The sequence below is a fragment of the Rhipicephalus microplus genome, chromosome 10, assembly GCF_043290135.1.
Source record: "Rhipicephalus microplus isolate Deutch F79 chromosome 10, USDA_Rmic, whole genome shotgun sequence".
NCBI classification, from domain to species: domain Eukaryota; kingdom Metazoa; phylum Arthropoda; class Arachnida; order Ixodida; family Ixodidae; genus Rhipicephalus; species Rhipicephalus microplus.
The window spans coordinates 53,527,389-53,656,695 of NC_134709.1; the positions used below are offsets into that span (position 1 = coordinate 53,527,389).

Genomic DNA, 129,307 nt, shown 5'->3' on the forward strand with positions numbered 1-129,307 from the left:
CAATGGAGCATTCGATAACAAGGTACATGAACACAAAGGTAGTCATTTTATGTGATTAAAGCGAGTTGAACTAATCAAATGGTCTCCACTGTTTCTAAAGGCATTTTTATAACAATTCACATTTTTTAAATATTCCAACAATGCTTTACAAAACACATCAAACCCATTTGATCAACGGAAACACAATAGTATGGTGGTTGTTTCATTGGTAATTCATAATATCATATAATGAAACAATAAATAAGAACAATGGAGAATAAACTTTGTCTGCCAAGTCCGAGTTACATACCTTGGTGCACAGCCTGAAATGTAGCCTAAGTTAGGACAGTACCTCAAACTTTATGCTGAGGCCACTGAAGGCTTGATTCACATTGACGAAGGTCAGCAAAAGACGTTGCTGAGGCCAGCGACACATGTGTCACTAACCAAGAGGAAGTCACCACAGCGTTTTCTGATGGAACACAGACAGACATAAAATGAACTTTAATCGATCCTGAGTAGTTACTTACAGGACCCCCTAATGGGGGGCTGTTGTAACTGCTGTGCAAAGCACAATTTTATTCTCATGGCTTGCTACAATTTCCTGGAAAAGGGAGACCACCCAAAAGACGACACCTTAAAAATAATGAAATAAAGCTGTTTATTCTCTCTCTCTCTCAGGGTAGTCTTTATTTTCTCTTTTTTTCTTTATTTTAAAGTAATCACACAGTCACAATGCTCGACTTAACAAACGTATTTGATGCTTGTCACTTCTCTGGGGGTGGCTAGGAACATCTTCCAGTGGCACAGACCAAAACGGCATAAATTTTAAATAAGACTTTGAATGTAACGAACTGGCACAAGATGCACTATTTCGAAAATCTTTAATTAGCTGATGATCACCTGTTGAAAGGATCAGAGAACACAAGAAAGTACTGAAGTCACTGGACTGTTGAGTTTGTGTGTCAACCACTGCTGCCCTTGGACATGTCTTTTAAAAGGTCAAGCATGTTTTACACCACTGCCATTACACAATAAAGAAATAACTGCTTCAACATATGACGAGAACATGCATTATGCAAAGTTCATCACTCGAAAGTGATACACGTATGTGGTCGCTGAAACCATATTATATCCAGATTTTGGTGTGGCCTACCTGGTTTGACACCGCCTGGGTGAATCTGTTACTGATGGAGCATCTGTCAGTAGAGCACTCAGATGTGTTATTCATAGGTTATAGGGTCTGTGTACGTGCGGAAAGTTCATTTTTTATCCGCTTTAATTTCTTCCCATTTATGTCATTACTACACACTATACATTCAAAAGCATGCCAAGTAGCACCTGCTATGTCCCCTCTACCTTCCTTAGCACTGTTTGTTACTCTCATTTAGCTCTGCCTGACACAAGAAAACGAGCCTTCAATTGTCAGAAATTTTTTTCGGGGTAGGGGGAACCTGTTGAAGGCCTTGAATAACCCACATTTTCGTTGTTTATTCTCGGTAAAACAACCCTCTCCATCTGAACTTCGGTGGAGGCCCTAGCCCCTAGGGTGGCCCCTTGGCTACGTGCCTGATTTATGGAGCCAACAGCAACAGATGCGAATGTATTGACAGGTGGCTAGGATCCCCAGTTTTCTGCAATGATAGTTGTTACGGATTGATTCCACTCATCACTCTTTTCATCACTCATTTGAGTTGCTGTTAATTTGTGGGATTGCAAATAATTGAAGCGTAGATGTGCACAACTCCTCTACTACTGAAGAGTACCACCCTCCGAAAAAGGGGGATGACTCGAAAGCGTGTTTCAAGTGATTGCTCACTCCAACACCAGGTGAGACGCTGAAAGGTTGACAGTCATACTATTTCAGCAGCCACATCACTGCATTTTATGCTGCATTTTGAATCATGACCTGAGGCTTTGCGTCCTTGCATAAATAGCTGTTGTGGCATGTTTGCAGTTTTTAGTGCAAAAAGAACACTGACACTTATTTCTTACATTGCTTGAGCATGACATGTACTGAGCCAAGCAAAATTCTCACATTTAAGTGTCTGTCACAGTGCTCAGTGATTTCAGAAGCCGAAATGAAGGAACTGGAGATTCAGGGCTGTTTCTTTTAAAAAAAAAAGCCGAAAATATCTGCCTGTGTTATCATATGACAGGTATTGGTTTTAAGACATGATGCACAAAACATTTAAAAACACAGCACTCACAAGCAAAGACACACCACAAACATGCACCAACATTCGACCTGCATACCGAATGCCACTGTAATAACCGTATAGTATTAGAAGCTCTTGTGTTCAGACAACGTCCCCACATTTTCACTTGAAGAACCAAGTAGGTCCCAAATTATCAAGTTGAAGCGACGGTAAAACTGGCAGCTGGCTGAGTTGGTACGCATCCATTCTTTTTAAAAAGACGTGCGTTTCTAGCTTTCTTGCCCTCGTCTTCCGTGTGCACTAAAAGAAGTTCAAACACGAAGTGACGGTGAAAATTCCGACTCCTGGGATGACACATCTGATAAAAAACAACTGCCAGTCACACAAGACAAATGCTGAAGGACTTCAGGAACATCGCACGTTGAAGGCACCTGCATACCTAATAACCGCGTAAGATTTGAACAAACTTGCAACTCACTTCTAATAATAACACCTGGGCTTCTATTTGCCAAAACCACCTTATGATGTTGAGGCATGACATAATGTAGGTCTCTGGCAATTTCGACCACCTGACATTGTTAAACGTGCGCTGACATACTGAACAGTATGCAAGCCTCTAGCATTCTGCCTCGATCGAAATGTGACTGCCATGGCTGAGATCGAACTCGCGACCTCCTGGTCAACATCTGAGCACTGTGACCAAGCGACTAAAAAGCTTTGTAACAACAATTTTTAGAAGGGGTCCTTACTGATGCTAAGTCATAATCTTACTGCTGCTGCGATGAATAGCGACAGTTACGAAATTCTAAGCATCATGTGTCCATGTGCTACACAGGTCAAACACAGCCACTTCTGTCTGAAATCATTCCGATGCAGTAGCTGATTCAACGCCTCATTTCTAATGAAAGAGGCCCTTTCAGAACACAATAGGTGCCAAATGCAGTTTCAGCAACATAAATCATGAAACGATTTATTCATTGAATTAATCAGTTGACTGATCATTGACGTACTTTCAACAACCAAAGCTAGGAATGTGTAAGTTTTTCAAATGTACGCGAGGTGTTGATGTTCCACTGGCTGAATAACTTTCTGTATTTTAAAAGCAACCATAAGGAAAGTGAACATGCCTGTTCTTTTTATTGATAATTTTTGTTCATTTCCTTTTAGTTTTCAAGTATTTAGTTCATTGCATAAATATTAGCATATGTGCCACGAGGGTTTCAGAGGCAAACCTGCCCTTTGTGCTTGACATATAACAGCCACAAGTAATGTCTGAAGAAAAAAAAAAGGGTTTTGTTATTTCGTTTTGCAAGTGAAGGCACATATGATCACGCACATACAAGGGAGGCCATAAAAAACAATCCTCTCAATGCATGTGTGTATTTGCAAGCTGCATGTCTCAAGAAGTTTCCAGAAACACTCTGCACTGCTGGGGCAGTCTGCTCATACTTTATCAAATGTGGCCGTAAGCATATTCAATGGCAGTCAGCATATGCATCCTGCAGTCATGACTCAGCGTTGCATCAAAGCCAGCATGTAAGAATGTTGCCTTTTATAATGCCAATACACAACCACAACAGCTGCCCTAGACACTAACGCTGGGATGCAGTGGCATAGCCAGTGTTTTTTTTTTTTTTTTTGGGTGGGGGGCTAAAAGGGGGCAACCATCTTGTATGCAAGTGTAGTCGAGTGTATATATGTGTGAATATCTGTAAAATGAAAATCGCCCCCCCCCCCCCCCCCTCCTCGCAGCGTTGCGAAGGCAGGCTTCATACTATATTGTAAACAGTTGAATATCCGCCGTTGCGACTACACGCATGCCCCTAATGGTTTGCTGACGACCTATTTAATTTGCAGCCATACATTCGGCGTATGTGAGCCACAACTCCCGGGTAAAACGGGAACAGCAATTATTTTCAGCTGTGGTTGAAAGCGCTGGTGCACATACCGTGTGAGACGCGTATACCGGTTGGCATTACAGTAAAAGAGTAAAAAATAAACCAAAACCGGGTCATGATGCAAAAAAGTGAGAAACGAAACGGCCGCTTCACTTTATTTCAGCATGAATTCCGTGCTAGTTAGCGCCTCACAAAGCGCAACGCAGAGATGAAACCACACCATCCAGGTTCACGAACATAAGTTTCATTTCGGCGCCGCAGTCGTGTAGACGTCGGCGATCGAAAGTACTGCTACCAATCTTCTTGCTATTATTCACTCAAGGCGATGACCGAACGTTTCACTAGGATTCATCGAAAGCCAGCGCTCGTCTCGCAAAAGTGCGACCCAAAATGGTTTGATTTAAATGACTTCGTCAACCGTCGCTTTCTGTGATCGATCGCCGACTAAACATCGTGAAAGCCACCATACGGGTCGTGTCTGAGATCTCTCACGCATGAATCAGTTCTCCTAGCTCTCAAAAGGCAGCTTGTTTAGCTTTTTTTCAATCACTGAGCACGCAAAGGAGATCGAGAAATACACGCGAAAGAAACTACGTTTCGGTAAGCGGGAAAATGAATCACAGCTAGCAGACGGCACGAGAGCTTTCTCGACGCTTCCATACACCGGAGACCAATCGCGGACTTGCTCCGCTGACGTCACCGCCCTACTTCACTTCTATTGGTTGACGCTGCTCTCGAAGCTTCGGGGCGTTTCTAGAAAAGCGCGCGAACGGTATAAATCGCGCGCCGCGGTCGAGGAACACCAGATCATTCACTGCTCCCAGTTTTGAGCATTTGTTCTGAGTGAACGCAAGCTAACGCTACACAATCGCCATGCCTGGTAGGAAGTCTGACGCGCCGGCTATCGGCATCGACCTTGGCACAACGTACTCCTGCGTGGGTGTCTTTCAGCATGGCCGAGTTGAGATCATCGCCAACGACCAGGGCAATCGCACGACGCCGAGCTACGTAGCCTTCACGGATACCGAGCGGCTGATCGGCGATGCTGCCAAGGCGCAGACGGCCATGAACCCGGAGAACACGGTGTTCGACGCCAAGAGGTTGATCGGGCGCCGCTACGACGACCCCAAGATCCAGGACGACATCAAGCACTGGCCTTTCAAAGTGGAGAACGACGGCGGCAAGCCCAAGATCAGCGTCGAGTTCAAGGGAGAGCGCAAGCGCTTCAACCCGGAAGAGATCAGCGCCATGGTTCTCACTAAGATGAAGGAGATCGCTGAGGCGTACTTGGGAAAACAAGTGAGCGATGCTGTCATCACGGTGCCCGCTTACTTCAACGACTCTCAGAGGCAAGCCACCAAAGACGCCGGTGCCATTGCGGGTCTCAACGTGCTGCGCATCATCAACGAGCCGACCGCAGCTGCTCTCGCCTACGGACTGGACAAGAACCTGCGAGGCGAGAAGAACGTCCTCATCTTCGACCTCGGAGGCGGCACCTTCGACGTCTCGGTGCTGACCATCGACGAGGGTTCTATGTTCGAGGTCCGATCCACGGCGGGCGACACCCACCTTGGAGGCGAGGACTTCGACAACCGAATGGTCGAGCACTTCGTGCAAGAGTTCCAACGCAAACACCGCAAGGACCTGAGAAAGAACCCGAGGGCGATACGGCGACTGCGTACCGCCTGCGAGCGTGCCAAGAGGACCCTGTCCAGCTCGACCGAGGCGAGCATCGAGATAGACGCTCTGTTCGAAGGCATTGACTTCTACAGCAAGCTCACCCGCGCTCGATTCGAAGAGCTCTGCATAGACCTGTTCCGAAGTACTCTGGAACCAGTGGAGCGTGCTCTTCAAGATGCCAAGATGGACAAGTCTCAGATTCACGATGTAGTCCTGGTGGGTGGATCTACGCGCATCCCGAAGGTGCAGAAGCTGCTACGAGACTTTTTCAACGGCAAGGAGTTGTCTATGGGCATCAACCCGGACGAAGCCGTCGCGTACGGAGCTGCAGTTCAGGCAGCCGTCCTGAGCGGCGACTCTAGCGAAGCCATTCGCGACGTACTGCTGGTGGATGTGGCTCCTCTGTCCCTGGGTATTGAGACTGCTGGTGGTGTCATGACCCGCATCGTGGAGCGAAACACTCGCATCCCTTGCAAGACGTCGAAGACCTTCACGACATACTCGGACAACCAGCCCGCTGTCACCATCCAGGTCTTCGAAGGTGAGCGCGCCCTCACCAAAGACAACCACCTCCTGGGTACTTTTAACCTGAACGGCATCCCACCGGCGCCTCGTGGCGTTCCCCAGATCGAAGTGACCTTCGACATGGATGCCAATGGTATCCTGCAGGTCTCTGCTAGAGACAACAGCACGGGCAAGCAGGAGAGCATTCGCATCACCAACGATAAGGGGCGTCTCTCCAAGGAGGACATCGAGCGCATGCTTGCCGAAGCCGAGAAGTTCAAGCAGGAAGACGATGCCCAGCGCGAGAGGGTTGCTGCCAGAAACTCTCTGGAGACTTATGTATATGGAGTCAAGCAAGCAGCTGAAGAAGCTGGTGACAAGCTGTCCTCCACAGACAAAGACACTGTGCTCTCCAAGTGTCGCGAGACCATTTCGTGGATTGATGCCAACAACCTGGCTGAAAAGGACGAGTATGAACATCGGCTCAAGGAACTGCAGCAAGCCTGCATGCCCATTATGAGCAAGCTACATCAGGGACAGGGCCCTAAGCACACCTCTTCAGGACAACATACAGGGCCCACTGTTGAGGAAGTGGACTGAAACAAATTACTGTAACCTAGTCACTCATCCCTCACAGCCACATACGTCACGTCTTCATAGTCACCTAATTTATTCCTTGTACATAAAACTGTTTTTTGAAGCACCACAATAAAGGAACAACTTATTGTTTACTCCTTTTGTACTGTACTTATTTAATGGTGCTGCTAAGGTGATGACTTCACCTTGCCACCTTTAATAAACACAAGTGCCTGTGGTGTATTTACAAAAAGCAAATGAAGTTTCCAGGTAAGTGACAACAGATTGCAATTTAAAATTGCAACACAGGAGTTTATTTTAAACATAATTAACTTCGAATGCTACTACAATTATGTTGAAAAGACTGAGCGTGCTAACACAAACGCGAGAGAAGCACCACAAATGCTGTTTGCGGTGCCTTGACTCCTCTCTTGTGTTCGTGACTACCTGACAACTAGCTGGGCTTTGTTATTCTACATTGGTGTTAAACATTCAAGCATCTTAAAACAAGGTATTGGCAAGTTAGTTCCACTTCCCAAGTACTAGAGATCATGTATCTTCAAAGAATTCTTGGAATGGGTTGTACATGATCCACAGGTTAAAGCAGCAAGACACGTTGACCAAGCTGCCACTCTTAGGTAATCAAGAGCACCCATGTCAAGAGATATTTAGTTTTATAAGCATTCACATAGGCGACAATTCATTTCGTTGCTTCTGTTGTAAGAAAAACATTAACAGCTATGAAAAGGCAAAGGTCCAAATCGACAACACCATGGTGTAAATTGAACAACCTTGTTGCTAACACTAAGTGCGTTATGTGTAGAGGACAAGTTCTTAATCACAAGGAAAGAGAGTTCAGTTTGGACGTGTTCCTGTTTCACATGGGGTGAAAGAACTCTAACGAATAAGTAGCCATTCATTTTGTGAGCTGATTTGAATTGGGATAAGCTGTCAACATTCATCTCAAGTGGTGCTCCATTAATGTGAATGAAGTTTTTTTTTAATGTGGCACTTCATTGCAGGACAGGCATGTAATTGATGCTCTTAGTTAATTTACTGCAAAAACGCTGGCTCAACCACAATCTAAATGCTGCACACTGCTCATCAGGGGCGGCGCCAGGGGGGGGGCAAGGGTGGGCTGGAGCCCTCCCAAAATTCTTGCCTGCCCCCCCTATGCCCACCCAAGTGCCCGGAAGCATATATTGAAAACCTAGTAGGAGCAGAGCTAGCTTGCCCCCCCGGAGGAACTCACTTTTCGTGGTTGCCCCCCCAGTAAAAACATCCTGGTGCCGCCCCTGCTGCTCATGTGTTTAAAATCCTCTGTCATGTGTCAAGTCGTCAAATTTCAAGCAGCAATAAATCTGTTCTAGCTTTGTTTAACAGCATGTCTAGAAATAAAATTCATATAAAAAACTTACTCTCTCATTTGTTTGCCTTTCAGACTATGAACAATGCTGAGAATTTCGCATCTCTCTCTAATTGCATCAAGTGAGCTTTACCTTTTCTCTCTCTCTCTCTCATTTTTTTTCTGGTCCATGGCAATGGGCAGGTTACTGAAAGCACACGTAATGAAAGCACTGGGAAGTGAAAACTGCAGCATGGAAAGCGTATAGTCGATATGCCTTGTTAAAGCTCTCTTGGTAATATGTCAGAATACTGCAAAAATTAGCCCTGTAAGGTCCTACTTTGCAATGATGAGTTAGCAGACAATGAGACCGTTCGAAGCCGACGTGTTGAATATGTGAGGTGCAATGGGATATTGTACAAATTTTCTGAGAAATAATCACATGCATGTATCTCGGTACATTCCACTACTACCATTTCAAAGTAATCAAAGCAGCTGGTAAGGTAAGGAAGAAGCTAGAAACGGCATGCGGCGGCAGGAAAACATGTAGTGAACAAATCCAGCAACTCCAATCAGATTTGCTAGGCAAATAATTAGCAAAAAGGTATCAGATTTCTTAACTGCTTCAACAAAAGTGTTGGAAAATTAGCAATGCGCACTGTTGGGCAACAATTTTGACACATTGAAGAGGGTGACCTTGAGCCAGACTAAACTTAAACTTTCTGACCTCCGGGAGCCCCAATTGCTTTTCCAGAGAGCTGTGCAATCCCTAACCCCCCAACTTTGTTTTGTAAAAAAACTAAATTAGTTGCCAACGTGGGTAAAACGGGAGTGAGTTTCAATCGTTCAGGCCGCTTGCAGAACCCCAAGATGTCTTTCACACAACCCAGTTTGAGAAACCATGCTTTAAAGGGATGACTGAGCACATTGAGAACTCTTAATGACTCAAGGGCTTTGTAACGCTGTTCTACACAAAATAACATTGCATGTGCACAGCTACACTAAGCAGTGCCACTTGTGGATCTCACATATGCCACTAGGGAGTTGTCAAACAGCGTACGTTAAGTTAGCGTTTGTTGCGGTCACGGCTCGCCCGCTATTTCCGTTTCTTATCCGGGAGTCTACGAGCGGTTAGCGTACAACGCATGCACAGAGGCATGAAACACTAACCGACGGCTTTCTGTATGCTACTCGAAAACCCCCTACTGAATGCATATGTATTGCCCTTTATTTGCTCGAGAACAGGTTTATAAAATACATACATCCTTACTTTGCATGTCACAAAATGCATGACAGTGGTACCTGAACTTGATATCTGAAGCAGCCGAGAACTTGTAATAATTAATGCATTTGTTCTAGCTACATTTTGTAATAACACATTCTAAATATTATAATAGGCATGCCCATTGGGAATGTAAATGAATGCTACAATTAATATGAATTAAGAAAAATAGTGCATTTCAATTAAATTTTCGCATGTGCTTAGATCCTATAGATGTCTGTTGCACGTGACAGCCTGCTTTTCAAAAAAGTGGTCATTTTTTTCTGAAGCCCCAGTTTAGAGAATAACCGGAAACTTTCGTTACATGGCTTAATTACATGGTCTGCATAATGCCAATAGATAAAATACAACATGCAACTGTATAAGCGGCCATATATAGATGCAATATCTGTCGAACATAATTCTTTGGAGGGAAGATATTTGCTGAATCAGAGGCTAAGTAAGAGCTAGTTGGTACAGCGACATTATAAGGACAGTAAGCGCATGTAGACGGGAACAAGAAGACGACACACAAAGAGTGCTCTTTGTGTCGTACAGTACGACAGCTTCGGCTGGCCACTTCTTGTCCAGCACATGTTGCTATGAAAACTATTGTTCAGAGGCACGCCTGAAGAAAGCAACATTTGAGAAAGTTGCCTGTGGAGTCAGCCTGAACATCGGTAATTTCTAGCGACAACGTACAAAAAAAGTTGCGCAAGACAGTCTTGAATTCAGGGTGAATGGCTCACAAAATGAGACAATGGAAATACACCAGCGGTCCTTCATTAGAAACGAAATCTGTGAAATACTGTGCCCTGTTTTGTACAGCTATACAACGGAATTGACCGCTCTAAGAGAAACCCGGTTAGTTTTGAACTTTCAGAAAGCTCGATTTCGGTCGCCATGACTACGGAACTAAGAAAATAAGGATAGATACTGATGACGTAAGCAAACGCAAAGAACCATCAAATGTATGACCTTCGAGATGCGCTCAATGCACCCCAAAACAATAGACAGATATATGGTACTTATGGCATATGGAGCAGACGAAATGTAAACATTTGAACAGATATCTGTCTGGCTAGATAGAAGATTTAAAAGGTTGAAATAGCTCCAGCCAAGCTTGTAGAGAGCCCGACATTTCAGGACCGTCAAAGGGAAAGCCAAAGTCGTGAGGAAACAAGACGGGGAGATGCTTTTAAGACCAATGCAGCCACCCTCTGAAGAAAAAACCTTGACCTTCGGGTTACTGTAACGTGGCAGTATACTTTGTTGTTCTTGGTCTTGAAGAATGTTTCTCATTTCAACACATTTAATGCAGTTATATTAAGGCAAGTCAAAAGAGGTAACAACTAAAGCATAAGCTTCAATGCAACACATACCATTGCTCAGTGTTTCTAGATCCTTGCACTGCTATTTGTAGCGAAATAAAGCTCTTTCTTCACGAGGCAACAATTTGACAATGCAAGTACATCGTACTACGACACTACAGGCACACAGCAGGCTTTCGTTCCATTCTGTAAACAGATATACCTATTAACTCTTACCTTGCCGTAGAAGACTGGCCTTTCCAGTGTGTGTCTACACGATATTTTTTTTATCAGAAACTGTTGGGTGTACAATGGATTACTATATGTGAAAATGTAGCCCATTTACGTGTCTTTCTAATGCAAATAAAATTCAAAGCAAACAACCTCATATTGTTTCATAATTTATTTCTGAAATTCGAGGGAAAAGAAAGAAAACATACAAGAGAAGATGTAAAATTGCATTACACATTACAGCATTTAGATTAAAACAAAACTGATATACACAAATGGTAGCCCATACTATCAGGTACAATATTTCCAAATTTGCACATTCTCAGACAAAAAGTATGTCTTTAACGGGCTCTTATCTCAGCGCCCTTGATGCATGTGCCACTCGGAGAAGCAGTTGCGCGTGAGAGATGTGCTTCGTAGGTGCTGCAAAGTACATTTGTTTTCACTTCCTTCTTGGTGTTCTCGTAGCACGACTTGCAGTTTCTTCGTGTGTCAACCTTTTCCGGCTTGTGCCGAATCCAGTTGGGTGGCAGATAAGAAACTCTGACAGGTTGGCAGTCATTTAGGTTCTAAATTTCCTGGATGAGCATTTCTCTGAATGAAAGCTGATCAAATCAGGAACTCAAATTTAGCTCAGGAATGTCGGGATGCTGTTTGCGATGCTCTTGAAAAAGAATAAAGCTATTTACGCAGGCTATGTCGATACAATGGAAGAACAGTGTTTTCCACAATCGTACGCATTTCCGAAGGACATTGTATGTGCCAATTATCTGCTCAGACTTGTCTACCCCTAACATACCTGCATTGTAGTCAGGCACTAACAAAGGCTTCCTTATTGTTCTCTCAGTCCATCGGTTCCCCTGTTTTTGACGTCTTTTTGCCAAAACGTATTCATTCGCTGTATGAATTGTACTCATTAGATTTACTGCCTTGTGGTCTTTCCACTGGAGAAACGAGATGTTTCCATCCCAGACCCACCGAATGTCCTTTCGCTGAGCCTTCCTTTCCCATATTGTTTCTTTCAGATCGCCGGGAAAGCTTCGGCGATACTTTCTTGTCGTTCCACACGCCAGCGTTTTGCATTGCAGGAGATATTCAAATAGGTGCTTTGAGGTAGAAAAATTATCCAAGTAAATTTTGTACCCTTGTTCTAAGTATTTTTCACAAAGTTTACTGACAACATAAAAAGCCAGTCCATGTGGTCTTGGTGTCTCGCTCTTACCTGTGTAGACAAAGAACTGTAAAGTGCACCCTGTTTCAGATTCAGCTAAAACACACAATTTGTAAGCCCACTTCGTCACCTTATCACGTATATATTGCCTAATTCTTGATCTTGCTTTCGATTTCACCATCCTTTCATCTATTGAAATGGCTTCCCGTGGCTGGAAAAATTGTGCTGACACCTCATTGATATGTTGAAGCAGTGGCCACACCTTCCGCAGTTTGCCGGCTGATGCAGTACTCTGATCCTCCTCCGGATCAGAGACGTGCAAAAAAGCGAGGAGAGAGAAGAAAGGCTTCCTACTCATGATTTTTGCTGGAAGGAGACCGCCGTATATTGACCCAGTGCACAATACCCATGTAAATGAGGAGTGCAATGAACCACAACATCTCCGGCGGCATGACCTCAAGCACAGCCTCCTAGATTTCCCTTGCCTGCCAGATTATCGGCGGTCACTTGGGAAGCTGCCGTCGTCGGAACTGCGGTGGTGACGCCACTTAAATAGGGTCGTCTTCAAATGAGTTTTCATGTTTTTAGAGCTTATATGAAACAAAAATAATGTGAAAAATTTTTTAAAGGGCATAAATGTATTTATAATTAAATACAATTAACCCTATGTAAATGATGTTGCCACGAATGACGTCAGTTTCGCCCTCATTCAGCAGGCAACCACTTTTATGCAAGGCACAGCCTCTAAAATTAGCGAATGCCAAAGTTGATAATCTCAAAGGCCAAATACAAAGACCCTTAACCCTACGTAGGTGACGCCGCCATAGACGACGGGTGTTTCGCACTCATCCGGTAGGCAAGAAAAATAGAGGAGGCTATGCCTCAAGCCAATTAATGGAATTAACCATGCTTGCAGGCGTTGGGACGCCTGCAAGCGTCCCAACGTCGTTGCAACGCCTGCAACGTCGTTGTACGTCGTCGTTGCAGGCGTTGGGACGCGTTCTCTTGCTGTGTGCGCAGCTGTGCAATTAAGAGATTGGGTCTCAGTGTTAGGGACGACGGGGAAAACTGGACAGAGTCGCAGCAGGTGGTGCCCTGCCCCCCCTCCCCTTTTTTCTTTTTTTCACAGTTGATCGTGCCGCGTCGACTGCCCGCCACAACAGGGACGCTACGCTTCCCCTAGCTGTGTCAGCACAAGACATGGCGTTCGGACTCGTGTACATATGACGAATAAACGTCCCAAAGCTGGCTAATCAGAGTGCGTTGGATATGCTACAGCTACGGGGACGCTACGCTTCTCCTAGCTGTGTCAGCACAAGACATAGCGTTCGGACTCGTGTACATATGACGAATAAACGTCCCAAAGCTGGCTAATCGGGGTGCGTTGGATATGCTACAGCTACGGGGACGCTACGCTTCTCCTAGCTGTGTCAGCACAAGACATAGCGTTCGGACTCGTGTACATATGACGAATAAACGTCCCAAAGCTGGCTAATCGGGGTGCGTTGGATATGCTACAGCTACGGGGACGCTACGCTTCTCCTAGCTGTGTCAGCACAAGACATAGCGTTCGGACTCGTGTACATATGACGAATAAACGTCCCAAAGCTTGCTAAATGGGGTACGTTGGATATGCTACAGCTACAGGGACGCTACGCTTCCCCTAGCTGTGTCAGCACAAGACATAGCGTTCGGACTCGTGCACATATGACGAATAAACGTCCCAAAGCTGGCTAATCGGGGTACGTTGGATATGCTACAGCTATATACGCCTAGAAGGCTGCTTTATCGACACAGTTGGAGCGAATTAAGCGCGACTCGCGTGTACCAGTAAATGGGACCCTGCCGACGAGCTGCCGTCGCTTGCAAGGCCCCACCCACAATAAGCACAAACAACAAAAATTCCAAATATTGAATGTTTATTGTCTTTCAGCTCTAAAGCGCAGTATAAAAAATAGGGTAAATAAGAATAAAATGGCAAAACATTTCTCACTACACGCTCATCACGATATGACAGGGATCCTTAAACAGGGTATCGGCGAGCGATGACCTCCTTTGACCGAAAGAAAGGGTCTTCCACATTGGGACCAAACCAGCAAGAATGCAGAGCAAGAATGGCGGGCACATCAGTGAACAAAGCAACACAATCCCTTAGTTTTTGTTGCATTGTCCATCAGCATAAATGTTACCATTGCACCAACAATTCTAGTCTTAAACTATTCTCAATTTAATTTCTCTTAAAAGCATTGATGCAATGCCCGTTGTTTCACATGTAATGCATTAAAAGGCAACAATGTCAAGATAATATAGTTCGTATTCAAATGCAGCACGACTTATGAACTTTACATTACATCTCGTCCAGCTGCAGGCAACGCGTATACTTGCATGCACTCATGACATGATGCACTAATTGAAAAAGGCTACACTGCAAGAAAATGAAATAGAAAGGACAGGTGAGCAAATGGCTATTGCCTTTTTTCACCACCAATCCTAGAGAAATTTGCAATACAAATAAAGTGTAGCATGTAACTTTTCTCCGTTTTTCTTGGATTCAACGTTCTACACCGCGAAGGGAGTAGAGATGTTCATAAGAAACGCTATTCCACCAGTGACTAGAAAAAAAGGGACAGATAGAAGCCGCCCTTTTTTCTCTACAATGCCATGAGAAAGACAACAACGACCAGGTTGCTGAAAATAGACAACACCAGCACGTTTGGTATAGCCTGTGACACCAGCATGGTGTCTATGCACACACTATCTCCATGTGTACACCAAACGATCCATGGTCATTCATGTTATAGGCCAGATTAACCTTGGCAGGCGTTTCTTGCAGATATCTTGTTGCAAAACCATAGAGATGTGTTTCATAATAAAATCGTTAACGAATATAGAAACACAATCTGATAAACTGATTAACAGTTTTTTTTTCCCTTTTTGCTGACGGAAAACAAGAATTCTGTAGTGGTGTTCAGGCACCTCATGTATATAGACAGTGAACAAATTGTGAACTTATAGTTTATGAAAACAAGAAAATTTGTACGGGGCCGCTTTTGGCCTTCCTGCCATATTTGCACATTCCAGTGACAACGCCCTCTAGGCTAGGTTGCGGATGACTTGGTTTCGATTTTTGGTAGGTTTCAGTATGCGCTTAGAAGTAGCGAGCATGTCGGACAACAGCCCCACCCCCCCTTTCTGCTGCAGAAGATACTGTTTCAGTTCAGGCAATATAGTTCCATGTTAACTTGCACAGCCTACTGCTTGCCCTATAGCCCCGTTTTCCTCTTTCAGTCAAAGCTGACGCAAAGAGTGACGATCTGTGGTGAGCATTTCTCACACATCATAGAAACCAAAGACCACAGTGAACTTTATGTGCAATGTAAAAAGCTCCACGCTCCCTCAAGTGAACTTGAAGCAGACACACAGTTCTTTACATTGAATAGTGGAGCTGCCAGGATTGAGCAGACACTTATGAGGGTTGTTCCAAGCCTCAACACAAAAGACAACAGTTTTTCTTCCACGCTAGTGGGCGTCTTGGTTATAACTTGCATGCACCAACACACAAAGTTTGTCACCATCTTCCAAGGCATCCACTTAACAGCGGAAATGTCAGCAACCAGGAATGCATGCAGAACAGTTCCACACACTTCAAGTAGACACTGTTACGAAGTACGATGCCAACACGGTCCTGAAGGCGCCACTGCTTCGTAAACTCGCCGCTGCCAAGGTTACTGGCTGTTTGGTAGCGTGTGTTGCTGAGCTCGTGATTGCTTCTGCGCAGAGCTGATACACGAGCGGTCAAGACGATGGTGAAATAAGGCAAGGTTTATGTACAGCATAAAAATGAAGGCGTTACATATTCGGCCCGGGGGCCGACAGCTTAGGGACTCGAAGAGCCGAGATGTCTTCTCTCTGACGCATACGTCCGCTTCTATCTGACGCATGGGTCGGCTTTTTTTTTTTTTATAGGCACCTGGTGGAGCTTTACATCACCAACGTCTAATCAGAAGCGCCGCTGAATGTGATGTCAGATTCCTCCAGTCGAGAACCGCCACTGGGTTGCGTCATGATCCTCAAATCCGGAGCCGCTGCGCAGGGCTACACCTAAGGATGAGTGATGTAGCCACGCATTGCATAAGACTCGCTAGACTAGATGGCGCCGCTTGCTTCATCGGGCCCGTAGGCTGAGGGAGCTCGCCGTGCGTTGCGTAAGACAGACCGGCACCGCCGCTTGATGACGTCATTGAGATTATGACGTCAGGTGGGCTCGCTCGCTGGCCTTGACACAGACTGCCTTTGGAGAGGCAATGGCATTCGGTGTGGAATCCCAGGCGTAACAGCACACCCGCCGCCAGACAATGCACAAGAAAGACGAGCTGCTTCCACGTGGCTCGGATGTCGGGCACGCTCGTTCGCCAGGTCCCTCCAGGTTCGCCTCCAGGACTATGGGAGGATGTAGCTCCAGGCTCAGTTCCGTGAGCACATCCCCTTCTTGAGGACGGATCCCAGCTCCACTGGCTTGTCGCCACAACTTGTCGACTAGCTTCGCTCATCTCGTCTGACGATTCTTCGTCTCAGCACTTGTTAATGGTTCTGCAACTTGTCAAGAACGGTTCCACAACAGACAACACAAGCATGTGCCCACGGTTACCCGACAGAACACCAGACAAAGTACAATACAGCATATGCCTAGCTACATGTCTATTGGAATTTCGTTCCCTCTACATCAAGAGGCACATGTGGGACACAAGACTCTTAAAATGAGAACTCCAATTTTTTTGCACGTACAACAACGTAATGGAATAGAATAAAACATAAAGTTGGCCCCTTAAGATCACTCTGGACGAGAGCTTTCAGCTAAGGCCGTGATGAGTACAAAATTTTGCCCCGACTCGCCAGCGAAAGACGGAAAGGTGGAGAAGGCACTAACTAAAACGCACGGCTTAATGCATCTGCATTAGTGTTTAGCTTTCCTGTTTTGTGGCAAATGTATAAGTTGTGCTGTTGGAGTATCATCCTCCACCTCAGTAACTGGCGCCTTTTAGGCGACATATTATTTAACCAGGTTAGAGAACAGTGGTCTGTTTCGACCACAAACCTGGAACCGGAGATATAACAGGCTAGCTTTTGAACGGCCCACACAAGGCAAGCGCATTTCTTTTCAAAGGTACTGTATGCCTCTTCCCTGCAGCTCAGTTTTCGACCTAAATACAAAACTGGTCTTTTGTTACTAGCGCTGTCTTCCTGGCACAATATAGCTACCAAGCCGCATTGAATGACAAATCCCTTAGAGAAATCGGGCGCCATGAGAACGGGCTTTTCGCTTAAGGCCTGTTTCAGCTTGCAAAACGCATTCTATTTTTTTGAGTCCCATACCACTTTAACCGGTTCGGACTTTCGAAGTGCGTCAGTTAATTAGAGGGCTAGCAAAGCTAGAGTAGTTTTGCACGTAATGCTGATAGTGTCCAGCTAGGCCCAAGAATGCCCTTATCTCATATTTTGTGGATGGTCGTGGATAGTTCACGACGGCGGATACCTTCATTTCTGAAGGTCTATGCCAGCCACCGCCCCACGTGTCCCATGTAAGACACCTCGCCGCACCCTAGGTGACATTTAGTAGGTTTCATGGTAAGACCAGCTTCTTTCAACCTGTTGAGCACGAACCGTAAATGCTCTACATGTTCTTTGCAGCTATTCGAGAAGATGGCGACATCGTCAAGATACGGCAAAGCGAACTCAGAGAGGCCATTAAAAACACCGTCCATTGAGCCTGAAAAACAAAAGGGAGCATTTTTCAAACCAAAGCTCAGCTTAAGTGGACTATACGTTTCGATTGGAGAAACGAATGCAGCATAGCGGCTAGAGCGCTCCGTAAGGGGGACTTGCCAATACCCTCGCGCGAGGTCTAACGTGGAAATATAACTAGACTGTGACACAGTTTTTGGTATCGGGTAAGTTTGATCTCAAGTTATAGGACACCGATAATCTATGCATGACCTCGGATCTTTTCCCGGCACTTCAACTAACATTAGAGGGGATGTATAGTCACTCTCGCCCGGTACTATGACTCCCAACTCCAGCATTTTATAGATCTCCTGTTATATGATCTGCTTTTGCACAGGGGAACATCATATGGCTTGCTACGGATTGGGTCCTCACAAGTTAGCTTGATATCATCGTGTTCAGTCACCGTTGTGTTTCCGGGACAGTTCGAAAACAAGTCTTTCAACACTGTTTCAACACGAAAACAATCTTTCAACATTTTTGGCAGCAGTGGTTGCGGCTGTGTACAAGCATTGACCCTTGTGTTCGCTCCGTCCAGGTGGTGAATCTTATCTGCACGGCTTACTGGACAGCACTGCTTAGCTGCTCCTGCTGTATCATCGGCACGTGCAGCTACGTCACTGAACTTCAGCCGCTACGTTCGCCATCTACCGGACAAGGAGCCCTACAAATAGACCATCGTTTGCCATTGTTTGTCATTTTGGCAGCAGTGGTTGCGGCTGTGTACAAGCATTGACCCTTGTGTTCGCTCCGTCCAGGTGGTGAATCTTATCTGCACGGCTTACTGGACAGCACTGCTTAGCTGCTCCTGCTGTATCATCGGCACGTGCAGCTACGTCACTGAACTTCAGCCGCTACGTTCGCCATCTACCGGACAAGGAGCCCTACAAATAGACCATCGTTTGCCATTGTTTGTCATTTTGGCAGCAGTGGTTGCGGCTGTGTACAAGCATTGACCCTTGTGTTCGCTCCGTCCAGGTTCGTTGCTTCTCGGTGCACTCCTTTCTGTTTTGCCTTTTTTCTCGCTTCCACTGCTGCCTTCAATATATTTTATATAGTTTATTTTTTTTTATTTTGTGTCTTGTGTCTTGTGTGTTTGTGTCTTTATTTTGTGTCTTGTGTTCCGTATTTTGAGTATACTTTTCTTCATTACTTATCTTGAGAATGCCGACTTGCGCGGAACTAGCAAAGGAAATACAGGCTCTTCGGCAGGAGGTCGCAGAGATGAAAACAAGCCTTGTGATGTTCAATGACCTCTGTGAACGTGTAAAGAATGACAATGAGGCACTAACTAAAGAAAACAAGGTCCTGAGGGATGAGAATAAGAAGCTCAGTAAACAAATGTGTGATCTCGAACAATACTCGCGACTTAATAATGTTGAACTGAAGGGAATCCCTGAGACAAAGGGCGAAGACTGCTTGGCAGTCGTCCAGGTTATCGGTGAGAAGATTGGTTGTCCAATTGCCGATACAGACATAGACGCCGCGCATCGGGTGCCCGCAAAGAATGGAAGCAACATTATTGCGCGATTCTGTTCGAGAAACAAGAAGGCTGAATTCGCTAAAAAGGCAAGAAAGGCACGCTTGTCTACCACAGATATAGGGTTTTCTCAGAGCACAGGCCCTAAACCTGTGTATGTGAATGACCATCTCACACCAGAACGAAAGCGCCTCTTTGCACAGGCACTTGCGCTTAAGAAGGCCAATCAGTGGAAGCATCTCTGGACTGACAATTGTACAATCAAAGCCAGAAAGGCGGATGACAGTCGCGTGTTTCGAATTGCATGCGCAGAAGATCTCCGAGTATTCTCCTAGTTATCCTATCAGTCCCCATTTTAAACTGACCTTAGATCAACATGGCTGCGTTCTCGTGCCAGCAAACATCAGAATTGCTACTCGAGAAGTCACCATCCCTATCACTACTTCACTTAAACATTCGCAGTCTTAGAAAGCACCAGGATGACCTTGTTGCGTTGATTTCCTTGCTTAAACATTCATTCTCTGTCATATGTTTATCTGAAACTTGGTTGTCTGGTAATGAGGATAACTTGTACGGATTGCCAGGTTATTATTCCGAATACTGTAATCGGGAGCTCTGTCGTGGTGGCGGTAGTGCCATACTTGTCAACTCATCCTTAACCTACACACGCCGTAGTGACATAATCTTTAATAATATTTTATGTGAATCTGTTTGGCTTGAATTCAACCATAGTGTTATACCATTGAATAGCCGTAGTACTATTATAGCTTCCATTTATCGGTCACCTTCATCGTCGTATTCCGATTTTTGTAATCAGTTAAGCATCATTCTTAATAACCTAGTGAGGGAAAATAAAAACGTTGTCTTATGTGGTGATTTTAATATAAACATTATTGATCCTGATAGTGCATCGTGCTTAGAATATATGAACTGTTTATACTGCTATGGCTTTACGTCGCATATCTCAGCACCAACTAGAAACGATTTACTAGGTTCGAATACCCTAATAGATCATATTATCTCCAACATTTCCACTGAACACGTAGCAGGTGTAATAGATCATAGCATTACAGACCATAATCCCGTATTTTTCATTCTGGGCTCCGAAAATGCCAAGGCCAGTAACATCTCTACGAAACGCCGATTCGACGCGGACAAGTTTGTGCAAATAATTAGCACAGTAGACTGGACATCGGTGACTAATCTAGACTGCGCAGAAAAGGCTTTTGAGTCTTTCTCAGAAGTAATAGCTTCAGGTATAGATGCATCCACCACTTCCACTACTGTCACGAAGTGGTATCGTTCCCCTAGAAATCCATGGATAAGCAACTCGTTGTTGAAGTCCATTAATAAAAAGAATAACCTTCATAAGAAACTAAAGTCGCAGCCTTATAATCTCGCATTAAAATGCCGCTTTCACAAATACTCAGCAACATTATCTTCCTTACTTAGGTGTGCTAAGCGCAATTACTACCGGAATCTCATTGTAAAAAACACGGGTAACACGAGACGCTGCTGGGAAATCATTAAAGATTTCTTGAACATGAAAAAATGCTCAGATCCCACAATAAAAATAAAGCAAGGCGACGAAATGTATACCGACCCTGTAAGAGTGGCCGCCACGTTCAGTGAGCATTTCTGCGCATCTGCGGATACGCAGCAATCACCAGGTCATTTACGCAATATACCACGGTGTACTCATTCTTTTTATCTTCATTCCACGTCTGCAGATGAAGTCCTTCAGGTCATCACATCACTAAAGACCACAAGTGCTGGTTTAGATAATATTGATCCTTTTAAAGTAAAGCTAGTTTCAAACTTGATATCCCCACCTTTGGCAGTAATTATTAACAAGCTGTTTTCAGCGGGTGTGTTTCCGAGCTGCCTTAAGGCTGGTAAAATAGCTCCAGTTTTTAAGAAGGGTGATAAGACTTTTGTACAGAATTATAGGCCAATCTGTATCCTGCCTTTCTTCGGTAAGGTAATTGAAAAGTTATTCCACATTAGATTAATGCGTTATCTGAAAAAATTTAATCTTTTATCTCCACAACAATTTGGATTCCGTCATGGATATTCAACTGAGCTGGCACTAATTACCCTAACGGAGGAAATTAAACAAGCTATTGATAGAGGGTTACTTGTGGGATCTGTGTTTATCGATTTGACGAAGGCTTTTGACACTATAAATCATCACGTTCTACTTGCTAAACTCGAATCATTTGGTATGTCTGGTCCGCCACTAAGTTTTATTAAGAGCTACCTCAGTAACCGGTCTCAAATGGTTCATGTTAATGGCCATCTTTCAACGCCCAAGTTAATTAACGTCGGTGTTCCACAGGGATCAATTTTAGGCCCACTTTTATTTTTGATGTTTATTAATGATCTACCTACAATTCTTACAAGGACCAAGTGCATACTTTACGCTGACGACACAACCATCTTTCAGTCATCTAAATCAGTTTCTTCACTCCAGTCTGACCTCAACACAGATTTACATAACATAACTTTATGGTGCCAGGCCAATTATCTTCAGATCAATGCCACTAAAACCGTGTTTATGTTGTTCCATTCCCCGCGCATTTCACTTGACATACAACCTTCCCTTCACATTGGTAATACCGTCATAAACATTTCCAGTGAAGCGCGGTTTCTTGGCGTCATCTTAGATAGCGAACTAAAATTTCATAAACATGCAGCATCACTCGCTAAAAAGATTGCATTTGGTATTCACGTTATCATCAAGACACGAACTTATTTTCCGCCTCACATCATACGTACTTTGTATTTTGCTTATATTCATAGCCATATTTCGTATTGCGTATCATCTTGGGCCAACACATATTTCACGCACATCGAACGTTTGCAGCGACTTCAGAATCAAGCAGTTAGATTAATGACTTTCAGCCCATTTTACTTCTCCTGCAGCTCGTTGTTTTCTCAGCTTAACATACTCCCATTGAGACAATTATTTTGTCATAGAATGTCCGTTGTCGCCTTTAGACTCATCACGCATGACATTTTTATTGCATGCATTGATCATCGTCACTTAACTAATGGTAACATCACCAGGTTTTCTCAGTGCTATAATCTTCTTTTGCCGGCCGTAAGGACAAACTACGGCAGGTTCTCAACCTTATTTACTAGCATAGCCATTTGGAATTCATTGCCTTTCGAATTGAAATCATCGCATAACATCCATATTTTCACTTCGCGTAGTAAGAAATATTACGTTCAGGAATTAATCAACTCATCCGATTTGTGTAATTAACTGTTAATAGCTTTCCACAGTTCTGTGCTTTTTTACTACTTCAATTTGCCATTGTATAATTGATAACACTGGTAATGAAACGTGTTACATTTGTCACGTAGAGTTCATTAATATTGTTTTTTGTCTTAACTTGCTTTTGATTGTTTCCTTGTTATTTTTCAATAGTGAGTATTACCATTATGTTGTGTATTGATCGTGTTTTTATTGTTAATCAAGATTATTCATTATTACTCACAAGACCGTATACTATTGCTGTATTTTTTTGTAATTACCCCATCCATGTAGCCATAGGAGGTCCCCCTGTCAGTTTCTCTGAAACTTTGGGACCTCCTGCTGTAATAACGCTAACCATGTAACTCAACTGAACTATTTAATAAACTTGACTTGACTTGACTTGACTTGACTTGACTGTGGGGTACAGACACTACCCTGTAAAGTTGTTTGCGCCGCGTGGTGCACGTGTCTCGCCCAAAAGCCGCATTTCGGGGGTGATAACCGCCGAGCGATAGATTGCGTTCTGTTCGCGTTGAGCACCACTATCATGATCATGGTTGTTACAGTGTTAGTTCGGGCGGTGACCCCTGGTGGAAGGCAGGCCTTGGTGGCGGGTGAGAGGTGAGGGAGTCGATTCTGCGCGTGGCGGTTGCCGCGAACGGTTGTCTCTAGCGTGGGTCCTTGGCGCCTGAGCGCCGGGGGCCCTCGTGGTAAGTCAAGCGTTGGCGCCGCCGCCTTGGGTGTGTTAATGTGTTTGTCATGTTTGGAGTATTGTGTAACAGTAAGGTTCTTTAGCGAACGATCACGATTGATGTATCAATTCAGCGGACGATATCGTCGTGGTAAATTAGTTAAATAAATATGTGTATGTTGTTTGGTTTGTATCGACCGTGTCTGCTGTGTCCGTTCACTCCAAGAGCGTGACGGTTCGCTCGCCATTTCGAGACCCCACACTGGTTCCCAACGTGGGGCTCTTGGAGTATCGGACGACAGTTTTTGCATTCGGTACAGGCTTTTGTTTGAGCCGGGGAAGAGTAGGCCCAAGGGGGACTTCTCATTGCTAGCGTCGGTGGTGTGCTTTCTTGAGAATCGAGGAGATTGATTTTGTAACGTTTTTGAATTTGTCGGCAGGTTGAGTTTTCATTTTTTTTTTTTGCTTGCAAGTGTTGTTCTTTTTTGTTCATGTTAGTTTTCAAAACCGTTGTTCAGTTAGGACGAGAGCCATGCAGTCTGCATCCTGGGGTGAGCAAGGCCTAGAGCACGTGGATTGTAGGCCAGGCCTGAAGCGAGTGAGTACGGAAGCCTCGTGGGCAACGTTGCTGTTGCGGGATCGGTGCTGAGGTGAAGTCAGGCTGGACAGTGCAGCATTGTCGAGCGGCGGCGGTTGATTGATATGTGGGGTTTAACGTCCCAAAACCACTATATGATTATGAGAGACGCCGTAGTGGAGGACTCCGGAAATTTAGACCACCTGGGGTTCTTTAACGTGCACCCAAATCTGAGCACACGGGCCTACAACATTTCCGCCTCCATCGGAAATGCAGCCGCCGCAGCCGGGATTCGAACCCGCGCCTTGCGGGTCAGCAGCCGAGTACCTTAGCCACTAGACCACCGCGGCGGGGCTCGAGCGGCGGCGGTGTCGTGATGCAAGGACATTATGAAGAAGCATGTGATGTCATTTTTTTGTTAAAGCTTGTGTAGCTAATCTCTTTGTATTTTCGGAATATGGTTTGATTTAAGGTTGGAGGAATGTGGGGGTACAGACACTCCCCTGTAAAGTTGTTTGCACCACGTGGCACACGTGTCTCGCCCAAAAGCCGCATTCCGGGGGTGACAACCGCCGTGCGATAGATGGCGTTGTGTTCGCGTTGAGCACCACTATCATGATCATGGTTGTTACAGTGGTAGCGCCGGCAGTGAACCTTGGCGGAAGGCAGGCTTTGGTAGCGGGCGAGAGTTGAGCGAGTCTCTTCTGCACGTGGTGGTTGCCGCAAACGGTTGTCTCTAGCGTGGGTCCCCGGTGCACGGCACCGGGGGCCCTCGTGGTAAGTCAAGCGTTGGCGGCGCCGCCTTGGGTGTGTTATTGTGTTATGTTGTTTGAGTGTATGGTAGCATGTTGATAACGATTGCTGTATCGATCCAGCGGACAATATCGTAGTTCAAAAGTAGTTAAATAAATGTATGTGGGTTTGTTTGTACTGACCGTGTCTACTGTGTCCGTTCACTCCAAGAGCGCGGTGTGGCTGTCCCCCCCATTTCGAGACCCTACAACACGGAGACAACTCTTCTCAAGTCCTCCTTCTAGACTTCACTTAACCTAGGCTCTAGGTTCAACTGCTCCAAGATTACCTGTGATCCCCTTTCGATTACATCATTAGAGATCAAAATTTTGTGCTCCCTCCTCCTCTGACGCATTCAAAATAAGATTTACGACTGCTTAACGTTAAATGTATGGTTTCATCAAGATTAGCGGCTTCCGTGATTCAAACGCCCCTGTATTATCAGTGCGTTGTTTAGGAACCTCACTCGATTTCTCCGCTTCCGTTTGCCCTTCCCCTACAGTGTCCTTCATAATAGGCGTGTCCTTCCTGAAATTACGGTGGGGAGTGTGTTTCTGTTGATCATATTTCTTTGAAAAGCCCTCTTTCCTTTCATCCTTTTCAATGAGCACTGCCCTGCTATGCAACTTTCGGCAAGTATAATACTTCTCAGCTAACTCTGCTGCCTTGTTAAGCTGCACTTCGCCAAGTTTGTCCTGCAGCCAAAGCTTGACATCATCTTCGATGCAAGGGTACAATTGCTCCAATGCAATGCATTCTACCACTTTATCGCGATTGTCATAAACACCTTCGCCCTTGAACCATTCAATTAAATCGGCTTTAAGACGAAACGTGAAGTCAACGTGTGACTCATTGCACTTTTTCGTGTACCGGACCCTTTGCCAGAAAGCCTCGGGTAACAACTTACATAGCCTCAAAAGCACTTCCTTAACCTCATTAGAGTGTGTTAGAACTTCTGAGTAGCGCGACCGAAACGATCTCCCCCTGCTTGCTCCATCCCAACTTGCGGTGAAAAAAGCAGCGGAGCTGCCATCGCCCAACCTACCCACTTGGTTTACTTGGCTGGCTCGGCGGCATAGCCTGCATCTCGGTTTTAGTTGCGAAATGACGAGGAAACAGCGTTTAAACTATTGTTACGCGCCAGGTTGCACAACTAGATATTCGCGTGTGTAACAAAGTTGGAAGTTATCGCTTTTTAAGGCCCCGAAAGACGAAGAACGACGACTTCTTTGGGAGCGGAACGTCCATCGGCTTGACACACCGCTTGATGCTGATTGTGCTGTGTGCGAGTTACACTTTGAACTGCATTTCATTGTGAGAGACTACGTACATGTTATCAATGGTGTTCAAGTCCGAATTCCTAGGGGAACACCGACAGTTGCCCCTGATGCAGTCCTGACAATCTTGCCCAACCTGCCTGCACATTTGATGCTGAAAACTCCGGCTCCACGGACCCAAACAAAGCGGTGGCATCAGTGCGTGCCGGCTCAGAATGACAACAGAAACGGCGACGCATTAGCACTCCTGCACAGCTCCTTGTGGATATCAACTATGCAACTTCTGCAGATGGCGACGAAGCTGACGAGGCAAGCTCAAATCCCTCGTCTGACGCAGTTGTCACTCTCGATGACCTTCGTAGTCTTGTCCTACCATCAAAGTCACGGGCGCTGAACGAGTTTCCTGGATTTGAAGGCGTGTCGTACATAGCGTGCTCTTTAAATCCTAGTACTTGTGAACTTTGCATTCAACGAGCCGTATTCTTCGCCTGTGTAGACAATGGAAGTGTGCAATGTGAATGCAAGAGAAACTAATCAGGAAGTCAAGTTTAGTAACTGTTCGAGAGGCCTCGGATGCTCTGCAGCTTGTTGCAAGTGTCCCACTCTGTTGTAGGGCAGCAGAAACTTCATTTTTGCCACCATCGGACCTTACCGACGGTCTACAGGCGCAAATGAAGTCAGGAGGAGAGCTATTGGGACAAGCTTTGATTGCTTTAGCCAAGCTTAGTGGTAGTTACAGAGGAAAATCAAGCCGTGTGTTCTAGCTGAGATGCATTTTGTGTACATTTGCCGAAATGTTCTTCATGTTTGTTTTTTCTTGGCATCTTTAGCTGTGTGCAATGTGGCTAAGAATGGGAATACACTTCTCTTTAAATGTTTCTTTGAGGATCCCCATGCGTGTCATGTAAATACCTCCGTAAAGCTCTGCAGGCGAGGAAATCGCAGCTGAAGAGAAAAGCAGCAAAGAGAACCTGCAAGAGCGTCAACAGGCTCCAAAGTGTTACCAAGAAGGTCGAGAGACTGGCCTCAAAGGTGCACTGTTTGAGTGACACCATCTCTAGAATGAAAGATGCAACAGCAGCAACAACTGAGGACATTTTACAACAGAAGCTGCAAAGTCTGTCGCAGAAGGAACAGCTAGCCATAAGACAGTGTTATGAAGCTCCAAAAAGAAAAAGCACACGGGGAATGAAGTACAGCAAGGAATGGATGCTGGAGTGCATATTTATTAAAATGGGCAGAACCAAACTCTATGACTACATCCGGAGACAAAATATCCTAGTGCTTCCAGGAAAGAGAACTATCAGAAAGTATATATCAAGCTACATGGCTAATTTTGGTTTTAATGAAAAGATGCTGCAAACACTAAAAAAGAAGACTGCCACAATGGACAGATTGAAGTGTCAGGGAGGTATTGTGATAGATGAAATGAAACTGTCTGGGCACTTGTGTGTCAACACAGCTGGCAAGGTCAGTGGTTTCGTCGACTTGGGTGCCTACACACCAGAAGAACAAAAGCAACTGCCTTGTGACCACGGTCTTGTGGTAATGTTTGTGCTCCACATTGGTAGCTGGAGCCAAATACTGGGAACATTTGCCACACGCACCCACATCAAGGGGGAGTTACTTGCAAAGATAATGCTGGAGGCCACAATTCTGGCAGAGAAAGCAGGGCTTTTCGTCAAATATGTCACATGCGATGCCACGACATGGAACAGAAAGATGTGGCGCATGATGGGTGTGAAGGCAAATTCAAAAGAAGTCATTGCTAAGAGAGTGCGTCCTTCTGACAACAAGAGATCCCTGTACTTCCTATCAGATTTTCCGCACCTCGTGAAGAACATTCGCAGCAGACTTCTTCAAACAAGCTTCCACACGCCAGATGGAAAGGTGAATATGTTATTCTTTTAGCAGGCTGCAAATTTACTTGAGACGCCCTTCAGATCTCGCTTGCACATTGACAGGTTTCTGAAAACAATGTCGAGCATACAGTATGGAAGAGCTACAGAACCCTTGCCTGAAAATTTGGCAGCCATTGCATAAATATAGTAAGGTAACAGCAGTTAGTACTCAAAGCAAAATAAATGTCAGATACCAAATGTCATTTTTATCCTACATTTTTCATGTATCTCCCATTGTGTAATAGCACTGCATGCCACTTTTTTTTATTCTCTTACTCCAGGTTTCTATGCGGCCACTGTGAGAAGCTTCAAAGACCTCAAAGAGTTCTGAGAACAAGACCTCAAATAATTCTGGGAATTCCTCTCAAGATGGGAACAGACTGCTGATAAAAAGAACTTCCTGAGTGAATCTACGACGGAAGGACTGAGGGTCACTATTACGAGTACCTTGGGTCTTCTAAGCTACTTACATGAAGAGCTTGGCTATGCATACCTGATAACAAGCTGCTTAAGCCAAGATAAAATTGAAAACCTCTTCGGTATTGTCAGGCGTCCTCTGGATGCAATGCTCATCCCATTCCGCAACAGCTTCTCAGGACTATTAATTGTCTGAGCTATTATAATCTTGCCAAAAGTGTTGCTGGATCAAACATTCCAGAGGGGGTTGTAAGCTCACTTTTGACTGTCGCAGACAAGCCTGCCAATGCATGTAAGCAGCAGCAACTTATTGACTTGTTGCTTGATGAGGGAGACTTAGAAGGTGCTAAAGGTTCGCTTCAGAATGGCAGCTCTTTGACTGCACCTGATCACCCATACGTCAATCAGCATAGCGACTCGAGGCTTACGTACTATGTGGCAGGCTATGTTGCTAGGAAATGTGTGCCCCAAACAAAGTGCAGTGCATGCATGAATGAGCTTCTGCTGCCTGCATCAGATGGCCAGTCCCTCTATGCGGCTGCTTTCACAAAATCTTGTGATTTCGGTGGTCTCCTGTACCCTTCACTGAAACTTTTTGTTTTTATTAGTGAACTTGAAGACATTTTCACTGGTTGTTTTAGTAAGAATGACTTGCGAGACGCCGCAGGCGCCGAACAGTGAGGATAGAAAATATCGGCTCCCGCTCTCAACATCTGTTTCCGCCAGTTAATCAATGTGTCATTGAATGGATTACATCAATCGACGCATAACATCGAGGAGAACAAGGCTACATCAATTTTCTGTGGTGGGTGAACTTTTCGTCATTTTACGAGACTTTTTGTGCCGACGACGGCGTGCTTGAGATAGGCCTACGCCGAGCCGGGTCAACGCCCCAGGGACGCGCGCCAAGTGGCGTTCGTCGAAGGCGAGTGGCCGCGCATTCGACATGCAAGTAATGATGGACGGAGAGAGCATATCTCCCGATGAGTGTACCAAAGAGTACGGGTGGTAAGCAGCAGTTTCCAAGCGAATGTCGACCAAATCCGCTGCTAGCGGGGACTCAGCCGGAGCTGGGCCTAACACGGACGCGGCGTCTAGAACATTCGAGAAAGGTAATCAGGTTAAGAACAGAGTCACCCACTGATCTCCACTAGTGTTGCTGGATGGCGCTTCGAGCTCTCCGGCGCGCGGCTGCCGGAAGTTCGAGCGCTTGTCCTGGAAGTCGGACAAATGGCCGCCGTTCCAGCATAGCGCGTGCTACGTATGGGCTGGTTTCGCGCGCATTCCGCTAAAAATGCCTGCTTGTTGCGCCGTCAACTGCACCAGCAGACCAGAGAAGTCGTCTGGGAAGATGTTCCACTTGTAAGTATTACAATATTCTGTGCGACGTGCGTGATACGCAGCGAAACGCAAACGTCATATCAGTGTCGTTGTTAAGCTGTGGCTCTTGTTACGCAGGTTCCCACGCTCTAAGCCGGATTTATATTGGTGTTGGGTGGTAAACTTAAGAAGGGACAAATGGACTCCATCCCCAGGTAGCAGACTCTGCAGTGACCACTTTACTGACAACTGTTATGACAGAACGGGATCACGAACTCGGCTACAGCCTGACGCCGTGCCCACCTTGTTTTCTTTCCCGAAGCACCTGGAAAATGTATAGTACGACATCTCGGCATTTTGGTATAGCGGCCCGGAAAAAAAAAGCATACTGTTCGGCCATCGCAGTTCGCTCGTTTAGCGTTCGTATAACTACCCCTACAGTTGATGCTACGTTTATTAGACACTGAAATCGCCTGAATGGGCGCTACCTTCTTTCGTAGTTCATCTGCTGAGTCCCTTTAAAAATGACGCCCTACAAATTAGCTCGGAGCACAATAAAATTTACATGTAGCTGTCAGAAGCTGTGGTTGAGGAATTGTTTGGCAGACTTACTCTGAAAACCATGTACTGTAAGCAATGAAACGGAATTGGAAAAACATGTCTATTACGTTACAAAGTGCGAGGTCTTGAATTTTAAGTGCCCAATTTTTTCTTTCAATTTCTGAAATGCTCCTATCTGCGTTATATATCTCAGTGGTGCTATGATAGCTGTCTAAGATGCTAGTGGTATAATTCAGAAACTGCTAGACTGCTATAATATGCTTGACGCCAGCATATTTTTTTACTTACAGCATTTTGCACTCGCAGTAATAAATAAGCATAACTGTGAATGAAACACGGCTGTTTCAGAGGACTGCTGAGAAAAAGCCACCTAAGCAGAGAACTGCCACTGTGGATGTGACCCCAGTGGAACAGCCAAACGACAACACTCCAACCACGGTGCAAGAGAACTCAGCCCATGCAAGTTGCCTTTTTTTGTACTACGCTGCCCGAGTGCAGCTACTTGGTCCGTCCTCGGTTGAATGTAACTAGTCCGATGTTAGTCAGGCCACTTTCTTGCAATCTCGTGGTAACCAACACGATGACTTTGTATACATTATGCACACCAGGATAGCATCCAATTTGAATCAAGTTAGTAGTCCTGGTATGTTCTGTAGTCATAGCAGAACATTGGTTTTATTCATGGCTGCAGCACCAGTTTTTCTAATCCAGGGAAAATATTGAAATTCCTGTCTGATGTGGCATTTCTCGAGTGCACCGGTAAATGAAGGGGACAAAGTTAATTTCTACACTCCCCTGTGCACCTGGTTGCTTATTTTCTGCATTAAACCACGTAAGCTACGAACAGATGCCTGCTTTACAAAGACTGTCATATGATGAGTGGTTTTTGTGAAAGGTGTCTTTTTCAACAGCTTTAACTTTCACTGTTTTGTTTTCAGGTCGCCGAGCACAGCTATGCAGTCCTTGACACGCCAAAAACACTGAAGAGGAAACTGGATGCTTGCACAGATTCAGCGGCTACAGTGAAAAGAAAGCTGAAGCTCAGCCTTGAACGAGAACGTCGGTTAAGAAGGAAGGTCAGCTCATTTAATGAAATAATTGATGACCTCAAGCACAAGCAGCTCATTTCAGAAGATGCCTCGACAGTGCTTCACGGGGATCCCCTTGGAAGTTACGAAACGGTTGCTCAAGCAAACATCCAGTGAAGGCGACAAGTCGTCTGTTAAGTTAAGCCGAGACAAATATTCTCCTGCACTGCGTGCATTTGCACTCACGCTACAGTTTTACTCGACAAAGGCATATAACTATGTCAGAGAAACATTTCAATGTTCCTTGCCACATCCATCGACTATAACTAAATGGTATAGCTCCATTAACGGAGAACCTGGATTCACAAGCGAAGCAATCAACGCCATCCGAGCAAAAGCCAATGAGGCTAAGAAGAACAACAAACAGCTTCTCTGCAACCTTGTTGTTGATGAAATGGCCATTAGAAAGCACCTTGAATGGGACGGCAAAAAATTTCGAGGCTACGTGGATATTGGCAATGAAGTGGACGATTACAGTAACGCAGTTGCGTCTGAAGCCCTTGTTTTCATGCTCGTATCTCTGGACTCCCACTGGAAGGTACCGTGTGGCTATTTTTTGATCAATGGTCTTTCAGGAAAAGAGCGTGCGAACATTGTGAAGCTCTGTCTGACAAAGTTGCATGAGACAGGAGTGCACGTGACATCATTGACATGTGATGGTCTCCGTTGTAACTTTACAATGTTCAAAGACCTGGGGGCTTCCGTTGAAGATGCATCAGCGATGTCAACATCATTCCCTCACCCTTTAACACAAGAAAAGGTGTACTGCCTTTTAGACGCATGTCACATGGTCAAGTTAGTTAGAAATGCTCTTTCTGCTCTTGGGTGCCTCAGGGACGCATCAGGCGCATCGGTGAGCTGGGACTACATTGTCCAGCTACAAGAACTTCAAGAAAAAGAAGGCCTGCATGCAGCAACAAAACTACGTGCTGCACACATTCAGTGGCAGAAACAGAAGATGAAAGTCAACCTTGCTGTCCAGACTTTAAGCACTAGTGTCGCTGACGCCATAGATTTTTGTCGTGAAGACTTGCAACTCCCACAGTTCAAAAATTCAGAAGGAACTGTGAAATTTATTCGAATGTTCGATAAACTGTTTGATTTCCTCAATTCACGCAACCCAGTGGCCAATGGTTTCAAAGCGCCGCTCCGACCTAGCAACAAGGGAACCTGGATGAACTTCTTCGAAGAAGTCAAGGAGTACATTCGGGGGCTGACTGACGGATCAGGTGTTCCCATTTTCAGGACGCCCAGAAGAACTCCATTTCTAGGATTTCTGGTGACCATTGAAAGTGTCATTGGTCTGGCATCCGCGCTCCTCCTCTCGGACAATGCTCCACTCCGTTACTTTCTTACTTACAAGCTTTCACAAGACCACATTGAACTGTTCTTTGCCGCTGTGCGTTCTAAAGGGGGCTGGAATAACAATCCCACAGTCTCACAATTTGTGGCGGCATACAAGCGACTTGTCACACACAACCAGGTGAAGGGTGGGCGAGGGAACTGTGAGTCTCTTGACAATACGCGCATACTGTACGTGAGCAGTCAGTTTTGCTCCAACGATGAGCTCGACATGGCCACAGCAAAGCGAAGCGGCACACAAGACCTCATGCAAGGCATAGACCTACCCGACAAGAGCGAGCTGGATGTCATAGTTGAGGATCTCCCTGCACTGTCTCCGTACCTTGGAAACGTCGTTGGTTACATCGCAGGGTTTGTTTGCCGAATGGTCAAACGTAAAATACGTTGCGCAGTATGCTACTCGGCCACCATTGTCGAGACATGTGATTCGGCATTCCTGAACAGAAAAAAACGTGGAGGTCTTTCCAAGCCGTCGTCATCGACAACGTACATCTGTCAGCTGTCTGAAAAAGCTGTTCGACTGCAGGAGAAGGTTCACGACGGAGGCCTTCCAAAAAAGAATGCAGCTGACACTGTGACAGCCAAGATTATGGCAGAACTTTCGGGAGTGCTGAGCACGAACAAGCTCTATCCGGAACTGCATGGCCATATGTTCGAATCAGCAGTTGACTCCAACCACTTTGTGCGTCCTGTTAAATGTGTCATCGGCTGCTACGTGAAGATGAGGATGCACCATGCCGCGAAGCAAGCTACTGCAAAGATAACAGGACCAAACATCCGCAAGCGACTTGCAAAGTTGATTATTTTCAGTCACCAGTGAAGTGACACGACGTGGCATTTCTTAAGTGCTTCAAGCGACTTGCACAGTTGATTATTTTCAGTCACCAGTGAAGTGACATGACGTGTCAGTTCTTAAGTGCTTCAAGCGACTTGCAGAGTTGATTATTTTCAGTCACCAGTGAAGTGACGTGACGTGGCAGTTCTTAAGTGCTTCAAGCGACTTGCAGAGTTGATTATTTTCAGTCACCAGTGAAGTGACGTGGCAGTTCTTAAGTGCTTCGAGTACAATAAACAGGTGAAATCCATCTTTGTACATGTATGCCTGTTTTGTTTTCAATGGCGAGGCAGGAAGCATACTTAAATATTAACCTGCATGCACTATTGCCAACCATCTCCAGGCACTGCATTGTCAGTAACAAGGACACGTGCACAAACGTTCTGAGTAAATGAGTTTTTCGTACAATTGCAGGCCTCTCAATTCGAATGAAGCAGTTCCACGCGTCCTCCTTTATCATTCTTTAAGGGTTACACTAAAATGTCCAATTGAAGCCGTAACCACTAGGCAAATCTAAATCTGGATAGACCAGTTTGCATTAGGCACTGCGTGTGTGCAATGGGTGGGTGTCCCTGAAAACTAGCAATAAATGTGTTCATAAGCTAGAAATTTTCCTTCAAGAGAAAGGGCGATACCTTTTGTCAGGCAATGATGAGAAAGCGCGTTTTAAAAGAATTTACTTTGACTTGCTGGTTACACACATATACTTGAATTCATATTTTAAAGGGTTCGGATGTACTAACCTTCAAAGGTAAAACAGGAGCAAGCTGCGCACAGCCATTTCAGGATTTTTTTTTTTTTGGCCGGCACATAGCAAACATCAAATGGGTTATTCTGTTTCAGGCAGCTTCCTCCGCATTGTTATCGAACTCGCTTAGCTAGTTGATTTTCCAATAATCCAAGGCCTTTCACGGCTGTTGATTTATTGTTTTCGACTAATACAAGCCCCTTCATGACTGTTAATTTATTGTAAGACGTGCATCCGAACACGAATCATAAAGTCCACTCGCCAGCATAAATCCCGTTCGAGCTGAGTCGTCTCCTCTCCTCTCGAGCAGATACCTAAGTGACATTTTCGTTCTCCTTCGCAATTATAAACTGCTTCATATTAACGTCGCATGTTTCGGTATAGCATAAGTTGTGATCTGAACGCGATGTGTATCACCAAAATGCAATTAAGTGAGAACAAAATGCAAAATGCGTCAATGGGAACGCTGATCAGCAGTTGAGAAGCGTAGCAGACGCTCAACTTCCGGGACGAGCCATTGAACTTCCGGTGGCCGTGCGCGCGCCAGGCCGCGACAGCGGCGAAGCGCCATCCAGCAACCCTAGTGGAAATCAGTGGAGTCACCAGGGCGTCCCGCATGCCCTACATGCCTAAGGATCACTTAAAGATTATCCTACGACCACGTGGTGGCATTAATTTTAGCAAGATTGGTTCCACCAAGGTACGAAAAGCCATCATAGAAGCTGCAGGGTTGGGCTTGGATCAGACGGCGTCAGATATCATCTGCCCGAACGTCAGCCAGAACATAATGGTGGCGAGTACACCGGAGCGGGAAAATGCTGAGAGGTACGTGAGAATAAGATCAATAGACCTGGGTGGTTGGAATCATGAGATCAACGCCTATGAGGCTGCACCAGACGATACGTGCAAAGGAGTGATAAGAAACATCGACATAGCCGACGGGCCGGCCGAGCTTGAGAGAAATATTGTCAACCCAAGAAACCCCTTGGCGCTTGCGGCTAAAAGAATTAAGAATACCGGCACGGTGATCATCGCCTTCGACGGTTACAAGGTTCCAAATTTCGTCAGGTATGGTCCGATCCTGCTGAAGTGTTCACTCTACAGGAAAAAGATCGATATATGTTATGCTTGTGGCCGACTGGGTCACAGAGCTGACGTGTGCCCCACCCCGGAAGAGACCGTGTGTAGAGGATGTGGCGATATAAACGTGATTAAGGAACACAGGTGTCAACCGAGATGTGAACTTTGCGGTGGTCCACACCCCACGGCGGACAAGATGTGCAGACAGCGTTACACAATTCCATACGTTGTCAGAAGAAGCAGTGAAAGAGCAATGGCAGCCAACGCTGAAAAGGAACAAGTCGACAACCCGTCGAACCTGCACTCATCCGAGCTGCACTCCACGGCATAAGCTCCAATGGACGACTTGAAGCCAACAGCAGCATCTCGCGGCAGGTCCAGGTCTCGAAATCGCTCCCGATTCAGAGGAAGGAGTGTATCTAGATCCAGAAGAAGGAGTGCATCCAGGTCTAAATTCGTGGTGAGGTCTGGAAATCGGAGTCCATTGATCAACCCAGAATCTGAAGGAGGAATTCGTTCGACGTGGGCCGACAAAGTCAAGGGATTGGCAATGATGGACAAGACGCCAACTACCAGAGGACAATTTTTTGACAACAGACGACTTGCCTGGGCCGATGGTGCGCGAACCAAACCGGTAAGTGTCATGCTTTGCGACCCACCCCCAGAGCAAAGTAGGGAAATAGAGAGGCTCAAGAAAAAAAATGAAGAGCTAAGGGAAATGAACAAAAATATGCTTACAGAATTAACAGCAATTGAAAAAATCTTAAGTGAAACTAAGCAGGCCGAGAACAAAAACACGCCAAAGGAAACGCCAGTTCCCGCGCCTGTGGACGACGGGGCCATGTCGGCCAAGTGCAGAGCCGTCGAAAGTAAGCTGAAAAATATTGAAACGCACATTGAGGAAATGAAACAAACACTAGCCTCATTTGCAGATAAAATGAAAATGATCATGGACAGCGTCTCACAGTTGACGATGAGTGTGGGACAAATGCAGAGCACATTAAATGATCCTATAGAAGGGCTTAAGACATTTAGGGAAAGAGTGAAAACTCTTGAAATGATGAGTATGTCCGTGTGATGAGTGAAGTGGCCGTGCGTGATCGTGAAGATATAATTGTGTTTGAAGTGCGCGCCACAGGGACAGTCGAACAAGACGACGCTGGAAAAAATCAAGGCAGGTGGTGGGGCGAAGAAGAAGGAGTGAGGCAGACGTGGCTGGAAGGAAGAAGCAAGGTTGAAGAACCAGGGCGTGGGAGCAGTGACCCGTCGCGTTGCGGACTCGAGGTCTCAGCAGGCTCCCACCTGGGGCCATACCAGCCGTCCTTGCAGTTCGGGCCTGGCGTGGGCGAAACGTCGCCAGGACGTTTCCGCCAGGCGAGTCCGGCACCTACGGCAGCGAGCGGCAGCTAGCGTTCGAGATAGGCATGGCAAACGCCATGCGTGCTCCAGGTCAACGACCTCCGCAGTGAGCCGCGTTCTTGGCCGCGGCTGTCATTGGACTTACCAGGCTACCCAAGCGTCGGCCGTCCCTTCCCAGCGTTGAGTTTGCCGCCGGGACTTGACCACTGCCTTCCTCTCCGGTCAACTCTTTCCGTTTTTATGCCCTTGTGACTCTCACACCAGCATTCCAAGCATGTTATATTTTTTCCCTTACTTCATTTATTATTGGACCTTTCATGTCTTTTGTAAATACATTTTTTTTGTGTGATAGCATAAACGGCCTCGTTACTGCCCGATGACGATTGAGTCATCGGAGGTTTCCGTACAGAAACACGAGCGTCTCGTCTAGAGCTTTGTCTCTCTATACAGCTCGTTACATTGGCGTCCAAGGCGACAGGACTAAGCCGTTTATTGCATTAATAGTTACTGTCCCCTGATTACATTTTGCTAGAAAAAAAAAAGACAGGTCAAAGATGAGTTCGGATTTAACAGCACTGGCGTTGCGCATGGGGCTAGAGGGAGCTGAGTTAAGGGCTTGGGTAGAAGAACGGGAGTCTCGAGCTCGAGAAGAGAGGGCTGCAGAACGTGAAGCAAGGAAAGAGAAGATGGAGCAAATGGAGTTAGAACGGCGACTTCAGGAGGAATACCAGAAGACTATACAGTTGCGTCTTCAACTCGCTCAGGCTGAAGGAGTTAGAGAGTCGGTGGTGGCTGACAAAGGCCGACCAGTTCGAGCATCTCTTACATTAATCCTCACAATTTCATGCCAGGGTTTAACGAGAACCGGGACGACTTAGACGCATACCTAAAAAGGTTTGAGAATGTTGCTACCGGTCAAGAATGGCCAAAAGACAAGTGGGCCACGGCCCTAAGTTTGTGTTTGAGCGGGGAGGCTCTCAAAGTCTTTGGTCGTCTGTTGCCAGAAGACGCTCTCGATTATGACAAAACCAAGTTGGCGCTACTGCAACGATTTCGTTTCACGGCGGAGGGCTACCGTGAAAAATTCCGACACAGCAAGCCACAAGATGATGAAATGGGCGTGCAGTACACAACGAGGCTAACCAGCTTTTTCGACAGATGGGTTGAGATGTCGAAAACGGAAAAGGAATACTCATCAGTTCGGAATCTCATAGTAGCGGAGCAATTTATAAACAACTTTCATGATAAGGTGGCGCTATTTTTGCGAGAGAAAAACTGCCGTAAGCTTGAAGAGATGGCGGAAGCGGCCGACGATTTCTTAGAAGCTCAGCGACAGTCAAACTTGCTTGTTTTCCGTGACAAAGGGGAGAACACTCCTGCAGGAAAAGGCAGTAATTCAACTTCAAAGGCTTCCATTCGATGTTTTGTGTGTGACAAGACCGGTCACAGAGCTGCAGAATGCCGCGCTCGGACAAGGCAACCATACTGTGGGTATTGTCGTAAAACTGGGCACGACACCCAAGCGTGTACCAAGATACCCAGCACTCCCCGGAAAGCCTCATGTATATGGTCGCAAAGGGAGAACCTTAACGAAGTTGAGCAGGTGAAGGGCGAAAAAAGCGAAGAGAGTATGGCTAGTGCAGTGTATACTGAACCAAGGGTGACGAAGCATCAGATGCCCGTGTTGCAGGGCGTGATATTCGGCAAGACTGCCTCAGTATTACGGGACACAGGAAGTAATACGATGGTTGTGCGGCGTTCCCTCGTGCCAGACAGAGCACTTACGGGAACCATGGCAACATTGTTCTTGACGGATGGAAGTAGAATTAAGGTTCCAGAGGCAAAGGTGGAAATTTTTTCATCATACTTTTCAGGTGTATGCATCATAAAATGCATGATTTCCCCGTTACACGACATTATCGTGGGAAATGTGCCCGGATCACGTCAGGCTCACGACCCTGATATAACTTGGAAAGAGAAGCTTGCTGTACCGAAATTAGACGGACAGCGTAGCACGTAAACGATACAAGGAGGAAAGCCATCACTTGAACCACTTGCTGAGCGGCATCAAGAGCACAAGGTCTAAGCCGGATTCAGCCACACTCAAGGTCGACAGTTTGAAAATGACCAGAAAGAATCTCGAAACTGCGCAAGCAGAAGACAAGACCTTGGATACCTGCAGAAACAAAGTCGGACAAGTATATTATGGAAGGGAATCAACCCATTATTCGTTTACCATAGAAAGGGGGATAGTCTATCGCCATTACCGGTTATCCTCTGGCAAAATGATAAAACAGGTGGTAGTTCCCTGCAAATTGCGCAGCCAAGTGCTTGAGATGGCGCACGAAAGTCTGATGTCAGGACATCAAGGTACGAAAAGAACCATTGATCGGGTACTAGGATCGTTCTATTGGCCTGGAGTACAGGAAGAAGCTAAAAGATATGTTCGATCTTGTGATACGTGCCAAAGAATGTACCCGAAAAGCAAAGTAGGCAAAGCACCACTTGGCCAAATGCCGTTGATTGAGACACCATTCGAGCGAGTGGCAGTTGACATTATCGGACCTTTGAAACCAGTCTCTAACAAGGGTAACCGATACATTCTGACAATGGTTGACTTTGCGACACGTTATCCGGACAAAGTGGCCCTGCCCGCGATTGATTCGGCGACTGTGACAGAGGGCCTGTTGGAAATGTTTTCACGCACTGGATTTCCCCATGAGATTCTGTGCGATCAGGCATCTTGCTTCACGTCCGAGTTGATGAGAGAAATCAACGCATTGTTATCCATCAAACATCTAAGTTCGACACCCTACCACCCTATGTGCAACGGGATGGTTGAACGGTTTAATGGCACACTGAAACATGTGCTGCGAAAACTATGTCAAGAGGATCCGAAATCATGGGATCGGCTGCTCGCGCCACTCCTTTTTGCATACCGAGAGGTACCCCAAACCAGCATGGGATTCTTGCCGTTTGAACTTATCTACGGGAGATACGTTAGAGGCCCTCTCAGTATATTGAAGGAGATATGGACGGGAGAACACATCAGTGATGAAGTAAAAACAACAAATGGCTACGTCTTAGATCTTCGAGATCGTCTTGAGAAGACGTTGCAATTAGCCCATGAGAACTTGTCACAAGCGAGGAAAACTCAAAAGCAGTACTATGATCGGGGAAGCAAGAACCGTCTGTTAGAAGTGGGAGATCTTGCTTTGATCTTACTCCCTACCACGGAGAACAAGTTATTGATGCAATGGAAAGGACCTTTTCGAGTCGTTGGAAAGAAAGATAACCACGACTATTTATTGGACCTGGGACATGGCAACAAACTGTTCCACATAAATATGCTGAAGCGCTATGAAAATCGGCAGCCGAGGACAACCCATCAAACAGCATCTTTCGTGGTCATGGAAGAGGACGAGACAGACACGCCATTACCAGTCTGCAAGACTACCCGAAGCGTTGGCGTGGAAACAATTCCTATAATCGAGGGACTGGAAGAAGAGAAGCGTGTTGCGCTTGAAAAGATTCTAGCCGCTTATGACGATGTCTTTTCTGACATCCCCGGAAAGACAAACATTTTGGAGTGCCGCCTTCAGTTGACAACATCTGAACCTATTAACACTCCACAGTACCCTTTGCCGATAGCAATGAAGGAAGTCGTCGAGAAGGAAGTTCAAGACGTGCTAAAGCTTGGCGTCATCGAGAGATCGAATTCTCCTTATAATTCACCACTGCTTTTCGTCAAGAAGCCGGATAACACTTATCGTACGTGTGTGGACTTTTGGCGTATCAATGAGATTCTAATCTCCGATGCCGAACTCATACCACGAACGGACATGATGTTCACCGAGGTCGGCACCAAGAGATATTTTTCCAAGTTCGATCTGACGAAAGGCTATTGGCAAGTCCCACTCCATCGGGCTTCAAGACCAGTCACTGCCTTCTCGACGCAGGCAAGACATTACCAATTCATATATATGCCTTTCGGCATAAGACGGCTTCCGCAGTGTTCACGAGATTAATGAGGACTCTTCTTCAGGGTGTGGAAAACGTAGTCCATTACATTGACGACGTTCTCGTAGCTACAGCGACCTGGGAGGAGCACTTGGAGACTTTACAGCGCTTGTTGCAGCGAGTCCGTGAAGCAAGACTAACCATCAAGCCTCAGAAATGTGAAATCGCCATGGAATCCATCATCTTCTTGGGTCATCGGTTCGGAGGCGGAACTATTCAACCAGTAGAAAGTACAGTGGCGAAGATTGCTAACGCAACTCGACCCGAGACCAAGAGGCAGCTGCGATCGTTCCTGAGATTAGCAGGATACTACCGCGATTTAATACCCTGATATGCCGAAAAGGCCCAGCCTTTAACGGAATAAACCAAGAAAAGGGAGAAGAACAAGATCTGCTGGAACCAAGAAAGAGAAGCGGCTTTTGAGACACTGAAGCAAGCCCTCTCATCAAGACCACCAATAGTACGAGCTCCTGATCCGAAACGCACATTCGTACTGCGTTCGGATGCGTCTGACACCTGTATCGGGGCAGTTCTCATGCAGGACCACGATGGGGTGTTACATCCAGTGTCATACGCCAGCCGACACCTGTTGCCGCGAGAACAGAATTACTCCACCATAGAACGAGAATGTCTGGCACTAGTGTGGGCAATAGAAAAGTTTCACATCTTTGTGTACGGAACGCAGTTTGTTGTGCAAACTGATCACCAACCATTACAATATCTAGCTAAGGCCAAACACCTGAACAGCAGAGTACCGAGATGGAGTCTAGCATTACAAGAGTATTCTTTTGTTATTCAACACATTAGAAGCTCAGATAATTCAGGTGCCGATTTCATGAGTAGGCTGTAACCTAAGCTTTCACTGAAGTGTATTGCAACTGGTTTACAGTTTGTCTACAATGTATATTTCGGAATCACGTGGTTCAGTCACCAGAAGAAAACAGTCATCGTGCCATGGCTGACTACATGTTTTTTTCTTGTTTTTTTTCATGTGTGAGGGTGTGTGAACATTTATAGTGGACATATATCACCTCTTTTCACTGGTGCGGTGCAGTGGTCTTGTACGGACACGTGGTGATTGCGACTAAGACGTGGCTAGAAAGTTTTTTTTTTAGAAAAAAGAAAAAAACTTTTTCCGAAGGAGGGGCATGTGTGATGAGTGAAGTGGCCGTGCGTGATCGTGAAGATAGAATTGTGTTTGAAGTGCGCGCCACGGAGACAGTCGAAGAAGACGACGCAGGAAAAAATCAGGGCAGGTGGTGGGGCGAAGAAGAAGGAGTGAGGCAGACGTGGCTGGAAGGAAGAAGCAAGGTTGAAGAACCAGGGCGTGGGAGCAGTGACCCGTCGGGTTGCAGACTCGAGGTCTCAGCAGGCTCCCACCTGGGGCCATACCAGCCGTCCTTGCAGTTCGGGCCTGGCGTGGGCGAAACGTCGCCAGGACGTTTCCGCCAGGCGAGTCCGGCACCTACGGCAGCGAGCGGCAGCCAGCGTTCGAGATAGGCATGGCAAACGCCATGCGTGCTCCAGGTCAACGACCTCCGCAGTGAGCCGCGTTCTTGGCCGCGGCTGTCATTGGACTTACCAGGCTACCTAAGCGTCGGCCGTCCCTTCCCAGCGTTCAGTTTGCCGCCGGGACTTGACCACCGCCTTCCTCTCTGGTGAACTCTTTCCGTTTTTACGCCCTTGTGACTCTCACACCAGCATTCCAAGCATGTTATATTTTTTCCCTTATTTCATTTATTATTAGACCTTTCATGTCTTTTGCAAATACATTTTTTTTTTGTGTGATAGCATAAACGGCCTCGTTACTGCCCGATGACGATTGAGTCATCGCAGGTTTCCGTACAGAAACACGAGCGTCTCGTCTAGAGCTTTGTCTCTCTATACAGCTCGTTACAGTCCGGCAATGACAGAGCGCAGTGTGGACCATCGTTCCTCACAGCCCCCATTATTCCCCAGGCAGGGGATACAAACATCCAATATGGCCCACACTAAAAGAGAATTTCGAGTGTGGCAATGGAATTGCGGGGGGTACAACAACAAACGTGCCACACTCCAGCAGTATCTCAGATCACTACAACCTAAGCCGGATATAATAGCACTCCAACAAACTGGGTACGGATACGTCACGCTCACTGGGTATAGAGCTATAGAGTGCGAAAACTATGGTAGAAGCTTATATGTGTTTGTAAATAGGCAGCTGACACACATCTCTCACGATCTAGGCATTCGAGACAAGAACTTAAAGTATCTCATGGTGGAGGTATTAGTGCCAATCTCATACAAAAATCAAAGATGCAACAGCTTATTTGTCCTCAACATTTACAGTAACCCAAAGCACTACAAGCAACAGTTCAAGATAATTTTCGAGAAAACTACGAAACTCGCGGAAGCTAGGCTTCTAATCATATTAGGGGACTTCAACGGTGCTCATGAACTCTGGGGATATACTGCGACAAACCCCAAAGGCAGGAATCTATGGCATCATGCTGACGAACAAGACCTGGTATTGATTACGGATAAAGGGTATCCCACAAGAATCGGCAATTCTATCTGTAGAGACATCACACCCGACCTAACCTTTGTCAAGAACGTAGAGCATCCGATATGGACAAATACCGGTTATAACTTCGGCAGTGACCACTATGTTCTCGAGGTTAAGCTGGAGGTTGAGAAAGGCCGCACTCGAGAATTTGAGGTTGTTGATTGGGATGTCTTTCGCAGAATTAGAACGCAAAGCGAGCCAAATGCTGCCAAACCAAGCCTCAAAGAGTGGTGCGAATCCATCAGGAATAATATCAAATCAGCCTCCAGAAAGCTTCTCACTGACGCTAACGTCGAGGCCATGGATTCTAAACTAGCCCACTTAATTGAAGCAAAGCAGGCCATTACTAAAAAATGCCGGACTCAACGACTGAATCGTAAACTAAGGAAGAAAATAGCAGAACTGAATAAACAAATCGAACTGCACTGCACCAACCTATGTAAGCAGCAGTGGGATTAATTTTGTGAAGCGATTGATGGGCAGATCAGGAACGACAAAGCATGGAAACCTATTAAGCACCTCCTAGACGAGCAATACACCAGGTCCAACCAGAGACACTGTCTCTATGGCCCGGGCCATACACACAGCCCTTAAAAATCAAGACATTGAAACAGTTATTAAACAACTCATAGACAAATACCTACCAGTCGCTAAGGAGCCAGAACGATTTCCACGATCGGAGTACCAGGGAGCCCCTCAGCTGGAGCTGGATCGACCCTTCTCTTTATCTGAAATCAGATGGGTGTTGAGTGAGTTAAACAGAAAGTCTGCCCCTGGCCCAGACGGCGTCACCAACAAGTCACTCAGGAATCTCGACAAGCCCTCTATTGAATCACTGACTGATTTTATTAACGAAGCATGGAATTCGGGTGAAGTTCCAGATGAATGGAAACTTTTTCAAGTCATACTAATACCGAAACCGGGTAAACCTCCAAGTCTGGAGAAATTGCGACCAATATTGCTAACATCATGTGTAGGAAAAGTTGCCGAGCATGCAATCCTCAACATTAAGGATTTCTTGGAGGACAACAACCTATACACCTACAATATGTTAGGCTTCAGATCCTTACTATCTACTCAGGATGCTATGAAGCAGATTAAACACGACATTCTAGACGGATACTCTAGAGATACCGAAGCCATCCTCGGACTAGACATGGAGAAAGCATTAGACAACATTAGGCACAAATACATTCTTCAAACGATAGAGGAAATCGGACTTGGATCGAAAATGTATAATTACATAAAATCTTTCTTAGGGGCACGTCCGTCGAGGTTAAGGGCAGGAGACACCAACTCAGACGTGGTTCAACTCGGCGATCGTTGAACCCCTCAAGGCTCGGTGATCTCTCTCGTCCTCTTCAACCTGTGCATGATCGGCCTGTCCAGGAAACTGAGCAATATCAGCAACATTCACCACACCATCTATGCTGATGACCTTACTATATGGTGTGCTGGTGATAGTGAAGGACAGGTACAAGATGCACTCACAGAAGCGGTGCAGACGGTGGAGGAATACTTGAGGCCCACTGGTCTCAGGTGCTCCCCACAGAAATCTGGGTTATTACTTTACAGAAAAGAGAAAGGGGGGAAGACCTAAGGTTTAGAAGCCACTATCTGAAAGTGACATACATATATTGACCGAAAACGGGGTAAATATACCCAGAGTCGACACGATGAGGGTACTGGGCTTTATTATAGATGCAAATGGCACGAATCACATGGCGCTCAAGAAAATTATCTTCAAGACAGAGAATGCATACCGGATTATCAGAAGACTTGCAGGGAGACAAAAAGGCATGAAAGAGGACAATCTTATCAGGTTGATCAACTCTTTCGTGCTATGTCATATTTCATATGCGGCTTCTATGTATAACTTGACACAAACCCAACTAAAGAAGCTCGACGCGGTGATCAAGAAAGTCATCAAGAGTGCACTGGGTCTCCCGCTTCGCACCAGCACTCAAAAACTGCTCAGGTTAAGGGTACACAACACGACTAGAGAAATTGCGGAGGCTCAAGAAGGGTCACAAATAGCAAGACTCTCTACAACTTGTACGGGGAGGTCGATCCTCGGTAGAATCATGATCAACCCTGTCATCGACCAGGAGACGTACACCAAGATACTACAAGACTTTGCTGAGAGCATCATCGTTGCCCCGATTGCCAAGAAATATGCACCCAACCTTCAACGTTGCCAGAAGGGTAGCCCGGGCTAAGGCTTTATTGAAGAAGTTGGATAAAGGAGGCAGCGGGGCTTGCTTTGTCGACTCAGTCTCATATAAAGACCGAAATAAGTTCGCCGCAGTAGTAGTTGACCACCAGGGCAGGTGTACCAACTGCGCCACAGTTTACACTTCCAAACCGGAAGTCGCTGAACAGGTTGCTATCGTGTTGGCCCTGACAGATGATCGATACACCAAGATATACAGTGACTCAAAACCAGCCATCAGAGCCTTCAGCAGGGGCAGGATCACACCACAAGCAGTTTGAATTATTAATAGTAAACAGGCCATTGATACACATTACATATATTGGTTCCCAGCGCACCTTGAATCACTCGATGACATTCCCATGAATCCAAATAAATCGGCCAACAGCGTTCGCCCGCGAACTTATGGACCGGGACGCTTTTACGCGTGGCTTTGATTCGGCTGGATTCGAAAATCTACAACGGGATACGCCCATGACATATAATGAAATTACTAAACATTACTACCTGGGGAGGAGAGAGTTTGCACCCCCTCACAGTAGACTAAGCAGAGCACAAGCGGTCACACTTAGACAATTACAGACACAGTCTTATTACTCACCGGCACAGGTAAAAGAATCGTACGATATAAAAGATATGGATGTTGTTTGCAAGGCATGTAAGAAAGAAGTATGCACGCTTGATCATATGCTCTGGGAATGTAAGTCGCTTGGCCGTGGCATTTCCCGGGAACGGTTTACAGGAATGATAAAGTCTCACGATCATATCCCCCAAGTCCTGGCTATCCAGTCCGCCCATGACAGGGCTAGGAGGCTTGACCTCCCAGTCCCAACGTGGGATTAGCCAGGCAGGTGGCTACACCCTGTACAGGACGTATAAATAAAGTTGTTTCCATCCATCCATCCAAGAGTGACTTGCACAAAGACAGCATCTTGGATGTCTTGGCAGTAATCAACAGAAGCATTGGGGGTATTGGCTGAAACGAACAGTGCAAGCCATTAACTGCTAAGCTGATCAGATTTCATGTGGTCACAGGAATGCATTTTTATGTTAAGGGTTTGAACAAGTCGTGGGATGAGAAATGAAGCGCGCAGCAGCACCTAAGTTGAGTAGGCTATAGATTGCTACAGTGCCGTAAAGAGAATGTAATTTTTTGTGCATATTTTATTACACTCTGAATTTTTTGACGGTACACCAAGAAGAAAAACAATTTTTCCTAGAAGAGGCTTGTAAGTGAGAGAACGTGCAAATATGATGCGAAATCTAAAAATAAAACTTTGATTTTCAATCTTTTTGTATTAAACCTGTGATGGTAAATTTAGCAGCATTAGGGTTCTCGATGCATAATTAATCAATCTAAGCCTATCCATTGTTACACTTCAGGGTCCCTTCAAACTATTTTGTGACCATAACATCTTTTTTTATTAAGATGCATTTTAGAAAGACAATCTAAACTGTTGTTCTGTTTGCTTTGTTTTATGTTATCTCTTCTATCCTGGCTCTATAATTTTATGCTTTTTACAACTTACTTAAATGCAAATGTATTGTTTTATAAATATGTAAACCTTGCATTTTTATGTTATCAATTATTATTATCGTTACAGTTACGACTCTGCTTTGCGGTGGTGTTGCATTTTTTAAACTCTCAAAATCCTCCACTACTATGTTTCACTGAAGACATTCTTCTGCAGTATTACGTATTCACATTTTTGTGGGTTCTACAACAATAAATCTATTCCCATATTTCAAAATCAAAGGGAGGTTTGGAAAAACTCTGCTGTTCATCAAATAATGTCAATAAAGCCTGCTTTTTCTGTCATGTGCATGCAGTCACAAGCAACGAGCCTTTCATTTGAGTCCAGCTTTGGTGTTTTACGTGGAACGGGCCAAGAGCTCTACGTTTTGTGTGCAGCATATTCCTTTTTTTGTGTGTGTGTGTGAGGGGGGGGGGGGGCTTGCAAAATGTGTACACTTAAAAAGAAAACGCGCTTGCTATATTGTACAATGTGCTATGCTCCTTCGGGCTGCAGTGCGTTCAGCAGCAACTTCAATAACAATGATGTCAAATAACCTTTATTTGCTTTATTTGCGCGAAAAAGAGGAGGAATGAGAATGAGAAAAAAATAAGGAGATCATCTTCACACTAGGCGCGATGGAGAGGTACCAACAAGTACGCGCTGCGTACGCGGAACGCCTGCCAGCCATCAGCCCGGGAAGATTGGTCGACGCCAGTGCCACGGCATCATTCCACGCCGAAACGTCCGCTCCCAGGCAGCCGCTCGCGCCACTCAAAGGCTTCTACTACACTCTAACCTCATCATAGCTCTCAAACGTTTCCTTCGATAAGCACGTTATCACGTCTGACACATCGCCGGGAAGTGGAGCTAACAGGTTCTGCGCCCAAAGAGACCGCTCCGAAGCATTGCGCTCACAGACGTGTTCAAACTTTACGCCACACTTCGCCATGTCCTTGCCTACTATAAATGGTGGCAGTTGGTCACGAATTCTATGATCGCTGACCTGAACCGTTGCAAAAGGTACGCTAGGCACCTGCGAACACTATAGGATTGCTAATTTTATTCTTTTCAACTCGAGGCGCTCCTGTCTCTCGGCCCCCTTATGCTCACGACGTTTGTGCCTTTTTGCCTCCTTGCGGCGTGCTTTGATATCCGCCCAGGCCTCATCGACTTCCTCAGCCGACACTCCTTCATCCTACATGATCTTAAGGGTCGCTTGCTTTTGTTTTGCAAGGCCCAAAGTAAGGCCAAGTTTCTCACAAATTTCGATGAGTTCCTTCACTTTAAGGTTCTCCATCGTTCACACTAGCCTCTTGCTGTTCACCCTTATTAGGAATCTATTTGCCGTATACACTATAAGTCTACTAGGAAAGCGCGCAAGCAATTTTTAACAGTACCGTGTTTAGACCCTCCGCATTACCTTTGGTTTCGAAGCTTGGCTTGAAACTCCGACTTGGCTTGAAACAATCAAAGTTCACTCTAATGCTTCACACAGCCCTTCTCTGAACTACTATAACCTGTGCTAGAGTAGTCTGGTGAACTGAGAGGAAAACATCAGGCACTCACCACATGGATGTTGATAAGGCCGGCCGATCCCGTAACTGCCATCCACTGTTACGAGGCGCGCCGCCGCCGAGGTTACGAAGGACGCCACAAAACTCGCCGCTGCCAAGGACACCGGCCGCGCCAACAGCGTGGGGACTTGAAGAACCGAGATGTCTTCTCTCTGATGCATGGGTCGGCTTTTTTTTTTTTTCTTTTATAGGCACCGGGTGGACCTTTACGTCACCAATGTTCAATCAGAAGCGCCACTGGTCGTGATGTCAGATTTCTCCAGTCAAGAACCACCGCTAGGTTGCGTCATGATCCACAAATCCGTAGTCGCTGCGCATGGTTGCACCCAAGGACGAGTGATGTTGCCAATCATCGCGGAAGACTCGCCAGACTGGATGGCGCCGCTTGCTTCATCGGGCCCGTGGGCTGAGGGAGCTTGCCGTGCGTTGCATAAGACAGACCGGCGATGCCGCTTGATGACGTCGTTGAGATCATGGCATCAGGTGAATTCGCTCGCTGGCCTTGACATAGATTGGTTTGCAGAGGCAATGACGTTTGGTGTGGACTCCCAGGCATACCAACACGCAGTTTTTTACATTAAATAGTGGAGCTGCGAGGATCGAGCACACTCTTACGAGGGCTGTTCCAAGCCTCAACAGAAAAGACCATAGCTTTTTTTCCACGCTAGCGGGCCTCTTACTTATCACTTGCATGCACCACATCACAAAGTTTGTCACCATCGTCCAAGGCGTTTACTTAACAGCGGAGATGCCAGCAACGAGGAACGCATACAGAACAGTTCCACACAGCAAAAACCATAAACCCTCCCTCCCTTCCCTCCCTCCCGCAAGCCCATGAGCTCGCATTTCCCCTAACCTGGAATCACGGGGCGCGTGACATTTAAAGCCTTGACAGCCTCCCGCCACTGCTGCATGTTCATCGTCATTGTGAAGCCGCCACTTTTGTTAGCCTCGCGCTCGGTGCTCGTGTTCCCGTAAACAGGCTCCACCACGAGCAGGTTGTTTGCGTCACACTTGATGCGGGCATGACCCTCGTTAATTAGAAATGATAAGTGAAAAATGTTCTCGCACGTTTTGGCGAACGAACGAGGGTGCAGAACGAGCTCAATGTATGGCAGAGGTCGTTTCATCTTCTGGTACAGGTCCCTCAGCAGCTCATGGATGATGGCGACGCGTTCTGTCGTGGTCTCTTGGTTTGTCTGTTCTCCGGAGCGAACCTGAAAGAAACACGAAGCTGCCAATGAGGACGAATACAAGGCAACGAAACAAGTACTATCAGCGTCAAATGAAACCAGAACAGCGGCAAAACATTCGTGATGGTATAGTGCGCGCCACCCACTTATCACTAAGAACAGGCACGCATATATGCGCAAAGCTGCCGAATAGGATACATGCACCTGTAAATGGTGATAACTGGACGGCACACACTACATTACCGCAAAGGCTTGCTGCTGTTCGGGTTTCATTTGACACTGATAGTACAGGTAGGCAAACTCACTCGCGAGTCAACACATACTCAGATTTACCCGTAAGCCTGAGAGCGTGCATGGGAGTAGAATTATGATGAGTCCGAGCCCAAGTGAATCTACAAACAAAACACATTTCTTCAGTAAGTCTGAGTCTGCACTGCACTTTCTGTTCCTATGGTGCTATCTACTCAACTTCTGCATTGCCATCAGCCTTACGTTGGCTCACGCTTGCAGTCACATCTACTCGCACGTACTTCGATGCACTACCAATCATGCACCAGCCGGACATTTATTTCTCAGAGGTGTGAGTTACGTAAGGCCACAAGATCTTCGTGGGAAGTTTATAGTAAAGATATCTCGAGCGAGTAGTTTATTTCGATAAACATGTCCTCAGTGAGTTGCAACTACCAATCCCACGTATTTGAAGACGCGAAGTTGTAAGGTGCCACATGGGCAATGATTACGCAAGATTAGAAAGTCTGTAGGTATAATGTGGCAGCAGCAAGCACAAGACCGATTTGAATGGCAGATCATGAAAGAGGCCTTTTGCCCTGCAGTGGGCGTAATCAAGCTGATGATTATGTGAGATATTGACTTAAAAGCATTGATATCATGGTTGAAAAAGCTGTTTATGCGCTACAAGACCCATAACTCGTCTCACTCAAACTCAGATTGAGCCATAGATCTGGGAGAGTCCAGCTCTGTAATATTTTGGAGAGTCTGAGCCCAAATGAGCCCCAAGCACAAAAATATACTTTTTGAGTAAGTGAGTGAATGGGCAAAAATTTTTTGCCAAAGTATAGAATCCAAACACCAACTAGGTATGAATCAGGATGGTGGAATCCAATTACAAAGGTGGAAGTTAAATATATTAATGAACATAATGAGGTCATTTGATCTTTACATGAAAAAATGTTGCACGGTTCCTTTAACAATTTTGATGTAGACCAAAAAAACTTGCAAACTCTTTCCCAATGCATAAATTTGCTGGTTGTATCAGTCAGAGTGGCATCAGCTGCCCACACACGAACTGTCTCATCGTTAATACGTGTTTCGATTTCCAGAACGGTATTCCGTACGAGTTCAATAATGGTGTTCTGGAGCGAGCACTCGAATTGCACCAAGCCATATCTGCCAGTGAGACACGTGAATGCCCGGAGAGAGGTTGTTCTGGAAGTTGTTTATGTATACGTCCCTAAACCAGTTCCCAAAATGATTCGTTTCTTCACTCTCTATATTTCCAAGGCAAATATGTCGCCACTGCAAAGAGTGCATTTTGACCTCACCATCGCGGAAAGCTGGGGTACCGTTTCCTTGTGATGTGGCAACAAATATGAACGAGCACATGGGAAATACCTTTCCAGCTGTGTGCCAGCTGTTGCTGGGCGTGCTCATCGCTAGACAGCAGTTTCCCCACAGCAGCGAATGCAGCCATTTTGCAAATCTCAGCCCATGCACAATGATGGCAGTGACGTATGCAGCTCAATGCACTTTCGCCCGAATCCAGAACTTGGCAGTGAAATAGTGAGAGCAATCTGCCTCTAAAAGAGTTGCCCTGAAAGAACCAGCGAAAAGTGCAATCCCACGCCAAATCTACTTGTGAAATTTGGATTTGTTACCATGAAGCAAGAAAACCTGCTCCAGATCTACCAGTGAATAATGCCATAAGCAGACAGTTCCAGGTAGTTCACAAGGGCTCGATCACGACAGTTACTGCTCTCACCGGTCGGGTTGCCGGAATCTTACAGAATGTATCACCGTGAGGATTAGCCCACTCATAAGCGTGCCAAGCCAAGAGACACAGCAGAGTAGGCCAATAACAAAGTAAATGAACCCCGGTGGATTTCGTATCCCTCAGCTCACATTGTCCAAAAATATCTATGAACCAGTAAAGATGAAACTGTGAGCACTACAGTGCTCACAAAGCAGTAGTCAGTGACTAAATAAAAAAGAAGCATCAACATTATGATCCACAGCATATGCCCCATTCGTTTTGCAATCATACTTGCAATGATGCGATGGTCCCTGTATTGTCCCTGATGCGATGGTCCCTAGTGCCGGGGACCCGAAGCGGCTTGTTCAAGCACTCTCTAATAAAACATTCAAATAACAGAGTTTTAGTGCTGGGGCCCAAACTCGGCTAGCCTACGTGAGCATTTGCGCTTTTTGTGTTGTCCATGGACGCTGCTGGGAGTACAAAGCAACGATAGAGTGTGCGTACGCAAGGAACGGCACCGGTCACTTTTACCTGCTTGGGGACGGTCGGCGCCCTGTCCGGGCCTTCTTGTGGTTGTCGCCTCACAGGCGCCTGCCGCGTCTTGACCGGCACCTCACCCGCCGACCCATACAAGTACCAGAACGGGTGGCTTGCCCTGACGTTTCCCTCGGCCAGCTTGCCAATCTGGACCCAGGCCCTCTCGGTGAGCGGGTCGGTCTGCGACGTGTCTGAGACGAAGTCACGCACCCGCGCCGCGAACTCGTCGGGCTCGAACTTGCGCAGGTTGATCGGCAGCGCAGTGACCAGCTGACGTCCCCGGGAAGCCGCTAGGCTGACGAGCGTCGAGTCCAACACGGCCTCAGGCGTGCGCGTGACATCTTCGAAGAGCTCCTTCGCTCTACGCAGGGCCTCGTTCGGAATTACATTTTCCGGCTCGTTGAGCTGCTTGTCGATGACGGCCCGGTAGGCGTGTCGCAGTCGGCGCGCCTTCGAGGCGTCCTGAGACGCCAGACGGTCCTGCGACGCATCCTCGGACCACACACCCTGCGACTCGGACTCCATCGTCTCGGACTCTTGCGACACATTCAGCTCGCTCATGTCGCGCGAGAGGGTGTCTGCCGTACTCGTTACGTGCGGCATTGTGTGGACTGCCTTGCAGCACTACTTAACGTCAACTGGAGTCCACGCGTCTCGCTATAAAACGCGTGTAACCGTTGAACAAGTTTGCGTCGTCTGTTCCTGCGAGTTCTCGCGCCAAGAACGAAGCTTGGATGGATTCGGATATATGCTGCAGCTTTTATTACAATATGTATAACAAAATCGCATAAAACTTGTGCAATTTAATTTATTTTAAATGTTATTGCCAAAAAATAAAGCTTATGTGTGTTTTAGTTTAGGTCTAAGTTTGCGTTTAAGCATTTGGTATCTCTTACTACGCGTTACAGGTCTCAAAGGCTATGTGGTTGAACGCCACCAACCGCGTCGTAAGCGCCATGGTTTAAACATAATTCATCAGTCAAAGCAAGCCACAGCCGGAGACTCGTTACCACGGTGACGAAGATCACATCTGTAACGCTCCCGCAGAGGCGGAGGGGAGGGGCTCGAAAAAAATGTACGAAGAAATAACGAGAAATCACAGGCCAACGCACAGGCTCTTACGGGTTGTACAACGACGGGAGGCTCCGCGCCGTCATGGCTGGTGGTGGTCCGTGATCCTCGTCCAAGTCGGGGATTGCCCACCATGACTCCACGACCACACTGACGTAAAAGGTCGGTCCGTTACGTGCGTTTTTCATCGTGCATTGCAGTTCCGAGCGGTCTGCGGAAGTGTTCACAAGCAGGGACCAATGACGTCACGCGCTAAGCGTGTTGCGTGTTCCCTGAACTTGGGGTTTTGGCTGATGAACACAAACCACAACGATGATCCGGCGATCTTTCTAGAATCTGGTCGTGATCACGAACGACGCATTTCACGAGTCATCGCTGCATATTCAAGCATATGCTTCCGTTAATATATACGTATATCTTTTTCGTGCCGTGCACGAAGCACCTGCGAGTTAGTAGGCGTGCGGCGAGTTGCAATTGTAGTTATTACACCTCGCTTCAAAACTGAAAGCAGGGATGCGCGCGCATATGGCATGTAATTAGAGTTCACGCTATAATCAACTTCGCTAATATGGAATGCGGCGATTACAAATATTATTACTGGCAGGGAATGGCATTAGGTCTTACCATTAATGGTCATGTAGAAACGTGCCAAGTTCCTCAGGTGCGTGAATTAACTAACAGTATAGGTACGCGCACGGCATATGTGTAGAGCTAAACGAAGATCCGACAGCAAGCCTCGGTGATAGATTGAATAAATTCTTAACGCGTAATAAGTTACCGCTATTAAAACCTGCCGCGCTTCAAAAGTAGTGTCTGTTCATAACGGCGCGAAAGACTAGCTCTTCTTCAAGATTAAGGTATTGCACGATGAATTTCCTTCGGATACATCATATGTGCATTCAAGTGATACATTCCATATCTTCATTGCTATCAGTGGTCCATGCGTTCGTGTTTTATGTGCCTTCAGGCACTTAATTATAATTAGCTAGTCTTAGAGAGAATGGTACTTTTTTTTTTTTCTCTCAAAAACACTGAATATGCTTAACACGCATAACTGTACACTTCCAGAGATTTCTTGTACAGTTGATGTTCAGGAAGGTCTACTACAAAGGGCTATTATACTCTTTTTAACACACCAGGTGTAATACTTTTGAAGGTATGCAAGGAGTTTGGTCAGCAAAATGTACAACTCCGCTCCTCTATTAGTGGGCTTTCCTGGTTGTTAGCGCTTGTGCAAGCCGGTCAAAAGTTGTCACATGGGGTGTCATGACTGGTTGCACTTAAAATGTCAAAAAGCGATAATGCTGAAACACTGAGTGATGTGGAATAACATAAATATAGCTCTATAACGGGGTTTGTTGTGAAGGTATTACTCAGCAAAAAAAAAAAAAAGAAAACTCATTCTGGGTGCCTTAACAGCCATCTTGCACTAGTGAATCTGTGCAGAGAGACAGAGAAAGGTGAACGAAAGACAAGGAGGTTGACCAAAGAAAATGTCTCATTGCCAACTCTGTATCTGAGAAGGGGTAAGGGGATGTGAATGATTGAAAGAGAACCAAAGGGACTGTAGTACGGCTACAAATTGATGAAAATAGTACTGTCCTTATACTGCATGCCAACAATTATCATTGAACTCTTGTAATCTGTGATTCAGTACAGTTTCTTTAAGAAAGCCCCGCCACAGTGGTCTAGTGGCTAAGGTACTCGGCTGCTGACCCGCACGTCACAGGATCAAATCCTGGCTATGGGGGCTGCATTTCCGATGGAGGTGGAAATGTTGTAGGCCCGTGTGCTCAGATTTGAATGCACGTTAAAGAACCCCAGGTGGTCAAAATTTCCGGAGCCCACTACAACGTCTCTCATAATCAAATGGTGGTTTCGGGATGTTAAACCCCACAAATCAATCAGTTTCTCTAAGAAACCGCAGCAGCACCATCATAGTGGTTCATGTCGAAGTCCAGGTAGGCCAGCGGCCTAGAATTTAGTTTTCTGCTGATGTCGAGCTCGTATTGCATCTGACTAGACTGGTAAAAAATGCCCTTGACACAACGTATTTGTTCTCCAATCATTGAGTACTTCTCTAGTAGGTGTTATGTGTTGCATCAAAGCTGTGCAGCACTTAATTCATCTGGGCATTTCACTTGAAGTTTTGTCATTCAATGCCAAGACAAATGCCACAGAACAGAGAAAATGTGATCAAGAAACTTGAAAGACTGGAATGGCTACATTTATAAGCTATCGCACAGGGTGTCAGGCATAATTAAAAATGAGTGATGGTGTTTTTATTGTGCACTAATGGTGTATAAATAGTTTTACTCATTGGAGGTACAGGAGGTAGTGAAAAGTAAAAGAACTGTGCTTTTTTTTGCACGGACGTGAAAAAAGTAAGAGATGAGTTTATAGCATAACTCTACTTTTTTTTGCTGCATGTTATTTATCTCTTTTTCAGATACCCCTTCTTTAATCCCAGCAACAATCGTGTTTTTTTTTTCTTCTGAAGAGCCCTTCACATAAGCATCGGCAACTTTTAGCGGCTTGAAGAGATGGGCAAAACTGTAGATATGGTAAGTGTAGATCCTTGGTTTTTATATTGCGTGACATGTTTAGCACTAATGATTGATGAGTATAACGAGAGAAAAACATGAAAAACACTGCCTGTGTGATTGTGTTTTCTCTCGGTCCTCATATTTTTTTTACGTTTCAGTACAAACAGAAGCTGATCGTGCATTGGTTATAACTTCTATGGTGTGCATATTCTTGTCCCAAACACCATCCATTTGAATGACTAAAGCCTGTAACTGTATGTGGCTGAGAATGTCATTATAACAAAGTACTCAGATCAATGGTACCTGTTCATACGAAAGCTGGCATCTGGCCAAAAAAAAAGAAATAATATGGACAGATGTGCATACTAGCTTAACATCTCCAAGGTGACCAATTTTTTAGCAACGAGCAATCGATTTATATTACCTGCAGTTGAAATATCACTTTTGAGTAACTCGCGCACTATGAACGCAATGAACCAGCCATTCCTAAGTTAATCTTTTTTTTTAATTACTCAGCCTCAGAACAATTAAAAAATGTAGTAGGCCAGCCGCACTGTTTGACTTTTATTTGAATTAGGTGAAATGCTCGTATGTCAGAACGCAGGGTTGGCTCGTACCTGCAAAAGAAAAAAATACGGTGGACTCTCAGTAACTGGAACCTGAAGGGTCCGAAAAAATATGTTCCATTTAATAGGAGTTTCGTATACTGAGAGATAAACAAGGGTGCAGAATACAAGCCTAAAATCAAACATAGCAGAGGCATTTGTTCCATTTAAGCAGTAGTACCGTTCAACAGATCTCCGTTTACTGAGAGTCTACTATAGAATATTTTGTAGACAAATATAATACTGTTCTTTGCAAGACATTAAAGCTTTGAAATACATAGTGCAAATAATAAACAGAAAATAGCAGATGCTACTGGATGCCAAGCTCCACTCCTTTCAAACTATACATTAAGGTTGTTTACAGTAACATGCTTTTTGAAAAGCAGTGCATACAAAAAAATAATGAAAATTTACATTATGACAATGACTCGCAACTTTTTTACTTGTACAACTCCCGCATCAGTCCATCTTGGTACCATTAAATTGGAAGTGCTGTGTAGTCATATCTGTTTCTGCACATTTAGTAGATTTCTTGTATTCAAATTTACAAGCACCTTACATTGTTAAGGCTGTGATGGCTACAAAAAAAGAAAGAAAGGGCGGAAGGTGGCTTATGTATGAGAAAATGTAGCGGGTGACTCTCTGCAGTTCAAAACATGTCCACTTGATTTTCATGTTTATTCCGCAGGCAAGGTCAGCAAAATCAGAATCTGTCAAAGTCGTCGTCAGGTGTCGACCACTCAGCGTGCAGGAAATCGCTGATGGCCATGAAAGGCGAGGCCAGCTTTGCTTTTTCCTTATTTTTTTATTGCTTCAACATCAAGTGCTATTTTGAAGTGTGGGCCTCTTGGTAGTGTGGAGATGGACTGCTTTACCCAAACCACACAAATCGCGCATTAAGAAACACGTCAGCTCTGTGTTTCCCGTTTGACATATCCATTTTTATTGGCTTATAGATTTGGATTGGATGCAAGAGTAAAAATAAGGTTGGTATATTCAATGTTTAGTCTATGTTAGAAAAGCAGTAAAAGAAAACCGTGAAATGACTGCAATGGAAGACTGTTGTCAGCTAACTTCGATAAAAGTAAAGCAGGCAATGAGTGGCCAGATAAAGAATTAAAGCAGGAAAATCGTCTAAGGGGCTTGTTTCCTGTATATTAACTAATGAAATCGACAGGCAGTTAGGCCAAAGAATTGTCTGTCGGTCTTATCAGTTCATAAGGTGTAGAATTTATTGTAGTAACATTGAAAGGCATTGCACACGCAAATCTGACTTAGGAGACATACATCAGTACCGCAACTTATCACCTAGTAAAGATGGTAAGAGAAGTCTCGGATATCGTGTATTGCACAAGCTATATGAACACAAAAGTAATATTCACAGTAATTTCTTGATGTCTTAAGGTTTAGCTCCTTTCACATTAATTTACACAGAGATGCTTAATGGCATCAAAGCTGATGCTATTCTAGGCATAGCACAGCGACAACTATTTTGGCTGTCAAATGCCATCTGAAAAATACTCATTTAACTACTGCTTCACATCAATGACATTTTTTTTTCCTGACAAAATTTGCTAAAAGTACCGTCCGTATTTCTTTTTCAGCTGTAATAAACTGTCCATTCTTGACAGTAGACGGTGCTGTACTTAAAAGGGCATCTATCACGCTGTCTCGTCCTTTTTCTCGCAGGATTGTTGACCTGTATCCGGACACCGGCGTAGTGACTATACGAAACTTTAAAGCAGGGGATGCCGATTCTGTGAAGCAATACACCTTTGATGCAGTCTACGATTGCAAGTGAGTCGCCCCCCTTTCCACACATTTGTGTGGAGATTCACCGAGGTACTTTCGTACAATCTCAGCAATTGGAAACTTCCTAAACAAAATTGCTGTTTAACCTGCCTCTTATTTGGCTGGTTTCACATTTGGGTTTCACATTCGTGCGCCATTGTCAGTTAGTGAAGTTTCTTGTAAGTGGAACAGATATCCCTGGTTCCTTGGGGTTTCATTTCGTGAGATCCTGCTGCGGTTGATGTAGTAAAGAAATCGCAAATTCGCATCTGTTACATTTTACCAGGACTTGTGCTTTAAAACACCGGTCCTGTTTTGCTCCATCGTCAGGCACGTTCACTTTCGATGTCTTGCGTTTTCCTTGCCGGCTGTTACATAAAAAAACTGTGATGTTTCCCACCTTTGAGGAAAAATTTAGATGCCTAAGCACCTCCAAAGACGAAGCGATTGGGGACCAGAGCGTACAAATCTTTATTCTTGCCAAAAGCTCAGATGCTCTGGCCCAGGAAATAATGGAAAATTTTTGGATGAAAAAAAAAGGGGAGAGAGGCAAATCGTGTATAATGGACACGTTTGTGGTTTCACATTTCTGAGTTAAACTTTTGTGTTTTATGGCTGGATTAGAAATGGCTTTGCTGTGCCTTTATGTTTGGCATGTAGCGACTAGGTGAGGCACTGCTGTTTGCGCATGTGTGATGCGACACTCATATCTTCTTCTGTTCTCCGGTGAATATAACCAGTTGCGAGTCACGCTCTTTCCTGGTGGCTCTTCATATTTCTGGTGATGCTTACGCATCCAAATTTTGCCTCGAAGTTATGTACCAACTACTAGCCTAGCAACACGTTCTATGGTTCCTACATGCCTGCCACTGCCGAAAATGGTAATGGAAAATATTCTGTCACACTGCCTTCACAAAAAGCAGTAAAATGGATCATTGTGTCTGACACTTGCTGGCAAGTGCTGTGCATACTTGCACGTGTAGGCTTTCTGAAAGAATTGGAGCCATATGCCTTTCGCCTCGGCCATGTATTCAAACCTCGATATAACGAACTCTGATATAAGAAAATATCGATTATAACGAAGTGAATGAGGAATAGTCTTGCAACAGAGATATAGTAAGATATACTTCTATAACGAATTTTTGGATATAAAGAACACATATTCCTGTAACATACAACTTTGTTCTAATGAGGTTGTAGTGTACTCATATTTCTGCCAATCTGACCAGAAAAACTGGCACATTTATTATAATGTGTGCATTATCATGCCATCATCATTTTCTTACGGTTTTGTGTTGTATTCTTCCAGATTGTCCATTATTTTCTTGTGATTCCTAAAACATGACATATGAAACATAACAGCGAGGCTTTGTGGAATAATAGCAGCAGTCTTTTGAGATCTAACCATTGCAACTCTCGATTGTGGAAGCCTGTGTCTGAAATGAAATTTTTTGCTTTGAACCTGCAGCTCGAAACAGATGGATCTCTACGATGAGACATTCAGGCCTTTGGTTGACTCTGTGCTCCTGGGATTCAATGGCACAATTTTTGCATATGGCCAGACTGGCACTGGGAAGACTTACACTATGGAAGGTGATGTACCAACATTCCCAGACCTCATTTTTATTTGTTGGTTTGGCAATTAGTTACCTATACGGAATAAGCTGTAAGTTCAGCAAAGGTATTACTGCTATCTATGTACAGTAACATGCAGTGAAGGGTGAAAAATTATTTGGTTTCGAGGCAGAGCACATATTTTCATAGTGCATGAACAACTGAAGGTATGGTCTAGACTTTTTTAGACGACGTACTTATGTATGAACTGGTGACTGCGATGTTATATTGTTTCACAGATCCTTGACTCATAAATTTCTCATCACTCTCATTGATTAACTCATTTCTGCAGGAATTCCGAACAACCCCGAGTGCCGTGGTGTCATTCCCAATTCCTTCGAGCACATCTTCAGCCATATTGCAAGATCTCATAATCAGCAGTACCTTGTCAGGGCTTCGTATCTCGAGATTTATCAGGTGAGGTTTTCAAAATATGTTCCCTAGAGATCTCCAACTCTTTTGTTGAGAGTAAAACACTGATTGATTGATGGATTGGAAACATCATTTCAGTTATCTTTTAGGAGGTGCTACTTTTACTGTTTTGCACACGAGAAGGTCAGACAGTTGATTGATCAACTGGTGCATGGACTGACAGTAATCAATTAGCAACCCCTCCATCTGTTTCCACAGGCGAATTTCGAAGACTGGATTGATTGATTGATTGGCAGAATGTCAGCAATTCGTTAATGACCATTCTAGCAGCTGTTTTGTGCAGAAAGAGGTCAGAGACATAATTGATTAATTAATGCCAGCAATCCTTCAGCAACCACTACATTTGCCGATTTGTGCAGGAGGAGATGAGAGAATTGATTGATTGATAGATCGATTGTCAGTACTCCTTTAGCAACCACTATATCCACTACTTTATGCAGGAGGAGATCAGAGACTTGATCTCAAAGGACCAGTCAAAGCGGTTGGAACTGAAAGAGAGACCTGACACGGGAGTTTACGTTAAGGTGAGGTGATTGAATCATAACTCCAGCAGTCACTTATTGGTGGCAGTAAGTATGGCCGTATTTGCGATGGCCCAGCACATGCTGCAGATTGTGACACAGTGTTGTTGTGCTTGTCGCTTTTGTGGTGCAGGACTTATCTTCATTTGTGTGCAAGAGCATCAAGGAGATTGAGCACGTCATGGCAGTTGGAAACCAGAATCGATCTGTAGGGTACGCACTTCTTGAGCATTTACTGGAATGGCTTGGCAAGGTGGTTGATTCATTGCACGATTGGAAAAAAACACAAAAGGAGCTTTTGTGCCTTGTTGAAAATTGACTGTAGTTAACATTAAAACAGTAACAAGGAGCCAAAGTACAAAAACAGAGACATACAAGTTGTTCTGTTCTTTGGCTCCAGAGTCTGTTTTTTTTTTTTTTTTGTTCTGTTTTCATCACAGTTAAATATGGTTTGCCTTGAGTGACTTCTGTGGCTTCAACACTTTTTATTTTTTATGTGACCGAGATGTTTCACATGGTGGAACTTCGTATTACGTTTTTGCTGCGTACCTTTGCATTAGTACTAAATTTGAACGTTTGTGAAATTACAAATGTGAATGTTTGTCTAAGTTCCAAGTATTCAGTGTACTTGCAGCATCTTTATGGTTAATTCTTCGCTTAAAGGGGCCCTGCAAAAATTTTTTAAGTAGCAATAGAATGCATTCTTCAAAGGAGCTTCCTGCCGTGAAAAGGCCTTGAAAATTATTAGAATCTGTCCAGTTTGAGTAGAGTTACAAAGATTTGTTGCATGCTGCAGTTGCATTCTTCATTTTCTCGTCTCGACGAAAGTGCCAGAAGCAGAGCGGGGAGAGTTGGCATAGGGAAAGAAAATGCGTCACGCGCACCTCGGGATGTACACTTCTGCTTTTTTCTTTTTTCCGAAAATGTAACTTTTCAGTGCAATCACGCGTGCATGCACGAGCCAGTCGCGGCTTTTTGCAGTGGCCCAAGTAACGGACGAGCACGCCATGTTCGCTCAAATCGGCCAATGGCTGATACAATGGCTGTGATGAGTGATTTTGGAGCGTATAGCTTCATTTTACGAGAGAAGAGAAAGCAATTTTTAGACAACTTTGATAATTTATTGTGAATTGCAGGTTGTGTGTTGTGCTATCATATTTGGCTTGCATGTTCTCAGGAGCACTCACTGCAGGTTGGTAGTGTGTTTCTGCCCATGCTCTAAAAGTGGTGCATGTCCCTTTTAATGCTCACACACTGACTTCAGCATTGTTATCAATCTGTACAGAAGCATTGGTTTCCCATTTAGCTCCATGGGGTAGGACGCAGCTGTCATAAAAGAGGGGTAGGGGTGGCCAAGCTTCGCTAACCATCGAGCATGTGGTACATAAAATACGTCCGGCATTTTCGTGATCAAAATCTGGAAGCGTCTTGACCTGTGTAAGTTCGCTACCATCCTCTCGGTTTACCAAACGGCTTAGTTGCAGCTAAAGGAACAGGCGTTAAACTTCATAGTACTGTAGGTCCCACATTAATCCTTTTCTGTTCCTACTTTACAGGGCTACAAACATGAACGTACACAGTTCAAGATCACACGCTATATTCATAATAACAGTGGAGCACAGTGACGTAAGCTTTTTTTATTACATCATAGAAGCTCTTTGCACGAACGCCGCTTCTGTGGCAGAAAGTGCGGTGAAGCTCGTGTGCAAAAGGTCTGTCCCCAAAGCTCACAAATTTCATTTTATGTACTTATTTATAGCTCGGACCGGATGGCAAGCACCACATCCGTGTGGGGAAGCTTAACCTCGTTGACTTGGCTGGCAGCGAGAGACAAGCCAAGACAGGAACGTCTGTAAGTCACTAGCCAAACCTCATTATTCATGAGGCAATGAAACGCTCCCTAGTTTCGTTGTTATATATAACTGTTGCAAGTTCTATGCTCAGTCGCAGCTGCCATAAAGCAGTGGGAGTGGGATTTAAAGATGAGCGCTTGGGTACAGGTACTATAACATACCTGTCAAGAGAGCTTTCAGAGCTTTTGTTGTATTGTTTTTTCTGCTGCCTGCTATTTATTATACATGCTTTTTGTATTGTTCTGCATTTTCAACTACTATTTTACATATGCACCTACAATTTTTTTAGTGATCTTTAATAATACATATTTACCAATAATAATTATCAATCTACTGGCTCTTCACTTAACCTCTTAACTAGAGTTATGAAGTACTGCCTGTATATAAAGTTCCTTGCAATTAATCACAATTACTTTTTTTTCTTGACTGAGTGAAATGTACTCTGCTTCTCACCAATACAGTTAAACCCCTTTATAAGAGGCTTGCTTCAGGCACCAAATGTTGTCTTTTATATGAGATGTCTCTTATAAGCAAGATACCTCGTATGCATTTTCTTAGCGACCCATATTTTACTGTAGGCGCATCGGCGTTCTTTATACCCATTTGTCTCTTAAAGAAGGGTTCGATTGTACCTACTTAGAGTGAATACATCCTCTTAGTGATTATAAAAGTTGTGTTGTCATGTATAGCACAACATTTTTCTAACAATGTGTGGTTATTATGGGCCCTTTGTAGCATACAATTTTAAGTACCACTCACGTTCACATTGTCTTCTGAAAGTGAGCTCTGTACTTCTCGTGCTTTCTTCCGTGCCAGGGCGACCGGCAAAAAGAAGCCATCAAGATCAACCTCTCGCTTTCTGCGCTGGGCAACGTCATATCAGCGCTAGTGGATGGAAAAAGCTCCCACGTGCCTTACAGGGACTCAAAACTTACGCGGCTACTACAAGGTCAGTGCCCAAGCTGCTGCCATGCCGCTTGCAAAATTGCCATTTATCAGAGGAGGTCCTACTAAGGGAGCTCATACTAAAATTTGTGATCTCATTATTTTGTTGTTATAATTGATTTTACTCTTAAAGGTTGACTGCTGGAAAGCAGTGCAGCAAGTGAGCTGGTTATGGAATTACACTAATACCTCGTAATAACAAAGTCACACCTTTCATGAAAATACTTCGATATATTAGAAAATTCATTGTAAACACCCACTGTGTCTATGATGAAACTATTCTTCACTTACAATGTTACAATTGATCATTTGTTATGTCCACATTCATTATATCAAAGTCTGAGATATAAAATTGTAATTGACCATTGTAAGTAGTCAGGAAGTGAACTATAATGATATCAATAAACAGATAGAAAAATGAGAATTAGCAAAATGGAGATAGCAGTAATTGTCACAAACCAAAACGAAACAGTCTATGCTAATGTGGAAATGGAATTTGTAATGCCTAATATCCAAACTGTGCAGTAATTTTAAGTATCAGAAAAATTTTGTTTGGTGACACTGGTATGGAAACTTTTATACCGGTTATCCGTTGAATGAACTTGGTTGTGCATAGCGAGTCTTACTTCGTCAACATTTGGAAGAAGCAGATCTTTTTAAATTTCGGACTTGCAGATTCTTTTGCGAAAATCACCAAAAATCAAAAAAGGAAACGACCGAGGCAATGCGTTCGCAGCATCACAATACTGCTCTGAAGAGGAACAGCATCGTAATACAGTGAACAGCATCAGTCGTGACCTCTAGGATGGCAGATCTATTATTCATCAGTCCAATATCCACATGTATTGTCATTACTACTAATTTCAGAATACAAATTTTACAAATTATTATTTAAATTTCGGCAGTTCATAAAATTTAATTTGGGCTTCTCCAGGAGATAGCAATTTTATTATTCACATATTTTAATGGCATAACTGATCAACGCTAACGGCTACTTTTTAATAAGCTTGTGCAAATAGTAAACTTTAGTTTCTAATTGAATTCGGTGTGAATAGTGATCTAGTCGAATAATTTTGAATAGAGTTTGAATAGTATATGTCACATTATTTTTAAGGTCAGCATCTTGCAGAATATATATATTTTTAATTGAAACAAGGCATGTTCAAATATAATTCTTTTTCGGTTAAAAAAAAAGTGGAAGCAACTTTGAATAGTTGCAGCATTTGACTTTCAGTTGAATTCAAATAATTACTCGTGAAATATGTCACATTTTAAAACTTCCTCTACTTGGAGGACATAGGTCAGCATAACAAGCTTATAAACGTGAAAAAAATGATCAATTGATTTGAAGGTAATGTGTTCATATAACTTTGAAGTGGCGCTTCATGGCAGAGCGAACTTTCTCTGGGTATGTGTAATCGCGGTATAGCATCCCTCCACTGCATTGAAAGCACCTTTACAGGAGGGTTACGTGCAAATTGATGAAGAGTTATTGGTTCATTTCAGATACTTCTAAATTTCCCATAACTTAAATTTGAATATTTGAAGTGCTCAATATTCGCACAAGCCTTTTCTTCAAGCCATCATCATGGCAGCTCACAGCTCATGCAGCATGCAATAACCACCGTGAACCAATGTGTTAATGTAGTATTGCGATTTCTCGTCATATTCCAATGACAGACTCACTTGGTGGCAATGCCAAGACCATCATGGTTGCCAACATCGGCCCAGCGAGCTACAACTACGAGGAGACGCTGACGACGCTAAGGTATAAGAAGGGCGCTTTTGTTGGTCTAGAACATGGGGCGAATATTTATAGGGACACGTTGGAGACCTCCAGGGACTTCAAATGCGTCCTCTTTGCTTTATCGCCTGCACGCAGGTATGCCAACCGCGCGAAGAACATCAGAAACAGGCCGCGTGTGAACGAGGACCCCAAGGATGCATTGCTGAGGGAATTCCAGCAGGAGATATCAAGGTGCGTTATCAGCTGCATTTTACAGAGAAAGCTGTTTAGGGGATCACTACAAGGGCCGATTCTGGTGCCCCAGCTATCTGCTGCCAGTTTTCGTAACCACTGTCGCGCGAAGCAAGAAAAAAAATCAACTCAATAAAAAAATCTTGAGCTATCTTGGGGGAATTGAACTCATCTCCTCTGCGTGGTAGCCAAGTACCCTACCACTGGGCTGACCCTATGTGGGCTTTACGTCGGGTAAGGAATCGTGTTACCATGTCTAATAAAGGATTTTAGAACAGTAACGTAACAACCAGATGTCACACGATGTCAATCATTTTAATGGGTGGGTCGTTGAGTGCTCCATCCCACTACGTAAGCCTCCAGCATAATTCTTCGTAGTCGTCAGTCACAGCCTCAACAGTGCGCACATAATGCCTCACAAGTGTGTCAGAGGCACCATGCTTTTCTGAAGAGTGACAAATAATGGCATAGTGAACGCTTCTGTACCGCAGAAAAATTGCGATTCTTTATGGGGTGGCAGGTGCCATGCAAGTGTCCTTGTAGCAGTTGCCTCAAGAGTGTTCAAACAAGGCTCTGAAGAGGCTGCTCTTCCAGCTTTCACTCCGACTGTGCTGAGGTTTCCCCACAGGCCTGGCTTTATTTTTTACGAGTGTTGCATTTAAGGGGCTCGGCTTGTCATCCACGCACTGTCTCATTTCGTATGGTCACGCAGGCCTAAAAATTTTACCAATGCTAAAAACCAATGGAAAAAGAAAGAAAATTTAAAAGAGTCTAAAATAATATAAATTACAGCGAAAATGCCAAATTAATATTGTTACGCCACGTATGTGCCGGACGAAGAAGGAAAAGGAAGCAAGGGGTGTGGAAGAAGAAGATCATCATCATCTGCCTGCGGCGATACGGCTCGTCCCTCGAACCGTGTATCAATAAACCCCCAGACGCCTACTTCGGACGTAGCAGAGTGGTGGAAGGTGCTGGGTATAGGAACCAACGACGGGACCGCTACCCCTCGGATTTCGCCGGAGTCGTCGCCTCGCCGGCCTGCCTCCTTCTTTGGCCATCATGCCTGACGAAACAGAAGCTCGGGAACCAGTCCCCAGCAGTTCTTGGCCGTATCACAGAGAGCCACGAACCTTCTCCGGGAGGACCAATGACGACGTGGACTCATGGCTCAAACATTTCAAGCGAGTAAGCAACTGCAACAAATGGGATGCTGCCTCCCAACTGTCACGCGTTGTTTTCTACCTCACTGATGTTGCCCTCGTTTGGTATGAGAACCATGAAGATATTCTGACAACATGGGAACGCTTTGTTGAAGAAATCAAGAAGTGTTTCGGCAACTCAGCTGCAAAAAAGAAGCTTGCCGAGCAGAGTCTTGCACAGAGGGCCCAGCTATCCGGTGAGACCTGCACCGTGTATACTGAAGAGATTTTGAGGCTGTGTAGGGAAGTCGATTCCAGCATGTCGGAAGAGGACAAGGTGGGGCATTTGCTGAAGGGAATTGCAGAAGATGTTTACAACTTCCTTATTAGCAGGGAAAGCCTGACTTCAGTGTCTGACGTTGTACGGCACTGCCGCACGTTTGAAACCCTGAAGCAGCGCAGAATAGCGCCTAAGTTTGGTCGTCTGGCAAATGTCACCTCAGTAGCCAGCATAGAAGCGGCCTCAACTGGTGACCTTTCGGCAACCATCCGCCAAATTGTTCGGGAAGAGTTACTCAGACATGGCGAAATGACACGTGAACGGGCAGCTGCCACGTCTCCATCCTATTTCCCGCAGGACACCACTGCCCCACAGCTTACAGTTTATGAACATCCATCCGTCAACGCAACGGAGGTTGCAGGGCCTCGGCGTATTCAGCAGTCAAGTCCGGTTTTTTACGAGCGATCACAGTACCCTCAACGTTTCCGTTCCGTACGCCCATACCACCCACCGACAACTGATTTCATTGAATCTCGGGCTTACGCGAACGCTCGCAGACGTGAACACTTCGAAGAACGGCGACGACCTCGTCCTGCGCCTGTGTGCTACAACTGTGGTCTGACTGGTCACATATCGAGGTATTGCGATCGTTCGCGCATACCACGCTATGATCAGTGGACAAGCTTGACCGATAAACCTGCTGTCCCACCTTTTCAAGGACACTGGCCCACCGACTCAAGACCCGGCAGCAGCTTCTGGCACGGACACTGGCGCAACAACTCCCCTGCCTCTGATCGAAGTGTGACGCCACCTCCTGCGCCTCGATCCCACCGGTCTCCATCGCCACGGCGCCGCCCATCGTCACCACATCAGGAAAACTAAACAGTGCGGCCGATGGGGGTGAGGTCGCTGGTGACTTGCTGCAAAACGAAATACCCCCGTCTGTGTTGATGTTCAAGAACAAGGTAGAAGTTTTTGTTGATGGTGTGTGTACGATGGCTTTGGTGGATACTGGTGCTACAGTTTCGATTATGAGTGCTGCTTTTAAACACCGTTTAGGACAAAAGGTGATGTTTTTGTGGGAGAAGGCAACAACATTCTGTGGCGTTGGTGGTAACTCGCTGTGTCCCATTGGTGTCTGTACCGCAGAAGTGTGCTTGGGTGATCAAGTGTTTGTCACAGAGTTTACGATTCTTCCAAGGAGCACACACGACATAATCCTGGGGATTGACTTCCTTCGAATGTGTGGCGCCACTGTTGATTGTAGAAATGGAGAGGTGTACATATGTGATGCTGCCCCTGGAGAACTATTAGAGAATTCAGACAGGGAGCACGGTGCGCTCCGGGTCAGTGAAGATAGCATTGTGCCGGCATTCTCTGCAGTCTGTGTTCCTGTATACTCTTCACGCATTGAAAACAGTGACAGTGCGTTCGACGCATTAGTGGAGCCCTTTCATCTCAGTTGCATTAAGAAGAACACATTGGTGCCGCATTGCATAGTGTCACTCGTTCAAGGACGCACAGGACTATGGGCGGTAAACTGTTCAGCTGAGTCGGTGGTTCTACCAGGAGGACTGAAGCTTGCCAAGTTCAAAACATACTCACCGATGGCAGTGGCTGCCCTCAGTGATGCTCCAGGTGGGGCCTCAGCCAATACTTCTACGGCCGATTCAAAACTTTTACCTATGATCGACAAGTCACTTACTACTGACAAACGCCGCATGCTTCTGGACGTTTTGTCGAAATACGTGGCGATTTTCGATTTTTCCCATGACCATGCGCCCTCGATTCCCGCGTCTCGGATTCTCCACAGGATAAACACGGGAACAGCACAGCCCATCCGCCAGAAACCCTACCGAGTGTCGCCGTCTGAGCGCAAGATAATTGATGAACAAGTGCGTGATATGCTGCAGAAGGGTGTCATTCGAGAATCATCGAGTCCTTGGGCGGCTCCCGTGATTCTAGTCAAAAAGAAGGATGGTACCTGGAGATTCTGTGTGGACTATCGCCGTCTAAACTCCGTCACAAAGAGAGATGTCTACCCTCTCCCACGCATTGATGACGCTCTAGACTGCCTCCATTCAGCATCCTACTTTTCGTCCATAGACTTACGCTCAGGCTATTGGCAAATACCTGTGCATTCAATGGACAAAGAAAAGACGGCTTTCGTTACTCCGGATGGACTATATGAATTTAACGTGATGCCTTTTGGTCTATGTAACGCGCCCGCTACATTTGAAAGATTCATGGACACCATTCTGCGCGGCCTGAAGTGGAACATCTGTATGTGTTATCTTGACGACGTTGTTATCTTCGGGCGTACATTCAGTGAACATAACGAAAGGGTAGAGCTGGTTTTGAAATGTATTCGAAATGCTGGCTTGGTTCTTAATGCAAAGAAGTGTCATTTCGGAGCTCGACAAACACTGGTGCTGGGACATCTCGTCAACAAGGATGGCATCAGGCCCGACCCGAATAAGACGGCGGCTGTTAGAGCTTTTAAACCACCTGGCTCAGTGAAGGAGCTTCGGAGCTTCTTGGGCCTCTGCTCTTACTTTCGCCGATTTATTCCCGCCTTTGCAGAAGTTGCCTTTCCACTGACCTGTCTTCTCCGCCAAGGTGCTAGTTTTGAATGGACTCCTGATTGTGAAACTTCTTTCAACCAACTGAAGTTCTTGCTCACGTCGCAGCCTATCCTGCGGCACTTCGATCCTTCTGCGGCGACTGAAGTTCACACCGACGCAAGCGGCATTGGCATAGGTGCAGTCCTGATACAGCGATGTAATCAAGTGGAACACGTAATCGCATATGCCAGTCGTACTTTAAGTAAGCCGGAACGCAATTACACTGTGACCGAACAAGAATGCCTTGCACTCAGTGGCGTAACTAGGGGGGGGCAAGGGGGTACAAGTGCCCCGGGCGCCACTAGGGAGGGGGCGCCAAGCCGAGTCCTCGGGTTGGCGCCCCCTGGAAAGGTTGTCAATGTTTTTTTCCGTAAAACCGCCTGGAAGGGGGGAGGGGCGAGGTTGTAATGTACGACTGGAAGTGGGGATGGTGGTGAAGGAAAGGGTTGCCGCAATGGCTTTTGCATCGGGAAAAGGATCCTCTATTTTCATTTTGCTGCGCTACCTCCGTGCCTTCCCATGACCCTCGGCTAAGCTTTGTTTTGTGCTCCGCAGCACTGGGTTAGATGAGTTTCAGCGAACCCCACCAGCCTCCCAAACCACTTACTGAAAGCTTCCCTGAAACCAACCACGTACGTAAACAAAATAAAATAAAAAAGTTCGAATGCACCTTTTTTGAGTAAGAACAGAAAACTCCAACGAAATAGCCGATCGTCCAACGACTAATCGTCCACGCAGCGGCGGAAGGAAGGGCGAATATAATCCGTGACCTCGGCACCAAAGGCTAAACAAAGGCGTTTATTCGCAGAGTTCTCTGGAGGAAAGACGGAGAAAGCGTGACACGACGGCGACGTTTGTTGATTCCCTGCATCGCGGGCGCCAGCAAAGCAATAGAAGGGCGGGGGTCAACGTTTCCCACATGCCATCCACCGCCATGGGCAGGTTCATCCTTTGGCCCAAAGAACACGCACCTGCGAAAAAAGCGCAGAGCGTAGTGTACCCGACAGCATGTGCCGACTGCCCCGCTTCGTACGTTGGAGAAACCAAGAACTTCCCTGAAAGAATGCGGCCGCACAAGGATGACCTCCATCAATGGAACAGCGAACGGAGCGAAACGGCAGAACACTCCGACCAGTTTAACCCCCATACCAGACCCGAGGGCGCGGTGTCTAGCTGGTTGCTTTGTTTTGTACTCACCCTGCATTCCTTGGGATGCACAAATAGCGCGAAAGCTTAGGTACGAGAAACTTGGGCCTGGGAAGCGCCCGTGCCGTCAAGATTTTTGCAGTGTGGACTGGAAGAGAACAATGACGGGTAAGGGACTTCCGGAAGTTTGAATAAAAAAAGAAAAATACTATACAAAAACGCGGGCGTAGCTCATCGAAATCAGAACTGGTGGCCCTTGGCCTCCGAAATGGCCCGCCGCGCGCCAGTAGGCAATCGCGGAAGCCTACATTAGCGCTTTTAATGGGGGGGGGGCGCGGAAATTATCACGGGCATAATGAGGGGCGCGGAAATATATTTGCCCTGGGCGCCGTCCTATCTAGTTACGCCACTGCTTGCACTCGTCTTCGCTGTGCAGCGATTCCGCTCATACCTATACGGTCGTCCTTTCCAAGTAGTTACGGATCATCATTCTTTGTGCTGGCTTATCAACCTTCGGGATCCGTCAGGCCGTCTAGCACGCTGGGCCCTCCGGCTGCAAGAGTACAACTTCACGGTATCGTACAAGAGCGGCAGGAAACACGCGGACGCAGACTGCCTTTCAAGGATGCCAGTTGATGCTACAGTTTGCGACGCTGACGATTTCGATCATCTGATTGCGTCCGTAGCACCAGCGTTCCCGGATAAGGCCACCTTTGAAACTGAGCAGCGGAAGGACGTGAGTTTGAATCCGTTATTCGTGATCGCACAAGCATCCACTCCGGAAAGCCGCTTTTGCGTCCGTGATGGTCTACTGTACAAGAAATCCATCTCCGGCACCGGTTCCCGCTTCCTGCTGGTGGTTCCAGAGGCACTACGGTCATCTGTTTTGTACGCCATGCATGATGACGCCACTTCAGGTCACCTCGGAACGACGCGCACTCTTCATCGTACCCAGGAACGCTTCTACTGGCCACGTATGCGCCAGTCAGTTGAGTTGTACGTGGCCAGTTGTGCGCAATGCCAGGCGCACAAATCTCTCTCAGCAGCTCCGGCCGGACATCTACAACCTGTGACGCCTCCCAGTTCTCCGTTCGAACAAATTGGCATTGACCTGGTGGGCCCTTTTCCGCGTTCATCGAAAGGCAACAGATGGATTGTGGTATGTGCTGACCATCTTACTCGGTACTGCGAGACTGCTGCCCTGCCATCCGCGACTGCTGGTCAAGTGTCGTCCTTCCTTCTCCATTCTATCATACTGCGTCATGGGCCCCCTCGCGTCATCATAAGTGACCGTGGACGTCAATTCACGGCAGACGTTGTCGAACAACTTCTCCGTATGTGTGGCTCAGAGCTCAGACACTCGACGCCTTATCACCCGCAGACGAATGGTCTCGTCGAGCGAACAATTCGAACACTGGTGAATATGCTTTCTATGTACGTTGCTTCGAACCACAAGAACTGGGACGATGTCTTGCCGTTCGTCACATACGCGTTTAATACTTCCCAACATGAGACCACCGGCTACAGCCCGTTCTTCCTCCTCTATGTTCGACCCCCCCGTTATACTCTGGATACAATATTTTCCTTCTCTGATCGGGACCAATCAGAAATCTCCCTAGCAGAAACTCTTTGTCTCGCCGAAGAAGCTCGTCGTCTTGCTCGTTTACGTACAATAGCCTCGCAAGACAGATCGAAAGTTCGTTATGACAGCAAGCACCGGCAGGCCACATATATTCCGGGAGATCTCGTGTTGGTGTGGAAGCCTTTACGCAAACGTGGCTTGTGCCAAAAACTGCTCGCGCACTACATCGGACCTTTTGTTATCCTTGACCGCCTGAGCGCAGTCGACTACCGCATCGCACGTCTTACAGCTAGCGGGAGACGTTCCAGAAAGACAGAGGTCACGCATGTCGCTCGCCTGAAGCCTTTCAGTCAACGCGACACTGCATGAAACGCGCGGCGCGCTTTGTCTGCGAGGGGGGAAATGTTACGCCACGTATGTGCCGGACGAAGAAGGAAAAGGAAGCAAGGGGTGTGGAAGAAGAAGATCATCATCATCTGCCTGCGGCGATACGGCTCGTCCCTCGAACCGTGTATCAATAAACCCCCAGACGCCTACTTCGGACGTAGCAATATGTAGCAATAATTTACCAAAATTTGCAAAAACTGTTCTAAAACATTCTAGTGATACTTGCACTGTGCAAGGGAGCTCTCAGTCATGGTCGCTCCATTTCGATGGCAACAGGATGCAACAATGATCGGAATTAAGGCAGGGTAGTACGCTATGGCTTTCCTTATAGTCTTAGAAATGATTCATTTTTACATTAGGTACTTCCACGGCCGCTGGATGAAAAAGCGCACGGTACGGCCTGCCGCGTGGAGCGGCTTTTTATGGGAGAGTGTGTGTCAGCCGTAGGGTCAGTTGCGGCCGCTACAGCACGACGGGGCGGAGACAGGAGGGACGGGGAAACGAGTGGTGGCGGCTCCCTCGGGGCCGCAGCCGCAGCAAATTAGCTGGTGTTTGTCACAACAATGATCCACTCAGTTGTTCTAATCAGTGTTTTCTTAAGCTCATTTATCACAGCGATGACATATCGCATATTTAGTAGACTACGAGGCATTATTTAGTTAAAAAGCCAATCGATTTTTCCTGTGCCTGCCGAGCACCTGAAGTTTTTTTTTTTTCCAGAACCAGCTTCTTGCTCTGAGTCTGACAGAAAAATCCACAATTCACAATTCATATAGCTGAATGACATGATACTGAATTCGTTACAATGTCATTTTTTTTAATTATGAAGATGTCTTAAACTAATATATTTTGATTATTGTGACGTTTATTCAGCACTTTCGCGTTTTCTCAGCTGGAATGCTTGACAACTAGTTTTTGGACACTTTACAACAGACGTTCGCAGTTTTTATATTCTGAAAGCGTATAAAAGTAACATAATTTGAATATTTTTTATTTTATCCAGTACACGGTAGTATGTATGTATATATATATATATATTGTGAGCGCAGTCACCGACTCTTCTTTATCAATTGGACGTGTCATCATTATTTGTATAATTTCCTCATCTGTAGAGATCATCATCAGTGTGTGCCAGCTCGAGCTCGCCTCGAATAAAGCTCTTCCTCATAAGTGGTGGATGGTGCTTCTCGATCCCCAAGTCCTCTCCCACGTTACCACTGGAGCTCCGCTCGGGTCGTCGTCTACTACCACCTGCCATGGCAGTGCAAGACAATCCTGGTCCATCCAACACCACCAGCCCAGTGCAGCCTCCGCCGTCGACCCTGGCCATCCACAGCCACCAGCGTGATCCGCCAGTATTCTCGGGTCTCGAAAGGGGATGACGTTGAAGAATGGCTACACACCTACGACCTCGTCAGCGAGTTGAACAGGTGGGATACTCTACACAAGTTGCGTACGGTCCCTTTCTACCTAACTGATGTTGCCAAAACCTGGTTTTGGAACCACCTCCAAGATCTTCCCGACTGGGACACATTCGCATGGCAGCTCCGTCAGATTTTCGGTTCCTCCAGTGTTCGCGCCGAAGCAGCAACAAAGAAGCTTGCTGAACGCATTCAGCTGGCGGGTGCATGATACACCTCGTACATTGAGGATGTTCTTGCCTTGTGCAATCGTGTAAATTCAGCTATGCCTCAAAGCGAACAAATACGCCATATTATCAAAGCCGTAAATACCATCGCATTCAACACCCTTGCGTCACGAAACCCTACCACGACTCAAGATGTTGTCACCATTCACCAGAGACTAGAAGAACTTCAGTCTCTTCGTCTTTGCCATGATGCCTTGGACATTCGTCTTCCTGCGGCCCTCGACATCCGTGCCCTGGTCCGCGACATCGTTCGTGAGGAGCTTCATGGGCGCTGCTCTTCCTGCGCCCCACCATCTACTTTCGCCTCAGCTCCAACCAACTTGCGGGACATCATTAGGCAAGAGATTGCATCTGCGTCACATTCACCTTGTTCTGCCGAATCCAGACCTCGTCAGGTACCAACGTACGCAGAAGTCGCGGCGCTCTCAGCACCTACTACTATCCCAGCGGCTACACAAGGTGGCCATGTACCTGTGGCGTCAGTGACACCACCGATGCGCCCACAGCCGTATTACGCCATGCCACGTCCTCAACGCCCAATCTGTTATTATTGCGGCTATAGGGGTCATATATCTCGCTTTTGCCGAAGGCGTCAACAGGACGAGCAACGTGGCTGCGCTCCAGAGGAACGCGGGCGCTTCAGTCCACTCACGAACTACCAGCGCACGCCTTACCGGTCTTCTTTTCAGCGTTTGCCCTCTCCACTTTACAGTAGTGGTCTGCCTGTGAACTCCCGTGAGTCTCGCCGTCGCTCACCATCTCCCAATCGCCGTTCCTTGTCGCCTCTGCGACCTGCCTCCAATGTTCTGAATGCCCACTCGGAAAACTCCTCAATGCAGTTTTAGGAGGGGAAACTGCATCCACCGGACAGCCAGCAATTCCTCCAGACAGACCATCGAACTTGTTAACAGTGTTAGTCGAAGGTATACGCGTCGAAGCTCTTGTGGATACTGGCGCTGCTATTTCTATTATTCGCTCTGACCTTTGCTCCCGTCTCCGCAAAGTAACATCACCTTACTCGGGCCCGTCTCTTCGTGCTGCGACGAACGCCATTTGTCGGCCACTCGCCCAGTGTACAGTTCGCGTTTTCATAGACGGTATTCGTCATCATATTGCTGTTGCAGTTCTCCGTGAGTGTACCCACGAACTCATTTTGGGGTGGGATTTTCTGTCGTCTGCATGCGCTTCTATATCTTGTCGTCAGCGCCTCATCCACCTCAATCCTTCGACTCCTCTGTATCGGAACCCGAACAGCCCATTTGTCTCGTCACCACTTCAAATTATATTCTTTGGCCATCCCGAGAAGAAGTAATTAGCATTGACTACAGCAACATTGTGGATGGCGACGTGCTTCTACTACCTTATGGCCACACGGTACATCGAGGCATTCTTATCATTCCAGGCCTTGTTCAGTTTTCTGAAGGGTCTGCTTTTATTACTGCGTTAAATCAGACCCCCGAACCCTTATTACAGACATCGCCCCTTGTTTGACGTTCATTCTGTTGTCCTTGGTATGACAACTTCTGCGACTCACCGAATTCAGACTGACGGCTCCCGAACAATTCACCGGCGCTCATACCGCGTGTCTCTCGCAGAAAGGAAGATAATCGAGGAAAACGTATCAGACATGCTTCGACGAAATATCATATGTCCTTCCTCGAGTCTGTGGTCTTCGCCAGTTGTGTTGGTAGTGGGTAGTGCGACCCACTACAAATCAGCTACGCAACGCACCACCGGCTTTTCTCCCTATTTTCTGGTCCATGGCCACTCTCCAAGTGTAACTCTGGACGTCTCCTTCCTTTCGGCTCCTGCTACTTCAGCAAGCCCTTTATCAACACAATTTTTGTCTCGCCTCGAGCACTGCCGTCATTTGGCTCGAATAAACACCGACATCTCCCAGGAAGCTCGCAAGTCTCGCTACGACTCAACACACTGTGCTGTCACCTTTTCCCCAGGAGACGAAGTTCTTCTGTGGACTCCCGTGCATGTGCCCGGCTTATGTGAAAAATTCCTCAGTCGTTTTATAGGGCCTTATACGGTGATTGAACAAACGTCCCCCGTTAATTACCGTATCTCACCACTTAACGCTCTCTCCTACCACCGTTGCCGTGGGACAGAAATTGTGCACGTTTCTCGGCTGAAACTGTAACCCGACGCAATTCCTAATATTGTCTCTCGCGCGGCCAGGAGGCCGCTTCCAGCGTGACGGGTAACTAGTGTGAGCGCAGTCACCGACTCTTCTTCTTTATCAATAGGACGTGTCATCGTCTTTTGTATAATTTCCTCATCTGTAGATATCATCATCAGTGTGTGCCAGCTCGATCTCGCCACGAATAAAGCTCTTCCTCATAATATATATATATATATATATATATATATATATATATATATATATATATATATATATATATATATATATATATATATATATATATATATATATATATATATATATATATACATACATTGTTACGGTTAAAGTCGAAGGGCGTTTATTAGAAAGGCGAAGTTGATGGTTCGGTAGTAATGGCGTCAGTATCTGCACCAGTTCACGTCTTCCTCCTCTTCTCCTCTCTCGGCTCATACCCGTTGCATTTCCCGGCTCCCAGACGAAGCCCGCTGGGCGAGTATGAATCATTTTGAATGTTGAGGGTGAAACCGGCGGGCGACATGTACCAACTGGGTCCGATTTGACCGACGACCAGCTGATGTCAGCCGTGCTACCACGTATGTCAAATCGCTCAAGCGATCAACAATGACGAATGGGCCACTGTGCTGAGGTAAAAGCTTTTCGCATAGACCCCGTTTACGTTGTGGCGTCCACAACCACCTCCTTGTGGCGTCCACAACCGCGTCCACAACCAGTCTCCTTTGCAGTATGCTGCAGACTGATGGCGGCTGTCATAGCTTTCCTTTGATCGGTGTTGCGAAGCCACAGTACGAAGACGAGCAATATGCCAGGCTTCTTCGGCTAGGCAGAGTGTCTCCGAGACAGAGTAGTCGCTATGGAAGTCAAATTGTAGAATAGTATCGATGCTGCTTAACGGTAAAAGTGCGTAAAGGAGGTAAAAAGGACTGTAATTGGTTGTCTCATGTTTGGCTGTGTTATACTATGGTGACCCCACTACTAATTGCAGCGGGCGATCACCGCGGGTTCACGCTTAGCGAGCCACAGGGCCGCTACTCCGTTTACTCGCGTGTAGCGCACCGCTCCGCGCGCGCTCAACTAATAAGGCGTTTAGCGTGGCGCGGCAAACAGACAGTGTTCTAATGCAAAACACAACACTTTATTGCCACTGGCGGCACCCCGAACAACAGTACAACGTCCGCTCCCGGGACGCGGGTAGCAAAGGCACCCGCACGCGGACGTTCACAATAAGGGGAAAACCGCAAGCACGTCACAGCTGGCAATGGCGAGCTTTGACACACCGGTCGGGAAAAGGTCCCTCGCGGCTATGCTGCGCACTCTCACGATGGCCAATGGGCCTGGCCGCGAGTGTTAGGGCAAGCCTCGTACGCGTAGGCCTACGGCAAGTGCGGCTCGTTGTGGTACGACCACTTCAAGCACTAGGCACCGCTGTGGGCTTAGCGTACGCTACCGAAGCTAGCACTCAAGTAAACACGCCTGCCGAGGTGCCCAAGGCCACCCCAGGCAGGCTACAGTCCGGCGATTCCCAAAGGGGACGCGGACGAAGGAAAACACGTGCTTACCCGGCGCCGACCAACGGAGAAGAGAGCGCTCCCTCGGCGCGCGCATACCGCGTGCCGTGCCCGCACGTGGCGCCATCTATCGCCACGTGGTGTTAACAGAGCGGGAAAGCAAAAGGGTGTGGCCGTGTGGCGGAATGCCCGCGAAATGGCCGCGGGCGCGCCTCAGATCCCCACATCCTTCTCTCCTTAATTCACCCTATATACCGGTCTGCAAAGGTAGCCGGTCGTCACCCGTGCATGCAAAGGCGTCATGCAATGGGCAACAGCTAGCCTCAGCCTCGCTCTGCAACTGCTGCTGAAGAAAAAAAATAAAACAGCACAAGAATACACTTGACAAATACAATGGCTCCGCGGAAGAGGGGTAACGGGAGTTCATGATGCTCACGCAAGAGCGCGTTCACGGCTCGGAGGGGCAGCGTCACGTAATGTTTGACTTGGGTGACTGCGTGGATGCGAGAGTTCGAGGGGAGGATTCTGGTTGAGGCCTTCATGCGAGGAACGGGCTCACCTTCGTCTCGTCGATGTGGACGACAGCCCAGCGAGTCCGACGAACGCTGCCTCGGTGGAGGTTCGGATGGACCTCGCTGCGACAGCCGGCCCTTCTGCTGGAATAATGGTCGCCAAATCCATTGGCTGCGAGGCGTCCTGCGGCGTCGGTCGAGTCGTGCACAGCGTCTGCGACAGCTGGCCTCGTGCATGTCTCCGAACACCTCCAGAGTCCAAAGTGGTGTAGGGGTCGGTGACTTCCTAAGCTATCGCCACACGCACACGCACACACACCTCCGATGGTCGAGTCTCTCCAAACGCGCACCGCAAAGGAAGCACAGAGTGTACTTTGTCCCTCTCCCCACGCTAAAGCACCAATTCACAATCCCCTCCTCCAGCGAGAAGAAAAAAAATACACGAAAAAAAAAGCATCAAGTAAACAACAGCACTAAAATGACAATTAGCAGCAGTAACTGGGCGGAACCGACTTCTTTGCAAGCACTGGCTGTAAAGAAGTTAGTTAACTGAGACTAGAAAGTAAAAAATGAGGGCCTTCGGTTGCGGAAATAAGCCCGCCGTCCGGCGCGAAACCACTAAGGTGACCGCTTCCTTAGATTATACCGGTGCGTGGTCCGAATGCGGTCCGCCGCGCCGGGTGTGCGCCGTTGCTTGCGCGAAGAGCCACTGGGCGCTGGCGCAGGCTCGTCAGACCTCGACGCAAAGGCTTTCAGGTCTGCGATGTTGGCACGGCTGAGTTTTTCCGAAAGCGGGTATTTCAGCAAGTACGCGAGTGGAGTCCAAGCTTTCTCCACTCGGTACGGACCAAGCCACTTTGGAGCGAGCGAAGTTGAGAAACCCTTGCTCGCGTCGCTAAGAGCGTGGTTGCGCTTCAGGACGAGGTCACCTACCCTAAATGAAAGGTGGCGACGTTTTCGGTCGTACTGGGCCTTTTGCTCGGCCCTGGCCGATGCCAAACTCTGCCTCGCTCTACTGAGAGCTCGACAAAGCCTGTCCCGAAGTGTGGAAGCGTAAGCAGAACAGTCTGCCGGTTCTTCCTCGTCTCCGAGCTGGCATTGCATGACACTGGTCACCGGATTTGCCAACTCCCTTCCGAAATTAAGGAAGGCGGGAGAGAAACCAGTAGAGCGACTCTCGGAGGTTCGGATTGCAAACGCGAGTTTCACTCAAATGGTCTGCCCAGTCCCTTTGACTTTCGGCAAAGACCGCCAACATCGGTTTGAGCGTACGATTGGTTCGCTCCGTCAAATTGGTTTGGGGATGGTAGGGCCAAGTGGTGCAGTGATCTATTCCTAGGGAACGGCACGTATCACCAAACACCCGAGCGGTGAAATACGACGCATTGTCCGTGATCAATCTTTTCGGAAAGCCGAACCGACAAAACACTTCCTGTAGCCTCTCTAGCACCGCTCGCGCTGTCACTTTCCGCAGCGGAAACAGCTCCACCCATTTGAAAAAATGATCAACAACTACCATCAGATGTATGAACCCCTCCCTGCTTACTCCTGGGGAACGGCCCCATTAGATCGCATGTGGCTACTTGCCACGGACGCTCACTGACAATCGGTTTCATCAAGCCGGGCGGCTTGCCACCCCTTGGTTTCACCGTTTGACAGACGTGGCAGGAACGGCAATAGCGAAAAATGTCACGCTGCATGCCAAGCCAAGTCACAACCTTGCTCAGTTTCGCAAAAACTTCAGACCCACTCAGGTGACCGGCAATGGGCTTGTCATAAGAGGCTCGCAACCGTGGGCTCTCAGACTTTTGGGCATAACCACCTTAACGGGTCGATGGACTCGTCGTCAGTGGCTATTTAGTTCAGCAGGAGCCCGTCATGGTCCAGCAAAATGAATCCGCCGGAGACTCAGCAACACACGCTGTTTCAGCCCCCTAATCGCACCCGCCGCAGAACAAGCAGCATAACGGCGCGCCTCTCAAGACGGTTTAACGGCGCCCGCCGCAAAGCAAGCAGCGTATACGGCGCTCCGTCCCTCCGAGACTCGAAACGGAATCACTCTGCTGAGCCTTCAGTAGCTCTTCGCTGCCGAAAGCAACTCCCATTCTCCCAAATGGGAGAGTCTGGTATCGGGCCCACTCAGGACCGCAGCAACCGCCGCGTGCACGGCGTCACGGGTTCGCTCTCGGCACGGTGGCCTTCGGAAAGTTCCCCCCGCTCGGCCGCTTACCTGGATAGCAGCCAAGGCCGTACTCATGGGGACTCCCCCTTTTCGCCCCCGACGCTTGTCAGTGCTAAGGCACCGCGAGCGGCCGTCACACAGACAACCGGGGGCATGAGATAGCGCGTCAGCTACCATGTAGGAGTGTATTCACCACAAAAAGGGGTGACGACACAGGCGAGCGCCGAAGGGCGCCCGTCGATAGAGGCGATGGCCTCTTTGTGCAACGCGGCATGCCACGGAGCAGACATGTTGCGACGAGCCCGAATCGCGCAGGCGAACTGGCTCGCTAAGACTAACCAAAGGCTTAATGAGCCTTTGATACCGCGTTGGGCGCCAGTATGGTGGCGCCGCTACTAACTTGGCTGCGAGGTTGCGTAGCAGCCAGCGGGCAAAATTCGGCAACGGCTGAGGCCGCGGTGCTGATTTGCGCTCCGGAAGCTCCACTGAGAGCCGTTTCGGAGCGCTGTGACATGGAACTGCCATGCATTCCAAAGGGAGCAGTAGTAGTCCAATTTGCCCTTGTGCACTGTTCGGGTTGGGCTATAGCCCCGGAACCAAAACACGCTACCTCTCCAGTGGGAGCTGATACGTAGCGCCTCGTGTCATCCCGACTGGGGCTTGTGAAAAGTGAGGGTGCGCGATTGTGATGCTCAAGGGGGGCACTGGCCCTCTTCTCGAGCAATGCGGTATCTGCTAAAAGCGTCAGCGGACAGAATTCACGCGGAGCAGACATAACGCGGGTAAACGCGGCGAGCCTGATTCGCAAAGGCGGGCTGACTCGGCTAAGACTACTCAAAAGGCTTAATGAGCCTTTGATACCGCGTTGGGCGCCAGTATGGTGACCCCACTACTAACTGCAGCGGACGATCACCGCGGGTTCACGCTTAGCGAGCCACAGGGCCGCTACTCCGTTTACTCGCGTGTAGCGCACCGCTCCGCGCGCGCTCAACTAATAAGGCGTTTAGCGTGGTGCGGCAAACAGACAGTGTTCTAATGCAAAACACAACACTTTATTGCCACTGGCGGCACCCCGAACAACAGTACAACGTCCGCTCCCGGGACGCGGGTAGCAAAGGCACCCGCACGCGGACGTTCACAATAAGGGGAAAACCGCAAGCACGTCGCAGCTGGCAATGGCGAGCTTTGACACGCCGGTCGGGAAAAGGTCCCTCGCGGCTATGCTGCGCACTCTCACGATGGCCAATGGGCCTGGCCGCGAGTGTTAGGGCAAGCCTCGTACGCGTAGGCCTACGGCAAGTGCGGCTCGTTGTGGTACGACCACTTCAAGCACTAGGCACCGCTGTGGGCTTAGCGTACGCTACCGAAGCTAGCACTCAAGTAAACACGTCTGCCGAGGTGCCCAAGGCCAGCCCAGGCAGGCTACAGTCCGGCGATTCCCAAAGGGGACGCGGACGAAGGAAAACACGTGCTTACCCGGCGCCGACCAACGGAGAAAAGAGCGCTCCCTCGGCGCGCGCGTACCGCGTGCCGTGCCCGCACGTAGCGCCATCTATCGCCAAGTGGTGTTAACAAAGCGGGAAAGCAAAAGGGTGTGGCCGTGTGGCGGAATGCCCGCGAAATGGTCGCGGGCGCGCCTCAGATCCCCACAATACGCATAAGTAATGAAGGGGAGAACGTCGTTCCAGTCCTTATGGTCAGACTATGCGTACATGGCCAACATGTTAGAGTTCTGTTCGTACGTTCTACCAGCCCATTCGTCTGAGGGTGATTTGGGGATGAATGGCGGAACTGTGAATTGCACAGACGAACCAGTTCTTCGACAGCATCCGCAAAGAACTGAAGACCACGATCAGTAATGATCACTCTGGGAGGGCCGTGCCGAAGAATGATGAATCTAAGCAAAAACATGGCCACGCACGCCGCTGTTGAGGATGGTATCGCTGCAGTTTCTGCGTAACGAGTTAGATGGTTGACGCACACTATCACCCATCGATTGTTGTTAGCGGAGCGTGGAAATGGGCCCAAAAGGTCGATACCAACTTGATCAAATGGTAGTTGAGAAGGTGGCAGCGGATGGAGAAGACCTGGCGGAGGAGTCATAGGCCGCTTGTAGTGTTGACATTGTTCGCAACTTCCGACGCAGTGCTTGACTGTGTCCCGCATTCTGAGCCAGTAAAAGCGCTCTTATGTCCTATTCAAAGTTCTGATGAACCCCAAGTGACTAGCTGTCGCATCGTCGTGCATGGCCTTCAGTATGTCAAATTGTAGGCTCTGTGGTACGACTAGAAGGAAGCGTACGCCTTTAGCCGAATAATTTGTCTTGTATAGACGGCCGTCATGGACACAAAAACGGCCGTTGGCTTGAGGACGCGATGCCGCGGCAAGTAATGGCTCCAAGCTAATATCAGCTTCTTGTTCTTTCTTGAAAGTACTTAAGTCTGGGAATGTAGAAGAAATGGAGGCAAAACAGTCGTCAAAACTGTCTTCTTGACACTCAGTCGTCTTCAGGGGAAGGTGGGAGAGACAGTCCACATCTGCATGGCAGCGTCCAGACTTGAACGAGATGACGAAGTCGCACTCCCGCAGTCGAAGAGCCCAACGTGCCAGTCGACCATTCGGGTCACGAAGATTCACCAGCCAGCATAAAGCGCAATGGTCGGATTTATCCTTCTTTCTTACTAAGATCACAGGCGCTGCCCACGGACTAGATGACTCTTAGACAATACCTTTCTGCAACATATCGGTGACCTGTTCAGCTATCACTGCCCTCTCTGTTGATGACACGCGTTAAGGTTTCTGACGAACGAGATGTGCAGATCCGGTGTCAATTCTGTGATGAGCACGAGAACGTGGTAGTGATGCTTCTGTGTCACCTTGTGTGAAATCGAACACCGAAAGATGTGTCATAAGGACACATGCAAGAGCGTGACGTTCATGCGAGGGTAGCGACTTGCTGATCATTCTTAAGATCTCTTCTTCAGAACTGCTTCTCTAAGGTTCGCTTGTTTCAGACTGCTGCTCTTCGCTTAAAACGGTGATAGTGCCGTATGTGATTACGTTGAACTCGGCAAGCTTCATATCACGTGGAAGAACAGCAGGCACCGAAGAACAATTGAAAGCCCACATGCTTGAGGCACCGTTCACAACTGTCATGAGAGAACGAGGCACAAGTACATTTTTCTTCACGCAACCCGTCGCAAGTGGTTTTAATTTGCGCGTCAAACGACGAAAGGTTGGCAACAGCAAAATTAACAGGAACACGTGATAAATACCACGGCGCTAAAAGAGAATCATTCGACACGACGAAACAGTTTTTCTCCGATAAAGATGTCTCAGCAAGCGTAGACAAAAGCACGTTATTCACCGTAATTTTGCCTGTGCCACAATTAACGGAAGCACCACAATCCTGAAGAAAGTCGATTCCAAGAATCACATCATGAGTGCACCGCAGTAATACCGAAAATTCCGTGACAAGATATTCAGCACCAAACAAAACACTAGCAACACAAATACCTAGAGGAACGAGGCACTCTCCGCTGACACCACGAAACGTCACACCACCATTCCACGGGAACATAACCTTCCGTCCAAGTCTTTCCTTGAATGTGGCACTCATGACGGAAACCGTAGCACCAGTATCCACTAATGCAGTTGCAGGCACACTATCAATTAACACGCACACTTTGTTTTGGGACATCATAATAGGAAGAGGAGCAGTTTGCAGAGACGGAGACTGGCCGGCGACCTTACCTCCATCGGCCGCGCCGGCTAGTTTCTCGATGGAGGCGGTGGTGTAGAACGTCGCCGTGGGGATGGTGAACGGCGTGAGTGACTGGTTGGTGGCCTCAGGCTGCGGTCTGATGCTGGCGAGTCACTCCTCCTGTTAAAATGGCGGAAGGAATTCCTGGGTGGCGAGCCTATAGCGTTTGTTGCGCGATGTTCTGCCGGCCAATGATCATCGCTGAAGCCTTCAAAGTTAGGCCAAGTCGGTGGTGGGCCATACCTCGTGTGGCGGCGACGGCGACAAAAACGAGAGATGTGTCCTGTCGCACCGCAGCTGTAGCAAACAAGTGCAGGGCGACCGACGTTGTAGACTTCGGAATAAGCCGCCCTTGGACGCTGCGAGTAGTAGATACGATTTTCCAAGTGCCGTTTCGTCGTCGTACCCCGATAAGCACGTTGGTCATGAAACGTATGGTGGTGCTGTTGTAGGGGATCGGTTCGACTGTTTGCAAAGCCTGGCATGGCTGACAGCGAAGAAACCATTGGTGCAGCTTCGTGAGGTTGATTAAAAACGCAACCGAGCTGCTCGGCTTTCACGGCGTTCATTGATTTGCTGTGTCGCTCGAGTTCCTCACGGACGATTTGCCTCACAGTGGTAGCAAGGTCCCAATGGATACTGCAGCTGTCCTTAATGCTTGCAACCGTCGCAACATTCGCCAACCTGCCGAACTTTGGCATGATACGGTGTAGCTTCAAGGTCTCAAACGTGCGGCAATGACGAATCACGTCAGCTACCAAATTGAGGCTCTCCTTGCCAATCAAGTAGGTATACACGTCTTCGGCAATGCCTTTCAAAATATGCCCGACTTTGTCCTCTTCGGACATACGAGGATTCGCCGTCTTACACAGCTTCAGGATCGTCACTCTGATATGGAACACATTAGTAGTTTAGTATCATGTCATTCATCAAAGTCCTCACTGCTCTTTAGTGTTGTAGCAGCAATCATTGCAAAAGTGAAGGTATGACTGTGCTTTGCTGTCAAGTTCACTGTCATGAAGGTGACACTACATGGCTCTATTATATAATTGTTCCTTCTGTTCTGCATTCATTTTTCTTAATTTTTTTTGCATATGCTGCACATGAAAATAGCCTTGGCACTATTAGAGAAGGGATGTATGCTTATAGGACATATTTCTTGGCTTGAGGGTGATGTGCAGCTGTTTGACTTGTTTTAATTATTTTGTAACTGAAGGACTGCAGTTAGCATTCAGGCACTGGCACTGTCAGTCTGTCTTCTGAAAGTACTACATAAACCTTATAGTTCAAATTAGGGGGTGCGGCAGCTGATGTGGTGTTACAGATGGAAACATCACATTTCCTGCATGAAAACTGCTTCTGTTGCAGCACAACCGACTGTTTTGATGGAAGGTGCTGTGCAAGTAAAATAGAAACTGGAGTTGCTAATATAAATACAGATGCTATTAGATTTCTTTCATTTCTTTACATAAATGCTTTGCAACAGGTTAAAGGCCCAACTGGCAGCTCGAGACGTCAAAAAGAAAAAGAAACGACCCTCGTCCAAAGAGGTGTCACTCGGAGCAGACGACTTGACCGACGGCGACGCGGACGACGATCGTGCCACGTCACCGTCGTCCATGCAGCTAACGCTGGACGAGGAAAGGGTGGCCATCTTGAATGATCACAGCCTTATAGCAGAGGCAAGCTTTCATTCACTGCCTCACTATTATTTCACAGCAAAGGCTGTCTCATATTTATCTTGACGACAGCGAAATGGAATATGAAGTTCAAAAAGGCAGAAAAAAAGTACAGTGGCTCATAATAAATTAAAAAGACTCCGCTGAAAACTAGTGCTTTGGCAAAATGAACCATAACGTCTTTTTTTTTTGTTTTATTCTTTATTGTATCATTATTCTAGACAGAAATCAGCTGCTATGCTGCACGTTGACATGGCAACTAATTAGTGCTTTTCCAATTGCATCACCAACAATGCCTGTTCTTTGAGTTGTTACATTTAGAGTTACCCAGAGTATAAAAAAATATTGATGATAACTAACAGACAATGATTCCAAGGAAAGCATAGGGAATGTTAGTCCGCTATACTTTCCTTGGTATCATTGTCTGATGGTTCCTATTACTATTGTGCCTAACAAAGAAAATGAGCCTTTAACTTTACGCTTCTTTCCTTCATTTATAGCGAAGGTCTGGCTCTGGCAGACTTGATGCCTTGAGATTGTGTACGAGGGATTGTAAGTCAGCTGCCAGATCGTAATAAGATCACGGGCTACATGATGCCAACAGGCAAAGATTATAACATCCCATACACGTTGTATTGGCTGTGCTGATCGACGCTCCTACAATTAAATGCGCATATACAGGGCGTCCCAGCTGTCACGTAGCGTAATTAAAAGAAAGAGGAACGGCGTTACGCAAAGCAAACTTAGTGCATGTTGTTTCCGGTGTACTGTAGTAGCCACTACAAATTTGTTTAATGAATGACAAATAATTTATTAGTCATAATTATATTCGTAACTCAAAAAGTACTTGCCTGATTATCAAAGCGTCAATAAGGCAGATGTGCACATGTTGAAACGACATCTGTCTGTGCTACTTTCAACAACATACCAATTGTGCGCTTCTCTTTACCTGTGAATAAAGAAGGCCCGCGAAATACAAAAAATAACGTGACTAGACCTCTGCGCCCATCAGAAAGAAGCGCCCTCAAACAAGCTCACTTTGAGATAGCCAGTAACAATGAAGGAAATTTAGAAAAAAAAAACATACTGCTTGCGCTATATTACACAGCCAGACTGTAATCACTCAGAACAGTGATCCTGCGGCGTTATCAATGGGGACAGTAGCTGACCAAGAGATATGACTGGCGATAGCGACAATCAAGCCGAAGGAATCACTGCAAAACTGCTACACACGCTGTTGGCACCTCACCTGTACCCTTGCCAATGTGCCAAACGCTGTCTCCGGCAATGGATAAGAGGCAAAGCGACTTACAGTAACATTATTTGAGGGCGCTGCTTTCTTTTGCGAGTGTGAGCACAGTCACGTGATATGTTTCATATTTCGCGGGCTTTCTTTATTCACACAAAAAAAAAGAGCACGCAATCAATATGTTGTTAGAAGTAGCACAGGCAGATATCGAATATCATTTCAACATGCACACATTTGCCTCATTGACATCTTCATAATTAAGCAAGTATTTTTCAAATTACAATGTTGACTAATTAGTTGATGGTCATTAATTAAAAAATTTAGTAGCAGGTACTTCAGTACGCTGGGGACAATATGCCCCAAGCTTGCTTCGCATAACGCCGTTCCTCTTTTTTATATCATGCTGCGTGATAACTGGGACGCCCTGAATACCCCACGAAGTAGATGGGTGCGCAACCGTCGCTGTCGCTCAGTTGATAGAGCATCAGACGCGTTATTCAAAGGGCACAGGAAGCGGTCCCTGCTGACGGCAATTTACCTTTTCGTCCACTTTTCTTTCCTCACATGTTTCATTACAATTACTTCTAATAACATTTCCCATGATTTCCTTGCCATCATTGTCTGTTCTCATAAGCATTGTTCTAGCAAAGGGAAACAAGCCCTTAAATTTACACTTCTTTTTTAGAGTGGAAAAGTAACGCTGTACGCGGTGAAAAAATGAAATGGGGTGTCGCAAGGGGCGAGCTGGACAACTTAACTCGGTGGATGATGACACCAATCGCGTTGCCTCACAGGAGCGGGAGCGCCTGTTGGGCGAGGTTCAAAAGCGGCAGGAGCAGCTGTTACGGGAGCAGGAGGCGGCCGACAAGCTGGCCCTGAAGGTTCGGGCGATGGAGAGCAAGCTCCTGTCAGGCGACAAGAACATCGTCGACCACACCAACGAGCAGCAGAGGGCCCTCGAGCAGAGGCGCCAGGAGATCGCCGAGCAAAAGGTGGCAACACTCGCCCATTGTAAAGACTCATGAGCATGCGCTGATAGGAGAAGAGAACGGATACTGACCAAGAGGGGTTGCTGATAGTGACACATATTAGGCTTGTCAACAAAGCTTCTGCACAGAAATTAACATGCCTAATACCCATTGCTAAGGCCTAAACTCCTCGTGTGCTATTGCCACTCTTTGCTTGTGACAAGCTGCATTCGCATGGGTATTTCACCACTTTCTTAATGATTTTTGACAAGCACAGGTCATCAGAGCATGTTTTCTTAACTTGCATATACATACATATACTATAAATGAATAATTATGTATTGCCATATAATTGCGAGGTAAGCTTTCTGTTTTAAGCAAGTTACAGGAATTTCGTGCTATCAAGATTGACTTTTTAAAGGGCAACAGCTTTTTATCACCACCACTTCTTTTTCTTGTGATGTGCTGTACTTCCAAATGATAAAAGAAATGAACATTAATAAAAAAAGGAAGTTACACATGCATTATGTATCTATGTGAAATGCAAGAAGAGCAAGTGATGAACAATGATCATAACTGCATATTTTCTTCATTGCCTCTTTCGAAATTCTGATTGGAGGACGGCCTTATCAATAATAGCTGGGGCTTTACGTCTCAAAACAACGACACGATCATGAGAGATGTCGTAATGGAGGGCTCAGGAAATTTCAGTCATCTGATTTGTTTTTTTTTTTTTTTTTTTTTTTTTTTTTTTTTTTGACGTGCACTCAAATTTAAGCACACAAGCACTTTCACCTTCATCAAAAATGCAGCCACAGCGGCCGTGATTCGATCCCTCGACCTCCAGGTCTGCCGTTGAGCATTATGACTGCTAGACAACCTTGGTGGGTCTGCCTTCTCATTAAAACTCGTGTCTTGAAGGAAGACTGTTTTTTTTACAACCCATTGTGTGTCAGGACAACGAACACTCTCCCAAAGTGAATTGCCTTGATATTAGCATGTGGTTGTGAGAGTGAAAAATGTGCCAGCCAATCTAATCAGGATAAAACTTTCGATCAGGCAAATTAGTGTTCAGTAAAACAAAGACCTATCACAGTACTACAGCATCACGCACAGTCATTATTAATCGAAAATCTGATCTTCGAATGAAATGTGTCAGTTAGCTGCTGGTACGTTTTGGTGCAGTTGTTGGTGGTTTCGTACATTCCTGAATGGGCTTTACTTTCCACAACACACACGAATTCTGATTAAAACAATTGAAAATATTGAACAATGTTTTGTTATATTAAGGTGCACCTTATTTAAAGTGATAACATGTGTAACTATCTTGGTTGGTGAAAGCCGGTCTTATTGATAAGTCAAAACTACGCCTTGGTTCTGGCGTGGGACCTTTCGGAATTCAGTTTTGATTAAAACTCGTCGGCTTCATTTCCAACGTGCAGAGGCGTGAACGGGAAATGCAGCAGCAGCTCGAAATGCAAGAGGAAGGCACCTCAGAGATAAAAGAGACGTATACGTCACTCCAGCAGGAGGTCGACATCAAGACGAAAAAGCTCAGAAAGGTTCGAATTTCTTTCAACCAACTTCAGGCTCTTAATGTGCAACTAATATCCTGACCCTGCATACTTCTTCTTTCTCCTCGCTACCAAAAACGAAATGGCGCAGCTGTTTGCAAAGCTACAGTCAGTGAAGACCGAAATTCAGGACCTCCAGGAGGAGCACTCGAAAGAACGCCGCGACCTCGAACAGACTCAAAACGAACTTACCAAGGAACTCAAGCTCAAGTGAGTCACGCTTGGGTGCTCATGTCAGCAGCGAATCATTTATTAGAGAAACAATCACCCACAATGTCACAGATCTAGCCACAGTAAACATTTAAAAAATGTACAAATTGTGTTGTATGCACCAAAAAGCCATAATATACTTTGCACAATCATAGACACCCACCAGAAAAAAGACTCTGCTACAATTTTTTCTGGATATTATTAATTTGTTGCAATGACTCTGAGAAATCAAAGCAAACTGTATTTTTTCACACACATTCCTGCACGCTATCTGCAGATACCTCATCATCGAAAACTTCATTCCACCTGAAGAGAAAGTGAAGATTCTTTCGCGAGTCGTCTACGACGAAGATGAAGATCAGTGGGCCTTGCTGCCGCTGTCCGAAGTTCCGGGGTATGTCTCTACACCTTTTTTTTTTTTTTAAGTTGGCAGTTGTTTACTTACTTATGCACTTATCGAATCTCCGTTTCTGAACATGGAAACACAAGCATGAGTAGCTGCTTTTAGAATACAGATTTAACGGCGTGCCAGCTGTAGCTATCCTAATTGCATGTTATATAGTAATCTCACACACTCACTGCACTGTCATCGCAGCTAACAGACATAAAGCTAGCTAATTAAATAAGATAGAGTAGTAAAAAGAAATCTAGAATTCAGTTGACCATTTGTTCTAATGCAGCACGTTTTCAGACCTTTTCTTTTTCTGTACAGGCCTTCCAAAATGCACCGCACACTATTAAAAGAGTAGCATTTAACTTCACCTTTGTTCATTGAGGCTCTCTCTGCAAAGCTAATGAAAGTGAAATGCTTTATCAGTTGCATGAACAGGAAGTTAAATCGATCAAGAGGCCCATTTTGGTTAGACCCTACAATAAAAAGTCAACGAAAGCATTGCGAAATTCACGGTTTTTGAATGAAGTACAGTGATTTCGAGACCAAAGAAAATAACGCAAATGGGAAAAAGACAGCTTGGTGATGCAAACGCACAATCTCCGCACCATGCATGCAGCGTAGTATCGGTCATGCTATGGCAGCGGCGGCTACCTTGTCCACTTTCATGGTCAATTTATATATCTGTTACTCTAACTGTGGTAACCAGTAGCCAGTGCCCTTGGTAGCTACAGCAGCAAATGTCCATTTACGAAAGCATCAAGGCACGTGTGCCTGTTTTTCAGGGCTATGGAGCCATTGAGACCACCTTCGGCCAAGTCAAGCCTCAAGTCAAAGGTACGACATTTCCTTTTTTTGAGGGGTGCTTGACACTCTCTTTCAGAGAAAGTAGTCTGCGATGATATTGACAGCAAATCAAGCCATCTAATGTAAACACTGGTACTATACATAAATAATAAAACAGTTAATATACACGAACAATAGAAGAGACGACCAGAAAAAAAGAAGCACTTTTCGTGCTTGCTTTCGTGCAGCCTACTTTTATTTGGGGGTAGCAGGTTATTGTAGCTGAGCATAGATCACTCTAAATTCACTCACTTGCTTTGCCATTGCTCTAGCACTCACAGAGGCCATTTCTGGTGACAATGTCTGCTGATCTCGATGAGAAAAGCCATACCTTCAGAGCAGGCGGTTCTACAATGCCAGTCCTAGGTGGCGCTGAAGTTAATCAAGGCATTGCTGTGTTTTTGCATGGCAGTGGCCTTTAGAGAGACTGTAACTCTGTTATTCCATACTTACCGATATTTTTCTCCTCTTTGCGTCCTTTTTTTCTTATCTCTCCCTATTGTAGGACGGCAAACCGGAAGTTATTTCAACAGTCAGCCCCCCTGCCTATATCTATTTGCCTCTTTTGTCTTTACATTAATATGCTCGCAAATTGCAGTGAAGTTTTGTGTTGCCGCTCTCTCTTGGTAAAAGCATAGAATGCCGAGACATGCTCTCGCATTCAAAAGTAAAACAATGCTTGGCGATATTTGCCTTTCTTGCACATTGTGTGACGAGAGGCATCGATTTGAGAGCCAGCTCGGCTTATTGCGTGGCAACAAACAACGCTGCAGGGCGAGCACATCCTACAGGTTGAACTGGACATGCCCGTGCGAACGACGCGAGACTACAATGCCCCCGCCATGTCGCCACACCTCAAGGCCGTCCTGGACGATGCCCTGAGAGAAGAGGAAGACCTCGACATCGATGCCAGGTGAGTGAGGCCGCAAGCTCGAGAAAGTGAATGCCCCCCTTCTGGTACTCAACGTCTCTTTTTGTTCAAAACCTGCTGGGCTGACCTTATGCATCTATCTATATGTGCATGTACAGCCGTCAGCACCTTTAACACGAACGCTCCGCCGCGTGTCCTGCAGCAGTTTGATTGACGCAGGCGCCACGTACGATTGGGTTCTGTTGCCAAGTTGCTAACATACATGCCGACATACTATCCAAACCTACCGAAGTATTATCTCGGCAAAAGCGCCCAGCGCTTCGTGGCTGGCATCAATCAGACTAGCCCTGGCCATGCATTGAAGTGTTCTTGTTAAAGGTGCTGACGACTGTACAGTCAGCGTTCAAAGTTTAGAACCAGGAGACACTGCGTACTCCTTCACAGCCTTCAGTTTAGATCTTCAGCCTGTTATAAAATGCCTCAACATGTATTGCGCAGTTCAACTGAACACAGTAACAAGTCGCTGAGAAATTTAAAGATTTCTTAGATCTAGTGGTGTCTAAACTTTCGTAACTTACTGTACGAATGCTGCCCCCTTAAATTTTTCCTTGGATCTCTATGCACCTCATTTTGCAACTCACAGCAATGTAATGCGCTTCCTTGCTTCTGTTTGTAATGTCAGGCATGCCAACATTGTGAAAGTCACTGTTCGTGGTCATAAAATGACACATGTTTAGGTTTGCCTATGCGTGCATGTACAACTAAATTTGTCAACTAAGCAAGAATGCTTTCGTCAGCTTAACTAGTACGTATGTGTTTACTATAATATTAGGCTTCTGTTAATAGTCAATTTTCGGTTCAATGCAAATAGTGATATTGGTCGAATAATACCTAATCAAATTCGAGTAGTATATACACTCGGACCTCATCATACACAACTTACACAAAAATGAGTTCGTTGTATCTGAAAGTTCGTTATAAAGGTTTATTCCTAACACTATATCTATTTCAAGACTAATCTTTATTCACTTCATTGTAACCAATACTTCGTTATATATGGGTTCGTTATATCAAAGCTTGAGTGTATCACATATTATAAAGGAAAGTGAGCATATTTGCCATGACCTAACGAATGTGCACAGTATTTTTTTTTAATTAAAACAAGTCCTGAGCAAATGCTATTTTTTCGGAGGAAGTGGAAACGGCTTTGAATAGTAGCAGGATTTGACTTTCGGTAGAATTCCAGTGATAACCTGTAAAATATGTCACGTTTTAAAATGTACTATAATCAAGAGCATATAGGCTGGTATAAAATGCTTTTAGAGTTCAATAAATTATGAATCATGCGAGGTTATTATGTTGTAAATTGAGCTTTGCGAAATTTTCTTGAATAGGTGTTTTCACGGTTTCACACCTCTTCACTGCAGTGAAACTACCTTTACAGTGTGTCACATGTGAAGTGATATACATTTAAATAGCTGTTTTCACGGCTTAGCACGCCTCCGCGCTGGTGAAACCAGCTTTACAGGGGCTACATGCAGACTAATATACATCTATTCATTCATTTCAAATACTTTGAAATATTCACTAATTTAAATTCGAATTGACACGGATTCAAATACTGCAATATTCATTCAAATATTCGAAACATTCGCATATTCGCACAAGCCTATATAATATGCAGGGCCAATAAAACTACAATCCTTTGTGTAGCTGTTCTACGCATTGTTATGACTATCAAGGCTTTGCCTTTCTGGAGAAACTTCTACATTTTAGTTTTTTGCCCACACTGACTAAACACAAGTTTCCAGAACTTTTCATCTCAAGTGATCTGGTAGTGTTAATAAGTTCAGTGTAATCCTCCGTTAAGTGATGCATAATGACGTAGGCCCCAGCAGATGCTGTCAAATCTTGCAACATCACTGTGAACTGATGCAGAAAGTTCGGGGCAGTGTTGCGACCCATCTTTCCTTCCTGCCCCCCCCCCCTCCCCCCCACTGCGGTGGTCTAGTGGCTATGGTACTCGGCTGCTGACCCGTAGGTCGCAGGTTCGAATCCCGGCTGCGGCGGCTGCATTTCCAATGGAGGCGGAAATGTTGTAGGCCCGTGTGCTCAGATTTGGGTGCACGTTAAAGAACCCCAGGTGGTCGAAATTTCTGGAGCCCTCCACTACGGTGTCTCTCATAATCATATGGTGGTTTTGGGACGTTAAAAACCACAAATCAAAAAATCAACCTTTCCTTCCTGCATCGTTTCTAGCTTACCGGGCATTTCTCTCGCTGGAAGAATGGCATTTATGGTCTTATGCACAATTTACTAATAGACCTGAAGTCATCCTTCTTTTCAGTACGCTGGCAAAAATATGTTTTTCCTAATAAAGAATCTCTCTCTCTTTTCATCAGTCTCCTTTTAAAGAATTGAGGTGTTTCTTTTGGACTTGCGATTCGTTGCCGGTTCTTCTAATTGCTGTCAGCTATGATTTTAGGCAAATATAAATTTTAGGGCCTTTTATCATTCATGACAATATTTCTTGACTGTTTAGTAATTGTATTTAATCATAGAGTACAAGATGTTTATCAAAGTTCACAGAAACAGCAATTTCTCTTTTCAAGCTGTACGCTTTAACAAAGCACTGTGTGCCCTTCTCTCTTTCTGCAGTCTAAGCATCTTTCAACTGCGCGGTGAACCGAGACAATACGGAAGGGAGAAAAGCCATCGCTCTAGGTGCAGTTAATTTTTCTCTTCTCTGCACATAGCGCATTAATTGTATGTGCACTAATACCACAGCACTGCGAGATTAGCAGCTTGACGTGGCGTGAGCGACCTGAACTTTCCTGCACAAACATGTTTATCTAGGTAGCAGTGTAAAAGAATTTTGTAATTTCAGTTTAGAAGAGCTGGAACGAAGTTGCATTGTGCTTAATTATTCATAACTGTTTTTTTTTTTTGCAGCAGACTATGCACTTACTCCAGCTTTTCTAAATACTCGGCATTTTCGTAAAGCTTTATATTGGTTGCGCATACTAACTTATCTTTCACCCTAAAACTAGTCATTTTAGGCAACAAGCTTGTTTTCACTTGGTTGAATTTGCCGTGCTTGGCATAATCACTTATTTGCCCAAGCTTGCTCCAAGCGAATCGCACTGTTCTTATACTGGACATTTCATTTTGCAGTACTGTGTGGTGTATTTAACTTTTTTAAGATACATATATAAAAGACTGGCGAAAAAAATTCAGTGTTATGCACCATCTTGGTGAGGTGTAAGCACCACTCAGCACCATCTTGGTGAGGTGTAAAATTGCCCTTCATTTCTTATTGGCAATGTGACTTGGTAGTGTTAAATGAAGTTGAGCCATTGCTCTCTGTAAATGGAGTGATTCTTTATATAAATGAATATTTGTTTTTTCTTTTTACTGCTCAGCTGAAAGCCCGTGTGTGGGTGTGTGTGAAATCTGTAGGTATCATTACCGTGCCATTTCGTAAACCAAATTATCCACACAGTTCTATAATGTTACATTACCAACACTTACATTACTTTACACTACAATCAAATCTTTTTAATCCCTCAACACGCACACACGCAGGTCAAAATCGGCACGCCACCGCCATCAGGAGCCACAGGACTTGGCTTCCGAGGTGGCTTCGTCCACGGCGAGCATTTGTTACCCTGAGTCTAGAGGACTGGTGCCCAAGTGAATGTCAGAGCCCCTACAGGATCCACAGAAGACGGCCACTTTCCTACTGCTAGTGCAACTCCTGCTCTTCTTTGCCGCTTGCCTAGAGTGCTCGCTGCGCCGATGAATCTGCCACGTTGCGATGGCCTAACCTGTTGCGTCCTTGCATGCATTGCGACGGCAGAACCCATCACAACTTCGGTTTAGCATGCATTACGCATTATAACAGAGGAAGTTGTCACTGCTCAGCATGTATTGTGATGTATTGTGATGGTAGAACTCGTCACGGCTTGGCATGCATTGAAGGGAGCGGAAACCTAGTTCCCATTTGCGAACCCCGGCGATGGTCCGTTTATGCATCTAGCTTTGAGTTGTCGAAACCAAACTCAAACTAGTTTTTCAGGTGTGTAGGAACGAGCGTGCATCAAAGCTCAAAAGAAGTTCTGGTTGGTTCTAAAGAGGTATGAACAAGAACTAGATGACAACATCCTCTACGGCGAAGCTTGCATGTGCAGTGACACTGCCCAGCTAAGGCATGTGAACTCCTTGAAAAAAGCCATCATCACAAAACGCAGATTTGTGGGAAGATTTAGCATGAAAACCATAGACGCCTCACGTATTCGCTTAAATGTGACGAAAGCACTGCACCTGACAGAACATTCAGCGCAGAGGCCACGTCACAAGTTCCCACACCGTGGATGTTGCCTTCACGTATCTTCAGTAGCAGAGATTGCTTCGTAACACTGATAGGTAATAACGACCAAATTATACCAAACTGGCCAACCGACATAAATCTGCATGCTGGGACAATTTTCTTTTCCTGCACACTTGTGCATCCTCGCATTATCTTCTCCCCAATTGTGCACACTTCAATTTCACGTTTCAAAAAATCGACATACGGAGATGAACCAGCTCTAATGTCATGTTTTTAATGTAGCATAAGCAGCATGTTGAGACACGTTAGCAGCTTAGCACCCTGTTAGAAGAAACACGCCTGCTTTCAGTTCAGACTTGATGTTCACTGCAGTTGCAAGTAGAAACAAGAATGATGCGCTGTACAGCAAAGCTGACAGTCATACGGATGAGTTGGTGACTAATCATAGCAAGGTGTACACGTGTCCGTGATGCAGCATGCAAGATAACACACAGAGACAAGAGTGAGTGTTCTCTTTATCCAGGTCTCGTATTCCTCTTGTTCGATGCAGCACCTCACTCAAAAATTGCTCTCAAGCCTGCTTATAACAAAGTCACATCAGCAACAAAAATAACTTTGTTATATCCAAAAAAAAGTTCGTTATAGATGTTTAACATTGGCTCTGTATTTATTGCAAGGCTATGCTACATTTACTTCGGTATAACTGATAATTCGTTATATATCAAAGTTTGCATGAACTAAGATGTGCTGTGGAGCTACATAAAGGGGGAGCCATTGCCATCTATACTACATCTCATATCCAGAAGGAGCCAGATTTTTCAGCACGTTTGGTGGCCTTAAGTTTGCTCATACTCAGCACCTCTGTTCTTACTAACAACTCATAAACTGTACTGTGTGCATGTCGAAACCCAGCCACATTGCTTTGCAAGGTGCACCTTGCGCACCATATAATGTTTTATGACACGTGACGTTTACACCACGTTAGGAAAAAGTGTAGATGAGGTACACCTCTGCGACTGAATGCACAGAGAAAAAGTTTTTTCTTTTTTTTATCCGTAAGGTTGTCTCGAAACATTCTGCTTAGTGCGAAAAACTAGTTTTCCGAAAAGAAAAAAAGTGATGGGATACGGTGGTCTGTACCATATATGAAACATTCCAGAGTACCGATTGTAGTTCAGTTTCGTGACACCAGCGAAATTGCGCGAGACTTGTGTGTACTTTTAAAATTGTCAGTAAGGGTCGGTCATGTATGCATGTCCTTTTGTGGTCCTTAATGCGCGTTTTTCATAAGCATACATGTATTGATGTACAGTGTGCTGCTTTTTTTCTAAGATAAAAAGCTACTGAGTGTTTATGTAACAAAAATTGTTGTGTCAAGAGATTACCTAAGTCAAAACCGGTATGATGCATTCCACAGTTTAGTGTTTCACTATTTCATAAAAATCACAGCTTAACTGTGCCTGACGATAACAATATTTTAGCAAGCCATACATCGGTAGTGTGAATGTTGTGCAAGTTCACTCACAGAGAAGCAGCACTTAGTCCATGAGTGAATTTATGGGTTGGGGGCGAAACATCTTTGTAATAGAGGCCATGTTGTTTGCATTTGGCTGCTTTGATGCACTTGTGACCGTTCCCATTGCCAGCCAGTCGTTGGAGTCCATTCCGTTTCTTGACTGCGCATAACAACATGAATACGCTCTTGTATTTGCATAGTGTAAATGCTAGTTACTGTGAAATGTGCGATTATGGTGATCAACTAGTTGCTGTCTGTATTTGCAGCATCACACTGTGAATGTGTGCTTGTTAACTCTGTGTAAGTGTACCACACTCTTGAGAATTCTGCTATGCTTCAAGAGACTGAGCTAAGATGAAAGATAGTAACATATTGGACTTTTAAGAAAAGAAAAAACCCTCGAGGACGTTGTAAAGTGTGCAAGCTTTTTAGGCATCGCTTTGGTACTGCTCATATCAATTTGTCCGCTATGGCGAAGCTCGAGCTGTGATAAGCAGCAGCCAAAGTCTAAATAGAGATAAGTGCATTACCGGTGTACAATTAGGTAGCAGTTATTGGAAGTACATATTTGTGTGCTTTGACGGTGGCTGTTGTAGCACTTTCCTATCATTGTACTTGGTTTTAGTACTTAACGAACCATGCTCAGGTTCTCTACCTCCTTCTCTCCCCTGCCTAATGCAGAAAAAAGTGATCTATAAGGGACTGTGAGGGTACCAAGACTAGATGACATTCAAACTCGCCTTTGACTGCAAAAGTTAGCAGGCCCACAGGATTCGAGAAAACATCGAAGTTCCGAGCTGCTTTCTAGTGTAGCCAGAGTAAGGCCGTGCAGCACTACGGCAAGATTAACTCTGTGAGAAGTGAAACTGACTTAGGATGACAATTAGTACATATTGGAAATACAGACACTGGGCTGTGTCTTGAAGCTACGGAGATAGCCAGCCTTTACTCAAATCTCCTGCTCTGTAAATTGTTGCATTTCCAGCAAAAGTCCTTAAACGGCCACGTTGTGCGTCTAGGCATGCCTTCTTTGACTGTACTGTGTACTCTTTAACACTTTGCTTTGCAGGCGCCGACTAAGTGATTGAAATTGCAGCGCCTCGGGGATTGGCGTAAAAATGAGAAGATTCACTTGTGTCTGGTTCTCGTCCAAGTAGTACGTTTTCGTAGCACAGGAAAACAACACCCTTAATAGACAATTATCGTGAAATGCCTGGTTATCCCAGAGTCGTCATCATATTCACCTATAGCCCTGTCTGCAACTGTCGATGCTACAAACTTAAGTTTATGAAAAATCCATAAACAGGAGTCATGTCAAGCGTGATGTTTTGACAAGCGGACCTGTCTTTCTCAAGGCTAGAACAGAACTTGAAATCCGGTCCGCTTGTCGAAACGTCGGCTCGACACAACCCCTGCTTACAGATTTTTCTTCGCAAGCTTCCATCTTCTTCCTACCTTTTTTTTTTTTTTTGGAACTCAAGTTGAATGATTTTGGAGCCATGTGTAGAGGTTTGACCCTTTGCTTGTGCTTGTATGGAAAAAAAAAGTTAGCATGCTAAACTGTTTAGCAGCGACTGCTGCCTACCTCCCTAATGGGAAAGCTTGGCTGCCCTGTCCCTTTGCTACTAGTGACACATGGCGACATCATGCACATTTGAGCACTCGCGAGAGCGTTCACACGTCAAATGCATCCCAGAAGCAACTACTGACGAGACACATACCTCATGCCCAATGAAATGAGGTCGACTGTCATTTGTGCTGCCAAGTGCAAGGGCATCGTTTCTACTGCCACACATGAAAACTGTATTCCATTCGAGTTCTATTTAAGCAAGAATAAGGAACAGCTTTCGTATCAAATTTGAAATTCTTATTTAGGCCGAACTTATCTGCCTGAAGCTCATGCAGTCATGCTCCTCCTTATCCGGGATTGTTCATTTGGTCTGATGGATAACAAAAAAAAAAATTTAAGAAATGGGAAGGAATTTTTGAAAAAAAAACTTTGCCCTTGGAGAGTAAGATCAGTGTAGCACATTTTAAGAGTAACACAGTATGATCATTACTGTTGCTTCCATAACATAGGAGCAGCTGTGAATGCATGCATAAACATTAATACTTAACGATACTCATTCTCAGTGTTTTTTGCCAGACGTATTCAAAATAGGATGCTGCAAATTTTGCAAATTTCCATTTGCTGCCTTCACGCAAGACCAGACATGCATTCCAATGGGTGTCGGTGTTTTTTGGACTTGCTGCTAATAGAGTTGCTCAATGAGTGAGCATCACACATTGAACGCAATATTAGGTAAGGCTAAAGACTTGAGCATCAAGCGGAAGCACTGCTTTTGGCACTGCCCTTTTGTATGCGAGAAAGAAAAAACTTGCGAGCGGTACCAGTGCTTCGAATATGTGGAGGCTGCCTCACGCTATGCTTACGACTATGAAATGGCAGGCGACCGCCAGTAACGAAAAGCTAGATCAAACCGAATTCGAGCACAAAGAAAGTTTTAGTGGCTTTCACGCTGCACGCTCCAGTGACAGCTAGCACTGTCAGAGTAGTGAAATGCTATTTAGAAGGCAGCGACTATGCATACTTCATCTGCTGGAAGCAACGATGCAGTCATTTCCTAGAGAAACCAAGTGAGAAAGTGTGGCGCCCTCTGTAGGGGTCCTCCAACCCGAAAGCAGCTGGTAGCGCCTCTGCAAGCGTGACCTCCAAGATTGTTGGCGCAGTGCGGAGTACCTCCACTGTGCCAACGTGTATAATACACTCCTCTATCTTCTCTGGCAATTATAAGTTATGTAGGAGGTACGCTGCCTTTAATATCCGTTTTTTGAAGTGTCTTGAGAAGGTAATTTATGGGCACAGACCGAACACTGAAGGAGTTAGCAGCACCGAAATCTGACAGCTTAGGTAGACTTGATGTTTCAGCGGCTTTAGCATATTTTTAGAAAACTAAGCTTGTAGTCCCTTTAGCACTACTCCACTATGTTAAGATGTGGATGGCTAGCCACTTGCGTTAAATTGTAGCTTTAGGAAATGACAAAGCACATTAAAGCGAGAAACTAACGGTGCATCAGCGATGCTTTGTGTGATATATGGAGTACAGAAATGTCGAAGTGGCACCTAGAGCTAATGACTGAAGTTGTTTGTAAGAGCGAAAATTTTGCCGCGTCTTGAAGCTATCATGTGTTTGATATTGGTTCGGATTTCTGTGAAGAGCTTCCAAGAGCTCCTAATGCTCATTTCTTTTCCATTAACGTGTACAGTCACCAATAAGATTTTGGTATGCGGGGAAATTCAAAGAAAACGTGAATTGCAGCTGCCGTCTTAGCATGGCACTTCTAATGTAACACAAGACTCCAGGTAACAAGTACGATCAATCGAGACTGCGGATGTGTTGCTACGCGAAAAATTCTTGCTATTCCCATGTTCCATAAGCTATTGTGGCAGACTTAATATGTATGTAATTTCAGCTGCTCAGCATGCAACCGTCTGCTGTCAATATAGTTTACAACTCTGTTTTACAGGGACGGTTTGTTTTTGCAAGCCAGCCTATTTTGATACTTGGAAAACCTTTGTTACCGATACGGCAGCTGGACTGCTAATGAAGGGCTTTTTTTATATGCTTTACCCAGATTCCCGAAAAATTGAACAAGTGTTGATGTAGACGTGCAAAGTATTTGTTTCTAGTCGACTGACTGCAAGTGATATTTTCGTATACACTGTTTTACTAATTGGTGGGTATTTATTAACACCGGCTAACTTGGCATATGCCTTTTGACATTGCATGTCCTTTTTGATTTCTTTTCATGAGTTTATTTTTTCTCGATGCTTGTTAGAACTGACCTTTTTATTTTTGATGGGGTGAAAAATAAAGACATGGTAGTGATGCCATGAAATGCATGTGTCTGTGAATTGTCCTACGGCAATACATCATTTGGGCACAAACGCGACTCAAATGCAGCAGTTTTGGCTTACCACTCCAGTGATTTTTTTATGGAATACTTTTTAGGATACATATTCATGATTGTACCAACAAACTCACTAACATGTTTTGTATGAAACAGTTAGCCTGTGTCTTAGCACTGTTGTTCTACTCTGGGTGTTCACAGTATGATATATGCCCCACACAAAAGTTGCACAGGCCTCATATACAGCCAGGCTTAAACGCTTAAAATCAGGCAAACTACAGTTGTTTGAAGATGTTTTAACACCAACAGTTAGCTTTTTAATGCAAGACTTCAAGTCATTTGCAGGTTCTATGCATCAGTAGACACCATAATGTAAATTTACACAAGCCACTTCAAAAGCTGGGAAGGTCAATTGCCTGACCAATTTACTCCATGTGTGGAAATTCGCTTTACACCATTTTGCCGACCATAAGCCAACATGTCTGTTTTAATTTTTTATATTTTGCAATATTGACAATACACATAGGTCAACTAGTAGCGAGCAGGATTTAGTAAAATAGACCAAAAATTATCCTTTCATTGTGGCCAACACATTTTTAGTATATTTCTTTAAATACGTACATTTTTACAGCATGCAATTTTTAAATATTGAGCATTTCTAAATTTGCAGTCAAAAGCTACATGCTGGCATGCAAATTCAGTTGTTTTTTTTTCATATACGGGCCTTTTCCGAGGCAAAGAGCTGCAGCTTGCTAGGGCAAGTTTTGGGGTCTTTCAGAGAGCAATCTTAACCTATTCATCTAAACAGTGTTGAAAGCCACAGCTTGACAAATGGATACGACAGGGCTGCCACCCAAGTTATTTTTTTGTTGTTTCAACTTCTCAGTTGCTAATAAAATTTCGTACCAATTGCAAAATGACAAAAAATTGGTAAGCCCATTTTAATATGTTTAAATGCAGACTTGAGGAATGTAGGGTGCATATTAGATCAAGCACGGTCAAGTGGAATCCCAAGCACCTCAAAGCTGTAGCTGGTCGAGTGCCTACACCAGACACCAGCATACAGTGGATACAGATCGCACAATTCGGCATTCTTCTTTTACACACCTTTCAGCGAAAATCGGCAGACAGAAAATCTAGCCAAAGAAATCATTCTAAGATGGACGGCATAACCGCTTGCACTCAAACCAAGGAGGCGGAGGGGGTCCTAGGGCTCACTGGAAATTTACTTTTGTGCAAAATTTTCCTACTATAATAAAAGCAGGAAAAGCCATAAACATAGCCTTGCAAACTACGGGCAATGTAACATAGTTTTACACCATACCGGTGAAAATGTAGAAGATTTTTACATTATTGCCATCACAGCAAAAAAAAAAAAGAAAGAACACAAGTGTTTCTACATAAACCCAGCAAATCAGCCATCTCAATTCACGAACGTTAAATCCTGCATAACTACTGGAACGTAAAGAACAAGCATTTCCAAAGTAAATTTCTTTGGGTTCACTGTAATAGAGACCAGAAGTGCCAACTATGAACTGCCACATTCTTCACAGAACATCTTTGGAGCCAATCGGAGCTACCAGCATAATAAAAAATGGCCAGAAAATTGAGCAATCTCTAGAATTTCACGTGTTTTTCACGCGATTTGAGAACTGCTTTCGGGCGCATCTCAGTACTGAATATCGGCATGTCTTGTTGTTCTGCATAACCGAAGAGAGTGAAAGATGACAGGGCAAGGAGAAAAGCAGTATCACACGAGACTACCGGACAGCACCACAGTATCTGTAATCCGAGTATTTGCACTACGCACTCGCACAGTACTTTCTGGAAGCCACACAATGCTTCCCATGCCTCTCATTAACTGCACATCGATCCACACTTATGTTAGTAGTTGGGGACCTCACTCAAGGTATAAAGACAAACAAGATCTTCCCACCACTTAAAGGGCCCCTAAACCCCCTCCGATATTTTCCCAGACATTTCAAGTAAACAAGCGCATCGCGTGCAGAATGCCATCACGATCAACGATGATGCACGACGCAGCGCTACCGGTAGCGGGCGCGCCACAATTTTGAAAAAACAATAGCTTCTCCTTTCCGGTTCCCGCCACTGACATGTGTGACATCACCAGTGAAACTTGACGTTAACACTTTTGATGTTTGCGATTGGCCAAACGACAACCGAAGACTTCCGGTCATTCTGCAAACAGCTGTTTGCGCGCACCTTGCTGTTCTTGATCGTGTTGCCGCTTGCGAATCGACATCTGCGTCCCGTAACGCAACAGAGTCCATACGGGCATGATTCGTAGGTGCATGGGCCGGCACGACAGCAACAGCGGTTAGTCAACAATCAGTACACCCAGATGACACACACAACACAGTTGACGAGCTGGGGAGTTGGAGTGGCGGATCGCGGCAACCGGAAGTAGACGCTGTCTCGAACAGAGCGTCAGCGGTGACGTATGCAACGCGAGATGAGAAGGGGCACTCAGCTGACTCAGCGAGCGGCCAAGCTGTTTTGGAAGAAGGTAGCGTAGGAAAGAGGAAAAGAAGCGTTCGTCTCGTTTCGATCAAACACATGTAACTCCGCTATTACGGCACCATTTCGAAAAATTCCCACGGCTACGTATTCGTTGTAAATTCGAGCACGACTTCCTCACCTCAACTAAACTTGGACCGCTGGGTGGTTTCGGGGCCCTTTAAGCAAAAAAGTGAGTTTCGCTGCAAGGGTGAAGCAATGAATGCGATAGCAACAAATTGGAATGTACGCGAAGAACGGCAACCAGATCGAAACGTGCAGCGCACTTCTCAAGAAAGCACACACGGAAAAAGCACACACAAAACAAGTACGAGCTAACAACGTTCACAGCTCAACACACTGCTCAAACATCAAGACGCTAGAAACACAAGTACACAAAGGATGAGCGCAAACCGACTAGTGTCACAGTTGTCACTTCGCAGTGTTTGATAAGTGCGCTCTTCTCGTAAATGGGGACTCTAGGGCAGATGAAGTGACCTTCGTGTGCTCTTCAACTACAACACTATTGTTCCAGTGAAAGCCCAAGACATATGTAATATTCTCCCCGCCTGTGAAATGAGCGCACGACCATGCACCCTACAATAGGTAAAATTATGCGACTGTGTGGAGAACACCCCCCTCCCCCGAAGATTTCTGTACAGCCAGTGAGAAATGGTGTATATCAATGGCTCGCCGCTACTATGACGTAAGATGCACGCTTCCACGGCTCAATTAGGTGGCGCCGTGCGCTGTGGAGCGAGCGGTAGCCCATACATATACAGGGTCTGACAGCGATGATGCCAACACGCAGCCGAGAGTGTATAAGCGAAGTGTAACAGTGAAACACAGTCGCAGGGAAAAAGAAACCACGCATCAAAGAAGGATTTCAACACAAAAGCAGTCATGTAGCATGTTTATTTTCGGTCACTGGTGAAGCCTAGGACCATCCCGTCAGCCTCCGGCGACACTGTCTGGAAGATAATGCATACAGCATTTGAGCAATTCAAACGGACAGTCAAGTTCGAGAAACTACACGTGAAATTAGGTAAACGAAAATTACAACTCTCGACCTCTTCATCTGCACCGCACCATTCTATTTCTTTTATATCTAGTAGAACTACAGGGAGTAGCAAGAAAATCACAAGCCACAGCTATCAAGGAAACTGTAACAAGAGTTTCCAACCATTCAATGTTAGCAGTCCTCGGTTGGCAAATACAAAAAAGTGCATTATGTTGGTGAAGAACTCATGTCATGCAACACACTGCCCATTTACATATGTATAGATGTGTCAATTTAAATGTTAATTTTCTTTGTTAGATACAATATTGATGACAGTTCTCATTACCATCCCCTGTTTATGCAATATTAGCCAGGGTCCGACAAAAAGTTCGTTTTCATTTATGGTGGCACTGTCACCAGGAAGGTGGTTTCAATCGAGGCATGCACAAGGCAAGAATGACCGGTAAAAGCCTAGGCATGACAAATCGATTCAAACTTCACATCTGTTATCATGCGTATAGGAGAAACATGCAGTGGTTCATCAATGAAGCTACGACAGGGACGATGAACTCCTTGTCAGCTTGCTCGTTTGTATCACGCATTAGCCTATGCAAGCGTTAGCCAGAACCATTTGCAACCGTTGCACAGGATGTCAGATGTACTTTCAGTCAAAAAATCACACAAAGCATGAACTGTGGAAGCAGGCAAAACCATCATACATTACACCAAGGTGTGAAAACTGTGGAGCGACGCCCCTTACATAGTATGCATTGAGCAAGATGAGGACTTGAGTCATAAGAGATATGCCAGCTGAAATACACCCACACCACCTGAACCAATTTATACAGAGCTGCACTGCACACCTTTTTGTCTGAGTGCAGTTTGAATCTTGCAGGCATACTGACACAAAAACTTAGGCCTCACGTTTTTCTGCTGCAATGTGTAGCTGGGGGCCTGTTAGTCGTAAAATGACACATCGCTTGCTGCAGCATGCAACAAATAATTATTTACAGGCTCCTTAGTATCGACCAGTCTCAGTTTGAGAGAGTTCCGAAAATGAGAAGCCACCGGGTGCAACCATCGCCATTTAGCGTGGCCAGCTCTCGACCACATCAGCACACAGAACTGCGACACGCATCCGCACGGTTCGCACCAAGAATTACTTTCGAATAGGAAATGGGACAGCAGTGTTGCCACACACAAAACTTTCAAAGCTTGCTCCACGGCCACAAACTTGCCACCGAGAAGTATAGACTGCGGGAACAAATGCAGCAAACTAAAATTTACAGAACTTGTTTTATTGACTGCAGCAAGGTGACGTGAGGGAAGTAGGGGGGTTCCGAAGGGGTCCACTTCAAACATGTCAATGACACGACGGAGTTGAGCGCTGACGCAAACTTCAAAATCAATTCAAATACGTTCCAAGCTATATTTATGTTGATATTTTGCAGATATACAAACGTTCACAGGAATCGACATTGCAAGCCGTCTCGGCAGCGAACATTCGTGCCAATACTCCTTTAATGCATTCACCACAACTCATTACCCTGCAAAACAAATGCGTACTCTTGTCAACAGCTTACGCAGTAAAACTTGAGCATTTCAAGTTCAATCTGTCATGTAATAAATATGTCACAGAACTTCTATCTATGTCCACGTCACAAGCTCAGTGGCGGGAATGCCTGCAAGCATTTCGGAACAGGCAAAATCTGCTTTCGAAGCAGCTACCTGTGATTAAATCATGCACTGGCTTACCATGACACACACAGAGGAAGAAAATTTAGCTTTAATTTAGTTTATTGCTCACTCAGTTTACATAACCATTAACACAAAAGCAGCAAGCCCACAAAATAAACAAAAGTAGGATTATGTACAGAAGCGGTGACATAAGAGAGTGATGGATATTGCACAGACAAGCTATCTGCGGCATGAACTTCACAGCAGCGCACACACATACAAACATGCACACACAGACACACTCATAGCTCGTTACAGTGAAACCTTGTTAATATGTACATACATGCAGAGAAGCTGCTGGGAACGCGGCTAACTACGCATTAAACGTAGTATGCATTAACCACAAAGTATATAGGCGTGCGCAGGGTTACCCTTCAGGGGAGGGCAGAGGTTCGTCGCAGCGTCCCCTCCGCCCTCACGACCACCTCCCTATTTGTCAATATATGGGGCTGGCTTTGAGTCCCCGCCCTTCCCCCATGCAAACGCCTATGACCAAGTACCGATTTGTATTTCTTTAGGTGCACCGTCATAAATATAGTGGCACAGCAAATCTTGCCTAAACTACCCACCACGAAGCTATCACTTTCTTTTTGCCAATGTCCAGATACGATTCGCATTCTTGCACGTCCGTCACATGGCACGCGGTGGCGACACCAAAGAGAATTTCGAAACTACTGCAGAGTCCGAGATACGCAGCCAACAGAGTGACTGACATAGCGACAAAAATGGACATATTCGGCTGCCCGTGATAAATATCTACCATGACCTGCTGCTTAGTGAAAACTGGCACAGTCTTTTAGAGATGCAGTACGGCCACAGGGAGCCGACCGTCTACTGGCTAGTTGTGTGCAGCGCTTTGCCTACTTGGCAAATACAATGTGCCGAGCCGCTTGTGCCCACTCTGCTTCAGACTGTGCACGGACGTGGCGAGAGGTCTCTTGAATTAACATGACGATGCAAGCTTTCTGCAAGAGATGCTCTGGCGGTCCTGGCAGTGGACGGAGGTGCGTTGGAGTTGTCACCTCATGAAAGAGTGTGCTACACTTGCTGTCTAGGTCCCCACAATCCCCAACACTCAACTCCGCAAAAGCTAGCTGCTTTTGTTTCTGCAAAGCTGTGCACACTGAAAACGGTCCCTCACGATTGAGACGGCAGCGATCAGCACCTCAGCGCTCTCAGGTAGCTGCCGGCTATTAAAAGCGTGCAGTAGGCTAACAGCGGCGTTATGCCACACACGTAGGATTTTGTCAACGATAAGTCATACTGGTGCAATTTTAAAGCCGCCACATCGCTTTCATTTTTCGCCGATGTTTACCAGAAAAGGCACCACCACAATCGCGCAGAAATCAGAAGAATTGATAGGCCAATTCCATGCTTTTGCAGCAGCACAAGTACAAGATGGTGACCATTAGGCAATATCCGCTCATCATGCATGCTGTCAGCATCTTTCAGTTCCAAACCCACCCTACGGTGCAGTAATGGCACAAATTGGACAAAAAAAAAAAGACCCTTTTAGCACCAATGGCACAGGTTTCCCACCACCACAAGCAGTATTTTGCAAGCTTCATCAAGCTACCGTAGCAAAAACCTTTGACAGGCTGCTTTTAAGCTTGTTTTTCAACATGAGATTGCTAATGTTGGCGTGGTTGGCTGCCAAGTTGCAAAAGACAGCAACAAACGTCTGCCTTCCAAGTTTTCCCAGTCTTGGAGGCAAATTAATGAAAAAGTAGATGTGCATGTTCAAGTAGTGCCCTGAAATCATCATCATCATCAGCCTGACTACGTCCACTGCAGGACAAAGGCTTCTCCCATGTTCCGCCAGTTAACTCGGACTTGTGCTTGCTGCTGCCAATTTATACCTGCAAACTTCTTAATGTCATCTGCCCACCTAACCTTCTGTCTCCCCCTAACCCGCTTGCCTTCTCTGAGAATCCAGTTAGTTACACTTAATGACCAGCGGTTATCCTGTTTACGCGCTACATGCCCGGCCCATGTCCATTTCCTCTTCTTGATTTCAACTATGATATCCTTAACCCCTGTCTATTCCCTAATCCACTCTGCTCTCTTCTTGTCCCTTAAGGTTACACCTACCATTTTTCTTTCCGTTATTCACTGTGTCGTCCTCAATTTAAGCTGAACCCTGTTTGTAAGTCTCCAGGTTTCTGCTCCGTAGCTAAGTACCGGCAAGATACAGCTGTTATATACCTTCCTCTTGAGGGATAGTGGCAATCTACCTGTCACAATTTGAGAGTGCTTGCCAAATGTGCTCCACCCCATTCTTATTCTTCTAGTTACTTCAATCTCACGGTTCGGTTCTGCGGTTATTAGCTGCCCTAAGTAGACATAGTCTTTTACAACTTGAAGTGCACTATTACCTATCTCGAAGTGATGCTCTTTTTTGAGGTTGTTGTACATTACTTTTGTTTTCTTCAGATTAATTTTAAGACCCACCTTTCTGCTCTCCTTGTCTAACTCCGTAATCATGAGTTGCAATTCGTCCCCTGAGTTACTCAGCAATGCAATGTCAATAGCTCACTTCAATGCCGACTCTTTGCCAACATTTCTGGCACACATCATTAGAGAAGATATGACACTAATGAGTGAATTTCATAGCTTAGTGCCTGTCAATACTCACACTCATCTTAACCTCCTGGCTTCCCTCTCAGACTCGAGCAGGGTAAGGATGTCGCCTTCACGAACTGGGCCCTTGACGTTACGGATGATGGATCGGTTGGACTCGTCCAGGAACTCCACACGGACCTGCACAAACGCCCTTGATCAGTTCCGGTGAGGTCCCACAAAGTTGTATGCAGCAAGTGTGCAACTGTAGACCACCGTTTAGGAATGGTTGTTCTATATCGTCCATCATTGTAGATGGTGGAACTTTTTATTAACTATTGATATCAAAGAGCCCTCTTATGATCAAGTGGGGAAGGGGGAGGGAGGGGGGCAAGCAAAGCATTTAGTGAAGCATGTGGTGCTTTGACGTTGTGCCTGACGAACTTCTTTTCGTTTAGTGGCCACCCCTGGCATGCAGTTTTCGGGCTGATTCAGCCTGGCACCTTTCAGGTTTGTTGCAATGTTCATCAGCCTCTAGAATAACCCAATGAAACCACGACATCCCAATAATAGAAACACTGGTTGAGACTACCATTTTCTCGAACCCATAACTTTCCCGAAATGTGCTATTCCCGATATAAACCTCCCGCACTGTCCACAAGCAAGCTTTTAGTACACCAACAAGAAATATTGCAATGAAGTGCTCACAGCAAGTGTATTGCTAGCTTTTTTTTGCATCGTCAGTCGAAAGCGTACACTGCTGCAGTTGAGTTCTCATTAGACAAGCGTGACCTTGGTATTCAAGGCAAATATTACTTGAAGGTGCACAAGTAAAATGAAATGAACTAACGAGCCCCTATGCAAAGCCACTCATTAGTTAATCTGTACAGAGCAACTGATGAAGATTGAGATACTTTATAGTCAATGAGATAGCGTGCTCACACATTTGCTTTTCACGTGGTGGTTCTTTCATTTTTTAGCCACCCTTAGCATAAATGTTTTACCTAAAATAGTGAATTATTAGCAACTAGCCCACTTAAATTGACGCTAAAAATATTTGCACTTCCCGTGTTTATGCTTAGCGAGTTGGTACTAGTACTTCCATCATTGCTCCCTGTTTTTTTTTTAATTATCTCGCAAATGAAGCACTTCAGGGTTGCGTAACACAATACCTGCGACGATGAATCAGGATTTGTACTGTTTACGCGTACAAACTTTCGGCTATCCCGAGTATAACAAGCATTTAAAGAACTGTTAATATCAACGAAACCAGCAAGCAAAACGAACATCTTTCATAAGCATCTTTCATAACGGACATACTACGCGTGGCAAAATTTGTGTACGTGGCATTCCTTGAGGCATCTTTCATTACGACTACGTTCTTGTATCGACACATTTGCATTGTTGGTTGCGACCAGGCCAGTAGGCATCCCCCGAGATCGCTCCTGACCATAATTTCCCAGAGATGAGTTCCTGTTTGAAATTAGTTGTACACGCAGGCCTGCCCATAAGATGGGTGTCGGTGTGTACTGTGCTTACTGAAATTGCAATATAAGCAAACTCAATGTCTTCTTTTTGAGCGTAAAGGGGAAGCTTTTTATCGTTGATGGCCCTGACAACGCAACATCGTCACAGTTGTCTGTGGTCAGGCACAGCTTGGCAAGCGACACCTGTTCTTGTTCCGTTAGTCACTTGTGCGTTAGTCATACTTGAAATTGGCAGGCAATTACGCGTGCTATTTTTTAGGGCTTTCTTAAGGGCCAAGTTCGACGTCAGGCATTCTATTGCTACATATAACGCTGCCGTCCAAAGAAAGTAATGTACGACACAGGTGTATTCGTTTGCTCATCTCGCAACAGGCGAGTCCACGTTGGGAATACCTCGAGGATAAAGAGGTGTTGGGTCAACAATGTTCCGGAACTCGAAGCGCCGCTTCGCGAATACACAAAGAATATGACCATCGTACGGGAGACCCAGCAATATCAGGTTTTCAGGCTGGCAAGCTTTCGCCAAGACTTCAACGAGCGCATTTGTGGATGCTCCAGTAGACACAAGGCAACATGCTGCCGAAACACCACGCTCTACGCAAGTCTCCTGAAATTTACGACAACTTACCTGGGTACACTGTCCCTGGGATCCGGTGCGGCCCAAAACCTTGGTCACCTGCAAATGCAACGGAAAAACAAACCCGTCACAACAGTGCACGAGGCTCCCGGCACGCTTAAGCCTAACCGCTTCCCTTCGAGACAAGAACGTAGAGAAACATTTCGGCACGAATTGTGCGCACGGTAACGTTCCAAGCCACAAAATTGAGCGATCAACCAGGACTTTATTGCATTAGAACACGAATGAAACGAAAATAAACGTGTATTTGTACTCACACGTGCCAATTTGACTTTATCCATGCTGATGGCTGGCAAGCGAAAGGAAGAGAGCCTCAGCCGAAGACGCGTCCAATGCTCTAGCCACCGATAGTTCCAGCCGGCCACCAACAGAAGGCGCTAAAAGTGCACTCACAAAAAACATGGCAGTCATGACGTATTAGTTGCTTTTTAACGCATAAAACCACGGGCTTTAAGATATGTGTTTAAGACTCAGAGATAACTAATGTCTGAAGTGTTATTTAAACACAAACCAGTCAGGTTATTTAGTTTTACATATATTATCTATATAAAATTATACTAAATTCACAAAACATTTTATTCAAATGTGTTAGTTTAACAAGCTTTTACTTAATGCTTCAGCCAACGCCTCGTCGTTGCTTCAATCTACAAATTTTACTACAATCCAAGTCAAGTTTTCTGACCGTCCGAGCCAATCCACTGTGGACGAAGGAGAGGATTGAACACGGAGGAAGGATTGAAGGACAGCAAAGGCAATGTCGGCGCACCGCAGTGTTTCGCCAGCGATTCGTCTAGTTCGAGATTTTCTGCTCGGAGTAAGACGCCACATTTGCTATCTCCGTTAATCCGTAATTAAGCGCGCGAGGTTCGCGCGGAATCGCGTTATGTTGGCTGTGAGCGGGTGTCTGCTGCATGCGCCTGGTTTTCGAGAAGTTCGTGTACTTTCGCTTACTCGAACATTGTTTTAATGTTTCTCTTGCAGAGGCATCCGAATGGCCAACTAAGATTCCCGGACGAGATCTCCTCGCGGTAAGATCGCCGTACTGCAGTCGTTATTTTTTGTTGGTGACCTGCTGCTTTAGCTTTTCGTTGACGCAGTGCTGAATTACATCTCCAATCCTGCGACTTTCCCGGAGTAAACATGGTTAATGATTGTTGAAAACGGTTTCTTGTTCGTTAAGGTAAGGACGCCTTCGTACCCGCCTATGCACCAAGAGCAACTACAACCCAGTAAAATTTCACTATATCGCTTAGAAAGTGAGATATTACAAGGGTGCTCGTTTCGTTTCGTGTGTGTGTGTGTGTGTGTGTGTGTGTGTGTGTGTGTGTGTGTGTGTGTGTGTGTGTGTGTGTGTGTGTGTGTGTGTGTGTGTGTGTGTGTGTGTGTGTGTGTGTGAGAGAGAGAGAGAGAGAGAGAGAGACACACATTCGTGGGATATGCACAACATAGCGTTATACAAGCACCGTGAACTTTGCTGCTGTTGTGGTATTACTTATATCATCACTAAGTGCCTTATAACGAGCATTTGTCTGCAGTCAGGAAACTGCGGTGTTTACCAGTACAAATACTCACCCATTTTGTTTTGGCAGTGAAGTAGTCTGCAGTGTATTTTCGTTTGATGTCGTCTTCATGAGGCAGTCATTTTGAAAAGTTTCCTTAGAATTAAGAAAAACACGATGGCAGCTGTTTACTGAGCCATCCGAAGAGTTAGTCAGTACTGGGACACAGACGGCATGAATCAGCATCTCCTGTCACGCATGTTTCTTTCAAGTTGGAGCATAGTTTGCAAACATGTCTGCCAGTTTCCTATAGTCTGTTCCCAACACCTTGTGTAGAAAAGAAAAAAAAAGACAAAAATGCAGGAGAGCACTTATATAAAGAATTTGCGAACACACACACACAAAAAGCCGCCATAGCCAGTTCTGTCAGTGTTCATGAAAGTGCCCTGCGTTAGTATGTTACGCAGCTTACAGCCCTTAACGCATGTGCAGTTGAAGCGAAAGCAAGTGCATGAGCAGGGAAATCGTGCGCACAAGGAAGTGCCAAGAACTACACAAAGCCACTGTACCATCTTTCATAACGGACATACTACGCGTGGCAAAATTTGTGTACGTGCCATTCCTTGAGGCACCTTTCATTACGACTACGTTCTTGTATCGACACGACATTTGCATTGTTGGTTGCGACCAGGCCAGTAGGCATCCCCCGAAATCGCTCCTGACCATAATTTCCCAGAGATGAGTTCCTGTTTGAAATTAGTTGTACACGCAGGCCTGCCCATAAGATAGGTGTCGGTGTGTACTGTGCTTACTGAAATTGCAATATAAGCAAACTCAATGTCTTCTTTTTGAGCGTAAAGGGGAAGCTTTTTATCGTTGATGGCCCTGACAACGCAACATCATCACAGTTGTCTGTGGTCAGGCACAGCTTGGCAAGTTCTTTTGTAATTTCTTTCACGCGTTCATGTCTTGCTACATTATGCACCATGTATAAAAAGTAAGTAAACTTTTTTTCACTTGAGCAGGGCTTTCTTCAGTTTTGGGCCAGATCGAACAGAAGGTGGTTTAAGTTTTTGGGTAGCAAAAGGGTTAAAAAGTCTCACAATTGTAACAAATAGTATTTTCTTGGGCTTGTCGCTAAAGGAGCTCTTTGCTTCCTTCTCTGAAGGTCTCCACCTCCTCCGAATCTGCCACCTGGTCCGGCATGCAAGCTCTCCGGCAACTACTACTACACCAGAGACGCTAGGAGGGAGGTTGATTACCCAAAACTCCTTTTTGACGGCACTAAACCGATGGAGAAAATCGAAGCGGGAGAAGGAGCCAAAGGGTAATGCATCAGTGTTGGATCATTTTTACCGTGGTATGTGTCGTATCCTCCCGAGGCCCAGAGTGAATTTAAGGTCATGAATTTTCGTTAATTTTTAGAAATCATTCTTGTGAGAGCAAAGGTGAAAAGTACCACATCATTTTTCTGTATCTTATGTTACTGTGCCAAAGCAAGTTGCTCATTGTATTATCACAATAAATAGCTGGCACTATGAGAAAGGAGAACGACTCAGATGCAACTATCGAGCATTAGGACTCTAACGGAGCTTTTGTGAGACCAGGGGCTATGGGCACCTGAATAGACTCAAACTTCGTTACAACGAAGTTGCATCTTGCACAAAAATAACTTTGTTTTGTCCGAAAATAATTGTAAAAGGTATGTTCTCTACACTATATCTATTGCAAGACTAATATTCATTTACTTTGTTATAGCTGATTGTATTTTGTTACATCTGGTTTGGTTATATCAAGGTTCGCGTAAGTGTTTCTTAGTTTTGTATGCGTTCGTACATGCAAGAATTCGTACTAAAACTAACCTACTTTCTTTGCGATAGCCGCAAAAGACGCTCAGGCTTGATCCCTCCATTTTCAACAGTCCTGCGAAGGTGGGAAACGTAGCAACTTCAATAATATTCGCTTAATGGCACTACGAGTCCAAAGGCCATAAAAGTGCTTCCAATGAGGAGCTAAGCATTTTAAAGCTTTAAAAGCTATCACGAACTTTGTTCCGTTGCTGGACAAATTTCCCATTGCTGGATCTCAAGCGGATATGCCATCACAGCGGCACAATAGTTATAGTGTTCAGTTTCTCACCTGAAAGACGCGAGTTCGATTCCAGTCGTGGTGGTCGTAATTTAATGCAGGCAAAGTGCTAGAGGCTGCTGTACTTATATTTAAGAGCACGTTAAATAACCCCGATTGTTCCGAAAGCTCTTCATTGTGGGGTGCCTTGTTATCATATAATGCTTTCGGTCCATTCCTTTTTCTCTATTTAAATTATTATGTGTTATCCTCAGAATGTGAGGACCAGCTGAGGTGGTGCAGCAGCTGTGGGGCACAACAAGGTCATCTAGAAGTTGCAGAATCGAACCTCAGCCACCGTGGTTGGATTTCAATAGAGAAAAAAATGCTAGAAGTTCATGTACTTTGATTTAGAGTGTAGAAATTTCTGGAGCCATCTGCAACACTGTCCCTTATAATTTTATTGTGATTTTGGTACACAATACCCCGCTATTATCATCATCATCTGATTTGTGGGGCAGGAAGTGAGAAGTGGGTTTTGTCACCCATATGTAGGTAAGTTATATATATATATATATATATATATATATATATATATATATATATTTGATGGCCGTCAACTTTCCTGGCTCACTGTAACCTCTGTCTTTCTTGGTGCCCATATGTAGTTGTGAGACTGTAGTGCTAGTTTATTCTAGGTCAGTGCTGGAGCAGAAGTGGAAGCATTTACAGTGATGACACCAATGGTCAGACTTAGTGGAGGAGCTGAACAGATCATAGTATGTGCAAAAATCTATTGAAGCCCAGAAAAGACATAAGATCTCTGTTCCCCTCACTTCATTGGTTAATATCTTTAGGTAATATGACAGCCATACTATTAAAGCAACATATATGCCAAAGCATGGCAAGCACCGTCAAGGGAGGGGGGGGGGGGAGCAAGAGAGCATTAGGTGGAGAAGTGATGGTAGAAAAGTATTTGAGGTGCCCTATAAAGTTTTCTAACGTGGGACCAATGTGGCAAAAAAATTACTGATGTAAGCCACTTAAAGCCATTTGACTATGATTACGTACCAAAAGAAGTAATGCAACTTCTGTAGTATTACAAAAAATATTGGCGTTTGCTTATTAGGCTAGGATATGTTATTTTCCTTCTTTGCAGTAAGCCCAAGCTTCCAGAACCTGGCATCCGATACCTGCCTTGAAGAGGGACCAAGCTCATCTGTACCTACTGCCTCTGTAGATATAATTAGGACAATAAAAAAGTTGTTTCTAAATTCATATTTGCATGATAGCTTAGAGAAAACTGTTTGCTTACTCTCAAATTAGTATAAATTGATTTTTTTTTTATTCTGCCTCAATATTGTAGCCAAAAGAAGCTGTGTCTCGAGAGCAAATGTTCTGAAAAAAGGACTTGTCAGTCTTTATAAGAAAGTTTGCCTTCATTGGAATTTTACTAGAACCATGTTTTTTATTGTTTGGTTTTCATAGACCCCACAAAGTATAGATCTGCCAGCAACCGTAATCTTGAGTGCATTGTCATCTAATTAACAAAAGCAGGCTAGTTAGATTCAATAAAAAAGCGTTCAGTCACGTGCAAATTCTTTGCTATTATGCAAATTATGTGTTTTTTGGGTCATTGAACACACTTTGGGTATGAAAGATAAAACTCGCTAGCAGTTGTTAAAATTTGTTCTATCAACTGAGTGTTCTATCTAGTAGTACAGCACACTTTCATTGGCAAGTTTTCCACGTGATAACAGCTGGTCTTGCACTTGTGTCCAGAACCTACACTGTTGTCTTGGATCGCTCGCCGAATTCTAGCTCGACATAGTTTGTGGAGAGATCATCGGTGAGTGCAACACATTATCGCCGACTTTTTGGCTGCTGGTCTGTTGGACACCATTACTAACTAGCGAGATCATCTTGACAGGAATGGGCTGGGTGACAATCCATGCAGTTGTGTAAGTTGGCTTGTGCAGGATCTATAAGAACTCATTTACACCCTTATTTTACACCGTATCCGTGGTGGGGCCCAAAAAGTATTTTTTTCCTACCTTCCCCTATGCCCCTTTCCCCAAGCAGCTGTTGCTATGGGAGAGGGCGTTGGACAGATCCCGACAGACGCCAGACATAGCCCGACTAAGAAACGCATTCGCATTTAAAAATCGCGTGGGGAGAGGGGGGGGGGAGGGGGGGGAGGCAGGAGCTCAGTGTGCCATCCTCTGGCTATGCCACTGGTCTTATGGTGCTGCACTTCTCATCCCCAATAAGGGGCATAGGCAGAAATTATATCTTGGGGGGAGGGGCATCTTTTTGAATTGATAATTTTTCGCTCGATCTGTATGCCATGGCGAAACATCTCTGAAGGGGGCGGTGCATGGGCCCGGAATGCCACATCCTGGATAAAGGCACGGCCCGCAATTTGCAGAATCGTATCCCAGCCGCGGTGACCGCATTTTTGATAGAATGGAAAATGCTTGAGACCGGAGTGTACTTGCGTTTAGGCGCAATGCGCCAACAACCCCTGGTGGTCGAAATTTGCGGGGCCCTCCACTACGGCGTCCCTTTGTAGTCATCATATCGGGGTCTTGGGGCGTCAAAGCCTAACTGTTATTATTATTAATAGTAGTAGTAGTGGTAGTAGTATACTGACCGCTATGATGCGTGTCACCCATGATAGAAAGCGTGGGGTAATATGTCCTTGGACATTACACGGCGAATGTCACGCGACGCCAGAAATGCGCCTTTGTGCGCGTCTGAATGACCGATATATTGTAGCAAAAAGCGCACGCACGTGCACACTTTCAGATTCTTGAGGTTTAAGTGAGGCCATTTGAGAGATGAGGGGAAGGAGGGCAGATTAGATTTTTCGACTTTTTTTTTTTTTTAAGTAGCATGCGCGAGGGGTATTTGAGCTGAAAGTAGAAGCATCATTCCGCGCCAAACGTCCCAGCCATCTTGGCGACCATCTCAAATGTATTAGAAAAAATATGTGCTGATTTACTGCATTGAAACTGCTAAAATATTTCAGAGAGGAAAAAAAATGTTCACGTGGCTGCCTTCTGAACTTCCTGAAATGTCGTCTGGGTTTTTGTGGATAGATTTATTTTAAAAGTACCGCTCATTCTTTGTGTACCAAATTTGGTGTACATGTTAATAAAGGTCCCCTGTGTAAGGTGTTAAGAGCTCAGTAATATCAGAACAATTTTACTGGCAAATACACCTCCAAGAATTTAGCCACAATGTGTTATTTTTGAATTTTTTCTATTGCAATACTGCACTTTGTACAATATCTCAGCAGTAAATACTTATTCCATAAAAGCTATATTTTAAGAAAAAAAATTTAGTCCTCTCAAGCTCTTAAACTCTACGAGGAAAAATCACGAATTTCTCAAAATTGTCATTTTTATCCATATTGAGACGCTATTTTCACCATGTCGTCGTCTAATTGAAAATCACCTTCATACCCGTATCAAAAGCAAATAAACAGTTCTTGTTATGTGGCGAATTTTATCAATACAATTTTTGTTTTAAGAAAATAATTTTTGAGGGTTCCCATGGGCGGCTATCTTCCCATTTGGTCGTACGACAGCTGTCGCCTTGAAATTCCCCGTTGCCGTCAAAGAGAAAGTTCAAACGTTATTTTCTTCTTTGAAACAAAAATTTTAATGGCAACATTCGCCATATAAAAAGTACTGTTTATTTGCTTTCAGTTTAGGTATAAAGATGATTTTTTAACTGGACCATCACACGGTGCAAATGGCATCTCAATATGGACAAAACTTTTATTGTGAAATTCATGTTTTTTTTTTCTTTTCGAGTTCACAGCTTGAGATGTCTAAACATATTTTTTCTTGAAAGTACACCTTCTCTAAGTATTTACTGCTCAGGTATTCATACGAAGTGCAGTATTGCAATAGAAAAAAATGCAAATAGAACAAAATGTGGTTAAATTCTTGGAGGAGTATGTATTTTGCCCCACCTCGGGCAAAATATTCGTTATTGCATAACGAACTCTTCGAAAACTCCTTGTGAGCGCAACGATGCGTAAATTTTAGGGGCGTCCGGCGAGGGGTGCAACGGATGTGCCTGCGCCCCCCCCCCCCCCCTCTTGGAATTTCGGATATTTTTTTCATGCAGTAGCAATAAGCACACAGTTTGAGCTAATCCAACGGTGTAAATGACTCGTATATCCATGTAAAATGGCCTTTGGGGGTTGATAGCCAACTGTGCTCATTGTACGCGTCATGCCACGGTTACTAAAGGATCTGTGCCCCCCCCCCTCCCCCGTCTTTTGCCGATGCATCCCCCTTGGGAAAAGTGCGATTGCCCTTGAAAAAGTAGACTCCAGAACGTCGCGACCACGTGTACACATGCACGCTCTGACACGCACCGATGCCCATGCACTTGCATGCGGTGCTCGGCGCAAGCCCAGGAGCATATATACGTTTCATTCGTTCATCCATCTCGATCTTTGGTGGGCCAGTACGCGAATGCGCTTTTCGGGTCCTCGTTACGCAACTTGGCGGGGGCGACCACTGCATGAGTATGCAACGCGTGCGGCAGATGACCTCCATATGCGCCCACACGTGCGGCGCGGTTAGTATAGCGTATACACGTCGCGTGGCATTCCTCCAGGTCGCGTGGTTTCCCGCCCAAGCATACATATACAGCCTGTGCAAAGCGTGTGTGACTGAGTTTGGAGCCATTTTCCCCAACTTCCGAATGGAAAACGATTTCCGCGCTGTCACGCCGTGCCCATAGTCAATCATTGCATGTTCACGCCAAGAACCCCAAGCAGCGTTTTTGTTAGAATTTCGTATCACAACAGAACGCAGCCGTAATCGATCGTATACGCGGTGGTCGTAAGGCGCTTTGTTGATCTACAGCCGCAGTAGCTTCTGCAGGCAAGCGCTGCTGCAGCACGTCTGGTGTCTTGGCAGCAGCGCAGGCTTACTTACCAACGTAACCTATTTGCACATGTCGTTTTTACTTCGCCCCCGGTCGACGCTTCCGCGTCTAGATAGTAGGAGAAGCGCGTAGGCAAGTGAAAGACGTGCGTGGGTGTACACGTTGTTATGAATTTGCTCTGTCACGACGGTAGCGGTTGCGGAGAGCGGCGAGCCGTCGAGCGGACTTCGCTGAAGCCTTAGCCCGAAGGCGAAACAGGGAGGCAATCCGTTTGAAAAACAGCAACAAAATAGCGTTTACTGAAGCAGGTTGTCGTTTTACAGAGCCGGCCAGCACGACAACGTCGGCTGGGGCAAAATCTCCTAACATGGGGCCGGCTCGGCCTTAAATAGCATCCTTGGTCCATTCTTTCGTACCAGTTCTCGGGCTCGGAGGGGGAGATGTAGCCATACCCGGAACTGCAAAGTGGCCCGGCGGAGGAAACGACGTTATTTCCGGACTGCACGGTTCTCCTGCACAGAAGGCGGCGCTGGGAGGGGGGAGAAGACAGTTCGTCGAAACAGGGCTCGATCTCGTGAGACGTGCTGCCGAACGAGGAACCTGTCGGTGGCACAACAGCACCCCCGCCGCCAGACAATGCATCCGGAGTTTTGAGCCGTCAGCGCGGCTCGGAAGGAGGAATGCTGGTTGACCGTTGAGGCTGTAGCCACTCCGTGGTGATCTTCAGAGCCCTGCAGGGAATCACTGGGACGACGGAGTTGAACTCAAAGCCAAACCACTTTCGTGGAAGCAAGCACCCTCTGAACGTCTCTCATAGCGCCAGACCAAAGCAGCAAAGAGATCTATTGAGTCGCTACTATTGTACGTTTTAAAAAGCACGAGAAACGTATCCCTTAGAGACCTCAAAACGCTGGCCCTCACGAATGCTGTGATTACACTGCGCAGTCCCGATGCCAAGAAAGGCCACGCGAAACCATCCCCAATGCCATACGAGCGGGTCGGAACCTGCTGAAGCAGCCCAAAACCAATTCTGTGCATTTTTTTTTTTTGAACAATTTACCAGAATGGTAGAGGCTGGGCTTCCTGGTAACATATCAACTTCAAACAAAATTACATCTGTTAGTGCAATGCGACATTGCTAATACAGTTTAAATCAAAATGAAATAATAGACGCCAAAATTTTGCGAAACACGTCAAACCAGAAGCATGTGCCTCAACTTGTATGAGGGAGCTGGGCTGCACTTCAATAAGCTCTGCTGAGACCATCTGCATTTGTGTGCAGCTTCCCTTTCTTATGGCGCACACTAAAGTTATGGTGCTGAAGCGTCAGGCTCCACCTAAGTAACCGACCGCTTTTAGACGACATGTTGTGCAACCAAGTCAAGGGGCAGTGATCAGTTTCTACTATGAAGCTCGACCCTGAGACGTAACATGCTAGCTTACCAATTGCCCAAACAAGGCAGGCGCACTCTTTTTCTGAAGTGCTGTAAGCTTCCTCTCTGACACTGAGCTTTCTGCTGAGATACAAAACTGGCCGCTCGTGCCCTTCGGCGTCTTTTTGGCACAAAACTGCTCCTAGGCCGCGGTCACTGGCATCACACTGAATAATAAAACTCTGAGAAAAGTCCGGTGCCGCTAGCACGGGTCGTTTTGCGAGAGCGCTCTTGAGGCTCTTGAAAGCATTCTCTTTTCTTGTGTCCCACGAAATGACGGTGGGCTCGGTTTTGCGGAGAGAGTCCGTCAGCGGACTAGCGAGGTTTGAGTAACCTTTGACGTAGTGTTGATAATACCCCGCCAGTCCCAAAAACGCCCTCAATTCCGACTTTGTGGTGGGACGACGATACTCTAAAACGGCCGCAACTTTCAGCTCGGACGGGCTACGCTGGCCACGACCCACGATGTGGCCCAGATAACTTACGCTTGCGCACCCTAAGTGGCATTTCTGCGCTCTCACGGTGAGGCCTGCATCACGTAGTCGAGCCAGAACGGTCCTCAAGTGAGTCACATGCTCGACCCACGTATCAGAGAATATTGCCACATCATCGAGATACGGCAGGGCGAAATCTCCTAAACCCCGCAACACCCGATCCATGAGGTTTGAGAAGCAGTAGGGAGCATTCTTTAAGCCGAAAGCAAGCATTAAAGGGCGAAATGTTCCCAATGGGGAAATGAATGCGGCATAACGAGAGGCTCGCTCCGTCAACGGGACCTGCCAGTATCCCCGTACCAGATCTAAGAGGGAGATATATGTGGATTTTGCCACGGTTTCTACTCTCTCCTCGATATTAGGTATCGGATACGTCTGATCTAAAGTGATCTTATTTAGCCGGCGGTAGTCCACGCATGGCCTAGGGTCTTTTCCCGGAACCTCGACTAGTATGAGTGGGGAGGTGTAATCGCTTTCACCTGGAATGATGACCCCCAAGTCACACATGCGGCGGATCTCGGCTTCCATGATCTCTCTTTGCCTCGGCGATACGCGGTAAGCCTTGCTAGAGATCGGTTCTTCACTTGATAACTGAATATCATGCTCTACCAAAGAGGTTTTCCCTGGTTTGTCGCAAAACACGTCTGCGTAGTCTCTAACTACTTTCGTGAGATCATCACGCTGACTCTCCGTGAGACTTTGCTCTTCGGCAATAAGCTGTACGAGCCTGTTAGCTGGCGCGTCGCTCTCACGTGGAAAACTTAAAAGGTCGGTCTCCACTTCGTTCGCCGCATTCAGTGTCATGTTAACCACGGCATGGCGCTGGATGTAAGGCTTCATTAAATTACTGTGGTAAACCTTACCTTTCTTTCGGCCCAGTTTTACCTCGTAGTTTGTGTCTGAAAGCTTGGACATTACTTTAGCTGGCCCTTCCCACTGCATGTCCATTTTGTTCTTTTTACCCTGTCGTAGCAGCATTACCTGGTCGCCGATGTTGAACGTGCGCTTCCGGGACAACTTATCGTAGTAAGTCTTCGCTAAACTCTGAGCCGCCTTCATGTTTTCCTCAACTAGCTCTCTGGTTTTAGATAGTCTTTCCAACAGATCTAAAACGTAGCTGACTACGCGTGGGTCTTCTTCATATCCTTCCCACGAGTCTCTCAATAGCCGAAATGGAGATCTTAAGTTTCTTCCATAGACAAGCTCGGCGGGACTGAATCCCGTTGTCTCGTGGGGAGCGGACCGTATGGCGAACAGTGCCGCGGGTATGCATGCCTCCCAATCTTTGTTATGTTCAAAGCAAAGAGCTCTCAGAACTCGCTTGAGTACAGCATGCATCCTCTCCACGGGGTTAGACTGTGGATGTCCTATAGAGCTGTGTATTATTTTTATTCCACAGCGTTCAAAAAACGCTGTTGTGAGACAACTGGTAAATACGCTCCCATTGTCACTCTGAATCTCGGCTGGAAAGCCAACGCGGGCAAAAATGGACAAAAGTGCGTCCACAATGCAGGGAGAGGTGAGCTCTTTTAGCGGAACCGCTTCGGGAAATTTCGTTCCCACGCACAAAACAGTTAAAATGTAGCGACAACCGGAACGGGACTCTGGAAGGGGGCCAACAATATCAATTACGAGCCTCCGGAACGGCTCTGTGATAACAGGCACTAATCTCATCGGGGACTTCCGTTTGTCAGTAGATTTGCCTACTCTCTGGCACGTGTCGCACGATCGTACGAAGTTTTCTACATCTTTCCAGCATCCAGGCCAATAGAAATCCTGTGCGAACCTCGCCTTTGTTTTCTTGATGCCAAGGTGGCCCGCCCAGGCATTTCCGTGCGCCAGTTCTAAAAACTGTCGTCGGTACTTCTCTGGCACTAGAAGCTGGTCGAACGTTCTACCCTCAGCGTCCCGATACTTTCGATACATGAGCCCTGCCTTCGTGTAGAAAGAGATGTTCTTTCGGGCTACTCCTTCTTTCCCGTTATGCTGCAGATTCTTAATGGTATCATCACTTGCCTGTGCAGTGACGAGTGTGTTTCTGTCTACTTTACTGAGCTCTTCCCAACAAGTGGATGTTGGACCAAGCAGGGACGACTGAACGCTCTCCTGAAGCGCTCTGCTTTCATCCACCTCCACAGGCTCGTCGCGTTCGGCAGCCATTACCGTATCCGGAGCCCTACTGTCTTCGATGTCCGGTGATACACTAGTCGCCTCTTGGCCCGAGTCTCCCTGGGGAGTTGCCTCACGCTCGTCCGCCTCCTCGTTCGAAACCGAGACCTCAAGTCTCCCCGCGAGAGCGCGGGACCGAGATCGCGTGAGTGCCATGCACGCGAGGGGAGATGAAAATGACTGGCCCTTTTCTTTAAGGAGCTGCTCTGATTTGTTGGAAAAAAGGTACGGAAAATCTTGGGGCAAATTAGGGCTCACGGCCGCCTCAGTGCGCAATTTTCCAAAACTTCCCTCTAGAACAACCGCAGCAATTGGCAAACAGGCACTTTGCTCTTCTGCAACCTGTCTGATCCAGGCGCATTCGCCAGTATAGTCGCCAGGGGAGATGCAAGATGGGTGTGCTACGTCCATCGTCGCAGCTGAATCACGGAGTGCCCGGCATTTCTTTCCGTTGACCACAATTTCACGCATGTAAGGCTCGAGTAACTTCAAGTTCTCGTCCGACTCGCGAATGCCAGCGAAAACAAACTTTTGCTTACAGCTAGATGAGATATGACCCTCCTTTTTACAATTGTAGCATACAATTGGTCGTTTTGATTCAAAAGCTCGAGCGGTGTCGACGCGTTCCCTCGCACTTGCTGTCGACTCAGGTGCCTCTCCTGGCTTTCTCCTTTCCCTCTCATTGTTAGTCGCTCCCTGACTGAATTCGTTACGCGGCGGAGCCATCTTTTGTGCTGCATTTTGAGCAGCAAGCCGCCTTGAGGAGTCCCTCTTCTCTTTTGTATCATCGCGATCCAACTGGAAATTCCTTCGCGTATAATACTCATCAGCTAGCTCAGCAGCTTTGTCAATGTCTGTTCCCTTCATTCTGTCCTGAAGCCAGAGTCTGGCATCTTCAGGCAACACACGATAGAATTGCTCGAGGGCCACACAATCAATCACCCTGTCGTGGTTACCGTAAGCATCCGCACTTCTAAGCCATTCTTTCAAATTAGACTTAAGCTGGTACACGAACTCTGCGCATGATTCACTGCCCCTTTTTGCTTGCCGAAATCGCTGCCGAAATGCCTCGGCAGACAAGCGGTACTTACGAAGGAGGGCCGCTTTGACCTTAGCGTAGTCGTCAGAGTCTTCTTTAGACAACCGTGCGATTACTTCCGCGGCCTCTCCCGGAATGACTGACAGAAGCTTCTGGGACCAGACACCCTCATTTATCCCAATTTTCTCGCACGTGCGCTCAAAGTTCACTAAAAAAAGCGCGATGTCTCCACCCGTCCTAAACGGCAGAATCAAATCTTGGATTTTCTGTCTTGGCATTTCGTCTGCCACGGATAGCGAACTAGACTGCGCCGATGTTATGCGAAGTTGCTCAAGTTCCAGCTCTTTCATTCTAAGAGCATGTTGACGCTCTTCTCGCCTTTTTCGCTCCTCAGCCTCCTCGCCTTCGCGTTTTCGACGCTCCTCAGCCTCCTCGCGTTCGCGTTTTTGACGCTCCTCAGCCTCCTCGCGTTCGCGTTTTTGACGCTCCTCAGCCTCCCGCTGTTTTTCTTTAATTGTCTCCATAGCCTCTTCTACCTCCTCTTCAGTTATTCCTTCCGCTCTCATGACATCAAGAATATTTCCTTTGCGGCTCGTCCTAGCAACAGAAACACCCAGCTGCTCACAAACATCGAGAAGGTCCCTCACTCTGAGCTTCTCCATTGTGTACCGCAACTCGTGCACGTTCCTTTCTGAAATAGCTTTGTCTCAGAAGCTATATTCTTCGACGTGAAGCAAGTCGAGAACCAGCCAAGCACTAGCCACCTAAAGATCTAAAAGAACATACTTGGCTACTCTGTGCTAACAGGGTCTGACGACAAAAGACGAACGTCAGGCACTCACCCAACTAGAGCGGGTGACTTCGGCCATCTGGTCGTTGCCGTCGAGTGGTGTCGTGGGTGTCCTCGGGCCTGCCAAGATCCGCTCCAACTTTCCAGCCGTAGAAGTCGGCGTAGCGGGTCCCAGGGCAGCAAAACGGTATCACGGTGGTCGTCCTCGGGTTTGCAGGGATCCGATCCAACTTTTCAGCCGTTGAGATCGGGGTAGCGGGTCCCAGAGCAGCAAAACGTTGAGGACAGGGGTAGCGTATCCCGCAGCTGCCAACCACTGTTATGAATTTGCTCTGTCACGACGGTAGCGGTTGCGGAGAGCGGCGAGCCGTCGAGCGGACTTCGCTGAAGCCTTAGCCCGAAGGCGAAACAGGGAGGCAATCCGTTTGAAAAACAGCAACAAAATAGCGTTTACTGAAGCAGGTTGTCGTTTTACAGAGCCGGCCAGCACGACAACGTCGGCTGGGGCAAAATCTCCTAACATGGGGCCGGCTCGGCCTTAAATAGCATCCTTGGTCCATTCTTTCGTACCAGTTCTCGGGCTCGGAGGGGGAGATGTAGCCATACCCGGAACTGCAAAGTGGCCCGGCGGAGGAAACGACGTTATTTCCGGACTGCACGGTTCTCCTGCACAGAAGGCGGCGCTGGGAGGGGGGAGAAGACAGTTCGTCGAAACAGGGCTCGATCTCGTGAGACGTGCTGCCGAACGAGGAACCTGTCGGTGGCACAACAACGTATACGCGAGTAAGTCGTGTCCCAAGCTTCGGAATGCAAGAAGCTCCACGCGCGACTTCTGAGAGTACCGTATTTCAACCCGTACAAATAACACTTTCCCGCTCGTTTGAACACGCAGTCGGATGTGTTACAGCAAAAAAGAGCCACTGGAGTGGTTCTAAGAGAGAAGGGAAGAGAAAAGTGAGCCCCGTAACTGTCTGCATCAAAGTGCGACACCTCAACAGTAGCTCACAAGGGATGGAATGAGGAGGAATTGAAAGAATAGGATTAAAGGTATATATAGAGAGAAAGACGCGCTAAGCCAGCAAGCGAGGACATATCGAGGGGATAGTAGAGATAGGAAAGATGGAAACACGTTCACAGGAGTCCGAAGACGGAGCACCCCTTGCGAGAGCTCTTGTCGGCGTCAGGAGATGGCGCAGGGCAAGTCCAGTAGGTCAGAGCTTCGCTGTCGTCGGAGGGAGGCGTCAGTAGGTGACGTAGGGCCAGCCCAGTCGGCCAGAGCTACGCTGACGTCGGAGATCGCGAGGGCACAACCGGTCGGCACGGAATTTAAAGAGCCTCTTACTTGAACGAACGTCCGTTCAGCGAACTTTTCAGCAGGAGCAGCGCCAGGATTTCTTTACTGGGGGGGGGCACACATGACCAGCGAGTTCTTTAAGGAGGCATGGAGGCTAGGAACTTATTGTGTTTTGAGAATGCTTGCTTGTGCGGGGAGCAAATGGAGGGCAGATGGAAATTTCGGGGGCTCCAATCGCCCCCTCCCAATACTCCTGCTGCCCGGCAATTCAGTTGTACGAAAGGGCACGCATACATATCTTGCGAAACTTTGCTGCGCAGCAAACTCATGAAATCCACGAGGCATACTGTATCAAATGCGCGAGTACGACTTATTCGCGGGGCTTGCGCGCAAAACAAAAGGCGTATCTGAAGCGTCATTGCCTATATCAGTGTTAACAGCACCATGTGCATTCCTTTATGGTTTCTTGCACATTTTCGCCCATTTATATCAGTAAATTATCACTTGATGTATAGCGCCCGATATGTCTCTTTGTTTTGGGCTTGTTCCGCTGCGCTTGGTAATGTTTTTTTTTCTTTTTTAATTCCCTCGCCTAACTATCATTGGGTGCAACACTAAGGCATTTCAGTTTAACGAAATTAGGACACAATGCATTTCAGTTCTATGAAGATATTTTGTGACACCGTGCAATGCATTTCAATTAAGTTTTTCATCCATCATCCGAGCAATGCATCTCACGTCATATCGATCAGAAATTCACTGAAAGACCGGGTATTGACAACGGTTTGCGTTTTGAGGATATATGTCGCCCGTGCATCTCGCGTTGCGACACGTTGCCAGATCTATCCAGACGAGATTGCAACGAGTGTCCTACCTTGGTGCTAGGAAGAGGAGTAGTAAGAAGACGTATGCCTCGTAGAAGAAGACACAAGAATTTCGGCTAAGAAAGCACGGCTGCACATTGAAAAACTGAAGTCATTCACTGCCTGGCAATGTTGCGCCTGAGAAAGTTTATGAGAGCATGAACACAGTGGACTCAATTCATGTGCACTATAGTGATTAGTGTACAATTAACGGAAGAATAGAAAAACTTCATTGGTTGTCCGGCAGATTAATGCTCGAGGTATCCCATTTAGGAACGTTACCCTGCTTCTCTGCCGCATTACGGGCCTGCTCGACTATAGTGCATCAAAACATTACTGCATTCTTCAAAACATGCCGTGTAAACAGAAATTCACATTCAATCAAGCAGCACTTCAAATAAAAGCGTCCAAATTTGTTTTTCAACAACTGATGTGTCCTGTACCTCCTGATAACAAACTGCAACATTTTCAGTTCTGCGAACTGTCGTTTTAACAAACCCCCTTGAAGTTCGTTCAAGTGAAGTAGCACTGCATATCTATTATGTAATAAAATTAAACGAGCTCTAAAATCACCCACACGCACGTGCCATGCTGACTCATTAGCACTCGATCCCCACTATTTATTGATTGCATGAATGCATAAATATATACACCATACGATGCAGGCGCCCCTTAATACCAATGAAGCCACCAGCACACGCTATATGTCAAATACTTTATCTTCACACAGTCCAGACGTCGTAAACT

The 129,307-nt window shown here is 45.9% G+C and overlaps 5 protein-coding genes and 1 long non-coding RNA gene across 9 annotated transcripts; 3 read left to right on the top strand and 3 right to left on the bottom strand.

Annotated features, from left to right (window-relative positions):
- The first annotated feature begins 4,831 nt into the window (after positions 1-4,831).
- On the top strand, positions 4,832-6,951 carry LOC119181076 (heat shock protein 68). The gene has a single exon (XM_037432251.2). The coding sequence runs from the start codon at positions 4,910-4,912 to the stop codon at positions 6,818-6,820; it is 1,911 nt and encodes a 636-aa protein (XP_037288148.2). The 5' UTR covers positions 4,832-4,909; the 3' UTR covers positions 6,821-6,951.
- A 42,286-nt stretch (positions 6,952-49,237) lies between these two features.
- Positions 49,238-52,984, bottom strand: LOC119181212 (non-structural maintenance of chromosomes element 4 homolog A). The gene is made up of 2 exons (XM_037432391.2): positions 52,231-52,984; positions 49,238-49,730 (listed from the first exon to the last, which is right to left on the bottom strand). Exons 1-2 carry the CDS (start codon positions 52,837-52,839, stop codon positions 49,365-49,367), a joined length of 975 nt encoding a protein of 324 aa, XP_037288288.2. The 5' UTR covers positions 52,840-52,984; the 3' UTR covers positions 49,238-49,364.
- A 345-nt stretch (positions 52,985-53,329) lies between these two features.
- On the top strand, positions 53,330-96,225 carry Klp68D (kinesin-like protein 68D). Of its 3 annotated transcripts, none has more exons than XM_075875668.1 (22): positions 53,330-53,469; positions 55,757-55,871; positions 57,147-57,232; positions 58,148-58,255; positions 59,718-59,842; positions 60,156-60,280; positions 60,736-60,819; positions 60,950-61,029; positions 62,373-62,442; positions 62,576-62,668; positions 63,486-63,618; positions 65,295-65,382; positions 65,497-65,592; positions 86,005-86,200; positions 88,241-88,438; positions 89,857-89,976; positions 90,080-90,198; positions 90,476-90,592; positions 91,375-91,426; positions 92,209-92,348; positions 94,965-95,030; positions 95,892-96,225. In XM_075875668.1, the coding sequence occupies exons 2-22, from the start codon at positions 55,851-55,853 to the stop codon at positions 96,001-96,003; spliced, it is 2,229 nt and encodes a 742-aa protein (XP_075731783.1). In that variant the 5' UTR covers positions 53,330-53,469; positions 55,757-55,850; the 3' UTR covers positions 96,004-96,225. The 3 variants fall into 3 exon arrangements, with proteins under 3 accessions (XP_075731783.1, XP_037288287.2, XP_037288286.2); XM_037432389.2 differs by having other exon boundaries at positions 53,346-53,469; positions 55,808-55,871; XM_037432390.2 differs by lacking the exon at positions 94,965-95,030.
- Positions 70,418-70,961, bottom strand: LOC142774727 (uncharacterized). The gene is made up of 2 exons (XR_012886524.1): positions 70,836-70,961; positions 70,418-70,609 (listed from the first exon to the last, which is right to left on the bottom strand). It is a non-coding gene; the product is annotated as an uncharacterized LOC142774727 (long non-coding RNA).
- A 9,240-nt stretch (positions 96,226-105,465) lies between the features above and the next one.
- Positions 105,466-112,367, bottom strand: LOC142774726 (small ribosomal subunit protein eS28). 2 transcript variants are annotated; one of them, XM_075875671.1, is made up of 4 exons: positions 112,259-112,367; positions 111,993-112,040; positions 109,954-110,078; positions 105,466-105,548 (listed from the first exon to the last, which is right to left on the bottom strand). In XM_075875671.1, exons 1-3 carry the CDS (start codon positions 112,280-112,282, stop codon positions 109,956-109,958), a joined length of 195 nt encoding a protein of 64 aa, XP_075731786.1. In that variant the 5' UTR covers positions 112,283-112,367; the 3' UTR covers positions 105,466-105,548; positions 109,954-109,955. The 2 variants fall into 2 exon arrangements, with proteins under 2 accessions (XP_075731786.1, XP_075731785.1); XM_075875670.1 differs by having other exon boundaries at positions 105,466-105,552.
- Positions 112,368-112,662: 295 nt separating this feature from the next.
- Positions 112,663-116,845, top strand: LOC119180819 (NADH dehydrogenase [ubiquinone] 1 alpha subcomplex subunit 7). The gene is made up of 4 exons (XM_037431960.2): positions 112,663-112,815; positions 112,983-113,029; positions 114,669-114,827; positions 116,727-116,845. The coding sequence occupies exons 1-4, from the start codon at positions 112,756-112,758 to the stop codon at positions 116,767-116,769; spliced, it is 309 nt and encodes a 102-aa protein (XP_037287857.1). The 5' UTR covers positions 112,663-112,755; the 3' UTR covers positions 116,770-116,845.
- The last annotated feature ends 12,462 nt before the right edge of the window (positions 116,846-129,307 follow it).

Bases quoted from the DNA above. Each gene is read 5' to 3' on its own strand.
- LOC119181212 (XM_037432391.2), bottom strand. From the start codon at position 52,839: ATGCCGCACGTAACGAGTACGGCAGACACCCTCTCGCGCGACATGAGC. The intron at 49,731-52,230 runs GTAAAAGTGACC...TGTTTCTTTCAG, and splicing joins CGCCGACCGTCCCCAAGCAG to GTTCGCTCCGGAGAACAGAC.
- LOC142774726 (XM_075875671.1), bottom strand. From the start codon at position 112,282: ATGGATAAAGTCAAATTGGCACGT. The intron at 112,041-112,258 runs GTGAGTACAAAT...TTGCATTTGCAG, and splicing joins ATAAAGTCAAATTGGCACGT to GTGACCAAGGTTTTGGGCCG. The intron at 110,079-111,992 runs GTAAGTTGTCGT...GCGTTTGTGCAG, and splicing joins CCCAGGGACAGTGTACCCAG to GTCCGTGTGGAGTTCCTGGA.
- LOC119181076 (XM_037432251.2), top strand. From the start codon at position 4,910: ATGCCTGGTAGGAAGTCTGACGCGCCGGCTATCGGCATCGACCTTGGC.
- Klp68D (XM_075875668.1), top strand. From the start codon at position 55,851: ATGGGCAAAACTGTAGATATG. The intron at 59,843-60,155 runs GTGATGTACCAA...TCATTTCTGCAG, and splicing joins GAAGACTTACACTATGGAAG to GAATTCCGAACAACCCCGAG. The intron at 62,443-62,575 runs GTAAGCTTTTTT...ACTTATTTATAG, and splicing joins TAACAGTGGAGCACAGTGAC to CTCGGACCGGATGGCAAGCA.
- LOC119180819 (XM_037431960.2), top strand. From the start codon at position 112,756: ATGTCGGCGCACCGCAGTGTTTCGCCAGCGATTCGTCTAGTTCGAGAT. The intron at 112,816-112,982 runs GTAAGACGCCAC...TTTCTCTTGCAG, and splicing joins TTCGAGATTTTCTGCTCGGA to AGGCATCCGAATGGCCAACT. The intron at 114,828-116,726 runs GTAATGCATCAG...CCTTCTTTGCAG, and splicing joins GCGGGAGAAGGAGCCAAAGG to TAAGCCCAAGCTTCCAGAAC.